Here is a 142744-nt window from a genome sequence, read left to right as displayed (position 1 = left end):
GACTGAGCAAGATTCCCACTTTTAGGACCCTGTTACCAAGAAAGGAAAACATTTGCACATATAAAGATGTATATATAAGGATATTTATCATTGCATCTTTTCAAATAGTAAATCCAGAAATAAGCTTATGATCTATCAATAAAGGAATCATTTGGCTCGGTCAGTAGAGCATATGACTCCTCATCTCGAGATTGTTAAGTTCAAGCCCCATGTTGGGTGTAGAGATTACTTAAAATAAAATCTTTAAAAAAATACAGGAATCGTTACATTAGTATGGAATTTTCCATATCCATGCTGTGGAGTAAATAGCATCTTCTAGAAAAATTGGGTTGATCGATATGTACTGATTTGTACAGATGTACAGGATATAGTATTAAGCAGATTGAAACCTAGCCAAGTTCTCCCGATGTGTTCATATATGCTTGTGTGTGTGTTCGTATAAACTTAGAAAAACATAGAAGGATGTATGTGAATTAGCTATTGTTCCTTTGGTAGTGGATTGGGAATTTAAAAATTAGTAATTTTTAGGGGCATCTGGGTGGGTTAGTTGGCTCACGTCATGATCTCATGGATTGTGGAATCTGAGCCCCCCATCATGCTCTGTGCTCACAGCTCGGAGCCTGGAGCCTGCATAGGATTCTGTGTCTCCCTTTCTCTCTGCCCCTCCCCTGCTTGTGCTCTGTCTCTCTCAAGAATAAATAAACATTAAAAACATTATTAATTTTTAGATCATACACATTTGCATTGTAAAAATGTTTTCCATTTAAAGAACATGAAGGACCTTGAGTTGTGCCAGGTAAGAAGAAAGAAGTGTGATAATCAGAGCTGAATGGAGAAGACCCAGGGAGGGAGATGGTGGAAGGTATCAATGGTTTGGGGTAAGGCCAGGTAAGAAAGCAGAGGGAAAATTTCCTTGGCTAGCATGGAAATTTAACAAAGATAAGGTTAAAATAAAGTATTGGGAGTTTCTAAGAATAGCAGATTCATCCACATTGTGTATCGTTGTTTTCACCTTCTCTTTTGATTTCATGACAATTTAAGTTTGGGGTGCGACTGTATGGCTTGGCCAGGCAGGGGAAGGGAATACCAACTGTGTGTTTGGCCTTCCATCCTCTGTTGTCTCCATTTGCCCACCTGGATGGAGAAGGTTCCAAATTTTCCTGGCTCTCACGTCAGAAGAAGGATCATCTCTGTACCGGGGGTGTGGTGCAGGGAGAAGGCACCGGAGATGTGTGGGGAGCGTGATTCCCAATCTCCTCCCTTCCCCTGGTCCCTCAGATGCACATCACAAACATCACTGGGCTAGTTTCTTCTTCTGGGGAATCCAGAAGCTGTCTTTAAGCCTCTGGATTTTCTCCAGGAACAGAAAAAACTCTGGAAGACTTTGGAAGGGATTGCTATTACCACTGGGGACCGGGGAGAAGGAAAGTTAGAGCTTCAGGACAAATACCTTGGTTAGATGGCATTTATGGGACTCACCTGAGTGAGAACAAGACCCATCTTCATATTTCTGGGAAGCCTGTTGTGGTGGCAACAATGGGGTTTCAGGATCGACTGTCATTATGGATGGGTCTACAGAAGCCAACAAGGAATAGGACCATGGCCTGAATTTGACCACATCCCAATCATCAAATTACTCTGAATTATACACTTATGTCTCCATTTCTTTGCTTTGTGAAAAGATGAGATTTTGGGTCTCTGAGCATCATTTCCCACTTTATTTTCTAGGATCATGTGAATGAAGCCACATCTCAGAAGGGGGACAATCCACATGGTAAGATGATCCTTAAAAATGTTAAGCTCAGGGGTGCCTGGGTGGTTGATTGGGCATCCAGCTCTTTATTTTGACTCAGATCATGATCTCACAGCTTGTGAGTTCAAACCCTGCATCTGGCTCTGTGGTGATAGTGTGGATCCTGCTTGGGATTCTTCCTCTCTCTGTGTCCCCCAACCCTGCTCGTGCTCTCTCAAAATGAATAAATAAATAAAAACTTAAAAATTAAAAAAAAGTTAAGCTCATATCTATATTCTTTTGAATGCATTAGGCATCAAAATGAAGTGGAAAAAATAGATAATTAGAAACAAAGATGCGCTTTAGGGACCTTGCTCAGGTTGGTGTCCACAACCTGTCCCCCAGGAAACTCCTAACACTTGGGAGTAGGTATGGCAGCAGCAAAGGTGGTGGACATGGAGTGGGCGTCCCTGGCTTTCTCTGAAATATTGTGGAGGTGGGCTTGTCTTTCGTGGCTTTTTTTTGTGACTCAGCCTTGTCTTCCTGGCCCTGGATCCAAGACTATACAATGTTGGCTCCTACTGGGAAAGCAGAAATTACCTTCTTGGGGAGCACTAATTTATAGGATTCCGTAATGGAGTTCAGTATCCATGTAATGATTGCCGTTAATGATTCATCCTGCACACTGCACAAATCAATATATATAGATCTACCTCGCTCTGTTTAGTAGATGCAGTTTTGTTCACGGTAAGGGCGTACACGCCTAATTCAACCATCCCTTCCTTCCTGCCTTTCTTCTTTCCTTCCTTTTTTTTATTATTTTTTTTACATCAGGCTTAAAAAATTTTTTTTAAGTTTACTTATTTATTTTGAGAGAGAGAGAGAGAGAGAGAGAAGAAGAGAGTAAGAGAGCACAGAAGGGGCAGAGAGAGGGAAAGAGAATCCCAAGCAGTCTCTGCACCATCAGCACAGAGCCCGATGTGGGGCTTGAACTCATGAACTGTGAGATCATGACCTGAGCCGAAGTTGTAAGCTTAACTGACTGAGCCACCCAGGTGCCCCCAACTATCCCTTTATTGATGGACTCTCACGTCATTTCTGGGCCAGCTCTGTGCAAGCACAGAATATTCAGCAGTGAATAAGGTAGGTGAGATCTCTGTCCCCAAAGAACTCCCCCAAATAATAACAATAAAAATAATAATAATAATTTTAATTAACTAGAATGTTTATAGCATTTTTATTTATTAAATAAAATAATTATTCTTTTATTATTATTTCAATTTTAATAATGATAATAATTGCAGTTGACATTATGTGCTGGAAAAATATATAGAAATAATTCAATCCTCCTAGTGTATAAATATAATTCTCATAACAACCATATATTCTTAACAACCTTAAAGTATATTCCTCATGACAGCCCTAGGAAGAGGGTGGTATTATCATTAGTCTCATTGACAGATGAGTAAACTTAGCCAGAAAGATGTGAGCTTAGGCAGAAGTAGGGATTTAAAATTCTCCGGATGCCCTTCTGTCAAGACCTGAAGGAACTTACCTGTTATGGCCCCAAATTTTGCCTCGTGGTGGTGAGGAAATAGCACACCACGGGTAGCCACAGGGTGGCTCAAAAAGTTGGAAGTGACCTTTTAAACGATGTAGCCTTGTATGAGGTGATTTGGAAGAAAGTAGGAGCTTTCCCAAAGCAACATAACAAGGACGTGGTGTCACTAGCATTTCAGTGGCTTTCTTTAAATGCCGCGTTCATTCCACCTCCCAGACTTGGTGGCTCTGACACCAAGTGACAATCCATACCCTTAGTGCCTAGGATGCCTCAAACTCTGAATATTCTCTGTATTGCTGACTCTGCCCTTTGCTCAGCATGGAGGTCTGGTGTTGACGTTGGATCAAGGAGAAGTGATGGGGACAGGGCACGTGTGCAGAGACAGTTTTGTGGCACAAGTTTCTACAGTCATGTATTGAGGCATAATGAATGTAGAGTGAAATGCACAGATCTTAAGTGTAGAGCTCAGTGACTTTATGTATCTACCCATAGTGACCCTCCTCTAGATAAAGATCTTGAGCATTTCTGTCACCTTACCTAAGTTCCTGCTGCCTCTCCCCAAAGGGAACTGCAACCCAGATTTCTATCCACATAGATTAAATTTTGTCTGTTCTTGAACTTCATATAGTGGAATCAGATAGCATGTGGTTTCGTGTCTGGCTTCTTTCATTTAGCATGTTTAGAAGATCCATGCGTGTTGCATATCAATAGTTCATTTATTCATTCATTCTTTTTTGTTTTGTTTTGTTTTTGTTTTTGGTTGCTGAGTAGTCTAACATTTTATGAATATACCACCAAGGGGCATTTTAAACTCAGATTCTCCCTTGTCCTGCCTCAGCCCATGGACTTCATGGACTTTGGTAGCAAATGAAAGGAAATCTAAGGACGAAGACTTGTAAAGGCCAAGTTTAACTGATTTTCATGTTTCTGGGAGGTCTTGAGCTTTTTACACATCTCCTAATTTATTCGTGGCCGCCTTTGTGGTTTTTACTTGAATGGGTGAGTGACTTCTGACCCGGGACTATAGTCCTGCTGTTCAGAGCATTACTGCCATTCTCTGTAAAAACTGGCAAGGAGGAGAAATCATAAAACCTGTCCACATCTCCATATTCGGCGTCAAGAAGAGACTCTGAATCTGCCCTTTTGTCCCACAGGGCCAGGGGAAAAGCAGCTGCAGGCCACAGGATGTGAACCGAGCCCTGAGTTGTTGGAACTGAGGATCCTGCTTGTGGGGAAGTGTGGAGCCGGAAAAAGTGCCGCCGGGAACAGCCTTCTGGGGAAGGGAGTCTTTGAGACCAAATTCAGTGAAAAGTCGGTAACCCAGATGTTTGCGTCTGTGAGCAGAATCTGGAGAGGGAGGAAAATTTGGGTCATTGATACTCCGGACATTGCATCTTCAAAGGACATTAAAGCTGAGCTTCAGAGACATGCCCCTCAAGGCCTCCATGCCTTCCTGCTGGTGACCCCGCTGGGCTCTTTCAGCAAGACGGATGAGGCTGTGCTGGACACCATCCGAAGCATTTTTGGAGAGAAATTCATTGAGTACATGATCGTCCTCCTCACCAGGAAGGAAGATCTAGGGGACCAGGATCTAGAGATGTTCTTGAAAAGCAATAATGAAGCTCTCTACCAGCTCATTAAGAAATGCAAAGACCGGTATAGCGCCTTCAACTACAGACTGACGGGGGCAGAGGAGCAGTGCCAGGTGGACGAGCTCCTACAAAAGATCGTGGACCTGGTGCTGCAGAACAGGGCCAAGCCATGCGTCATCAGCCAGGAAGGTACATATTGTGTAAAACACATTTTATATATGCTTTTGACAGCTAGATGTGACATGTGCAAGAGCTTTCTATTTTCTGAAGGGCGGAGAGAAGCTAAAAAGGACAGGTCCAGGCTCTTGACGAGCTTTTCTCTTTCTCCTTCCTTTCTCAAATGTTCCTAAGGTAATGAGCCTTCCCCCCGCACACTGTCCACACCTCGAACTCTTTAATTTTTCCTTCCTGATCCTTGTCCCATCTCTCCAAGGGGATGGTGAAGGACTTAAGGGAAGGAGTTGAGCTTTTTCTAATCTCCCGTTTCCCCCACAGTGTATCTGTGGTTTGGGGCTCAGGACTCAGCGGTGGTGATGAGATAGTTCTGAACCATTGGTTTGCTCTTCTCTTTCTCTTAAGCCCACTCCATCTCTTTCTCTTTCCCTGTCTTAACTTCTTGGTTCTTTTTTTAAAAAAGTTTATTTATTTATTTTGAGAGAGAGAGAGACAGACCAAGCAGGGGAGGGGCAGAGAGAGAGAGAGAGAGAGAGAGAGAGAGAGAGTTGAGAATCCCGAGCAGGCTCCACACTGTCAGTGTAGAGTCTGATGTAGGACTTGAACCCACAAATCCTGAGATCATAACTTAAGCTGAAATCAAGAGTTGGATGCTTAACCAAGTGAGCCACCTAGGCACCCCTCTTTTTTTTTAAGCTTAATAATTTATTTTTGAGGGAGGGAGAGAGAAGGAGAGAGAAGATCTAAAGTGGGCTCCATGCTGACAGCAGAGTCTGATGTGGGTCTTGAACCCATGAACCACAAGAGCATTACCTGAGCTGAAGTCAGATGCTCAACCGATTGAGCCACCCAGGTGCCCCAGCTAGATGGGTTTCTCAGTCCAGCCCCACTACCTGCTTTTTTAGCAGAAGTCCCCATGCACTCTGTGCTACATACTCTATTGCCCTGAACTGAGATTCTTCCAGGCCAGTATGAGTCATCCCATTCTGTCCCATGGCAAATGTCCTCACCTGGGAAGAATACAGACTCAAAAGAGCCCTTTCATATTTGCCATGGAGCCCCAGGTGCTGGGGAGCCTCCTGAAGAAGCATAGATATGCGGGAATGTCAGGAGAGGCTGTGTGGAGAAAGCCCAGTTTGAAATGGGCTTTAGAAAATGGGCAGAGTTTGGATGGCTGGCAGAAAGCTGGAGGACATCGCAGAGGGCACACTAGCTATCTGGAACAATGATAGAAATGGAGGGTTCATGCCTCTACATGAAGTGGGAGATCATGGAGGTTCTTGGGAGCCACCTTCCGAGGGTATGGGAGCAAGGACCGAAGCCTGTGACAAATGTGGGAATGTGGGAGGATTAATCTCTTTTTCATCCTTTACGCATAACTATGATATTGTGGGTTCAGGACGAGCAGTTCAATAATTTCCCCTGGGGGAACAGCACAGGGTAGGCTTCCCTCACTCTTTGTTTCTGGGTGGATATTGGTAACTTGGCCAGCGATGCATAATTGAGGAGAACTGTGGAAAAAGGCAGTGTGGAAGAGAAAGACCACAGGACAAGTGCAGAGTCACAAGGAGTCCCCACTAGCACACTCTGCAAGGGCTCTGTACATCTGTCATTCCATCTAGAAGGACATCTGTTCTCCGTCATCGCCCCACAGAACAGGGGAGGGTGTGTTCACTGTTATAACCTCTAAGTACTCTTTGACTCCTTGACGAAAGAAAGACACAGTTCAGTTTAATGTGGTTTTAATGAGACATGAATTGTAGCATGATCCGAATGAAGAAACTAGTAATCTGTTGATAATATATGTAGTTGCTTTTTCATGAAAAGTCAGTTCTATGGCATAAATTTTCAAATACATTGAGGAGATTTTGCTGCAGTTACAGCACTAGGTTGGCAACAGGAAGCCATAGTTGCAGCAGGAACAGAAGCCCAAGAGATGAGATGTATAGCCCGGATGTATCTGAGTAGGTGATGGGTCATACAGCCAGTAGCACCCACAGGAGTCAGAGGAGGTACCAGAAAGAGGGAGCAAGTTCAGAGATAAGGACAGTGGCCATGTCATGGGTGAGCACCGGGCAGAGATGGTGGTCCAAGTCGTGCTTGTGGGTTCACAGAGTGCTTGGCTGGAAGAAGCCGCCCCCCACCCCCATACTTGGGGATGGAGCTGCCGGGTGAGGGGGTGGCCACAGTGCTCTCTGAGCATCCTCTGCTGTGATGTCTGGCATCACTTTGAAAGTCGCACACAGATCTGCCCATGGTCATGAATTTTTCCTGCTTTCCTTTTGACAGACATGCTGAGCATTGTCCTCGTGGGGGGCAGCGGCACCGGGAAGAGCGCCACGGGGAACACCATCCTTGGGAGGCGTGACTTCCTCGACCAGCTCCGAGCACAGCTGATCACCGGGAAGAGCCAGAGCAGCAGGAGGATGTGGGAAGGGTGGAGGGTTGTGGTTGTGGACAGTCCCTTGCTCTGCCTGACGGCCAGCACTGAGAGGTGTCCATCTGGGCTGGAGGAGGAGGTCAAACACTGTTTGTCCTGCTGTGAGGGAGGGAACATAGTTCTGGTCCTGGTGTTCCAGCTGGGACGCTTCACTGAGGAGGACAAAAAGGCAGTGAAGAATCTAGAGACCATCTTTGGGGAGGAAGTTCTGAAGTACACGATTGTGCTGTTCACTCGGAAGGAAGACCTAGAAGGGGGGGACCTCAAAGTTTACCTCCAGGAGACAGATAACAAAGCTCTTAAGAACCTAACTAAGAGGTGTGAGGAGCGAGTGTGTGCTTTTAATAACAAAGAAACTGGCCAAGCCAGGGAAAACCAGGCAAGTCTTCTTTTGACAATGGCTGTTGATCTGATAAATAGCCACAGAGGGCATGGTTACCCCCATGAATGGGAGAATGTCAAAAAAATCATTAGAAATAACCAGGAAAAGGACAAGCCCAAAAGCTTACTGAAAAATTTAAAAGATATGGTATCATCGGTAGTTGATGGACGTGGGGTGTCTTTAAGTTAGAGACACCCTCAGTTGGGGATGGGTGTGAGGTAGGGCTGGTGGGAGGGGAGGAGGGTCCATGTCTTAGAGGGCTTGAAAGGCACATGCTGGCCACCTTGCAATGTTTCAGCTCTTAGTAGGTGAATAAATTGTCAGCCTGGGGCAGGGGATTAGAAAGGAGAAAGGAGAAATTAGGTGGGGAAATCTTGAAAGAGGCTCCTGAGATTGAGTGGCCATTGAGGGTCAGAATTAAATCACAAGAATCACCTCACCTGTGGACATAGAGTGGAGTCAGGACAGACACGGTGACCAAGGCCAGCCCGGGGTCAGAATACAGACAAATACCCACGAACCAGGGGATCCAGACACACGAGGGTAGAGTAATGAGCAGTGTCCAGCCAACTCCTGGTGTGGCAGAGTGGACAAGCTGGATCCCGTGGGCCTCTGGGTGCCCAGGGATGCTTGTCAGACATGCTGGTCTCCTGAGCTGCCTTGTCGCCATTGGGCAGAACTCAGGGCCAGCACATTCTTTTCTTCCTGGGGCAGATATTCTTTAGTGCTGTCTTCATTCCAAGCCTGAATGGAAAGTGGGCCCCAGTCTACTCTTCTTTATTGTTCCTTAGGAAATGACCATGAGTCTGTGAGGTTTCCAAAGATTTTATTGTTAACCATCACAATGAAAGACAGTAGAACAAAAATCCACAATGTGGTAAAACTGCCAACATGAGACAACATTGCAAAGTTCCAGAATTCTATGTAGAATTCTAGATTGCCTCCAGACAAGTTGAAAATTCCTTTGCACTTTTCTCTCTCTCTCTTTTTTGGATCCCCGTGGGTTAGGAATTAGGGTAAAGCTTAGAGGATTCAAATAATAGTCTTGAACACACTAGGGGCTTGTTGTGTCTCACGTCAGGAAGTCTGAGGGTAGGCAGTCTGAGGCTGGTGTGGAATGTGGCCTCCACACTTAAGGTTGCTTCTCCGTTCCAGGATGGTGGTGTTCCCTGACATTTGAGCAGGTTATGTTGAGGGGCGCCTGTACAGGCAATATTTGAGACGAGAACCATGGGGTTTTCTTCCAGGTAGGTGTAGTCAGATGCTGTCAGTATTAACTGTTTTATATATGCTTTGAGGATAGGATCTACATCATCCATATACTTTTATTTTTGGAAAGTTATCAGTTGCCTTCAAGATTAACCCACTTATCAGAGCATGGACCATCACCATCAATACTGTTGTACTCTGCATAACCCTGAAAATGACACATTCTGGAAAATGTATGTATAAGTATATTCAATTGAGTGAAATAATAAAGATGAATTATATTATAAATTCACGTCCTCCTGATTTCTATTTTTCTGACTCCGGGGCAGACCATGCCTCCATGAAGAGGCTATGCAGATGTTTAGACATCTTGACTCTGGTGAGGTTTTTGCATCTTGGGTGCATGAGGACCTTAGAGTGGGTGACAGCCATTTCATGAGGCCTCTGCCAGCTCAGGAATCTTCCACTCTGGGCATTTCACTAGAGCAAGGACAAATAAATTAGAACCAAGAGCATGGAAGGAATAAAGCCTAGAAGGCATTTTGTGCCTCTTCCCAGAGCCTCTCTTCTGTTTGAAGGCAGGCACAAACCCCAGTGTGCCACCCTAGGTTGAGCAGGTGACATTGGAGCTGCATGAGGTGGGGGATGGGTGGGCTAAGCAATGTGGCATCTTCTCCCAGGCAAGACCTAACATCGTCTCCACTTTCCTTTAGGACCACGCTTGAGACATGCGACAGTACTGCCATGTGGGTTCCTCCGAGAGGCACGTGCTGAGAATTAGGAGTGCCAGAGGCTTACAGGGCACAGGGGTGATGCCAAGGCTGTTAAAGACTAAACAGGCAGCAGTGCCTCGGTGATTCAGACGGTTAAGCATTTGACTCTTGTTTTTTGGCTCAGGTCATGACCTCGTGGTTTCCTGAGTTCAAGCCCTGCTTCTGGGATTCTCTCTCCCTCTCTCCCTCTCTCTGCCCCTCCCCTGCTTGCTCTGTCTCTGTCTCTCTCAAAATAAAGAAATAAATGTAAAACCCTTTCAAAAAAATAAAGAGGAAGCAGAACTGGTCTGAGAGAGCTTCCACACTGTGATGCAGGTCTGACACATGCAGGAGGAAACAGGGGAGGCGCTGCTTGGGTAGGGAGAGCTGCACATCTGAATAGTGGGTTCTAGGGCAAAGACTGACCCATAGTGATGATATCCTGCATTGGGCACTGGCAGCCTTTGGCTAGGGACTGGCTGGGAAGGGCATGGCTTTGGCTCAAAGCTGAAGTGGGTCCTGAAAGTGTCATAGTTGGAGGCTGCCAGCTAACTGCTGTCTTTGGAGCAGAATGGAAGTTTCCTCCCCTCTCCTCCCCTTCCTTCCTCTCCTCTTCTGTTCTTTTTTTTCTTTTAATTTTTTTTAATGTTTGTTATTTTTGTGTGTGAGAGAGAGACAGAGACAGAGAAAGACAGAGAGCAAGCACGGGAGGGGCAGAGAGAGAGAGAGAGAGAGAGAGAATCTGAAGCAGGCTCCAGGCTCTGAGCTGTCAGCACAGAGCCCGATGCGGGGCTCAAACTCATGAACCACGAGATCGTGACCTGACCTGAAGTCGGATGCTTAACCGACTGAGCCACCCAGGTGCCCCTATCCATTCATCTATTGATGGACACTTAGACTGTGTCCATATGTTGGCTATTATGAATAATGCTGTAATGAACATGGGGGTGCAGGTATCCATCAAGATCCTGATTTCATTTTCTTTGGATATACACCCAGATGTGGGATTGATGAATCATATGGTGATTCTATTTTTTTAATTTCTTCTTCTTCTTCTCCTCTTCCTCCTCCTCCTCCTCCTCCTCCTCCTCCTCCTCCTCCCCCTCCTCCTCCTCCTCCTCCTTCTTCTTCTTCTTCTTCTTCTTCTTCTTCTTCTAGATTTTATTCTTAAGTAATCTCTACACCCAGCATGGGGCTTGAGCTCACAACAGCGAGATTAAGGGTCACACACCCCACCAACTGAGCCAGCCAGGTACCCCTATTTTTAATTCCTTGAGGAACTTCTACACTGTTTTCCAGAGTGGCTTCACCAATTTACATTCCAACCAACAGTGTACAGGGTTCCTTTTCTTCACATTCTCACCAACATTTGTTATTTCTTTTTTTTTAAGTTTATTTCTTTATTTATTTTGAGAGAGAGAGAGAGAGTGAGCGAGAGAGAGCAAGGGAGCATGAGTGGGGTAGGGACAGAGAGAGAGGGAGAGAGAATCCCAAGTAGGCTTCTTGCTGTCAGCACCGAGCCCAATGTGGGGCTCAAACTCATGAACCTGAGATCATGACCTGAGCTGAAGTCTGATGCTTAACCTACTGGACCACCTAGGCATACCTCTCTCCTGTTGTGGTTTCGATTTGCATTTCCTTGATGCTGAATGCTGCTGAGCACCTTTTCATGGTTTTTGCTGCCCATTTGTATGTCTTCTTTGGAAAAGTATCTGTTTAGGTGGTTTGCCCATGTTTTAATAATCAGTAGTTGTTCTTCTTCTTCTTCTTCTTCTTCTTCTTCTTCTTCTTCTTTTTTGCTATTGCATTGCATGAGTTCCTTATATATTTTGGATATTAACTCCTTATCAGATATATCATTTGCAAATATCGTCTCCCATTCTATTCTGTACATTGCTTTTTCAATTTGTTAATTGTTTCTCTTGCTGTGCAGAAGCTTTTTACTTTAAGGTTATCCCTCTTGCCAATATTTGCTTTTGTTGTCTGTGCAAAAAAATTATTGCCAAGACCAATCTCAAGAAGTATTTTCCCTGAATTTTCTTCTGGTAGTTTTACCATTTCAGGTCTTAAACTTACATCTCTAATTCACTTTGAGCTAATTTTCTAATAATAGACTCTAATAATGGACTCTTAAGTCCAGTTTCATTCTTTTGCATGTGGATATCCAATGTCCCAATATCGTTTATTGAAGAGACTATCATTTTCCCATTGAGTACTTTTGGATTCCTTGTCAAAGATTAGTTGATTAAATTTTATTTTATTTATTTATTTATTTATTTATTTATTTATTTATTTATTTAATATACGAAATTTATTGTCAAGTTGGTTTCCATACAACACCCAGTGCTCATCCCAAAAGATGCCCTCTTCAATACCCATCACCTACCCTCCCATCCCTCTCACCCTCCATCAACCTTCAGTTTGTTCTCAGTTTTTAAGGGTCTCTTATGCTTTGGCTCTCTCCCACTCTAACCTCTTTTTTTTTTTTCTTCACCTCCCCCATGGGTTTCTGTTAAGTTTCTCAGGATCCACATAAGAGTGAAAACATATGATGTCTGTCTTTCTCTGTATGGCTTATTTCACTTAGCATCACACTCTCCAGTTCCATCCTGAGAACCTGTGAAATCTACCTGTGAAATCTACCTGTGAAATCTGTTGTCCAGGGCTCAACAACTTTCCCTCCCGTTGTCCTCCAGCCCTCCTGGTCTCGAGCAGAGCTGTTAACTTATAACCTTCCAGATGTTAAGTCCCACTTGCTTTCCAAACACACTCCGTCCCGCCCCTCTGCTTTTACAAGCCAGACTCAGGGGCTTTGCTTTGCCAACGGGCTGCCCCTCTGCTCCGGCTCCCTCCTGCCAGTCTGTGTGGCATGCACCGCCTCTCCACCCTTCCTACCCTCTTCCGTGGGCCTCTCATCTGTGCTTGGCTTCAGAGAATCCATTCTGCTAGTCTTCTGGGGGTTTTCTGGGTTATTCAGGCAGGTGTGGGTGGAATCTAAGTGATCCGCAGGACGCGGTGAGCCCAGCATCCTCCTACGCCGCCATCTTCCCACAATTCCCTCTTTTCTTTTTAAAAAAATGTTTATGTGTTTGTTTTTAAATTTTTATTTATTTATTTTTTATTTATTTTTGAAAAGAGAGGGTGCTGGTGAGCAAGGAACAGAGAGAGAGGGAGAGAGAATTCCAAGCAGGCTCTGCATGGTCAGCATGGAGTCTGAGGCAGGGGCTTGAACTCACGAACCATGGATCATGACCTGAGCCAAAGTTGGATGCTTAAATGACTGGGCCACCCAGGTGCCCCAATGTTTATTTATTTTTGAGAGAGTGAGCAAGCTGGGGAGGGGCAGAGAGAGGAGAGGCAGGACAGAGGATCTGAAGCAGGCTCTGCACTAACAGCAGAGAGCCTGATGGAGGGCCCAAACTCACAAACCATGAGATCATAACCTGAAGTTGGACGCTTAACTGACTGAGCCACCTATGTGCCCCAGTTGACTAATACATTTGCTTGAAGGGAGACCTTCGAGACTGGTGCACCTTCGAGGCTGTCACATCCTCTGCTGTCCTCCATACAGATCCACTTCTCCATGTATGTTTGGAGATCGGTTCCTATGGGGTTCCACAGGGTCTCTTTTCCTGCAAGGCGACTAAAAGAGGAAAATTTCTAGGCTGAACTGCAATCCTTGTCATTGTATTCAATCTTGGGCTACAGCCAGCGCTGAGTCTTCCTCCTCCACCGTCCATCTTCCTTTCCCTCACACTCAGCTCTCATTGATGTTCACGTCAGTGTTTGCCTGTTGTGTGACCTAAACCTTTATTCCTGAAGGATCTAAGACCCTGGTAAGACCTCAAGACTCTCTCAAGCGTATGTGTCTTAACAAGGCCACTAAATGCTGGCCATGAACTGCTCATCCTGCCTGTTGAGTGAGATATCATGGATGTCACATGGTGGTTCCCAACTGGGAATGATTTTGCCCCACAAGTAGGCTTGGCAATCCCTGGAGCCATTTTGGGTTGTCACAGTAGGAAGATGCTACTGGAATGTAGTAGGTAGAGGCCAGAGATGCTGCTAAACATCCTGCAATACACAGGACAGTCCCTGTATGGCCCCATATGTTGATAGTATTGAGGGTGAGAAACCCCAATGCAATGGATTGAAGGGTGTCCAGACACACCAGCTGTCTTTGGATTAGAGAGTGGGAGAAGTAGCTTCGAAGGAAGTGTTTTTTCCTTATTCACAGTGTTTCTGTTTTGCTAATGCACTGTGTGTGTACCTATTTGTCACATTGGATCATCAAGTGCCCCCCAACTCCCCCCTACAGCCTCCCCTTCCTTACAGCGACCCCCTTCACTTCCTGTTCTCTCTCTTCCTGCCCTGAGAAAGGCATTGCTCAGAATATGGCTTTTGTGGTGAGTTTAATTTTTAAGAGTTAAAAAAAAACAGCTTGCTGATGCAAAAAGGCAGGAAATCTGAAAAAAAAACCGCAAACACACCCCAACCCTCATCTTCCTGTCCCATCATTACAATTGTTTGTACCGTGGACCCATTGGTCCAGCCTTCCTCGCTGCCATATTGTCCTCCTCCCTAACGGACTTAGGCATCAGCATATCTCATCTTCTATTTTACCAGCAGAAGCAATGTGATGCTAACAGGAAAACTTTGTGGTCTTAATCCTTGTGTTTATTTCTGAGAATAGACACAGGATACACTTACCAGATTGGTGTGAAATCTACCTGTGAACAACATGACACATTTTGATCTTTGGCTGCAAACATTTCCTGTTTATTGCTTTTCACCTAATGCTTCTTCATATGTATTAGGTGGTGGTAGTGTGGTGGTTCTGTGTTTCCCCAGATTAGAGGATGGTGTGTGGGCTAGATGAAAAGGGGTCAAGCCTGTGCCAAGAGGTGTTATGCTCAAATGAGCCTCTGGAAATAGATTTGTAATTTGTCTGTAATAAGGCTAGTAAGTTCAAAATGAGGTCATTTAGACATTATGAATGTTTTCCTAGCTTTCACTCTTCCTGCTGGTGCAGCCCTCCAGAGCCCCCACAAGTTCTGGTTTTCCTTGGATATATTTTTGAGGTTCCCCAAAGGATGAATCCCATTAGCTCCTGAAAACCTGTGACCTGCCATGTGGTATTACCATGTTTTTCTTCTTTCCCTGATATGAATCCTCTGCTGGGTACTGCCTAGAAGGCACTATTGATCATCAAGCATAACTCTCAATCTCATTGGTCAGCCAGGTTCTCCACATTGCCAGGTCTACTGGAGACTGGAGCTTTCGCTAAACACCGCTGTTATTTCTTCTAACCATCTGTTTCCATTGGGCAATGAGGTTCTCATGGACACCACTGTTGGCTCCATTGGTCACTCATCCCCTTCCTCCCTGGGTTACCTACAATGGAAATGGTGACACTCCACAGATGCCCATGCCAAAAACCTTGACTTAGGCAAAAATCCTCAACAAAACACTAGCAAATTATAAGTCAGTCAGAGAAAGACAGGTATCATGTTTTCACTCATATGTGGAATTTGAGACACTTAACAGAAGACCATGGGGGAAGGGAAGGGGAAAAAACAGTTTCAAACAGAGAGGGAGGCAAACTATAAGAGACTCACTGAGGGTTGATGGGCAGGGAGGGGAAAATGGGTGGTGGGCACTGAGGAGGGAACTTGTTGGTATGAGCACTGGGTGTTGTTTGTAAGCAATGAAGCGTGGGAATCTATCCCTGAAGCCAAGGGCACACTGTATACACTATATGTTAGCTAACTTGATAATAAATTATATTAAAAAAATATATATATATACATATAAAGGTGAAAAAAATACTAGCAAATTGAATACAACAACTTATAAAAAGAAGAGTAGGCCATGAGAAGTATGTATCATCTAAAAATATATCTACCTGGGATTTAACCCTCATTCAATATATCAGTGTATTCTACCCTATTAAGAGAATAAAGGATAGAAATCACATATTATCTCAAAAGATGCAGAAAAAAACATTTGGCAAGATCCAACACCCCTTTATGATAAAATACTTGGGAAACTGGGAAGAAATATAATCATGATGTGCTTCACAGCTGTCCCAACTCCTTGGTATTTTAGGCAAAGCTGTTCAATTGTGGCCTCCTTGTAACTCTCCACTCACAATTCTTACTTTTGTAGTCACACCCCAGGGTGCTGCCCTCCTGCCCACAGTGCTTCCTGCAGCAGTCCCCTGTCACCTCCCCAGACACACGCATGCTGTGGATGACTGTGCCAACTCATTGCTTAGACTTAAGGATTCATTTTACAGCTCATATTCTTATTTATTTATTTATTTATTTATTTATTTATAGAGAAAGAGGGCACAAATAAGGGAGGAGCAGAGAGAGAGTCAGAGAGAGAGAGAGGCGGGGCTCACCTGGGATTCACGTTTTACCCAAAGCCGGGCTTGTGCTCACTGAATGCGGGATTTGAACTCATGAACTACGAGATCATGACCTGAGCCAAAGTCAGATGCTTAATGACTGAGCCACCCAGGCACCCTTATAGCTTATATTCTTAAGGAAAGTTTTCTGATCCACCCAAGGTTGGCTTAAGTGTCTGTCCTATATGACACTCAGATCAAGTGCTTACTATCTTGTCTATATACCCAAGTACATTGTAAAATCTTTGGTGACAGAAACTCCTTGTTGTTAAGTTATATCCCAATATTTGATATGTCCAAGGCCCTCAGTTTTTATTTTTATTTATTTATTATTTATTATGTATGAACGTGTGTATGTATGTATTTATTTATTTAGAGACAGAGAGAGAACATATGACAGGGGCAGAGGGACAGGGAGAGAGAATCCCAAGCAGACCCTGTGCCCAGCTTGGAGCCTGACTCAAGGCTCCATCCCACCACCATGAGGTCATGACCTGGGCTGAAATTAAGTGTCCAATGCTGAAATCACTGAGCCACCCAGGCACCCCCAAGGCCCTCCTCAGTTTTGAATTTGTCATTCAAATGTCAGTTGAGTATCCCTTACTCTGATGAATTGGTTAAATTTGGTCCAATCCATTGTTACACAGTATGTGAGAGCTTGAAGTCCTCCTCCCATTTCTAAGAGCTCTGTGCTCTTCCTCAGCCTTTTCTCCATTTCCTCTTTCCTATGAAATTATGCACTGTTTCAGTTTCAGCCTATGTCTCTGAAAGTCCAAAAATGCAGTGCTTTTACAGTTTTTATTTAAACTGGTATGCACACACAATTATTAATATTCAGCCTTTTCTTTCTTTTTTTAATTTTAGAAACGTTACCGGAGATTTGTGCAAAGCACACGAGTCAGCCCACGGCTTCCTCTTTCATTTTGATCACTCTCTTCTCTTTGCTCTCCTCTCTTTTAAACAACTTTTCAGATGATTTTACTCATGTATATGAGATCCTGTCCCTTCGTGGACAATGATGACATTTCTCTTTCAGTCTGTCAAGCTTTGGTGTAAAAAGCCCCTCACTCCCCAAGCACCCTCCCCTGCATTGTATTGAAAGGGAAGAAAAGTCAATTTAATACACTTCATTTAAAATTTAAAAATTTCCCACATATTAAGAACATTGCATAGAGGATTGATAAACATCAAGTGTGGACCAAAAAATATTGGGGCATCTGGGTGACTCAGTCGGTTAAGCATCTGACTTAGGCTCAGGTCATGATCTTGCAGTTCATGAGTTCGAGCCCCGCGTTGGGCTCTGTGTTGATGGCTCAGAGCCTGGAGCCTGCTTTGGATTCTGTGTCTCCCTCTCTCTGCCCCTCCCCTGTTCACGCTCTGTCTCTCTCTCTCAGAAATAAAATAAAAACATTAAAGAAAAATGTTCAGGGTATTCTGTCAGGCTCAGTGAGAAGATCTATTTGTACTTATTCTTGGTATTCTGCTTGTGTTCTGTGAATAGTTGAAAGACTCCACTGTAAATCTTCTAGCACCTAGAGAAAGGCTGTCTCTTTTTGAATGTTCTCCAGTGGTTTTTTTTCAACTGTTTACTGCCTGCTGCTTGTTATTTCCGTTACCAGATCACTGCCAGTTCCTTCTCTAGGCTCTTGATTTTTCCCCTCTTTCTCAGGGTCTCATGATGTTGCTTGGGGGAAGATATTTTGTGGTGTGCTTGTTTTTCAGTTTTTGGCCTTGTTCTTCCTTTACATATTGTAGGAGCTATTTTTGATTATGGCTTATTACTTTGCTCCTGTGGTTCCATGTTCTTGGGTGTTTCCTCATGCAGGTTGAGAACAGTGACTTGTTGGTTTCTTATACCTGGAGTTCTAAAAGTCATTTCAATATTGGCTTCTCATTGGGTACTTTGCTTAGAACCGCTTCATATGTTACAGATTTCATTGGAAATACTATGTCAAAAGATTTCTGCTAAGAGAGCAGCTGTTTTTCTGCATTTGATAGCACATTATTCTTAGGCAGGAAAGCGCTAGTAGAACGCAAAATCTTGCACCCATTCTTAGCACATGTAGCAGTTAAGCTGTGCTCCTCCCTCATCGGAGCACCAAACAAAGTACAGTAAAACCTTGCATTGCGAATGATTTGTTCTGTGAGTGTTCTGCAAGATGAGCAAACATGTCTAATAAATTTTAACTTGAAAAACAAGTGATGTCTTGCAATATGAGTAGTACATGATGCCCAATGTCACATGATCACAAGTGAGCCAATGGTTCTTCCCTCTCTTTCTCTCTCTCACTGTGGGATTGTGGGTGATCTTCTCCCATGCTTGGATGCTGGTCCCAGGCCATTGTGTTTGGCAGAAATTAGTGATTTTTTCAGAAGGTTAGAAGGTGACCACAACTGGCACTAGTGTATTTTTTGTCACTTCAATGCACCTATGGACAGGCCTTTGCTTTTCCACCTAAGAGTAAGCTAAAGAAGGCTTTCCTTCATTTTAGGTCAGGCTGCCTGCAGATAGAGACACTTTCCTTTGCTGTCTCATTGCCAGTTACATTAAATACAGTCTATGACAAGAGTTTATTAATTCTGTAGTGTAGTCAACATCCGTGCGAGCATATACAATGGCCCTGGTGCAGAAAAAGATTCCACTGAGCCAATAGATAGCAGTGATTCCATTAGTGAGAGTGGAAATCATCCTACACAATAATCCTCCTCTCTCTTGTCTCCCTCACACCAGCCACAAAGGTTTTCAAAAGGAAGTGCAGGTGAATTTCTTTATTTTTCTTTATATTTTGTATTTTCTTTATTATTTGTATTATATTACATTATTGTAATCCTTTTTATATGAATATTTTGGGGTGTGAAACGAATCATCTGAGTTTCCATTATTTCTTACAGGGCAATTTGCTTTGATATACAAGTGCTTTGGATTACAAGTATGGTTCCAGAATGAATTATGCTTGCAAATCAAGGATTTACTCTATGTTAAATTAGAGGCCACTGGTTTGGAGATAAGTTTGCATTTTTATTTTTTTTTTTTTATTTATTTTTGGGACAGAGAGAGACAGAGCATGAATGGGGGAGGGGCAGAGAGAGAGGGAGACACAGAATCGGAAACAGGCTCTGAGCCATCAGCCCAGAGCCCGACGCGGGGCCCGAACTCACGGACCGCGAGATCGTGACCTGGCTGAAGTCGGACGCTTAACCGACTGCGCCACCCAGGCGCCCCAAGTTTGCATTTTTAAACACACCAAGCTCCATTTATCTCCTTGTCTTCAAAACCCAGACAGTACTGAGATGGCTGTGTGAAAACTGAAGGAGGCTGAGCCATGAAAACAGCCTCCAAAGTGAAATTTACAACCGTACAGCAAATAGCAACAAGCAAATTGTTACTTTGACAGGAGTTTGACTAGAAAGCCAATTTCATCATAAATAGGGTCATTTTCAGGTAGTTGCACTGTAGCTCTTCCTGCATTTGTGCAGTGTAGACCAATGTTTCTTACCCAGAGGAGGAAATTGCTTTGTTGACATCTGTACTAAACTATTGTCAACTCACCTGAAGCTTTTAGATTCCATAGCTCTGAATCTTTCTTGGCCTTAGATACTTTTGTGGCTAAAATTTCATGATATCTACCAAAAATGAGGTACACATTTATTTCCATTAAAGAAGGTACACCCTGATTTTCAGGAATATATACACCCAGTTGTATGACTGAGGTCCTGGGGATAATATAAAAGCATTGATCTTTTTTGCTAATTAATTTATATGCACTATATGATCTAATATAGTCATTATGTATTTATAACATTTCCTACATTTCATTATCTCCCAGAAACCTGTGGGTTGACTGAGCTTGTCAGATGGTTCTTCCTTGTGTGACATTGGCAGGAGTTGCAATCACCTGGGGTCCCAGTTAGATGCTTCACTAGATACTTGTACTAGATGCTTCACTCATAGGCTGGTAGTGGATGCTGGCTTTGGCTGGGAGCCCAGCTGGGCCTGTCAACTGCAGTGCCCACATGTGGTCTTCTGCTCTAGTCTGAGCTTTGCAGAACATGGTGGCTGGGTTCTGAGAGGGACTGTTCAAAGAGCAGTGTTCCATGAGCTCCCTACTCTTTTCATAGAGAATCTCTTGCTCCTCAGTTTCCAAAGGAGAGAATACTTGAATTCCACTCCCTGGGAAGAGAATAATATTCACTCCTTCTCATAGAACCAGAAGTAATTTGGGGGAAAGAACTTGGGGGAAAGCCTGACATCCATTGTGTCCAGAAAAATGGAGTAGGGTTTCTTTGCCTCAAACCAGGAAATAGGTTCCATGTCCCCTCTCTTCAGTTCCTGGATCTCCCTGGACCCATGTCCTAGGGTCCTGCCTAGGGTTTCTGGTCTCCATGGTCTGTCTAATCTAACTACAGAAGGTCTGTCTCTGGCTGACTCAGGTGGGTCTTCCTCTTCAGGTTTACCTTTCTCAGTGTGGTGTGGGGTGGGGTGAGTAGAGGTTCACTCTGGGCCCCACAAGTCTCCCATTGAGTCCAGAAGGTTTGGAGAGCTCCATTTTAACCTAGATTCCTGCTACATTCTTTACCCTAACTTACTAGGGGCTCTGTACTTTGGTTGAAAAGGTAATAGTTTGCCCAAATGACTCCATTCTTTGTGTGTATATGCTATTATTCAGAACTCTGGAGGAAAGAAGAGGCTCCTTGGCACTCTGAATGGAAACAATAGCATCCGGAATGAGAATAGCAGTTCAAAAATTATTAACAAGCTTACTCTTTTGTCTTTCTAAGCACATGAACGTGGCTAAAATCTATCAGAGGCATAATTTTCGTTTTGAAAACCTGGTAGGGGAGGAGTCATACCTGAGTGCCATTTTGTGAGGAATAAGCTTAGGAATTCCCTGAGCTGCACTGATGGGTTAACAAGGCATAAGGAATTGTGAAGCCATAGGATGCTCACACCCAAGTTTGGGTAAACAAGATTAGGTAAATGGGTATAGAGAGGGCAGGGCAAAGGCCCCAGTATAGACAGGGCAGGGCAAAGGTCCCAATACAAAGGTATATGAGGTAAACAAGATTAAGTATTCAGGGCGAAAACGCCCTCTAATTTAGTACTATAGCAAAAAGCTGCTTTCATGGAAGGAAGGACCAAATTAGGTAAACAGGTAAATAGGGCTATAGACTCTTTGGGGTGAAGCTGCCCAGAGCAGAGCTAATTAGCAAAAGAAAGGTGCTTTGTTGATCCTCAGGTAGCATGCTTTATCTGTCTTATCCCCTAGGCTAGCTAAAATGAATAGATGTGGCATCTCATGTCTGCCATTAACATCCATCTGCCAGGTGCCAGGATTTTGTTTTTTATTGACCTAAACCCCTAACACCATATATCTTCAAAAACGCCTTTCCCTCATGCCCATGAGTTAATGTTCACAAATTTATTGTCTCTTTGTGCATGTCCATCATCATGTTTGTAAGCCTTCTGATTCTAATAAAAATGGAGCAAGTACCCTTAATCGGGGTTCTTGTATTCTCCTGGACATTAGCCATCTCTTGCATTTTAATCCTGCATCCCGCTTTCTTGCTGGGCAAGAAAGAACTCTAGACCCAGAGTCTACGACACCGTTTGATACGCATTTCTTTCCACATGAGTGAGATGAAGGATCTTTTTTGTATGTTTAGAATCAGTTTGTTTTTCTGGCAACTCTCGAGTTTTCTTTTGTCCATTTTTACAATGGGTTGTTGGTCTCTTCCCTTTCAATTTCCTAGAATCTTTACGTATTAGACAGCTTAGTGATTTGTCTATTATATAGGTTAAAAATATTATTTTCTAGTTAGTTATTCATATTTTACTTTTTAAAAAATGTAGTTGTGTATCACTGTTATTGTAGGCAAATGAATCAATAAATTTATGTGCTCTGGCTTTTGAGTCATAGTTAGAAAGACTTTCCACATGCATACTTTTATGTTTCCTTCTAGAACTTTTTTGGTTTCCTTTTTGCTAACATTTAAATCTTTTATTCATGTATAATTTATCCTGGTGTTTATCAAGCGTTTATCTTGCCTTTCTATCATCAACTGTACTTCAGGTTACTAAGTAAGTGAAGAGGGAAAGAATATCCTAGTACAAATATTCTAGCTGCATAATGGAAAAGAAATATTAGAATAGAAAATCACCATTTTGCAATACTTATTTAAATATTTTTTAGTTTATTTATTTTGAGAGAGAGAGAGTGAGCAGGGAAGGGGCAGGGAGAGAGGGTGAGAGGGAATCCCAAGCAGGCTCCACACTGTCAGTGCAGAGCCTGATGTGGGGCTCGAATTCACAAACCATGAGATCATAACCTGAGTTGAAACCAAGAGTTTGATGCTCAACCGACTGAAACACCCAGGCACACCTGCAATACTTATTTAAATAATAGATCTCCACAGTGATCATCAATGACTGTTAACATAAAAAGAGATGAAAAAATACACTACATCCCCCCTGATGGAAACATAGGGCACCATTTATAAGTAACATTGTCAAAAAAAAAATTGAACTTGATTCTGATCTGTCCAATCAAACCAATCACAGCTAAGTGCCAGCTTACAAAAATGTTTGAGACAGAGAAACGTACTAAAAGACATTGTGAGGGTGAAAACAGAAAAATTCAGAATGTGGGAAAATTAACTGTACAAATGTCTAATGTCTTGGATAAGCACTTTGCAAAAGAAGACAGGGGGTGGGGGTCTTCTGTTTCAGGCCGTGATGGAATAACCAAGGTTATTATTTATCATCCATCCTGTGATACTGTGATTTATAAGAAATATATATTTGGGGGGCGCCTGGGTGGCGCAGTCGGTTAAGCGTCCGACTTCAGCCAGGTCACGATCTCGCGGTCCGTGAGTTCGAGCCCCGCGTCAGGCTCTGGGCTGATGGCTCGGAGCCTGGAGCCTGTTTCTGATTCTGTGTCTCCCTCTCTCTCTGCCCCTCCCCCGTTCATGCTCTGTCTCTCTCTGTCCCAAAAATAAATAAAAAACGTTGAAAAAAAAATTAAAAAAAAAAAAAAAAAAAAAAAAAAAAAGAAATATATATTTGGGGTGCCTGGATGGCTCAGTCAGTTAAGTGTCTGACTCTTGATTTCGGATCAGGTCATGATCTCACAGTCATGAGATTGAGTCCTTGGGATTCTCCCTCTCTTTGCCCCTCCCCTGCTCACTTTCTCTCTCTTTCTCAAAATAAATAAATAAACTAAAAAAAAAGAAAGCAATATTTATTTTGTCAAATGGTCAAAATATATTTCTCATATGTATTTGGTCTTTGTCTATGGCTCATGGCTCATGGCTCAGCTTCTAAGACCCTTGAAATTTCCTGTGATATGGATGATAAAGGTGTCTTTGTTATGTTAATGAAGGATCCACCCAAGGCAGGGCCAGTACTGATTGCCTGGAGGACCAGCAAGGTGATTATAGAGCATTGGAGCTTTCAGTTCCACCCCCAGACCTCCCAGGATGGGAGAGGTGAGGACTGGAGGTTGGATCAGTCAATGGCCAATGACTTAGTCAATCATGACTATGCAGCAAAGCCTCCATAGAGACCCCAAAGGTCTGGGTTTACATATTAAGTCACAGATTTATTAAAAAATAAATTAATTAATTTAAAAGGGGGGTGTGCCTGGGTGCCTCACTCGGCTGAACCTCCAACTCTTGATTTCAGTTCAGGTCATAATCCCAGGGTTGTAGGATCAAGCCCTGTGTTGGGCTCCAGCTGAGCATGGAACCTGCTTAAGCTTCTCTCTCTCTCTCAAAATAAAAGATAAAAATATAGTCACAGATAGGTTCAAGTTGAAGAACAGAAAATGATATAATGTACATAAAGTCTATAAAACCTGTAGTGGCTATATTGGTATCAGACAAAGTAAGCTTCAGAACAATGCCATCTGTACACCAGGGATAAAGAAGGACCCTCATAGTAATAAATAGGTTAATTCATCGAGAAGACACATCATATTGAATGTGCATGTACCTCATTAGTAACAGAGCTGCAAAAAAAACCCCAAAACAAAACCAAACCAAAAAACCAAGAGAACTTCAAAACTGAAGAAGTGAAACTGAAAACAATGAGTGGAGAAATAGACAAATCCATAGAACTGGAGATTTCAACACTCCTTTCTCAACAGCATACATTTTCTTCTCAAGACTGAGCATAGACAAGGGAAGAAATATTGTTTCATAATTCAGATTTCTTCCCATCAAACTCTGACTTGTGGTTTCATTTCCACATTTCTTACCACTATCAGTCTAATCATTGAGTGGATGGGGTGGGGTCTTGTGAGGTGTGTGGAGGGACAGAGAGGAGATGAACTGTCAGATTTCAATTAGTTCCAGATCTTGCACAAAGAGGGGCTTGGTATATGCTATCTAAGCTTTCCAGGTTTCAGTTTTCTCTTTTGTCAAAAAAAAAAAAGAAAAAGAGTCATCTTTCTCTTGGGTGAGTAAAGTTGGAATCCCTGAGATCCCTGTGAGTGCATGGAGGAGGCTGTTCACAGTGCACCAGGGATGGGAGCCGTGGTGTTCCCAGCATCCTGTTAGACCTATTCTCAGCATAGGCTGGAAGGTGTCTGTCCCTGACCAGGAAGTGCTCTCAGCATTTTCACCTAAGGGCTAAATTACATAGTTAAGTTGATTGTGCCCAGAGGGTTGGCTAGGCCATAACTGGTGGGCGGAAGCTGGCCAAGGGTGAGTAGACATCGGTTTGTCTATTCTTGAGTAAAGTCATCTGCACTCAAAGTGAAAAATGAGTAAACGTTGGGACACGGGACAGACATGCAGTAGGGAACATATAATTCCCTCTTCTCTTCAATGGCAAAGAAGTTGGCTTTAGTAATGGGTAGAAAAAAAAGGAAGAAATGGCTATTTACCACTTACTTTTCCATCCTTCGGTGACAGTCTTGAGTGTTTTCCAAGCCCAGAAAAGTCCCTTTTCAGCCTTAGAATTTGACATTGGAAGACCATCAACAAAGCCTTTGTTCAGATTCTGGTGATTGTTAAGGGAGTCATGATGCTGCCTATAGGGCAGTCCAGAAGATATTTCTGTTATCTTTCTGTTATTTGATTTCTAACTGGATTCTATTGTGGTTGGAGAATATACTCCATTTGGTTTCAACTCTTAAATTTGTTGAGATTTGTCTTATAGCCCAGGATGTGGTCTGTCTTGGTATATGTCCCATGTGTACTTGAAATGGATGTGTCTGCTGTGGTTGTTTCTGTCAATATCCATTACATCCGCTGGTTGATGGTGTTATTGGGTCATTTCTCCTATGTGCTTGCTCATTTTCTAAAAGTTGCTCTATCGATGGTTGAGAGAGAGGTATGGAGTCTTCGAATAGAATTGTGGCTTCATCAGTTCTCCTTTCGATTCTTTAAGGTTTTACTTCACACATTTTGCAGTTCTGTTTTTGGGAATATACATTTAGAATTGCTTTGTCTTCTTGATGGACTGACCTTTTCATCACTGTATAACATCATTCTCTGGTTTTGATGATTTTCTTTGCTCTGAAATCTACTTTATTTGATATTAATATAGCCATTCCTTCTTTCCTTTGCATGGTTAATATTTGCACTGTTTATCGTTTCTCATCCTTTTATTTTCAACCTGTTTCTACCATAATATCTGAAATGATTTTCTTTTTCTTTTTTTTTTTTTTTTTAATTTTTTTTTCAACGTTTTTTATTTATTTTTGGGACAGAGAGAGACATAGCATGAACAGGGGAGGGGCAGAGAGAGAGGGAGACACAGAATCGGAAACAGGCTCCAGGCTCTGAGCCATCAGCCCAGAGCCCGACGCGGGGCTCGAACCCATGGACCGCGAGATCGTGACCTGGCTGAAGTCGGACGCTTAACCGACTGCGCCACCCAGGCGCCCCTGAAATGATTTTCTTATAAGCAGCATATAGTTGGGTCATGTGGTTTTACCTTCCCATTTCTATCTTTTGATTGGTGTATTCAGATCCCTACATTTAATGTAATTAATTATTGAGGAGTTAGGGCATAAGTCTGCCATTTTTATTTTATTTTATTTTATTTTATTTTTCCTTTGTTCTCTCCGGTTTTCACTTCTCTATTTTCCCCTCTACATTCTTGTGGGATACTTGAACAATTTTATAATTCTATTTTGATTTTAATATATTTTATTTATTTATTTATTTATTTATTTATTTATTTATTGGTTGTGTGTGTGTGCATCTGTGTGTGTGTTAGTTTTTAGTGATTCCACACTTCCATACCACACTCAGTGCTCATCATCCTCAATCCCCACTTATGCCCCTACCCACCTCCTCTCCTGTAACCATCAGTGTGTTCTCTATAGTAAAGAGTCTGTTTTTTGGTTTTCCTCTCTCTTTTTCACCCCTATGGTTGTTTGTTTTGTTTCTTAAATTATACATATGAGTGAAATCATATGGTATTTGTCCTTCTCTGACTGACTTATTTCACTTAGCATTATACTCTGGCTCCATCCAAATTGTTGCAAATGGCAAGATTTCATTCTTTTTCATGGCTGAGTAATATTCCATCACACACACACACACACACACACACACACACACAGTCAAACCTTGGTTTGCAATCCAAAGCTCTTGTATATCAAAGCGAATTTCCCCATAAGAAATAATGGAAACTCAGATGATTCATTCCCAGCCCCCAAATTTTCATATAAAATGAATTAAACTACTGTAATGTAATACAAAATAATAAATCAAATACAAAATATAAAGAAAAATAAGCAAATCAACCTACACTTCCCTTTGAAAACCTTCATGGCTGGTGTGAGGGAGACGTGAGAGAGGAGGGTTATTGTATAGGACAACATTCACTATCGCTAACGGAATTACTGCTATCTATTGGCTCAAAGGAATCTTTTTCTTTTCATGCAACTTTAACATGGAACCTGTCCCATGACACTTTATTTTGCCTCCTTTTGAGGATTTTGCGGAAATGTGACATTGCATTGTTGTTAAACAGATTTATCACTACACTGCTACAGCCTTATTCGGGTGGTGATTTTCTACAGAATTTTGCACTGCTTCTCACGTTTTACACATCTCTCTAATCTCATTTGAAGTGAGATTCCTTCCTTTCTTCCATTCTCTTCCTCCTCCACTCCCTTCCTCTGCCTTTTTCTCCTCCTCTGCAGATGAGATGCAGATGTAGACTTGTCATAAAATCTTGCAATTTCTGCCACTTGCATACCTTGTTCGTACTTCTTGATGATTTCCTTCTTAGCTTCCACTGTAATCATCTCCTTCTTCTTACTGCCTTTCTTTTCAACCTTTTTCTGCATGGGGGCCATTGCATACAGTGGCACGGATGTTGACTACAGTACAGAATTAATAAACTTAAAAAAAGATAAGGCCATTAGGGTACACCTTAATCCACATGACTTGTATCCTTATCAGAAAAGGGAAAGTGGACACAGACACATACAAAGGGAAGACAGGCATGTAAAGATGGAGGCAGAGGTGGGAATCATGTTGCCAAGGAACATCTGGGGCCATCAGAAGCTCGGAGAGACAAGGAAGGATCCTCCCCTTCAGTCTTCAGAGGGAGCCTAGCCCGGCCTACACTTTTATTGTGGATTTCCGGCTTCCAGAACTGTGAGAAATTAAATGTCTGTCATTATAAGCCACCCAGGGTGTGGCACTTTATTACAGAAGCCCTAGAAAACTAATATGGTTGACCTTTGAACAACATGGGGGTTAGGAGTGATGACCTCCCCACCTCCTGACAACTGAAAATCTGAGTATAACTTTGGACTCCTCCCCAAACTTTACTAATAATGTAAGTGGTTGATTAGGACATGTTTAGATTTTTTTATTTGGGAGAGACAGAGAGAGAGAGAGAGACAGAGACAGAGAGAATCTCAAGCAGGCTCCATGCTCAGCACAGAGACCGATGTGGGGTTCGATCCCACAACCCTGGGATAATGATCTGAGCCAAAATAAAGAGTCAGACACTCAACCTACAGAACCACCCAGGCACCCCGACACATACTTTGTATGGTATATATATTATACGCTGTATTCTTACAATAAACTAGAGAAAAGAATATGTTACTATGAAAATCATAAGGAGAAAAAATACATTTACAGTACTGTACAGTATTTTTTAAAGATTTTATTTGAAAGTAATCTCTACACCCAACATGGTTCTCCAGCCCACACCCCTGAGATCAGGAGTCACGTGCTCCACCGACTAAGCCAGCCAGGTGCCCCATACAATACTGAACAGTATCTATTGAAAAAAAAACCCATGTGTAAGTGGACCCACCGAGTTCACACTCACGTTGTCCAAGGGCCAACTGAACATCCTTCATGTTGTGATTCCTTCTAGTTAACCCTGGTCAACGTTCATTAATTATATGTTTGTGCCATTAAAGGAGATCACAATCGATGTGAGGAGACAGGGCAGTAAGGAAGTGTAGGCTGCCCCCACATCACTCTGCTCTGAGGATGGCCCCGTAGTAGCAGTAATGACTAGGGAAGACATCAGTCCTGAAGGGGCAGCTATTGATCCAAACCAAAGCAAGCTGAGACCCACTGTGACACTGAGTGAAATTCAAGCACAAGGTGATCATGGAGTAGCTGATACATAAAGACAAACTGGAAGTGCCTGACCCTAAATACATGGTGGGATAAGGGCAGGGATCCTGGATCCTACTGTTCTGTAGACAGGGGATATAGAAGTGACAGGCTCTGGAGAACTAGCCTATGATTCAGCAATTGCACTACTAGGTATTTATCCAAAGAAAACAAAAATACAAATGCAAAGGGATGCATGAACCCAATGTTTATAGCAGCATTATTAACAATAGCCAAATTATGAAAAGAGCCCAAATATCCACTGACTGATGAGGGGATAAAGAAGATGTGATACACACACACACACACACACACACACACACACACACACAGTAAAACCTTGGATTGTGAGTAACTTGTTCTGCGAGTGTTCCACAGGATGAGCAAACATTTCTAATAAATTTTAACATAATAAATGAGTGATGTCTTGCAATACAAATAGTACATGATGCCAAACTCACATGATCACAACAGAACCAATGGTTCATCTCTCTCTCTCTCTCTCTCTCTCTCTCTCTCTCTCTCACTGAGGGATTGTGGATGATCATCTCCCATGCTCCAATGCTGGTCTCAGGCCACGGCATTTGGCAGAAATCAGTGATTTTTTTTCAGAATGTTGGGAGGTACCTACAACTGGCACTAGTGTATTTTTTGTCACTTCAAAGCACCTATGGACAGTCCTTTGCTTTTCCATACAAGAATAAGCCTAGGAAAGCTTTGCTTCTATTCTAGGTCAGGCTGCCTGCAGATAGAGACCCTTTCCTCTGCTGTCTTATTGCCAGTTACATTAAATACAGTATATGACAAGAGTTTAAATTCAAGTTAGTTACTATATGGTGTAGTATTGGTTTCAGGAGTAGAATTCAGTGATTCATCACTTGTATACAATACCCAGTGCTCATCCCAACAAGTGTCTTCCTTAATGCCCATCACCCATCTAGCCCATCCCCCACCCACCTCCCTCTGCCAACCCTCAGTTTGTTCTCTATACTTAGGAGTCTCTTATGGTTTACCTCCCTCTCTCTTTTTTATCTTATTTTATTTTTCCTTCCCTTCCCCTATGTTCATCTGTTTTGTTTCTTAAATTCCACATAGGAGTGGCATATATATATATATATATATATATATATATATATATGTCATATCTTATTTATCCCTTCATCAGTTGATGGACATTTGGATTCTTTCCATAGTCTGGCTATTGTTGATGGTGCTGCTATAAACATTTGGGTGCATGTGCCCCTTCGAATCAACACTCCTATTACCTTTTGGATAAATACCTAGTAGCGCAATTGCTGGGTTGTAGGGTAGTTCTATTTTTAATTTTTTGAGGAACCTCGACACTGTTTTCCAGAGTGGCTGCACCAGTTTGCATTCCCACCAACAGTGCAAAAGGGTTCCCTTTTTTGCACATCCGCACCCACATCTGTTGTTGCCTGAGTTGTTAATTTTAGCCATTCTGACAGATGTGTGGTTTTGATTTGCAATTCCCTGATGATGAGTGATGTTGAGAATTTTTTCATGTGTCTGTTAGCCATCTGGATGCCTTCTTTGGAAAAGTGTCTACTCATGTCTTCTGCCCATTCACTGGATTATTTGTTTTTTGGTTGTTGAGTTTATAAGTTCCTTACAGATTTTGGATACTAACCCTTTATCAGATATGTCATTTGCAAATATTTTTTCCCATTCTATAGGCTGGCTGCCTTTTAGTTTTGTTGATTGTTTCCTTTGCTGTGCAGATGCTTTTTATTTTGATGAAGTCCCAATAGTTTATTTTTGCTTTTGTGTTTCCCTTGCCTCTGGAGACATGTATAGCAAGAAGTTGCTGTGGCCGAGGTTAAAGAGGTTACTGTCTGTGTTCTGTAGGATTTTGATGGTTTCCTGTCTTACATTTAGGTCTTTCATCCATTTTGAATTTATTTTTGTGTATGGTATCAGAAAGTGGTACAGTTTAATTCTTCTGCATGTTGTTTGTCCGGTTTTCCCAACAACATTTGCTGAAGAGACGGTATTTTTTTCCATTGGATATTCTTTCCTGCTTTGTCAAAGATTAGTTTGCCATATATTTGTGTGTCCATTTCTGGCTTTCCTGTTCTGGTCCGTTGATCTATGTATCTGTTTTTGTGCCAGTACCATACTGTCTTGATGATTACAGCTTTGTAATACAGTTTGAAGTCTAATAGCTTTTTCTTAACAATTAAATTTTCAAAGACCTTATTTCTAAATAAGGTCACATTCATAGGTACTGGGGTTTAGGACTTGAACATATCTTTTTTGGGACAATACAATTCAACCCATTAGTGGGGAGAAAAGCTTAAAAAGTGAAACTGAATATAAATGTTAACAGAGTACAAAGAACTAAAGTTAAAACCCTCTTAAGGACGCTCTCATGAGCCCACTCAAGTTTCTGGACATTCCATATAAATGGAACCATACCTTTATGTGATTTTTTGGTGTCTGGCTTCTTTCACTTAGCATAATGCTTTTAAGGTTCATTCAGGTTGTAACATGGATCTGTACTCCATTTCTTTTTATGGCTAAATGATATTCTATTATCTAGATATATCATATTTTGTTTAGCCATTTATCAGTTGATGTACATTTGGGTTGCTTCCGCTTTTTTGGCTATAATGAATAATGCTATGAACATCCATGTACAAGTTTTTGTGTGAACATGTTTTCAGTTCTCTTGGGTATATACCTAGGAATGGAATTACTGAGTCACATGACAACTCTATGATTAGCTTATTGAATTGCCAGACTATCTTCCACAGTGGTGGCACCATTTTACACCTTGAGCAGCAATGTATAAAGGTTCAATCTCTCTACATCCTCACTAGTGTTTGTTAGTTTTTCTTTTTCTTTTTTTAAAATTATAACCACTCTATGAATGTGAAGTGGTTTCTCATTCTGTGATTTGCATTTCCCTAGTGATTAATGATGTTGAGCATCTTTTCATGTGTTTGTTGATTATTTGTGTATCTTCTTTGGAGAAATGTCTAATCCATTTTTTTAATCTATTTAAAAACTGAATGATTTGTCTTTTTATTGTGGAGTTGTAAGAGTTCTTTATATAGTTTGGTACTAGATCTTTGTCAGATATGTAATTTGCAAATATTTTCTCCCATTCTGTGGGTCGTCTTTTCATTTTTGATGGTGTTCCATGATATGCAAAAATTTTAGATTTTGACGAAATCCAGTACATCTATTTTCTTTGGTTGCTTCTGATTTTGGTGTCATATATTAGAAACTATTGCCTAACTTACGGTTGTAAAGATTTACACTGTGTTTTCAGAGTTTTATAGGTTTTCTTTTAAGTTTATTTATTTTGAGAGGGGGAAGGGGCAGAAGAGAGGGAGAGAGAATTCCAAGCAGGCTCTGCACTGTCAGCACAGAGCCCAATGTGGGGCTCCATCTCATGAACCGTGAGTGAGATCATGACCTGAGCTGAAATCAAGAGTTGGACACTTAACCGAGTGCCCCAGGCACCCTGTTTCAGACATTTTTTTCCTGGCATGCTCTATACTTTCACATATATCCTACATGTATAGATAGCTTCTAACACACTGCCCACAAACACACTTTCTTCTCAATATGTCCTGGATCGCAGCCTTAGTGGGGCATGCTGGCCCTCTAGGACCCCCGGAATGTTCCTTCCCATATTCCCATCAGCTCATACACTGCTCCTTGGGAGTTCCCTGGGCTCTCAACCTCCCCAACTAAAGAGCAAGAAGCCAATATTTCTCACTATTTGGGTCGTGAGTTAAAAGTTTCCATTGTTCACGCTGGACACCTTGTTATTCTTTTCTCACATTTATTTTTGCCAGGGACCATCCCCTTTTTCAGCAAAGTGACAGTGCCAGAGTTTTGTTTTATTTTTTTTCTTTCTTTCTGTTTGAGAAGTGAACAAGACCCAAATCAAGATTCCTTATCAGGGCTTCTGCTAGAACCATACACAACCCCTTAAGCCAGAATAACTTTTGCAGTTGAGGGAATTTCAGGTTTTAGCGTGTGGCATCCGTGTCCCTGTTCATGTCTGCATGGCTTGCATGCAGGCTGGTGGGCTTTTCTTTGCGATGTGTGCTCAGCTGTTGCAGACAATTTCCCCTTTTTATGCATTTCATTAGAAATCTGAGGTCATCAGCAACCTAAGAATCCCTGGCTGTGAGGACAACCTGGCAGAGGATACTGGAGGGAAGAGATATGGAATTGCACTGTAGTATCAGAGAGGGGCTTGACTTTGTGTGTGAGGGTAGAGATGTTGGAGACAAAGCAAGTGTGGGTGGAGAGCTAAGGAGGCACAGTTAGGATGGACAATAGAGGCTAACCTGGCTCATTTGACCTGGACCAGAGAGATGATCCTTCCAGAGATGCATGGGACAGAAGGAGAGGATTCTGCACCTCACATCATCTCACTAGTTGGCCCACAAATCTGTTTGTCCCCCTACCCACCCAGCCTTTTTTTGAGATTGAAATAAAAGAAAAATTTCCAAACCTCTTAAATGTTGTTTATTTATCCCTGAGTTCAAAAGTGTATCCTCGCCCTGTGAGTGTGTGAGCCAGTGAAAAAAACTCCTCTTTGGAAGTGGACTTTCTTCAGGGTCTCAATGGCCCCTAGGGAACGGAGTCTCTAGTCCTATTCTCCTGGGACTTGTAGAACGTCTGCTTGCAAGCTGCAGAGGGGTGGGAATGGCCATGCCCAGGGACACATTCCCTTGCTGGTACAGATGGACAGTTCTATTCCAGTGTATTCTGTTCTTATGATTAGGTGCTGGAGTGTGTGTGTGTGTGTGTGTGTGTGTGTGTGTGCGCACGCACGCGCAAGCATGAGGTATCTGGATTTTGCAGACTGGGCTAGGAATGACATTCAATGGGCAGATAAAGCAGAAAAATCATCTACCAGCTGAAGGATGGGCATTGAGGAGGGCACTTGTTGGGATGAGCACTGGGTGTTGAATAGAAGCCAATTTGACAATAAATTATATTTAAAGAAAACACAATGTGATTTAGTGCGTTTATTTATTCAATTCAGATAACTCAAATAAACGAGTATGGCCTGAGGCTCTGATCATTGTTGGCTTTCACCCTAATCTGAGGGGAGTCCAGGACAGGAAGGCAAAGACAGGAGCGGAGACAGTTCAACGACAGGAGAGGCAGTCTGATCGGTGGAAAACAGACCAAAGAAACGCTGGTTGTTCGGCTTCACTCAAGGGAGAGAGAGCTCAGGGAAGCGCTCAACCTCTGGGAAGGTATTGTAGGAGTTGGCCCAAGGCAGGGCTCTGAATAGGAGGGAGGAAGGAAGAGCCTGTGGGCCCTAGAGACGCACAATACCAGCAGGGGAACGTGTTCTTCAGTTGATGGGTCAAAGTCCTTCTAACAGGGTCACTCAGGACGGCCCTCAGGCAAAGACAGGGGCCCACGCGGGAACACCAGGCCCAGCAGCAGCACGCCCCCCAGCAGCAGAAGCACCAGCCGCCACCTCCGTTTCGCGGCCTCCAGCCAGCGCCGCCCCCACCCCCACCCCCGCCCGCAACCCCGCCCCAGGCCGCGGGCCGCCAGCCCCGCAGCCACCAGGCGGAGCGTGTCCTCGGGACGCGCGTGGCGCCGGGCCCACGCCAGGCCGTACACGTCGTCGGTGAAGGGCGCGCCGTCGTGCTCCAGCGCCAGCCGCTCCACCAGCGCCAGCAGCTCGCCCACCTGCGCATCGCGCTCGGCGCCCGCCGCCCGGTTGTCCAGGGCGCACACGCGGCCGCCGCACTCGGCCACCAGGGCCCGCAGCGCGCGGTTGTCGGTGGCGCGCACGTAGTCGTGCAGCGAGCCCCCCTCCAGGTCTTCCCGGCGCGTGAAGACGAGCACGGCGCGCGCCAGGACGCCGGCGCCGAACAGCTCGCGGACGCCGCGCGCCGCCTCCTCGTCCTGGGCGGTGAAGCGGCCCAGCTGCGTGACCAGCAGCAGCGCGTGCGGCCCGGGCGCCGAGAGCAGGTAGCAGTTGGCCCGCTCGGTGCAGTCCGGGTCCGCGTGCCGGCCTTGGGCGGTGAAGAGGTCGGGGGTGTCGGTGACCTCCACGCGCCACCCGGCCCAGCTCCGGCTCCCCAGGGCGCAGCTTCTGGTCACCGGGGTGGCCGCGAGCCTGGACGGGAAGAGCCTGTGGCCCAGGATGCTGTTGCCCGTGGCACTCTTGCCCACTCCGGTCCTGCCGGCCAGGATGAGCCTGAGCCTGCGCTCCTGCGCGAGCGGCTGCTGCTGGTCGTCCGGGTCCTGGGAACCTGTGAGGACAGAGTAGGCGTGGGCCGCCGGCTTGAGAGCGCGCGTCCAGCTCCACCGGGGCTCCGGGGTGCCTCCTGAGGGAGGAGGGCAAGGATGCCTCCCGCTTCTGCTTGTCCAACAGGCCTTTCGCAGGCGCTCTGGTGAGAGCTTGTGCGACTACGGGGGCATCTTTAGCCACCTTTTTTCCATCTTTGGCTCCAGTGCGTGCACCTGCCCCCCAGTCCATGCTCCGGCACCGGGTGCACACTGCTCTGGAGGGTCCCCCTCGACGGTCGCAGGCCATGACTTCAGCTGACAGTACCTCTGGTCGTCCGCACTTTGCAGAGCTGCTCCGTGCTCGACGACTTCCCAGGCCTCTGCCAGACTTCTCCCAGGGGCCATCCCAGCGAGGAGATGCGGGAGGGCACAGAAGGCCTGGGAGTGAAGGGCTGTCTGGAGTCCCAGACACCCCGGGTTGGAATCACAGCCCCGCATGTGCCAGCTGTGGAACCTTGGGCGAGTTTAGACTAAGCGTTCAACGTCTTCTGCATACTGGGAGGGGTGACAGAGAGTTGTGTCTCCCAGGGTTGCTCAGAGTATTAGATGACAAGATCTCTTTCCTTCTTCCCTTCCTCCCTTCCCCTCCTCCTCCCTCTTCTCTCTAGTAAACCTGCTTCCAGTAAGACACAGTTAACCCTCCATCCTTGTTCACGGACACAGTCTACCTGGTAAACCGTGTTCCCTCTAGTCCATGATCTCAACCCTCCACATCTTCCGTGGGGATCGAGTAGATGTATTGTCCTCATTGTACCCTTTGGACCCAAGGCACAGTCTGGTCAGGCACTTAATATCCTTCAGTAGGTCAGGGGCAGAGGTCCAGCAAAAATGCAAAGCTGGGGCTCTAGCTGTTTCACCCCAGCATGGGGACATGTCTGGGATTTGTCTCTGCTCAGTCTTTTTTTTTTTTTTTTTTTAATGTTTATTTTTTTTTTTTAAATTTTTTTTTCAACGTTTTTTTTTTTTTTTTTATTTATTTTTGGGACAGAGAGAGACAGAGCATGAACGGGGGAGGGGCAGAGAGAGAGGGAGACACAGAATCGGAAACAGGCTCCAGGCTCCGAGCCATCAGCCCAGAGCCTGACGCGGGGCTCGAACTCACGGACCGCGAGATCATGACCTGGCTGAAGTCGGACGCTTAACCGACTGCGCCACCCAGGCGCCCCTGTTTATTTATTTTTGAGAGAGACAGAGACAGAATGCGAGTGGGTTGGGACAGAGAGAGAGGGTGACGAATCTGAAACAGGCTCCAGGCTCTGAGCTGTCAGCACAGAGCCCAACGTGGGGCTCGAACTCACGAGCTGCGAGATCATGACCTGAGCTGAAGTCAGACGCTCAACCGACTGGGCCACCCAGGTGCCCCAATGTCTCTGTTCAGTCTTGAGTTAGCCCATGGCCTTGGGACCCAGAGCTGACGCCTAGGGGCAAGTACACACTGAGATCAGTTCTTACCGTAGGCATTCTCTTCATCTCTGGCCATCTTGCGTCCTCCCATGCCCACCTGAAAGAATTCCAAACACAACGTGTTAGTTCCTTCGTTCCTTCAATCATTCGTTGGTTTATCGAATAGGTATAACTACCTAAGGTGGCTCAGGCAAGGTCCAAAGAGCTGGTGACATCCCAATGAAAGGTCATGGTTCCTGCCCTTCCCTGAACATCAGAATTTGGGGAGGAACCCCGGAAGGACCTGGTTGGTGTTGGAACCAAACCATGAGAACCTTTGGTGAGCCTCGTTGGTCCTTTCAGGGACCCTGAATGCAAATGACAGAGTGGAAGTGATAACCTGTCCTCTGTGTCAGTGAGTGAGCTTTAGCTGAGAATTTCCCAGGTAATTTATGTCAGTGGCATTAACTGTAGGCACAAAGTTTTCCCAGAAGATTCCACAGCCAAAGGAGACTTTGGAAAACCCTGAGAATCAGAAATTCTGCTCAGTGACTTAGGGAACCACCTTAGGGCGGTTGGCCGGGGATGGGCGGGGGTGGGGGTGGGGGGACAAGAAGAGAGTTTGCAGTTTGCTTTTGAAAATTGGGAAAGATACCTATCTCCCATGCTGATCTGAAGAACCTGTGATCTGCTCTCCGAAGACCAAAGAATTCAGCTTGTGTCATTTGTGTAAATACAACCTGTGTGCTGGAGAGATGGGACACTCCCTTCCGGCTCCTGGTGTTCCTGCCCCGAATCTGAGGCCTCTCAAACTAAGCGATGACCCCAAGTCCGGCAGGATTTACTACAGCTAGCCACTCAGCGATGGAGTCTGCTTGATCTCACGAGGACCTGGTCACAAGGGCGCAGCTCTGCTCTGTCTGCTTCGCCAGCCCTGTGTGCCACTCACTCCCCTTCTGGGTCAGCTGCTCCGCAGAGGACAGGCTTCAGGGCCTTTCCAGCCCACCTGTGCGCTCACCCCCATGACCACTCCTTCTCTCCCACGTTTCTGTCTGAGTCCTGTCTGTGCTCCGCCATCCATTTCAAATGCTACCTCTTCATGGCAACACCTGGCTACTGTGGGTGACCGTGCTGTGTCCCATGGGCAACACACAAGGACAAGCAAAGGGAAGGGTTGATTGATAACTTGTCTCTGACCCGTTAGATGACAGGTTTGTCTTCTGCGTAGTGCCCCTTTCGGCTCCCCAAAGCCCTTGGTAAAGTTGATCCCACAGGCCTCAGGTGAGTAGTGATCTTGTGTGTAAAAATTAGCAAACTCCCATAACTGACTGCACAGCAGAACTGAAGAAGCAGCCGGAAGATTCAGTGCAAAGAACAAGAATTTAGCTAAAGCAAGAAGTCCTTATCGATGACGGAACTGACCAAGTGTGCTCTAGGAAATCCACTGGACTCCTGGCCCCTATGGGACTTCCCAAAGGTTTGCGATGGTTTGGGATGGGATTTGAAAAATTCTTCCAGAGTTTCTGAGAGCTGACATCTGGGGTTTAGAGCTTGGAGTCTATGACTGATGTAGAACATGGAGACTCCTAGCATCTTAAATGCGATTGGATATTATGTAGTCCCCTGCTTCCTGAACCTGCTATCTTTTGGAGGCCTCTATGGGAGTCTTTAAAATATATATTTGACATTTTGTTTCATAGATGTGTAGTTTAATAAGAAAAAAGGGGGTGCCTTTGTGGCTCAGTCTGTTAAGTGTCTGACTCTTAATTTTGGTTCAGCTCATGATCTCATGGTTTGTGGGTTTGAGCCCCTCATCAGTCTCTGTGCTGATAGCACAGAGCCTGCTTCAGATTCTCTCTCCTTCTTCTTCGTGTGTGCCTCCCCTGCTCACATGTCTGTCTCAAAAATAAACAAACAAATAAATAAATAATAAATAAACGTTAAAAAACCGGTATCTCTCAGCCCTCCTCCTGAGGGATTTTTTTTATTAAAAAATTTATTTTACTGTTTACTTATTTTTTTGAGAGACGGTGAGACAGAGCTCGAGCAGGGGAGGGTCAGAAAGAGAGAGGGAGACGAAGAATCCAAAGCAGGCTCCAGGCATTGAACTGACAGCACAGAATCCATCCCAGGGCTCAAAGCTTAATGGACCAAGCCACCGAGGTACCCACCCCAACCCCCTGAGTGATTCTAATGCATTGGGTCCCTGGTCTGTGTTTGTGAGCCATTCATCCTGTCCAAGTCCTTCATTTATAGCCAGTGTGTGGGGATGAAGAGGGCTCCCAGCGCACAGAGCCCTGGGCAGCTTGGGCGGGGGAAGGGATGTGCAAGGACACACAAGCACGTGTACTGCAGAGGTCTGAAGACCATGTTCATAACTCTTGCTGGCTCCTGCAAGTCCCTGGGGGTGCACAGGGCTGAGGAGGTGGAGGGTGTGAGTGGGGTTCGGCTCACAGACACGATTTCCACTCTGCGATGTGTTCTGAGGTTAGACTCACTTGTTTGTCCTCAGAAATGTCTCTCTCCTTGGCTGCACATGCCCTCAGAGGGAGTGTCTGCAGCCTTCTCCAGCATGCTCAGCCCTGGCAGTGCTTCTAGCAAACACCTTTCTGACCAGGCGAGGAGCAGGGCAGGACGAAGTACGTAGTCCCAAGTAAAAGTGTGCGCACTCCACGGCTGGAGAAGATGCTTACCATTTCTTCTTCACTTGCTTGTTCTGAAACTCAGAGCTCCCTGAAAAGCCTGCAAGGGTGAAGTTATTCTTTCTAGATCCCGCTCCCCTTCCTGGGAGGGAGTAGAATGCAGGCGCCCACTCAGTGAGCTGCAACCAGGCCCTGAATTCCTTAGAGCCCCCCTAACCCCGCCCCCCTTCGTCCACTACCCCCCCTGCCCCAGGTGGCTCCCTTCCTCACCGTTTGTGCTCACCTTCCAGCAGAAGTGGTGACAGGCTCTGCTGTTGGCTGCAGAAACCCGCGACCTGGTGCTGTGCCTTGGGTTGTGAGTACAGAGGCTGTTCCTGCCAGCACAGCACAGGGAGGAAGTCTCAGAGCCCAGGGAGGGAGGGCCCAGTGGTGCCGATTTAAAGGGACAGCACATGGGCCAGGTGGGCCAGTGAGTGGTGCCTTTGTGTTCTTTTCACTGCGCAACCCACCCCCTGCTTGGGAGTGTGCTGATCCTTTCCGAAGATCACTGTGGCACCACATCTTGTTCCCGGGAGGGGCTGTAATCTCAGTGAAGGGCAGTTTAGATTTCTGAGGCCTGTTCTCAGTTTTGGCCTCTGCCCAGTACTCTTATGTCCAGTTGCCTTTTGCTTTTTGGGTGTTTTCCTAGAAAATGGCCTCTTGAGAGTCTCCTTCCCCAGGAATCAGGGAGGAATCCTTGACTGGACATCAGTGTGGACAAGGCCACCAATGTGGTCCTCTCTGCCATCTCCTCATTCCTAAAGAAAAAGAGGTCTTTTCAGCTATTAAAGATCAGACAGCAGGAAGAGGATGGAATTTTCATAGGAGACTTAGTCTAGCCTCAAGTTGGTATCTCTGACCCAAGTGTCTGTTTCTCCTCTCAGGAGGTCATGAGAGAGGAAAATAGCCGTGAGTAAAATAGCCAGACTTTGTGTGGAGAGAAGGCTACAACAGTGGATGGTGCTATGTGCCCTGGACCTGGTTTGTTCTGGAATCAACTCTGTGATCTTGCCTAACTCACTTACAGTTTCTGGAGTCAACTCTCCCCGTGTGTAGTGAGGGCTTTCACTTAATCTGAAGCTAATGTTCTGGGGCGTGATTTTTACTCAGTCTTGCCAGTTCATTCTCTCTAGTGAAGATACCTAACCCATGGCCCTCCACCTTATCCCCCCACACCCTATCCAGCTTTATGGAGATATAATTGAAATGTAACACTGTAATTTGAAAGGGTGCAATGTGTTGATCTGATACACTCTATATTGCAAAATAATTGCCACCATAATATTATTAGGTAACACCTGCATCACATCACATATTTACCATTACTCTTTTTTTGAGTGAGAACATTTAAGATCATCTACTCTCTTAGTAACACTTAAGGTATGATACAGTGGTAATGAGCTATAGTCACTGTGCTGCACGTTAGATCCCCACAACTTAATCATCTTATAACTGGAACTTTGTACTCTTTGACCAATGTCTCCCCATCCCCCCATCCCCAAGACCCTGGTCACCACCGTTCTACTCTCCATTTCTATCAGTTTGGCTTTTTAAAATTCCACATAAGGGTGATATCATACAGTATTTGTTTTTCTCTGTTCGACCTGTTTCGCTTACGATAATGCCCTCAAGTTTGACCCTGCTGTTGCAAATGAGAAGATGTTCTTCTTTCTTTTCAGAGAACTATATATATGTGTATATATATATATGTGTGTGTGTGTATATATATATATATATATATATATATATATAAACCCTTAGGTTGCTTCCACATCTTGGGTATTGTGAGCAATGCTGCAGGGAGCTTGTGAGTGCAGATCTTTCTTTGAGATCTTGCTTTCCTTTCTTTTGGATAAATACCCAGAAGTGGGATTGCCGGATCAAATGTGATGCTACCTATAATTTTTGGAGGACCGTCCATACTGTTTTCCACAGTGGCTGCACCAACTTGCGTCCCATGCACAGTGCACAAGGCTTCCCTTTTCTCCACATCCTCCCTAACACTTGTTACCTCTTGTCTTCTTGATGATAGCCATTCTAACAGGTGTGAGGGGATACCTCATTGTGGTTTTGATTTGCGATTCCCCTGATGATGGTGATACTGAGCACATATCCATGCACCTATGTGCCACCTGTATGTCCTCTTTGGGAAAACGCCTGTTTAGTTCCTCTGTCCTTTTTAAATAAATTGCTCGGGTTTTGCTATTAGTTATAGGAGTTCTTTATGTATTTTGGGTATTAACCCTTTATGAAATATATGATTTGCAAATACTTTCTCCCATTCAGTGGGCTGCCTTTTTGTATTGTTGATGGTTTCCTTTGCCAGGCAGAAGCGTATTAGTTGGATGTAATCTCACTTGATCATTTTATCTTTGCTGCCTTTGTTTTTGTGGTCAAATCCAAAAAATTATTGCCAAGACTGATGTAAAGGAGCTTACCCCCCTGTTATACTCTAGGATTTCAAGTCTCTTAGATTTATTGAGGCCCATTTTATAGCCTATTGGTCATATTTAGGAGAACGTTCTCTGTGTACCTGAACAGAATGCATAATCTACTTCGTTGGGTTAAGTGATCTAGTGTTAGGTCTAGTTGGTTTATCTGTGGATCACATCTTCCGTTTCTGTTTTGACCTTCTGATTAGCTGTGGTACGTGTTGTTCAACGTGGACATTGAAGTCTACAGCTTGTTGTTGAATTGTCTATTTCTCCTTGACGCCTGTTATTTTTTTTTCAACGTTTTTTATTTATTTTTGGGACAGAGAGAGACAGAGCATGAACAGGAGAGGGGCAGAGAGAGAGGGAGACACAGAATCGGAAACAGGCTCCAGGCTCCGAGCCATCAGCCCAGAGCCCGACGCGGGGCTCGAACTCACAGATCGTGACCTGGCTGAAGTCGGACGCTTAACCGACTGCGACACCCAGGTGCCCCAACGCCTGTTATTTTTTGCTTCCTGTGTTTTGGGGCTCAATTGTGAAGTCATGTGTGTTTATCATTATTACATCTTGAAATTCACTGAATCTTTGTTCTAGCCATTCAAATCTATCGTTGAGCTCCACTAGTCAAATTTTCATTTCACTCATACTTTTCTGCTGCAGAATTTCTATTTTGTTGTTTAAAAAAGCAATTTCTGTATTCTTATGGACACACAGACAGCAGCAAATCAAGGCCTAGAAAGGCAGAAATGGAATCAGTATCCAGATTCACTACACGATGTTACCTAAAATACCCAGTTTTTAACAACACCTGTAAGATGTACAACGAAACAGGAAGGTGTGACCCATATACTGGAAAAACTCAGGCCACAGGAATTGCCTGGCAGAGGCCCTGGATATTGGATTCAGAGACAGGGCTTCCAAAGAGCAGTTCTAAGCATGTTGAAAGAACTGAAGGAAATCAGTGTGAAAACTCCCACCACTGGTACCATACTTGATGAAAGGCTGAGAGCTTTGCCTCTGTGATCAGAGATAAGACAAGGATATCTGCTCTGGCGCTTCACTGCAACTTTGTGCAGGCGTTTTGCATGTTTGGCTGGACTCTCCCAGTGAAGTCTGCTTCCCCTGCAGGGTGAAACCTCTGGTGTCTCTCCTCAGAGGGTGCAGCCTGTGCCTGCACAGTCCCGGGAGGTGACAGTTGTCTTAGCCCCACTGTGTGCATCTTTCCCTAACCACTCTGCCTGTCCGCACTATACCTGGTGGTAAAACCTACTGACTGCCAGCTGATTCCTCCCAAGATACTGCTCTCTTGCTGGAATGCTGAGGGGACAGGGAGCCCCACCTTTGTCCATGCCTCCCAGAATGCAGTTTCCTTCTAGAGGAGCTGAGTGTGTGTTGGAAGGGAGGAAGCAGCTTATGGTAAGTGTCACAGACTCACTGTTCTTACTACTATTTAGTAGACTTTTTTTTTTTAGTAGGTGTTTCTATGTTTGCTGAATGATCTTAGAACAACTTTAAGAGACTTTAATATATTTTTAAAAATATATACATTATACCACTTATGGCTGTCCCACCAGTACTAGGTCTGTAGGGTTCCTCCGGGTTTATGGAAGCCTGTCCTAGGTTTGGGTAAAACTCTGGCCACATTGCCAACCCTCCCCTTCTTCCTTCCTTTTGGCTGCCTGGAGTTTGCCTCGTTTTGCCTTCCCCTTGTGGTGTCTTATTATAGTTAAACGAAACAGCGTCAAAAGAGAGCCAGGCAGCAGTTACCACCGTCTTACCGACAGCCGTCTTTATACGGAGTCTTGCTGTCCTACTAACTGCAGATATGGTGAACTTGCAGAGGGTGAGAGAGATGCTGGCCTCTCCCTGTATTTCCAAAGAGTCGTTTATATTCTTTCACAGCTTGGACATGAGTCATTTCAGTGCAACTGCCACGTTCTATATCTTCCTGATAAATAAATAATAGTCAAAATAATAAGGCTGCTCGGCTGTTTGTTAGTTATTTATGTTTTGAGCGAAAAATTTCTTAAAAGTTGGGGGGACCTGGGGGGCTCATTTGGTTGAACATCCAACTCATGGCTTCACCTCAGAATGATGATCTCACGGTTCTTGAATCAAGCCCTGCGTCGGGCTCTGTGCTGGCAGGGAGTGTGCTTGGGATCCTGTCTCTCCCTCTTTATCTGTCCCTCCCCTCCTCACTCTCTCTCTCTCTCAAAATTAATAAATAAACTTTAATCAATCAATCATTCACTGAACAAACAACCAGTAGAAAAATTGGTCAAAATTTTGGAAGATAGCAGCATCCGTGTGCACCTGTTCTAATAAAGAGCAGAACTGACTTGTTCAGCCCACGTCGGGGTCAAAAGATCTAGCTGCTGTGCTTGCTTTGAACGGGTCCTGGTTGGAGATTCCCAGGAAGACGTCCACCTCATCCTCAGGCCAGCACCAGCCTGGGGAGAGATGGGAAAAGCTACCTGTGCAGAGGCCAGTGAGACCTCCATGGTGGGGTTCCTCCTTGGCCCCGCCTTCCTGCCCCAGTCCCTTTTGAGCACAAGAGCAGCCACAAATGAGAAGACATGAACCTGTGACCTTGCCTCTGTGGCCTGATGAGGAAGACAGACTCGGGAGAAGTGAGGCAGGAAATTGCTGGGGCTGAAGTAAGATGTATGTTTTTCTGTGCATGAGTGAATTTACGAGAAATCACCCTGTTACCCATTTCTTGAAAATGCAAGGGACTGTGGGAAACAATAACAGAAAAAAACTGTGCTGTGATATGGTGCCATAAATATAACAGTCTTTCCTTTATCCCTCGTTAAAGATTTACTTACCGTGTTTATCATTTGTAATAAAGCACTCGAGACACTCCACAAAGATATGAGTGAAGCAATAAAAGATGTCAAGTTGAAACCCAAAGAAAGAAATGAAGGTAACAGCAGAAACTGTGCCAACTTTGTTGTAAATCCCAGAGAGGGCAGATCACTGAATGCTGTCAGCTGGTCCTGGCAGCCTGTGAGTTCTTTCCCTGACACCCATTCTCCCAAGCCACCTCTTCCACCATTGGTACCGAGGAATGGCTAAGAATCCAGGGGCCATCCAAGCAAAGGCTGTGGGGTTTGGAGGCGTGGGACTGGAAAGTCTAGGCGGATGAGTGAGGAAGGATGCTGTGTGTGTGGAGAGTAGCAGAGAACTCGGGGTGAAACATGCCTGTGCCTTTGCTTCTTGTGTTCATGGCTGTTGGTGCTGGCTGGTAAATAAAGGTGATGTCCATAACCATCTGTAAGTGTCCATTACTCTGATGGCCCAGGGACACTAAAGCCATGGGGAGAGAAGGTCCATACTCATATTTATACCTGGGTCTTCCAGCCAGGAGTCTTGGGACTCGGACCTCCTCAAGGTCTCCCTTTGGGGGCCACAGGCCCCTGTTCCACCTGGAGATTTATACCTACAGCCAACCAACACCTGAGAAATTGTGTGGGTACGTGAGCCCAGGGTCATGAATCATGCCGGGGTGGGGGGTGGGGAGAGTCTTGGGATTCATCCTCATTGGGAGAGGCCCAGATAGTCTCGCATGATGCTGTTCTGTAGGAGGCATTGTATTGAGGCAATCTAGGACTTCTTATCCATAAAGATAGTGGGGCACATGGGGATTGTGGTGTTTTGGGGTCTGTTTGTGTATGGGTTTTCTCCAAGCCATAGATCTTGATTGTGGCAGAATAAGGCCCACACACTATTCCACTGACTGATTTTCATATATTAATGAGACATTTTTGCTGATTAAGAGAAAATAGTCCTTTTGTGCGGTGTTGGTATTCTGTAAGAGTGAGGGATTGATTGTTGCTTTGGGACCGGGGCCTGCTTTTACCTCTGACCCCCAGCTCATGGCGCCCTGACAGTCTGCCTGTTTGCCTTAAGAGTTCAGGAGGCCTTAACCGCACTCCCAGGCCTTAAATTCCTGTGTGTCTCTTTAAAAGAAACAATTGTTAGTTTTTGTTTTGGTGTTGTATAATTGTTTACAAAAAGAAAATTCTTCAGAGGACTGAAATCTAAATTCTGAGAAAGCCACAAGCTCTCTCTCATCATGGAGACTCAGGGTCCGTCTGGGCCAGAAATGTGGCGGGAATGAGGAAGAATGTAGTCTAGAAAATTTGCCCTGTTCACACCATGCCACAGAAGGGGAGACCTTTGGGTTTCTCAGAGGATGGGACAAGAAAGCAGGCAGGGGCAAGGTAGAGGGGACATGCTGGATGCCTAGCACTGCACGACAGGTCGGCCAAACACCAGTTGAAACAGTTGAGACATGGATTGTGTGGTAGCTCCTGGAGTCCAAAGTCAAGATGCCAGCAGAGGCATGCGCTCTCTGAAGCCTCAAGGGGAGGACCTGCTTGCTTCTTCCTGGGCTCTCCTGGCAGCTGGCCATCTTGATGCTCCTTGGCTGGCAGATAGGCCACCACTCTCTTTCCTCTCTCATTTCATTAGCAGCAGCAAGGAGATACCAGGCTGCACCTTCCATACTGTTCTAGGAATTCTCCTCAGCTAAATATTCAAGTTCATCACTTACATGGTCTACTCTCCACCCAGCAGCCCACCTCAGTTTAGCCTATCTCCCTTCCGCCTGCCATTTTATAGCAAGTGCCATCATCCCTCCAATGTCCAGCAGCGTGGTTCCCACCTCTCTCTGGGACCTCACCAGAAAGTGACCTGGATGCTCATCCTACCACCGACATCCTCTTAACCCTTTCTTTTTATCATATACCTCAGAATTCTTCGAGCCTGCATGCATTACTCAATTTCAAAATGACTCCTACATTTTAGGTAATTACCAGAGCAGGACTCTACTTCTTGGCCTTAAAATCTATATTAATTCCCCCAGGAGCTGCTGTAGCAAATGACCACAAACTGTTGCTTAAAGAGCAGAAACTTACTGTCTCATTGTTATGGCTACTGTCTCACTGGCACAGGCTACAAGTGCCAAACCGAGACGTTCCCAGGGCCATACTCTCCATGAAGTCTCCGGGGAAGGATCCTTCTTTGCTGCTTCTTAGCTTCTGGTGCTGGCTGGCCTGCTTTGTTCTTTGCCTTCTAGGTGCTTCACTCCAATCTCTGCCTCTTTTGCAACATGGTGTTCTCTGTGTGTATCTGTGTGTAAACTTCCCTCACTGTGAATGAAGCGATTCCAGGCATCGGAGTAGGGCTCAACCTTAACTTCATGACATGACATCACAGAGACCGTGCTCCAAAGAAGGTCACATTCTCAGGTACCAGGAGTTAGGACTTCTTTAGAGGGACACAATTCAACCTACGATATGGTAAGAGATATGGTAAGAGAGGGACAGTGTGTGCAGTGTGAGGGTACAGTACCCCTGATCTCTTCCTCTCCAGTCCTAGTTGCAGTTACCAGGTTAACCCATTGGGATAGTTTTCTTAGGTCTCTACTTCTTGGAAATCTTCTACTGCCTGGGGCTTAGAATCCACATTCCTTGGCCTGGTATTCAACAGTCATTATAATCAGTCTCAACTCCTCTTCCAAGAATGAGATTCTTCTAGATATCATTGTTCCCGTTAATATCCGTTTTACACTTTTGTAAGGAACGAAGGTGATAATGATGGAGAGGCAAGTGCCAGGGACACAGTAGGCCCTCAGTAAATGCTGGTAATGATTCCTGCACTCCAAATTGTTAGCTGTTCTCTGCCTGTGTCCAGTGTTATTTCCACCTCCAAGGGTTGAATCATGCTATTTCTGCCTCTCTTTCTTATCTGCAGTTTTCAAAAAAAGCAAACTCATGACTCCTGGGCAAGTATAAATGCATCAAAGATTTGGCTCAACTCATGGCTTAACTAGAGAACCAGTATGATTCTATAATTGGTTCAAAGTTCCTTTGGGTGGCTCAATCAGTTAAGCGTCTGACTCTTGATCTCAGCTCAGGTCTTGACCTTAGGGTCTTAAGTTTGGGCTCCATGCTGGGTGTGAAACCTAGTTAAAGACAAACAAATAAGCAAAGAATAAAACAAAAAACACAAACAAACAGAAACACAAAGGTCATTTGAAATCAAGGGTTGATGTGTTCAAGAGAGTAGTAACATGTAATTTGTGAGTTGTATATTCCACCAGACAGAAAATTCGCTGAGTATCTCCAAGGCAGAGATGTGCAAAAATTCTCTCTGTCCTTAAAGTGTTGTAAAATATCACAGTGGATCATCAAGCACAGCACCACACAGAACAATAGAACACTCCAGTAATCTCTCTTGCCTATTTCTAAGTTTTGGATCATTTTCATAGCGTTCTCTACTTTGTGATCATAAACAGTCTCCAACAAGTATTGTTGATCCTAGAAGATTGTTTTTACTATGCATGGCCTGATTATTTATACAGATGCAGCAAGAATCTTAATTAACTGGAAAAGCCTCCCTGAGTTTGCTTGGGAAATCTAGAGCTTAATCATATTAAGCAACTATCAATTCCAAAGGATAGATGAGTTTTGAATCAGACTTTTCAAAGCCCCTGCCATTCTTCTATCCTAGGAGTAGGAAACCAAGGTCCAAACACTTTCTCCAATAAACTTTCCATGCTGTACCCATAAATCTCAGTGAATTTCCTCTTCCTGATGTCTCCAAAATTTGCCTGGGTTTCTAGACTACCTGGGAGTGGACTTCCTTATTACCTGAGAGACTGGGATCCTGGAAGCCAGACATCATATTAGTTTTCTTATGAAGGTTTTGGAGACATTAGCTCCAAATGTAACAACAACAATTGCTCCTTAGCAGTGGTCTGATGGTCTTTGATTAAACAACAGTCACTCTCAGATATCACCCTGTATATATGGCCTTGCTGCAGAATCGATTTTTCCAATGGTATCTTTGTAAACAAGAGGACAGATTTTTATTAAACCTATGCAAATGGTTCTATCATCATGAAAGTGAATGAAACTCAGTAGAAGCATTTGTTTCTGAATTTTGAGGGTAGGTGACGATGAGGTATTGTTTAAAGATGGTTGTTGTGGGTTTACAGATACACAGTCTACTAATTCATTTAAGGAGAAAGAAATAAGGTTTCCACAAATAGCCATACAAGTAGAACATCAAACAGAATGCATCAATATTCCAAACAAATAACCACAATGGCACATCTTGAATCCGTTCAGTCAGTCCTATGTCATTACTTCTCACTCTGCTGGATCTTGAGTCAGTCGTCTGATTTCCTGAGGTACATATGCTTCCAGCCTGAGAGTCCCAGTAGTCCTGGCTTTGCTCACTGGCACAGTCTGAGCATTGAGTCAGTGCTGCCATCTTGCAAACCTGCTCTGAAGAGTCTCTTTGAGGCAACAGTAGTTCAGAGCACGTCCTACAGTTTTTCCCCTGAAGCTCCAAGACTGTGACCCTCTGGTGAAGACACAAATTCTGAGTGGTCACTTTTGGCAGATCTTTGGAGAAGCCTTAGGAGGATGCAGAGACCTGTTTGAGAACAGAACTGAATGGTTGTGGTTCATAACTGAATATAACATCGTGGAAGACAGTAAAAGGCTCTTTGGGGGGCATGGTCCTTATTTCGTGAGGGTTTGGTCAATGTTTCCTTTGAGGGATTCAGCCCCAAGTGGACTGTCATACCTAGCACCTATATCTCTTTTGTGACATGGCTGCTATTAGCCTGCAAGAGGCAGCTCTTCTTGCACAATTGTGGAGCCAGAAGACAATTTCATTGAAGACATGTGAATGCAGGGGTATAGATAATCCAGATCCCTTATCCTGGTAGACAGGCTGTGGAGGTGCTGAGTCTTCCTTTTCATGCAGTGCGCTTTGGGGGTGGAGTGAGTGGGGAGAAATCAGGAAACCTTGAGTGATATCCACTTAAAAAGAGATTGTTACAAAGTAGAAGTGACTAGATTTATGTGGCACCAAGAGAGACGGCTCCAGAATCCCTAACCCCCAACATGATGGTATTTGGGGAAAAGGTAAGTGGGTTTCCATGAGTTCATGAATCTGGGATCCTCTTGACGGGATTAGTGCCCTTGTAAGAAGAGATAGCAGAGAGTTGTTTCCTGCCTCATCATGTATGGACATGGTGAGACAGTGCCATTTGCAAATCAGGAAGTGAGCCTTCCCCAGGGAAACAAGTTGGCTGGCACATTGGGCTTAGGCTGCCCAGTCTCCAGAACTGTGAGAAATGAATTCCTGTTGTTCCTGCTCCCAGGCTGTGGTATTATGGTTGTGCAAGCTGATTAAGACAGCATCTCTGATGAGTACGTGAGCCTTAGAGGGGTAATCTATGAGACTAGCATTGAGGGTTGAATTATTACTACTAACTAATACCTATTGATCACTATGGTGTGAGTACCACTACATGTGTACAAATTTATCTGGTTTCACAATGATCGTCTGAAGTAAGTATTCCATTTTAAAGATTAGGGGAGTGAGTTGCAGAGAGGTTAACTCACCCAAATGTGGCAGGCTGAATGGTGGCCCCTGAAAGATGGCCACACTCTAATCCACAGAGCCTGTGAATGTTACCTTATTCCATAAGCATCTTTGCAGATGTGATTAAGTTAATGACTTTGAGATGGGGAGATTATTCTGGATTATCTGGGTGGGCCCCAGATGTAATCAGGAAGGTCCTTCTAAGGAGAGGCAAGAAGGCAATGTGATGAAAGCAGCAGAGATTGGTGTGATGTGGCCACAAGCTCAGGACAGCTGGCAGCTTCTAGAAGATGTAAGAAGCAAGGGATGGATTCTCTCCTGGAGCCTCCAGAAAGAACCAGCTCTGCAGGACGTTGATTTTATCTCCATAAGACTAATTCCATGCTCTTGTCCTCCATAACTGCAGAAGATGAAGTTTATATTGCTTTCAGCTACTAATGTTTTGGGAATTTGTTATGGAGGCAATAGGAAATGGATCCACCAAAGTTCCAAAGACGATATGTAGAAGAAACAGGACAATGGGGGAACGATTCTTTTAAACTACTGTTATTATTTCTGCACTATTTTGATAAGTTGAGCTTTGAGATTATCTAGATCTGAGCATCAGAAAACACCCTGAGCCCCACAAGAAGACTCCTATAGAATTCAAAGAATGTCTCTTAATGACCCCACACCTTTTGAAAATTCATTATGTCCACATTTCTGTGTGTGTGTGTGAAATGGAAAGAATCAAAGGAAAACATAAAAAAGGAAGCTGTGGCTTTGTCCACATTTATCTCTCTGCTTCTGACTATGTGGAAGGAGCAAGATCCTGGGCGGAAAGTTGTGTTTCCAGGGTTGCAGGAGGAGACAAGCGGTGGAGAGGCCTGTGGCTCACAGCACAGGTGCAAGTGGAAGGAAGACCTCAATGATCAGGAGCGTGGCTAAGTGAACAATACAGATAAGGGGCTACACTGCTTCTATCCAGAATCTTCTAGAAGGAGATCACTCCTAACTTAGGGCTCAGGATGGGACTGATGGGGGCCACATGCTCCTTTTTGACCAAGGATCACAAGGCTGTTACCATTTGAGACCCGCATCTGATTTCTTGTGGCATCCATGGATTCTGTGTCAACTAGTCTCCTGTTCCCTCTAGGGAACTTAACAGCATACCTGAGCATAATACCTGGAGAAGCAATTAGCTGACCATGAAAACATCCAAGGACAAGTTTCACTCAAGGAATATGTAGCTTGAAATGAAACTAGGAAATGGTAGAGATATTTTGAGCAGGAAATATAATTCTAGCCCTCCTCTAGACTTTTATGTATGTAGCCTCATCAAGACCAAGTTCATGGGTATGTGACCTGTGCCGTTGCACAGGGCCTTGTACTTAGAAGGATTTACTGTTCTGTTGATGTCATCTTGAAATTCTTAATTTTTTTTGTTTGTTTTTGACAAAGGGCCTGGCATATTCCTTTTGTGCCAGAATTTGCAAATTACATAGCTGGTCCCGCCCGGTCTGTGTCTTTATTGCAAGTTGGAAAACAGTTACCTGGGGCCCTCCAAGTCATTAGCACCAATAACTGGTCTAATGATATGGACCAATAATATAGTATTAATACAATAATTTCCAAATCTAGCTGCTTCCCTCCATGGGTTGCCTCCCCATTGGCCACTACTTCCTGCCACATTTAGTTCTCTTAGTACCCACCTTGAAGTGTGAGCATCAAGTAATCCCATGTCTCAATGTAGTGAACAAAAATATATAATCAAAAACATTATAATTTCATGATGATGCAACAGACAATTGGAATAACTGGTCAACCATGAGAGGTTTGACCATCTGCCTATCATCTCAAAGTTTCCAGAGCAGGTTGGAGTGGATGCACTGGCTAAATCTGGGAAAATCTACCTGTGCCTGGGTCTGGGTAGAGGAAAGTAGGAAGGTTGTAGGGGGAAGTTTGATCTCCTCCCTGGATGCATCTCTTCTTGTCAGGTCATGCATATTTTGGGGCTTGAAAGAACCATATGAAGAAAACCAGAGAAGGTGTATGGTCATTGGAAGACTTTTCCAGGCCACATCTTCCTTTTTTTCTCTTGGCTCCCAATCCTTTAGAGTCTTGGCTTTGTAACTGAAGGCTGGTAAATTTGTAATGAGTAACTTGAGACCTTCATGAAAGACTATCATGAAAACCCATATGATACAATCACTGGGAAGTATCCCAGGCTCTAAATTTGGACACATCTAGCCACCTATTTGAGTTTCTTCTTCCTAGAATCACCCCAGAGTCTCCCACTCCATGCAGGGAAGATGATCCAACACCATGCCTGGCTCTGTGTGCATGATTTGTGTCATGTAATAAGGGCCTTTGGGATCCACCAGTATAACCCCAAACACCAAATATAGGTTTGTAAAATTTGGTGTGATAGCAGGCACATGGAGAAAAGCTTACACCTTGGTGAAACTAAAGCACTCCTCCAATTATAGGGCAATATTTCTGTCTCTTTAAAGCCAGAGTTCCTTCACTATCTCCACCCAATCTGAGCTTGCTGCCTGCAAACACCTTTTCCTCACAGTGAAAGCAAAAGCAGCAGCTCAAAGAGGTTCTTTGGAGAACAATGGGGAACTCATCAGCTCCTTCAAAAGAAGGTGAGCCTGGCCTCAGAGCAATGGAACGGTGAGGGGCAGCAGGACATAAGGGTGTGCCTGGGTGTGGGTTCTGCTCCTAGAAGGGACTGGGTACCGTTCCAGCAGCCCATCAATGAGGATGCTGCCACAGGGGTCTCGGTAGAAGGTAGGGTGGGACTAAGGATATTGAGTGGCCCATGTCCACATGTCTCCTATTTATCAGGACAATCTTGCTGAACAGCATATCTTCCATCAGTTGCTGTCATGACAGAGTGAGTGCTGCCTGACACCCCATCCATTTCCCTTAGTGGGAAACTAGTGTCCTCAAGGCAGGTCTTTAGAGCTGGAAGGCAATTTGGAGACCAGTCTGTCCCAATCCCTCTTTTTTCCTGAAAGTAAATCTGAATCCCAGACGATGTGCGTGTGGTTTTATCAAATTCCCCGGGATACCCAGGTCACAAATGGCACAGGAAGCCTAGAATTCAGCTGGCTGTGTCCTTTCCAACATGTAAGAGAGAAATGCTGTGATCGACAGTGTAACAGAGGAGGTAAGGAAGGGGTGCCATGGGGAGAGAATGAGCTATTCTATAGAAAACAAATGTGCATGAATCCCTTTGGTTGCTTTCCCTAATTCCAGGGTTGCTACCAGTTCACGTTTCTGGACAGAGAGTGAACTATCTCCCCTGGCCTCCCATGATCTATTTCTGATCCAATGTAAACAGAAATGTAGAATCAAGGACCTGAGAAGGAACCAAGAAGGGACCAGAGTGTGCAAGGGTCATGCATGAGTGTAGGGTCAGACATACTTTGCATTGAATCCCTCCTCTGCCCAAAGCCCATTAATGCAGTGACCTTGGGCAACTTCCTCAGCATTTCTGAGCCACATCTATTTCCTCATTTAAAAATTAGAGTGGGGGCACCTATCTGGCTCAGTGGGAAGAGAATGATCGCAGTGTTGTTAGTTCGAGCCCCACGCTGGTTGTAGAGATTAAATAAATAAATAAATGAATACACTTCAAACATTAGAATACTAAAAATTACTAAATTACTATAATACTAAAAATTTTATCACTTTATCAGTAAATATTTACATATGTATGTCTGGGAGATACAGGTCATTAAAATATACCATGATCAGACTTCAAAAAGCAATTAGAATTTTTAAACAATTACCAGATGTATTCCAATCCCCAGATTATCTCATAGATTTTAAAATTGAAATCAGGGGCGCCTGGGTGGCTCAGTTGTTTGAGTGTCCGACTTCAGCTCAGGTCATGATCTCACAGCTCATGAGTTCGAGCCCCGTGTCGGTCTCTGTGCTGACAGCTCAGAGCCTGGAGCCTGCCTCTGCTTCTGGGTCTCCCTCTCTCTCTGCCCCTAATCCACTCGCATTCTGTCTCTGTCTCTCTCAAAAATAAATAAACATTAAAATTTTTTTAAAAAAAATAAAATTGAAATCAGCTCCAAATACGGTTCATAAATTGCAATTCTTTCATATCTCTTAAGTTTAATTTGATAAATAAGTTTTCACCTTCCTGTTTCTTTTTACAAAATGTTTCTGTTTAAGAAACGGTTGGTCCTTTGTCCAAGATAATTGGACAGTGTACATTTTGCTCGTTAAATCCTCAACATGTCATATGACATGTTCTTCTAGTTTCAGTGTTTTGTATAAATTTAAATTTAAGGAGAGGCTTGATCAGATTAAGGCTTGCTTGGTTAGTTGGGTGGCAATATTTCATAGGTGCAGTTGTAAACTTCCATCAGAAGGCACCTTATATTTTCTTCTGTCTCTTTCTGTAATGTAGCAGACAGTAATGATAGCCTAGAGTAACTTTGTTTCATTAACGGTCGCAAATTATAATATAATTCTATCATTCTTTCTTCTTTTATTGGATGGCATGATCCTATAAAAGAAACTTCCCCTGAATCATAGTTTCATTTCCATAAGGTGTAGTTATTAAGACAAAAGGAATGCTTGATTCTTTTTTGCCTGTGTTCAGACTGATGACATCATTTCCTAGCATAACCCAAGGGGAACACTTCACTTCTTTTTTGATGATGGTATTGTTATGAATTCATGAACTTCAACATATTTGATGAATTTTAATCCATTGAAATTATTATTCTCATTGATACTCAAATTACCTCATCTCTGTCCAGTCAGCCTTCTTCAAGTTGGCTCTGTAGTCCTTTCGGTAACATCCAAACTTTTTTTTTGGAAGTAATCTCTGCACCCAATGTGGGGCTAGAACTCATGAGCATGGGATCAAGAGATGCATGCTGTATTGACAGAGCTAGCCAGGTGTCCCACAGTCTGAGTAGTTTTTGATAGCATCCTCACTTTTTAGTGTGACTAGGATAGTCTAGGATCCACTTGCACATTTCTTGGCCCAGAAATGGAATCGGTACCTTCTCCTAAGAGTCCTAATGTTTTTGGTGGGAAATGGCATTTGAAGGGCACAGTATAGGCACTAAGGGTGCTCATTGCCACTGGGCTTGTCCTTGGGCTTTAAAACTACATATGTGCACAAAAAGCTAAGAATAGGACAGGATTCCTGAACGCAATTTAAGATTTTCTAGATGTTTTTCCCCCTATTTGGTCTTACACTGTATCCCATTAGGACAATAGCCAATGAGGCAACTGCATTTTCAAGTTTCTTGGACCAATTCTTTGTGTGGTTTGTCTATTACACCAAATACTATGTATTTCATTTGCTTTTGATTTTTACTAGTTATCTGAAAATATAGTTTTTGTTGTATAATTATGTAATCTATTTACAGATGTTCCTCACTATCCGCAAGCAGAACGTTGCTATGAAATCTTTTATGAAACAAAATGACATAAAGCAGAGCAGCAATTACCATCAATGTACATGGAAAAAGGGTGCGCATTCCCAGATCTCCCCCAAATAACCTCCCTTATGTGTTTCTGATACTTTTAGACACAACTTGTTAACAGATGCACACATTTAATTGAGAGAAAGCCCACGTGCTCATCTGGCTCACAGCTCTGGTGGCTGGATGGTGAATCCCTGTGTGAGGTTCCTGGGGAAGGTGATTGGCAGATGGCGTGGACAACGGCCCACTCGGCCTCTCTATTAGCTCAACTCACTGTGAAACAAATGCGGAACGCTGTATTCGTGTTCAGCTTTTTTTTTGTACAAATGAAAACTCCTCTTTGAATGTATTTCAGCCAGCAACAGCAGGTACACATGTAGGTCTTTCATAAAGGAAAAGAGCTGTAATTCGAACTCTCAAAAAAAGGAAGTACATGCTTCCAAGACAAATCTATGAAATCGAAGTATATTCAAAGCAGTTTCCAGCTTCTACCCTGACCCCCACCTTATTCTTCCCATCTGTCTGTCAACAATTTCTTTGTGGCGGTTCAGATGATCTGCCATTGCTTTTATATGTTGTATTTTGTACCTACAGTTCATGTTCCTCCCCACTAGAGAAATGACAGTAAAGTAAATATTTTCTTCACTTTGCCTTTTTTTTTTTTTTTTTTTTTTTTTTTTTTTGCTTAATGAAATATCCTGGGGATCTCTCCTTCCCAGCATAGAGAGGTATTTCTTATTCCTTTCTACAGTTAGATAGTACATCGCTGTGTGTATGTACCTTGGTTTATTCAACCAGACCCCTACTAGTGGGCATTTGGTAGATTTTTGGTCTTTGATTATTACAAATAGTGACGCAGAGAATAAAATATGCCTAATCTTTTCCTGTGTTTTTGTCAGTGTAGCTCTGGGATAAAAGGAAGGGGAACTTCTTCCTATACCCTTCAAGTTCTTCCAGCTGCACTAAGAGTTACATTCACTTGAGGCAGATTAACAAGAGAGAAAAAAGCACTGCGCACAAATGCTCACTAATGAATCTAAGACCAAGAGAGATGACCAAGGCAGGCAGTTTCTATACTTTTTAGGCAAAGAGATGATGGATCTGTGAGGGATTGACAAAACATGGAAAACTTAACTTTGGGAGCATCTGTTAGGGAGGAATTCTAAAGAGACTTTGGGCTGGGGTAGTAAATTAGTAGAAAGTAGTGGGCTGTTTATACAGTCTTCTTGGCTCTAAATCTCCCATCCCTGGTCATGAGAGTGTCTCTTTACCTCCTGGGACAGGAAGGGCACCTTTTACACGGGAGATTTGTTTCCTGCTTGCAGGGGGACAGAAGAGGGTCTTAGTAATCTTCCCACACAGGCTGTATCTTAAGTTACTTTTATATGAAATAGTCAGTATGTCAAAGTTGCACTTTTAGGGGTGACCTGCCCTTGACCACTACAGGCATAAATCCTAAAATTGGGACTCACAATCCAAGAATAAATGTATATGTGATTTGTATGATATTGCTAATTTCTCCCCTGTAGGTTTTAGACTGTTTTTCTATTCTCATTAGCCACGGAGAAGAGAACCTGTTTCCTCTAAACCTTTACCGACTGATTATAGCAGCAAATTTTTGCACTTTTGCCAAATCTGTAAGTGGAGAAATAGTATCTCAGTGTAATTTTAATTTGTTATATTTAGTTTTTTTCTTTTCCTACATTGGGTTTATATTTCTCTACTTTGAGTGTTCATATATTTTTACATAGTTGAGGAGACTTGACATTTCTTTTTTTTCTTTGAACTGTTTATTCATACGTCTTGCTCCATTTTCCATCGAGGTGTTGGATATTTGTCTCTCTACTTTTAGGTATTCTTTGTATAAGAGGAGAATTAACCCTCTTTGATATAGTCTGACATTCGTATTTTAATTGTGATGTTCGTTGTCTCCCATTGTCTTTTAGGTCTTTATGTAGTCAGATGTATGAATCCTTTTCCTTACAATCTTTCAAATCTTAGAAAGAGTTGCCCCACCCCTAGGTTACAAAGGATTTGTCTGAGTTTCGTCTATTATTTATGTGGATTGATTTTTAGTGTTATATTTCTAATGTATTTAGCATGTGAATGGCATGAAGATGTGGGTGCAGTTTTGTCTTTTTCTGTGTGGTTTTGTAGTTATCCCAATGCTGGTTATTCGTCCATCTTTCTCCCCATTGCTGTGAGATGCTGCCTTATGGATGATAAATGTAACACGATACAATTGAACTGGATACTCATGAATATAGTAGACCAATTTGGTCTATTTCTGAATTGTCTGTTTTTGTTTTCCGTTTGTCTCTGTTCACACACACATCATACTGCCTTAATTATAGGGGCTAAAATATTTTACTATCTGGTACAGCTGGTCCTCCCTCATCGTTCTTCTCTTTGTTGACTCTACAGGCTAATTTGTTTTTTCATTCATCCAAATGAACTTAATAGTCAACTATTTTAGCTGCAGAGAAAAAAATGGTGACAAATTTTTTAAAATTTATATTTCTATATAAACATGTTGAAGAAGTATCTATTAAAACAGTATTGAATTTGGGGGAAATGTCTGTCCTGTATGAAGGTATTTTTCTTCTTAAATCTACTAACGCGGATGTGTTGTTACAATCCATTTTCTCATATTGAACCACCCTAGTGTTTCTGAAATAAATCACATTTAATTGTGGGGTATTACACTTAAGTGTCTGACAATTTATTTGGGATTTTTGTATTAGTATTCACAAAGGAGACATGTCTGTAGCTTTATTTATTGGTGAAATCTTTGTTAACCTTTGGGATCAATATCACACTTGTGTCATAGAAAAAATTGGAAAGGTTTCCTTCTGTTTTAAGTCATCAGGAACAGTTTAAGAAAGGTTAAGTGAGATCCCCATGAAACCATTTGGATCTGGTACTCTTTTGTAGGGGAACTCTTTAACTACTTTGTTGTTTTTCCACGGTAATTGAATTGTCTCATCTTTCTGTCTTTATGGGACGTACATGGATAGTAGACTACTGCAGGATTTCAGAGAGGAACACATAGGTCATAAGAGCGAGGTGATGCTTTCCACTTACCTTCTTTGACTCTTTTCGTTCTCCTTCCTTTCCTTTACACCACAGAGACTCCTGGCAGTGACATTGGTGGACCCTCAGGACAACACTCTGAGGATTGTTTTGGTGGGGAAAACTGGAAGTGGGAAGAGTGCAACGGCACACACCATCCTGGGGAGTAGAGTCTTTGAGTCTAGAGTTGCTCCCCATGCTGTCATCTCCAGGTGTCAAAAAGCATCCAAGGAATGGAAGGGGAGGAAACTTGTTGTTGTTGACACCCCAGGGCTCTTTGACAACAAGGAGATGCTGGATACCACATGCGGGGAATTCAGCCGGTGTGTCCTCTACTCCTGCCCTGGGCCCCACGCCATCGTCTTGGTCCTCCCAGTGGGCCGCTACACGGAGGAAGACCAGACGACCGTGGCATTGATCAAGGCTGTGTTTGGGAAGCCAGCCTTGAAGCACATGATCGTGTTGTTCACTCGCAAAGATAAATTGGAGGAGAAGAGCCTGAGTGACTTCTTGACAGATTCAGATGTGAAGCTAAGAAACATCATCAGTGAGTGTGGGAACCGCTACTGTGCCTTCAACAACAGAGCCTCAGAGGCCAAGAAGGAAGCTCAAGTGCAGGAGCTGGTGGAGCTGATAGAGGAGATGGTGCAGAGCAACGGAGGGGCTTACTTTACCGATGCCATTTACGAGGACACGGAGAAGAGGCTGAAGCAACAGGAAGAAGACCTGAAGAAGATCTACACCGATCAATTAAATAATGAAATTAAACTAGTAGAAAAGGAATATGCTGATAAATCACAGGAAGAACGGGAGGAAAAAATAAAATGGCTAAAGGTGAAGTATGCTGAACAAATAAAAAATATCGGGGAAGAAGCTGAGATGGGATTATTTAGAGATGGTTCAAATGGGATTATGAACGTGCTTTCAAAAATATGGAATATGTTTTGGTAGTAAAGACCATTTCGTTTTTTCTTTTGAATTTATGATGATTTGCGATAGTGGTAGATTGTAGTTTCCATAGACAGCTGTGACAGTAGCTTCTACTTATTCTTCCTATAACCTGACCCTGTTACTCCTGCCACTGACTTGTGGGGCCTGTGTCCTCTACCTTGGAACTGAGCAGATCTGGGACTGTTTCAATTAATAGCAGATGGTTGAAGCAACACCTTGTGACTCTAAGGTTACATATGGGCAATGCTTCCTTGCCCTGTTGGAGTTCTTACCCTTGGAACTTGACTGTCATGTTGTGAGAAAGCCCAGGCTGTCTCTTGAGAGGCCCCCATGCCAGGGCCTGAAGTCGCTGTCCCACTTCCCAGCTCACCTTTCATTTGTGACTCAGATCAACTTGCCCGCCATGCAAATGAGGCAACACAGAAGCGGGCCTTCCAGCTGCCCCGCCATCTCAGGCGAAGTTGCAGAAAGCAAAGATGATCCATTCCCACTGAGTCCTGCCCAAATGGCAGCTTTACGAGAACAAATAAATGATGGTTTTTGTTTTTAACCACTGAGCTTCAGAATGGTTTGTTATTCAGAGAGAACTAACCAGAACGAAGCGTCTTTCCAGCTCTCAGTCCCCACCGCCTCCCCTTGCCACCTGTCCCTCTTCACACAAAGTTGGCATAATCAGGCAACGGCATATAGAGTTCAAAGACTCAGGAAAATTCAAATCAGAAATCCTGCACATGTTAAGTGTCTGAACCACTGGTCACATGCGTCGTTGCACCGCATGGCCACAAGTACTATGTTAGGGAGGTATCGGGTTTCTCTGGAAAGTGTTCTGTGGTTCATGGAGATCTGAAAGTCACAGGATTCTCTTACTGTGTTTCTCTCACTTCTTTTTTAGGGACCATCCTAACCTAAAATGTCTCCACTTGTATCTGAAAAATACCATCTGGGCCACATAGTCTTCATTTGCTTCTGCAGAATCACACTTCACCCAGCTCTTTGCCCCCTGAGGCTGATCTAGTTGCACTACATCGGTGGGATCTCTTGCTCTCTGACTTCTGCCTGGCTGGCCAATGGGAAGTCCAAGTCAGAGGCCCTGTGGAAGTAGAAAAGCAAGGCTGGGGTGTCCATTCCCCCACCTCTATCTCTGCAGGGCCATCTCTGACTAACTGCAACCCTACGCCAAAGGTCACAGCTCCTCCCTTGGTGGCCTTTCCATCCAACTCTTCTGCATTCCAGTCTTTGTTCACCCCTTCAGGTGGGACTCAATTTTCTTATCGATACTATCAATGTCCCTGTGTTTTCCACATTCCCTGTGTCCACAGTGTGTAATAGGCCCCTTCTCTAAACTTTCTCCAAGTACCTAATGAGAGCAAACTATCTTTTTCCCGTGAGAACCTGATTGATAAATCTTATGGTACCCAGTTCTCTTTCAGAGCATCTTTATTGTTGTTGATGGTTTTACATTCCCTCTAGTGCTTGTTTTCTGACACCAGAAAATCTCTTCTTACCCTTCCATGCTGTGACATTTGCAGTAAGTAGATGAAAGGTTCTGTCTTGCTAAAATAATAGAGAAATTTCAAAGTTAGATGGGTGACTGTCAGTCACTCACAAGGATTGCAGACATCCAAAATCCAAATTATTAGAATTTTTATTTGTCCTTTGTTTTGTCTGTGAACATGACTGAGAGTATTTACCATATCAGTGACTTTTTGGGAGACAGATTAGAGATTAAGTCTGGAAAATTTAAGATTCTAAATACACGCTCATTCTAAGATTCATCACCAGTATTCAGAACGCAGTAAAAGCAACACGGAAGAAAAAATCCTCTCCTGAGAAAACATGTGTCAAAGACAAAGTGAGACCAAAATACTCTTTGCCATCATGCAGTTCTTATGTTCAAAAGTACTTCCTTGTAAGTGACTCATCTGTGTGATAGTATGTCTAAAGAGCAAAGTATTCCTGCCCTGTCCTTTTTCATTTCAGAGTCGTTTAAAAGATATTTTCCCCCAGAGATATGTAGAAACATTTTAATACAATTAACCTGTGTTCAGGCCATTGGCATGTGCAGCTTACATGGGCCGATTTCTTTTCTCCCAACCTTAGATTCTTTTTTGGAAGGTAAGACATAACCAGAGAAAAAATGAGTAAATCAAATAAATCATTATCTCTTCACTTGAAAATCGAAATATTGCTCACTCACTTCTCTTAACATATTTTATATTCCAGTTTTCTCTGGATGTGGTTCTATTTCAGTGCTGAAGACTGTGGAATTTGCAGTGTTTAATGTGTGCATGATCCCTGTTGTTGAAATATGTGATAGTCATGACTCATGATGGGGAATTTACATTAGGATTTATAGAGGAAGACCTGAGGAAACATTTAAGGTATGAAGTCTTCTGTGAAGGATGTGTAGGATGTGTCCATGTGGGTGATGGGTACAATGGTCATGTTTCTATTCAGAAAGAGGAAAGTTCAGGGTGACAGGTAAGATTTTCAGGGGAAGGATCGATTCAGGGGCAACAGCGTTCAGTTAAGTTTGTGACAAGTTCAATATCAGATGTCAAAGTTAGGGTCCAATGTAAATGACCTGCATTAACTTGAAATCTGGGTCAGAAGGCTATATGAAAGGCTCGGGGTAACATAAATATCTCCCTTAATATCAGTTGAATCTTTACTAATTGCCAATAGCCCGCAGTGCAAAACTATATGCTAGAAGATCCATATAGGATGTCCAAAGGAAGAAGCAAGAACCAGTTTTGTGAGGTTTAGTCCTTCAACTAATTTGATAGATATTTGAAGGGGTCAAGAGGAAAGGACCTTTTCTGTTAGGTTTTAGCATTTAAGTAATCTCTACACCCAACATGGGGCTTCAACTCATGACCATGAGATCAAGGGTCGCATGCTCTTCCAAATGATCCAGCCAGGCATCCCAAGAGGAAAGGACTTTTTAAACGAGAACATTTAATTTATAGGGACAATGACAAATTAGTATCGGTCAATTCTTGGAGTCCATCTGTGGCAGAATCGTCTCCCCAGGGCAGAAGGTGGCCCAGGTGTAACCGTATGACTATACAAGGGGGGCCACACAAGGAGTTGTCTTTGTGTGCCATGTCCAGAGAGATGGAGGTTCTCTCTCTCCTGAAACCTAGTGAGGCAGCCTCTGGAGTTTGATACTGCCAGAGGGGTGTGGATGGTGTACATTAAGAGACTTGTTGTGTGTCCTTCGGAGTTTGGCTCTGCTGCCTGGTGGTCATGGGATACATGAAGGCTGTTGCTTTGCTCTGTGGCGGGAGCAGAGTACACATGGTGGTGGAGGTCTTGGACGCAGTCAGAACTTTCACTAACAGGGGGGCAAAAGTATGTGTTCTTCATATATCAAATGGGGCCACATGGGAGGGAGGCACCCAAAGCCAGTTTGAAGGGGACTTGCCCAGGGGCCCAGCAGGGATCCCAGCAGCTTGTATGTGCATCAGAGTTCTGGAAGTCCAGCACTAGGAACAGATGTTGAAGCAAGCGATGGGAGAGGAGAGAGTGGCCTTCTGTTGGGCTTATGATTTCAGATTCCCAGAGGAGACTCTGAAGGCTATTAACAGTGTTCCATGGGGAAAAGAGCCACTAAGAATACTGCCTCTGTCCCCCCACCAGGGCCAGACTACACTTGACTCATCTTCAGTGTTTCTGCCTCTTCTCCTCCAGGCCATGAAGAATCAGAGCCAAGGCAAGGGCAGGAGGAGAATGGCAGCATGGGGAGAGATCTAAGCAGCCCTGTCTACACTGCAGGTTCTTCTCTGGGAGCAGGCACATACCAAGGATGCCAGGGACAGTAGAAGATTTACCCTTCAGTAATATTTTTAAAAAAGTTTTTGTAATTTTATTTATTTTGTAAGTTTACAAAATTTATTGTCAATAAATTGTCAAGTTAGCTAACATACAGTGTATACAGTGTCCTCTTGGTTTTGGGGGCAGATTCCTATGATTCATCACTTACATACAGCATCCAGTGCTCATCCCAACAAGTGCCCTCCTCAATGCCCATCACCCATTTTCCCCCCTCCCCCACCCCCCATCAACCCTCAGTTCGTTCTCTGTATTTAAGAGTCTCTTATGGTTTGCCTCCCTCTCTGGTTGAAATTATTTCTTCCCTTCCCTTCCCCCATGGTCTTTTGTTAAGTTTCCTAAGCTCCACATATGAGTGAAAACATATGACATCTGTCTTTCTCTGACTGACTTATTTCACTTAGCATAATACCCTCCAGTTCCATCCATGTTGTTACAAAAGGCAGGATTTCATTCTTTCTCATTGCCAAGTAGTATTCCATTGTATATATAAACCACATCTTTATCCATTCTTCCGTTGATGGACATTTGGGCTCTTTCCATAATTTGGCTCTTGTTGAAAGTGCTACTATAAATATTGGGGTACATGTTCCCCTGTGAATCAGCCCTCCTGTATCCTTTGGATAAATTCTTAGTAGTGCTATTGCTGGGTTGTAGGGATGTTCCATTTTAATTTTTTGAGGAACCTCCATAATGTTTTCCAGAGTGGCTGCACCAGTTTGCATTCCCACCAACAGTCAAGAGAGTTACCATTTCTCCTCATCCTCGCCAACATCTTTTGTTTCCTGAGTTGTTAATTTTAGCCACTCTGGCCGGTGTAAGGTGGCATCTCCATGTGGTTTTGATTTGTATTTCCCTGATGATGAGTGTCGTTGAACATCTTTTCATGTGTCTGTTGGCCATTTGGATGTCTTTTTTGGAAAAGTGTCTATTCATGTTGTCTGCCCTTTTCTTCACTGGGTTATTTGTTTTTTGGGTGTTGAGTTGGGTAAGTTTTTTATAGATTTTGGATACTAACCCTTTATTTGCTATGTCACTTTTAAATATCTTCTCCCATTGCATTGGTTGCCTTTTTGTTTTGTTGATTGTTTCCTTTGCAGTGCAGAAGGTTTTTATCTTGATGAGGTCCCAAGAGTTCATTTTTTCTTTTATTTCCCTTGCCTTCGGAGACAGGTTGAGCAAGAAATTGCTGGGGCTCAGGTCAAAGAGGTTATGGCCTGTTTTCTCCTCTAGGGTTTTAATGGTTTTCTCTCTAAGATGTAGGTCTTTCATCAATTTGAGTTTAATTTTGTGTATGGTGTAAGAAAGTAGTCTGTTGCTTCATTATTGGTATATAGAAAGGCAACTGATTTCTGTATATTGGTTTTGTATCCTGTGACTGTGCTGAATTCATGTATCAGTTCTAGCAGCTTTTTGGTGGAGTCTTTCAGGTTTTCCATGTAGAGTATCATGTCATCTGCGGAAAGTGAAAGTTTGACTTCTTCGCCAATTTGGATGCCTTTTATTTCATTTTGTTCTCTGCTTGCTGAGGCCAGGACTTCCAACATGACGTTAAACAACAGCCATGAGAGTGGACATCCCTGCCATGTTCCTGATGTTGGGGGAAAGCTCTTACTTTGTTTCCACGAGGATGGTATTAGCTGTGGGCTTTTAATATATGGCTCTTATGAAGTTAAGGTAGGCTCCTTCTATCCCGACTTTCTTGAGGGCTTTTATTAAGAAAGGATGCTATATTTTGTCAAATGCTTTTTCTGCATCTATTGACAGGATCATATGGTTCTTATCCTTTCTTCTATCACATTAATTGATTTGAGAATATTGAACCAGCCATGCAGCCCAGAAATGAATCCCACTTAATCGTGGTGAATAATTCTTTTGAGATACTGTTGAATTAGATTTGCTAGTATTTTGTTAGGAATTTTTGCATTCATGTTAACCAGGGATATTGGTCTGTAATTCTCCTTTTTAGTGGGGTCTCTGTCTGGTTTGGGAATCAAGGTAATGGTGGCTTCACAGAATGAGTCCGGAAGCTTTCTTCCATGTCTATTTTTTGGAACAGCTTGAGAAGGATAAGTATTAACTCTGTTTTAAATGTCTGGTGGAACTCCCCTAGGAAGCCATGTGGCCCAGGACTCTTCTCTGTTGTTAGATTTTTGATAAGTGATTCACTTTCTTCACTCGTTATGGGTGTGTTCAAATTTTCTATTTCTTCCTGTTTGAGTTTTGGTAGCATGTGGGTGTCTAGAAATTTGTCCATTTCCTCCAGGTTGTCCAGTTTGTTGGCATGTAATTTTTCATAGTATTCCCTGAAAATAGTATTTCTGTGATGTTGGTTGTGATCTGTCCACTTTTATTTGTGATTTTTATCTATTTGGGTCCTCTCTCTTTTCTTTTTGAGAAGCCCGACTAGGGGTTTATCAATCTTGTTTGTGTTTTCCAGAAAAGAAAAAAACTAGCTATTAGATTCATTGATCTGTTCTACTGTATTCTTTTGGCGGGGGAGGGGGGGTGTTCTATATTTTTTATTTCTGCTCTTATTTCTCTTCTTCTGCTGTTCTGCTGGCTTTGGGGTTTCTTTGCTGTTCTGCTTCTACTTTCTTTAGGTGTGCTATTAGATTTTGTATTTGGGATTTTTCTTATTTCTTGAGATAGGCCTGGATTGCAATGTATTTTCCTCTTAGAACTGCCTTTGCTGCATCCCAAGGATTCGGACTGTCATGTTTTCATTTTCAGTTGCTTCCATATACGTTTTAATTTCTTCTTTAATTGCCTGGCTGACCCATTCATTCTTTAGTAGGATGTTCTTTAACCTCCATGCATTTGGAGGCTTTCCAAATTTTTTCTTGTGGTTGACTTCAAGTTTCATAGCATTGTTGTCTGAAAATATGCACGGTATGATCTCGGTTCTTTTATTTTTGTTGAGGGCTGTTTTGTGACCTAGGATGTGATCTATTTTGGAGAATGTTCCATGTGCACTCGAAAAGAATTCTGCTTCTTTTGGATGAAAAGTTCTGGATATATCTGTCAAGTCCATCTGGTCCACTGTATCATTCAAAGCCATCGTTTCTTCATTGATTTTTTTTGCCCAGACAATCTGTCCATTGTTGTAAGTGGAGAATTAAAGTTTCCTCCAATTACAGTATTTCTGTCGATAAGATCACTTATGTTTGTGATTAACTGATTTATGTATTTGGGTGCAATCAAGTTGGGAGCATAAACATTTACAATTGTTAGCTGTTCTTGATGTATAGACCCTGTAATTATGATATATTGCCCTTCTTCAGGTCTTGTTACAGCCTTTAGATTAATATCTAGTTCGTGTGATATAAGTATGGCTACCCCAGCTTTCTTTTGACTTCCAGTAGTATGATAGATGGTTCTCCATCCCCTCACTTTCAATGTGAAAGTGTCCTCAGGTCTAAAATGGACCTCTTGTAGACAGCATACAGATGGATCTTGTTTTTTTTATCAATTCTGATATGTTATGTGTTTGGGGCATTTAGTCCATTTACCTTCAGAGTGATTATTGAAAGATATGGATTTAGTGTCATTGTGTTACCTGTAGGTTTCATGCTTGTGGTGATGTCTCTGGTCCTTTGTAGTCTTTGCAGCATTCCACTCACAGAGTCCCCCTAAGGATCTCTTGCAGAACTTGTTTAGTGTTCATGAATTCCTTCAGGTTTTGTTTGTCCGGGAAAGCCTTTATCTTTCCTTCTATCCTGAATGACTGCCTTGCTGGATAAAGGATTCTTGGCTGCATATTTTTCCTATTCAGCACATTGAATATTTCCTGCCACTCCCTTCTTGCCTGCCAAGTTTCAGTGGATAGGTCTGCTACTACCCTTATGTGTCTACTATTGTAAGTTAAGGCCCGTTTGTCCCTGGATGCTTTCAGAATTTTCTCCTTATCTTTGTATTTTGCCAGTTTCATTATGATATTCTGTGGAGAAGATCTATTCCTGTTAAATCTGAAAGGAGTTCTCTTTGTCTCCTGGATTTGGATGTCCATTTCCTTCCCCAGATAAGGGAAGTTCACAGCTATAATTTGTTCAAGTAAACCTTCTTCCCTTTTTCTCTCTCTTTTCTTCTCCTTCTTCTGGAACTCTTATGATATGAATATTATTATGCTTCATTGAATCTCCTCGTTCTCTATTTCTGCCCTCAGGGTCTAGTATGTTCTTATCTCTCTTTTTCTTGGTTTCATCATTTTCCATAATTGTGTCTTCTATTTCACTTAATCTACCCTTTGCCTCCTTCATCCTTACTGTCACTGCATCTAGTTCATTTTGCACCTCATTTACAGCATTTCTTAATTCGTTGTGACTATTTCTTAGTTCCTTGATCTCTGTGGCAGTAGATTCTCTTCTGTCTTCTATGCTTCTTTCAAGCCCAGTAATATGACTATTATTCTAAATTCTTGCTCAGTTATGTTGCTTATATCTGTTTTGAGCAATTCTCTAGCTGTCATTTCCTCCTGGAATTTCTTTTGAGGAGAATTCTTCCGTTTCATCATTTTGCCTAGTTTTCTGTCCCTTATGTGTTTTAATAGCTTCTTATGGGTCTTGCTCCTGTGAGGACTATTATATTAAAACAGGGGGTCATAATGTTGTCCAGGGCCTGGCCCTTCAAGAGGTATTTCTGGAGTGTGTTTTGTGCTCTCTGTTGCTGAGACTCTGATTACTTTATCTCCGTATTCCTAGTGGTGGTTTGGACCTTCCACCAGGAGTGCTTTGATTTGTTTGTTGAAGTATCCCTGGAAAAAAAATTTTTAATGGGGGTGGTGGTGGTGGAAGAGGCCTTATCCCATACAAAGAGAGAAATGACAGGGGCAGGGAAAAGGAAAAGAAAAAAAAAATTGACCAAACAGAGATCAGAGAAACTTTATGGCTTAGTCTATAGAGAGAGATAGAGAGGAAAATAAAGGAGATACAGAAGAGGCATAAAGAGAATAGATTAAAAATATCTGCTTAAACAAACCAACAACCAGAATAACCAGACTAGAGAAGGGAAGAAATAAGAGGAAGAAGAAGAAGAAAGAAGAAAAATGACAGAAGAAGAAGAAATATATATGTATATATATACATAAAATAAAAACTGACCAAGAATCAAATCAGAGAATGCAAAACTACTGGACCAATATCTGATGGTGCCTTGTAACCAGTGCCTGTGCTGGTCTGGAGGAGGGACTGTCTGGTTCAGTCAGTGTTGAGTCTTGCTCTGTTAGACACACAGTTACCAGGTGCAGAGGGGCATGCTTTGGTGTGAGCAGGTCCACCTCCACTGTGGATCCATTGTCCGTTCCCTGAAGCCCCACCTTGTTGGTGATGGGGAGTAAAATGGTGACACCCCAGTCTCTCCTCCCCAGACCAGGCATCCTAGAGCACTCTGTTCAGGTCGTCCTCACAGTGCCAAAGGAGCACGAGTGGGCAGTCTGTTCCGCTCCAGGATCCTGGGTCTCCCAGGCAGTCGGCTGGGATTCAAACCCCAATGTCTTAAAGGATCCTGCTCCACGTGCCCCAGTTCTGGCATACGGTCACTCCAGGGTATGGTCACAAAGGGCCTCTGGGTGGCGGGGGTCCTGCAGTGTCCTTTGTCCTTGGAATGGCTATTTGCCTTCTTCCCACAGCACTCAGGGAGGGGATTGCACTCTCCAACTGTGCCTGGGAGCTGGCTACAGAGCTTGGGCTGGCTCCCCTCCTCCCCAGGTACACAAAGAGGCCGGAGAAAACCCTGCAGTTAAAAATTGGTACTTTCTCCATTTTTTCTGTTCCCCAACCCATGTTTTTTCTCTTGTCCAAATACAACCTTCCACTTCTGCAACCTCTCTTTCGCTTTCTTTTGTCTTTCTGCAGAAGGGGATCCCTCCCCTCCGTTCCTACGCTGCCTTTTTTTATCTCCCCCAGTTTGAAATCATGCATCTATGGCCCATCACACTGTCCCCATGCGCCCCTGGAGATGTTTCTGTCACTCTGTAGCCTGGATTCCTGGAATTTCAAGCCTTCTTGCCTCAATACTTCTGTGTTTGAGGGACGAGGGAACTTCAGATTCCCTTACTTCTCTGCCATGTTAACTCCTCCTGAAAATTTTTTTAAGTGTTTATTTATTTGCATGAGAGAGAGAGAGCATGAGCAGGGGCAGGGCAGAGAGAGGGAGACACAGAATCTGAAGCAGTCTCCAGGCTCCAAACTGTCAGCACACAGCCCAACGTGGGGCTCAAACCTATGGACCTCAAGATCATGACCTGAGCTGAAGTCAGACGCCTCAGCTGAGTGAGTCACCCAGGCGCCCCACCACTCAGTGAAATTGAGAGTGTGATTATTACACTAGATAATTTGAGTACATGAATGTGACCAATAGTGATTGGAGAGGTTTTTTGCTTAAGGCAGAACCTGTGTAATGTTTCCTTCAGGTGGCATGGATGGAGCCATTTTGAAGGGCTGATGGGAGGAAAGAATAAGTGTCTTCTCTCCCTGTCCTTGTGACGTCCCTCTTATTTAATCACATAGTTGCACACAGGAGGACCTTGATGGAGAGGAGATTCCAATAGAGAAGAACCCCAAGATCTTGCTGATCCTAATTCCTGTAACTGAGGTGTGTGTTTCCTATGAGTGTAGCACTGGGAATCCAGGTGACAGGCACTTTGCTCGTGCAGAGAACTGACAGGAAGTTCCCACATCCCACCAGGGAGTGACATTTATGTGTAAATCACAGAGAATCTAGAGATTCAGAGAGGTGGAGTAGGGCCTCCAATTTCTCAGGTGGGTCAGGGTCCCTCAGGGCCCTGGGCCTTACTTATTCAAGGTCAATCAGACCCAAGACTTGACCAGCTAAAAATCTGTGCCAAGGAGTGTCCATATCCTTTTGTCCGAGGAGAGGACAGGCAGTCAAGAGCACAGCAGCGAATGGATATGATCTTTACATCTGTGTGGGTGACTTTGCCGGTAAGCTTGTGGCGTGGCTGGGGCTAAATTTCTGAGTACACTTAGAGACCACAACTTGGCCTTTTGAGAGTGAATTTCATTTTTGAAAGTCTCAATCTGGTAAATAGGGTGAGTGACCAAAGCATGCTAGTGTTTGGAAGCAAAAAGAAGCTACACATTAGAGACTTGTCTTCCATTGTCGCCTTTAACTTTGAAGACGACTCTGCTGAGGGAGTTTCAGACACGTTGCGAGTGATGAGCCCTGAAGATGCATGTTCCAGAGGCAGCGATCATTTGCCAAAGTGCTGTGCACATAGTCCATGAACAACAACCCAGAGTGCATTTGTAATCATTTGTGAATGTGGATGTAAGGTTGCATAATTTCTGGTAGGTTTTTAAAACAATGGTCTATCTATGTTTATTTTATTTTATTTATTTTCGGCCTCGTCTATGTTTATGAACAAAAATACAAAATGGAATATCTGAGGCAATTGTTCTGAAGTTCTTTCTTCCTGTTAAGAAGTATCTTGATTATCTGAAATTCTTCCTAAGTTGGACTGCATTCTCTGGTGTTTGGGATCAACAATGACCATGTTGCAGAAGGTGGCATTGATGGTAAGAAAACCTTCTTCTTAAGGACCTGAAGCTCTGAATCTAGGTCGGGCCACTCAAATGTTCACATCAGGAACAGTTTGCTGTGCATATTGTGCAGAGCACATAAATGTTGCCTAAGGGACAGGGGCAGGTGAGCGGTGCATGAAGAACTTTTGTGGCTGATGGATACATTCGCTATCTTGCTTGTTATGATGGTTTCACTGGTGTATACATATTTTAATTATGTCGAAAATGTTTGTATTTTCTATTTTAAATTGGACTGTCTTTGCATTAATGAATTTTCAGAGTTCTTGACACATTCTATTCTTTGTCAGATCTTTATCAAGTATATACACAAGTTCTTTCTTTATCTGATATGTGACTCGCAAACATTTTCTCCCAGTTTGTCGATTGCTCTCTCTGCCCCTTCCTGCTCACGCTCTCTATCTCTCCCTCTCTCTCTCTCAAAATAAATGATTAACTTTGAAAAATCATGTAAATCTACCACAACTGATTATCCTAATTGCATCCAATTGTACCAAAATGCTGCAGGCTTCCACTGCAGGGCTGGGTACGGGACATGGACCTTGCACCTCAGCCTTGTGTGCTGTGAGGTGCTCACAACCCTATGTCACCAGAAGACAAAAACAGAAGGAGATGCAGCAGGAAATGGTTGTGGTGAAGACAAGAAAGAAGTGTGGCTGTGCACCGGTAAATTGACCACAACCGTGCTTGTTCTTGTGAGAAGGTTCTGGGAACTGGGCCAACGTTGATTGTAGGCTACAGACTTCCTGGGGACTGAGCTGTGAGGTGCATAGGAATCATCGTTTCTTTTCTTTACTATGTCATTTCTAATAAAGTGTTACAGATATTTTTAAATGCATGAGAGGGAGGACATGGGTTGGAAAAGGTGTCAAATTATAAAACAGAGACAAGAAATGTGTAAAGAAGCAAACATTGTCAAAAGGCAAACTGCAAAACCTTTGAGGCTTTGAGCTCCAAAAGATGCAGAAATAGACTCCATCTGTGGATGAGAAAAGATTCATATTCATATCATAATGGGGCATGGACACAGGTAGGATGACAGCTTGTAGCCAGTTTTAGATGATTGTAAATCATGTTGGGGCGCCCGGGTGGCTCAGTGCATTAGACGTCTTGTTTTTAAATTTAGGCTCTTGATTTGGCCCAGGTCATGATCTGATGGGTTGTGAGTTCAAGCCCTGTGTTGGGCTCTGCACCGACAGCCTGGAGACTGAGATTCTTTCACTCCCTCTCTCTGCTCCTTCCTGCTCATGCTCTCTCTCTCTCTCTCTCTCTCTCAAAATAAATGAATAAATTTAAAAAAAATCATGTAAATCTACCATGACGGATTATCCTAAATGCACCCAATTGTACTAAAGTGCTGCAATTTTTCAGCTTTATTGAATTTTAATTTACATAAAATAAAATTCATCTCCTTCAAGTAGATTTAATCATCAATTGAAAAATATATCCAGCAAGTCTTGCTATTTCCCACTAGCCTATACATGTGTATGTTGTCATAACATATATTCATTTTATTTTATCTTTTATCTTTTGATCCCTTCCCAGGTTTCACCAATCCCCTCAACCTGGGAACCATCAACCTGTTCTCTGTAACTATGAGCTTGTCTTGTTTTTTTCTTTTTTACATTCCATATATAAGGGAGATGGTGGAGTACTTGTTTTTCTCTGTCTGACTTTATTTCACTGAGCATAATTCCCTTGACATCCATCCATGCTGTTGCAAATGGCAAGATTTGGGTTTTTTTTAATGGATGACTAATATCCAATTGTGTATATATGCCATGATTTCTCGGTCCATTTATCCATCAGTGGACACTTAGATTGTTTCCATATCCTGGCTATTGTAGATAATTCTGCAATAAACATGCGAATGCAGATAACTTTTCCAGTTAGTGTTTTTTCCTTGGGATAAATACCCAGAAGTGGCATTACTGAATCATATGATCGGTTTTTAAAAAAAGTTTTTAATAAAATTTTTAATACTTATTTACTTTTGAGTCAGAGAGAGACAGAGCTAGAGCAGGGGTTTGGTAGAGAAAGAGAGAGACACAGAATCCCAAGCAGGCTCCAGGCTCTGAGATGTCAGCACAGAACTTGATTTGGTGCTCGAACTCATGAACTGTGAGATCATTACCTGAGGCAAAGTTGGATGCTCAACTGACTGAGCCATGCAGGTGTCCCTCATTTTTTTATTTGAGAGAGAGAGAGAAAGGATGAGGGACAGAGGGACAGAGATAAAGAGAGAGAGAGGGAGAGAGAGAGAATCTTAAGCAGACTCCATGCTCAGTGTGTAGCCTATGTGGGACTCAATCGCACGACTCTGGGATCATGACCAGAGCGAATATCAAGAGTCCAACACTCAATAAATTGAGCCACCCAGGTGCTCTTTTTCTTTCATTTTTTTTAGTATCAAGGGATTTTATAGTAACTTTGGAGAAATGTCAGTAATTTATGACTATAATTTTGTAATGTCTTATTTTAGAATATAAAAACTTCACTGGATTCTAAGCTAAGGTTTTAAACTTTAAAGTTAAATTATATTGTTCTCTCTCATGTCACAACCCCTGACAGGATGGTTGCACACACGAAATAGAAAAAGACATTTGGTCTTTCCACACAGGCATCCCTTTTGTACCCTACAAGGATGAGTTGGCTTGTGTAACCTGACTAGCTGGCTTCTTAATAGGAAGAAGCAAAGTTCCATTTTGAATATAAATGGGGAGGGGAGTCTCCCACTGAGATGCCCCAAAGTCAGATTTTGTGTTACTTCCTGCATTGCTCTTATGAGGAATAGCTACCTGTAGCAGCAGCTCAGAATTCTCTTTGTAAACTACAATATTTTGTTTCCTCTTCTGTGGGCTACTTAGCTGCCAAAAGGAAGAGTAAGAAGCTCCAGGAAATCCTGGAAAGTACTTGGGCATTCCCCAAGTATTGCAAGAGAACTTCAGGCTTTCTATAGACTTCGAATAGGCTTCTTTAGAAGGGCCTTCTATAGAGTTCTGGGAGTGCAGCAGTCACTTTGGGGGGGACCGTGCGGCTACAGAGGAGGGATGTGTGTGAAGGGAAATGGGGGACCATGCAGGGGAAGCAGCTGGATTACCATCCTCATGCTGTGGCTTTTGTTTCCTGATGTCCCAGGGCTTAGAAACCAAGATGGCAGAGATTCACACCTGAGACTTGTCTTAGTGGGTAAGACAGGAGCAGGGAAAAGTGCCACAGGCAACAGCATCCTCGGAGAGAAAGTGTTTCATTTCAGCATTGCGGCAACATCTGCCACCAAGACCTGTAAGAGGGGGAGCAGCAGGTGGCAGGGAAGAGAAATTGTGGTCGTGGATATGCCTGGCATTTTCGACACTGAGGCACAGGATGCTGACACCTGCAAGGAGATTGCTCACTGCATCTTCCTGACCTCCCCAGGGCCCCATGCTCTACTCCTGGTGATCCCGCTGGGCTGGTACACGCAGGAAGAGTGAAAGGCCACGGAGAAGATCCTGCAAATGTTTGGGCTCAGAGCTAGGAGATACATGATTCTCTTATTCACCCGGAAAGATGACTTGGATGGCATCAATTTCCATGATTACTTAGAGGAAGCACCCAAAGATATCTGGGAGCCGGTGGGCAAGTTTGGTGATCGCTACTGTGTGTTCAACAATCAGGCAACAAGAGCTGAGCAGGAAGCCCAGAGAAATCAGCTGCTCACCCTGGTCCAGCGCATTCTAGTCAAGAATGAAGGAAGATGGTACATTAATAAGATGTACAAAAGGCTGACAATGAGATTCAGAAACCAATGCAAGAAATGCAAGAATTTTATGCAGCAGAGCTAGAGAGAGTGCAGATAAGAAAGGAATTTGAATACAAAATCAGAAAGCTGGAGGATAAACTGGAGCAGCAGAAACAAATGGAACAAATGGAGAGGGAATTGGCTGAGAAAGAGGCATTATATGCTGTAAGGCTGCAAAAACACAGAGATGAGAATCAGTATAAGATAGTTGACTTGATCATGAAAGCTCTGCAGATGGTTTTTCCTATCTTCTCTCACCTGTTTATGGAAGATTAACCTGAATGAGAAGATCTCCTTATTTGCTCCACATTTTCTGCTGGCCCTGCCAAGCCCCCACCCCAGAACTCATTCACCAACCTTGAAGCACTCTTGATTCTGTCTCTCAGACTCTCAGGACGAAGGGGTATAATCAGATTCACTGGTGGTGATTGGTAGATGTTTGATTGACTTACCAGGGGAGGGACACATTCTCAATTTGTGGAACTCCAGAGTAGAAGGTATTGATGCTCTTCTAAGAAGATGGCCCCAAAATTTCTCTATTTGTCCCGAGTGAAATCCAGATTCCTTCTAGATTGGTGGATCCTCTCCCTTTGTTGCTTCTACTCACTTATTTTTGCTTTTAGGACATGGCAATCACCTTACCCATATGGTTTGTTACAAAGATTGGTTCTTCATGTTAGGTAGTCTAATGATAGAAATGCTAATAGAATTCTTTCCAGATGAATGGAAATTTATTTAGTTACATTTTTACAGAGGGACTCAAGTTGTTCCTTATCAGCTGCCCACTGAAGAACAAAGAGTTGTCTGGAAACTAGACCTCTCAGAACTCAACTAAGTGAAATGCCAGAAAGAGCAGTTGAAAGGCAAAGATTCAACACAGAAGAGAACAACGGTTTGCTGTATTCAGATATATCTACAGCAACTCTTTGACAGACTTTAATACAACATATTTGCTGAATAACCAGTTCTCTCCTTTTCATGTGAAACTAACTGTTGCCACTTCACCTCCATCACCTCAGACCTTCATACCTTACTGCACATACCACCCTCTCCCAGCTGAACTGCTTGCTAGTTGGTATTATAATAAAAGTTTTCTGTTCTGTCATATTTCCATAAATTTTCAGTCCACTTCTTCTTGGAAAATACCTTTGATATTTATTTTTCTTTATTATTTTATTTAAAATTTATTTATTTATTTAGAGGCATGAGCAGGGGAGAGGCAGTGATAGAGAGAACCCCAAGCAGGCTCCACACATCAGTGCAGAGCTTGACGCAGGGCTCAAACCCACAAACCATGAGATCATGACCTGAGCTGAAACTGAGAGTGGGATGCTCAACGGACTGAGCCACCCAGGTGCCCTACGTTTGCCACTTCTTCTAAGACCACAGGTGTGAGTTTCAGTTTTTGGTAACAGTTCAAGATGATTTCAGAGCTAGTCTTGCTCTACCCTCAACACATCTCTCCTCCTTTTCCTTGGAAATTCCCAGCCACATTCTCAACCCCTCTGCCAGTCAAACACCACCTTCTCGTTGGATTCATTCATTATGCACTGATAGAAATTATGTGTAACCAAGGCTTTAGAGACCTTTCTGGTTTTCCTGGAGCAAAAATCCCCTTTAATATATGGATAACAGTAGGAGGTGTCTCTCTCTATCTGTTTTCTACTTTTCTATTTGGTACTTCTCACATAATCCATGCGAAGGTTTCCCAAAGCACATTTCCATGTTCTGCCAATATGTTCTGGTGGTCATATGTGACTCATGGCAACTCTCCTCACTCTGCCATCTTGACATTGGCTTGTCCATGCTCAAAGCCATTTTGCCCAAAGGGACATATACCTCTCCCAGTTTTCCTCAAACACCCATGAGTTTAGACTGTACTTTTAATTAATCTCGAGGATAAAGGAAGCACACCACAAAGAAGCTCACAATCCCTCACAATCCCTTCTCCCCAGGAGAAGGGACCAAGATAGTGGAGTAGCATGGAAGTTTTCTGCTTCTCTCATTCCTGAAATTCAGCCAGATCAGCACAAAAGCGTTTTTCACACTGGAAAACTTACCTGAGGATCAACATAACCATCTGCGTAACCTGAGCCACAGAACTTGGCAGGTACACAGCACGAGAGGTGATTTGGGGGAGAGAGAAGCCATGGAGGATAGGGAGTTGTTTTTGCTTGTGGAGATAGGACAGAAACAGGGGGTAGAATACAGGAAAACAGTCCCCCAAAAGGCAACTGTAGAGAAAGAGAAAGAGTGCAAACACCCAAAAGGGACTGAACAAGAAAGCAAGAAAGGAGAAAGTAGATTTTCAATACCATTAAGAAGAAGGGCCCTATAAACAAGGGAGCCCAGAGTTGGAAACTCTGTATCTCGCTACCTGGTGGTGATCTGGTGGGAAGGGTGAATCCCCAGGAGCGAGTTCCGAGGGCTCCGAGGGCCACGTGGGGAGAAACAGTTGCCCTGCTAAGAGAACATTTGGTAGAGGTCGTGTGGCCTCCCCACAAGTAAGTGTCCCAGTGGACCCTGGAGAACAGCTGTTTGTTGGTTTTGGAACAAAGGCATTATGGGGGCAGTGAAGTCTGGCACCAGATGTGTGTTGTGATTTACCACCATCCCTGAGATGCTGCTGCTACATGACTGGGCAAACGTCTTGTGGGACACATTGGTACCTGGCTGTAGGCTCTGGGCATCTGCAGCAGGTGGTCCCATGAACGTTCCCAGGGGTGGCGAGCACCTGGCCATTGCTTGGCAAGACCCTCCCACGGAGGGTTGGAGTGGGCCAAGACTAAGGGACCTCAGAAATGAGGGGTTTGGAAACACAGCCCCTTCTGAGATGAAATTCAGAAGGGAGGTGCCACCTCATGGCTTGGTCGCAGATAGTGTAGAAGTGGGGAGTGGATGGATGCTGGAGACAAAGGAAGGTTGCATGTTTTTAATAATCAAATGTTTTCCTACTTTTTATTTCCTTTCCCCCCCCCCTTTCTTTCCCTTTTTTCTCTATTCTGTCAGGCTTCTTTCAACAACCAGACCAAAACACACCTAAGATCTAGCATCCTTCATTTGATTTTTTTGTGTGTTGTTTTAAATTTTTTAATTTTTTTAATAATTCCTTTTCTTCTTCCAAAATGAAGGAATTCACTCAAAAGAAAGGACATGAGGAAATGCTTCTGACAAATAAGCAAAATGTCTGAACCAGAATTTAGAGTCCCAATAGTACGAATATTAGCTGGGTTTGAAAAAAGCATAGATTCCCTTTCTGTGGAGATAAAAGAAGTAAAATTTGCCATCATGAAATTAAAAATGCTGGAACTGGGATGCAATCTCATATGGTTGTCACGGTGGCAAGGATGGATGCAGCAGAGCAGGGAATCGATGATGCAGAGGACAAACTTATGGAGGTTAAGGAAGCAGGAAAAAAAGAGGGAAACTAAGGCAAAAGAGCATGAGATAAGATTTAGAGAACGTGGTGACTCATTCAAAAGGAACAACATCCGATTAATAGGGGTCTCAGAAAATGAAGACAGAGAACACAGAGAAGGTTTATGTGAGGAAATCATACCAGAACACTTTCCTACCCTGAGGAAAGACAGACATCAAAACCCAGGAAGCACAGAGAACTCCCATCAGATTCAAGGAAAACCAACTATCAACAAGTCATTTCATATTCAAATTCACAAAATAAACAGACAAGGAAAGAATTGTGAAAGCAGCAAAGGAAAAAAGCCCTTAACCTACAAGTGCAACCAGATCAGGTTCTCAGCAGACCTATCCACAGAAATTGGCAGGACAGAAAGGAGTGGCGGGATATATTCAAAGTGATGAACTGGAAAAGTAAGCAGCCTAAAGCTCTTTATTCAGCAAGGTTGTTTGTTCAAAATAGAAAGGGAGATAAAGTGTTTCCCAGACACAGGAAAACTATAGACCTTTGTGACCAGTAACCAGCCTGGAATGAAATTGTGTGGGGGACTCTCTCAGGGGAGAAAAGGTGAACCAAAGCAAAAAAGACAAAAGCAACAAAGACCAGAGAACACCACCAGAAACTGAAACTCTAAAGGCAACACAATGGCAATAAATTCATATTTTTCAGAACTCACTCTAAATGTCAATGGACTAAATGCTCTAGTCAAAAGACATAGGGAAACAAAATGAATAAGAAAACAAGTTCAATCTTTAGACTGTTTCCAAAAGACCTATTTTATTATTTTTATTTTTATTTTTTCTCTCTTTTTTTAATATATGAAATTTATTGTCAAGTTGGTTTTCATACAACACACAGGGCTCATCCCAAAAGATGCCCTCTTCAATACCCATCACCGAGCCTCCCCTCCCTCCCCTCCCCCATCAACCCTCAGTTTGTTCTTAGTTTTCTTTTTTTCTTTTTATTATTTTTTTATTTTTTATTTTTTAATATATGAAATTTACTGTCAAATGGTTTCCATACAACACCCAGTGCTCATCCCAAAAGGTGCCCTCCTCAATACCCATCACCCACCCTGCCCTCCCTCCCACCCCCCATCAACCCTCAGTTTGTTCTCAGTTTTTAACAGTCTCTTATGCTTTGGCTCTCTCCCACTCTAACCTCTTTTTTTTTTTTTCCTTCCCCTCCCCCATGGGTTTCTGTTGAGTTTCTCAGGATCCACAGAAGAGTGAAAACATATGGTATCTGTCTTTCTCTGTATGGCTTATTTCACTTAGCATCACACTCTCCAGTTCCATCCACGTTGCTACAAAAGGCCATATTTCATTTTTTCTCATTGCCACGTAGTATTCCATTGTGTATATAAACCACAATTTCTTTATCCATTCATCAGTTGCTGGACATTTAGGCTCTTTCCATAATTTGGCTATTGTTGAGAGTACTGCTATAAACATTGGGGTACAAGTGCCCTTATGCATCAGTACTCCTGTATCCCTTGGATAAATTCCTAGTAGTGCTATTGCTGGGTCATAGGGTAGGTCTATTTTTAATTTTCTGAGGAACCTCCACACTGCTTTCCAGAGTGGCTGCACCAATTTGCATTCCCACCAACAGTGCAAGAGGGTTCCTGTGTCTCCACATCTTCTCCAGCATCTATAGTCTCCTGATTTCTTCATTTTGGCCACTCTGACTGGCGTGAGGTGATATCTGAGTGTGGTTTTGATTTGTATTTCCCTGATAAGGAGCGACGTTGAACATCTTTTCATGTGCCTGTTGGCCATCCGGATGTCTTCTTTAGAGAAGTGTCTATTCATGTTTTCTGCCCATTTCTTCACTGGGTTATTTGTTTTTCGGGTGTGGACTTTGGTGAGCTCTTTATAGATTTTGGATACTAGCCCTTTGTCCGATATGTCATTTGCAAATATCTTTTCCCATTCCGTTGGTTGCCTTTTCGTTTTGTTGGTTGTTTCCTTTGCTGTGCAGAAGCCTTTTATCTTAATAAGGTCCCAGTAATTCACTTTGGCTTTTAATTCCCTTGCCTTTGAGGATGTGCCGAGTAAGAGATTGCTACGGCTGAGGTCAGAGAGGTCTTTTCCTGCTTTCTCCTCTAGGGTTTTGATGGTTTCCTGTCTCACATTCAGGTCCTTTATCAATTTTGAGTTTATTATTGTGAATGGTGTGAGAAAGTGGTTTAGTTTCAACCTTCTGCATGTTGCTGTCCAGTTCTCCCAGCACCATTTGTTAAACAGACTGTCTTTTTTCCATTGGATATTCTTTCCTGCTTTGTCAAAGATGAGTTGGCCATACGTTTGTGGGTCTAGTTCTGGGGTTTCTATTCTATTCCATTGGTCTATGTGTCTGTTTTTATGCCAATACCATGCTGTCTTGATGGTTACAGCTTTGTAGTAGAAGCTAAAGTCTGGGATTGTGATGCCTCCTGCTTTGGTCTTCTTCTTCCAAATTACTTTGGCTATTCGGGGCCTTTTGTGGTTCCATATGAATTTTAGGATTGCTTGTTCTAGTTTCAAGAAGAATGCTGGTGCAATTTTGATTGGGATTGCATTGAATGTGTAGATAGCCTTGGGTAGTATTGACATTTTGACAATATTTATTCTTCCAATCCATGAGCATGGAATGTCTTTCCATTTCTTTATATCTTCTTCAATTACCTGCATAAGCTTTCTATAGTTTTCAGCATACAGATCTTTTACATCTTTGGTTAGATTTATTCCTAGGTATTTTATGCTTCTTGGTGCAATTGTGAATGGGATCAGTTTCTTTATTTGTCTTTCTGTTGCTTCATTGTTACTGTATAAGAATGCAACTGATTTCTGTACATTGATTTTGTATCCTGCAACTTTGCTGAATTCATGTATCAGTTCTAGCAGACTTTTGGTGGAGTCTATCGGATTTTCCATGTATAATATCATGTCATCTGTAAAAAGCGAAAGCTTGACTTCATCTTTGCCAATTTTGATGCCTTTGATTTCCTTTTGTTGTCTGATTGCTGATGCTAGAACTTCCAGCACTATGTTAAACAACAGCGGTGAGAGTGGGCATCCCTGTCGTGTTCCTGATCTCAGGGAAAAAGCTCTCAGTTTTTCCCCATTGAGGATGATGTTAGCTGTGGGCTTTTCATAAATGGCTTTTATGATCTTTAAGTATGTTCCTTCTATCCCGACTTTCTCAAGCGTTTTTATTAAGAAAGGGTGCTGGATTTTGTCAAAGGCCTTTTCTGCATCGATTGACAGGATCATATGGTTCTTCTCTTTTTTTTTTTGTTAATGTGATGTATCACGTTGATCGATTTGCGAATGTTGAACCAGCCCTGCATCCCAGGAATGAATCCCACTTGATCATGGTGAATAATTCTTTTTATATGCTGTTGAATTCGATTTGTTAGTATCTTATTGAGAATTTTTGCATCCATATTCATCAGGGATATTGGCGTGTAGTTCTCTTTTTTTTACTGGGTCTCTGTCTGGTTTAGGAATCAAAGTAATACTGGCTTCATAGAATGAGTCTGGAAGTTTTCCTTCCCTTTCTATTTCTTGGAATAGCTTGAGAAGGATAGGTATTATCTCTGCTTTAAACGTCTGGTAGAACTCCCCTGGGAAGCCATCTGGTCCTGGACTCTTATTTGTTGGGAGATTTTTGATAACCGATTCAATGTCTTCGCTGGTTATGGGTCTGTTCAAGCTTTCTATTTCCTCCTGATTGAGTTTTGGAAGAGTGTGGGTGTTTAGGAATTTGTCCATTTCTTCCAGGTTGTCCAATTTGTTGGCATATAATTTTTCATAGTATTCCCTGATAATTGTTTGTATCTCTGAAGGATTGGTTGTAATGATTCCATTTTCATTCATGATTTTATCTATTTGGGTCATCTCCCTTTTCTTTTTGAGAAGCCTGGCTAGAGGTTTGTCAATTTTGTTTATGTTTTCAAAAAACCAACTCTTGGTTTCGTTGATCTGCTCTACAGTTTTTTTAGATTCTATATTGTTATTTCTGCTCTGATCTTTATTATTTCTCTTCTTCTGCTGGGTTTAGGCTGCCTTTGCTGTTCTGCTTCTATTTCCTTTAGGTGTGCTGTTAGATTTTGTATTTGGGATTTTTCTTGTTTCTTGAGATAGGCCTGGATTGCAATGTATTTTCCTCTCAGGACTGCCTTCGCTGTGTCCCAAAGCGTTTGGATTGTTGTATTTTCATTTTCGTTTGTTTCCATATATTTTTTAATTTCTTCTCTAATTGCCCGGTTGACCCACTCATTCGTTAGTAGGGTGTTCTTTAACCTCCATGTTTTTGGAGGTTTTCCAGACTTTTTCCTGTGGTTAATTTCAAGCTTCATAGCATTGTGGTCTGAAAGTATGCATGGTATAATTTCAATTCTTGTAAACTTATGAAGGGCTGTTTTGTGACCCAGTATATGATCTATCTTGGAGAATGTTCCATGTGCGCTCGAGAAGAAAGTATATTCTGTTGCTTTGGGATGCAGAGTTCTAAATATATCTGTCAAGTCCATCTGATCCAATGTATCATTCAGGGCCCTTGTTTCTTTATTGACTGTGTGTCTAGATGATCTATCCATTTCTGTAAGTGGGGTGTTAAAGTCCCCTGCAATGACCACATTCTTATCAATAAGGTTGCTTATGTTTATGAGTAATTGTTTTATATATCTGGGGGCTCCGGTATTCGGCGCATAGACATTTATAATTGTTAGCTCTTCCTGATGGATAGACCCTGTAATTATTATATAATGCCCTTCTTCATCTCTTGTTACAGCCTTTAATTTAAAGTCTAGTTTGTCTGATATAAGTATGGCTACTCCAGCTTTCTTTTGGCCTCCAGTAGCATGATAAATAGTTCTCCATCCCCTCTCTCTCAATCTAAAGGTGTCCTCAGATCTAAAATGAGTCTCTTGTAGACAGCAAATAGATGGGTCTTGTTTTTTTTTATCCATTCTGATACCCTATGTCTTTGGGTTGGCGCATTTAATCCATTTACATTCAGTGTTATTATAGAAAGATACAGGTTTAGAGTCATTGTGATGTCTGTGTGTTTTATGCTTGTAGTGATGTCTCTGGTACTTTGTCTCACAGGATCCCCCTTAGGATCTCTTGTAGGGCTGGTTTAGTGGTGACAAATTCCTTCAGTTTTTGTTTGTTTGGGAAGACCTTTATCTCTCCTTCTATTCTAAATGACAGACTTGCTGGATAAAGGATTCTCGGCTGCATATTTTTTCTGTTTAGCACACTGAAGATATCGTGCCAAGCCTTTCTGGCCTGCCAAGTTTCAAAGGAGAGATCAGTCACGAGTCTTATAGGTCTCCCTTTATATGTGAGGGCACGTTTATCCCTTGCTGCTTTCAGAATTTTCTCTTTGTCCTTGTATTTTGCCAGTTTCACTATGATATGTCACGCAGAAGATCGATTCAAGTTACGTCTGAAGGGAGTTCTCTGTGCCTCTTGGATTTCAATGCCTTTTTCCTTCCCCAGTTCAGGGAAGTTCTCAGCTATAATTTCTTCAAGTACCCCTTCAGCACCTTTCCCTCTCTCTTCCTCCTCTGGGATACCAATTATGCGTATATTATTTCTTTTTAGTGTATCACTTAGTTCTCTAATTTTTCCCTCATACTCCTGGATTTTTTTATCTCTCTTTCTCTCAGCTTCCTCTTTTTCCATAACTTTATCTTCTAGTTCACCTATTCTCTCCTCTGCCTCTTCAATCCGAGCTGTCGTCATTTCCATATTGTTTTGCATTTCGTTTAAAGCGCTTTTCAGCTCCTCGTGACTGTTCCTTAGTCCCTTGATCTCTGTGGCAAGAGATTCTCTGCTGTCCTGTATACTGTTTTCAAGCCCAGCGATTAATTTTATGACTATTATTCTAAATTCACTTTCTGTTATATTATTTAAATCCTTTTTGATCAGTTCATTAGCTGTTGTTATTTCCTGGAGATTCTTCTGAGGGGAATTCTTCTGTTTGGTCATTTTGGATAGTCCCTAGAGTGGTGAGGACCTGCAGGGCACTTCCCCTGTGCTGTGGTGCATAACTGGAGTTGGTGGGCGGGCCGCAGTCCGACCTGATGTCTGCCCGCAGCCCACCCCTGGGGCCACAGTCAGACTGGTGTGTGCCTTCTCTTCCCCTCTCCTAGGGGCGGGATTCACTGTGGGGTGGTGTGGCCCGTCTGGGCTACTTGCACACTGCCAGGCTTGTGGTGCTGGGGATCTGGCGTATTAGCTGGGGTGGGTAGGCAAGGTGCACGGGGGCAGGAGGGGCAGGCTTAGCTCGCTTCTCCTTAGGTGATCCACTTCAGGAGGGGCCCTGTGGCAGCCGGAGGGAGTCAGATCCGCTGCCGGAGGTTTGGCTCCGCAGAAGCACAGAGTTGGGTGTTTGCGCGGAGCGAGCAAGTTCCCTGGCAGGAACTGGTTCTCTTTGGGATTTTGGCTGGAGGATGGGTGAGGGAGATGGCGCTGGTGAGCGCCTTTGTTCCCCACCAAGCTGAGCTCTGCCGTCCGGGTGCTCAGCAGCTCTCCCTCCCTTTGTCCTGTAGCCTTCCGGCTTTCTGAGCAGAGCTGTTAACTTATGACCTCCCAGCGCTAAGTCGCGCTTGCTGTCGGAACACAGTCCGTCCGGCCCCTCCGCTTTTGCCAGCCAGACTCGGGGGCTCTGCTTGGCCAGCGAGCCGCCCCTCCACCCCAGCTCCCTCCCGCCAGTCCGTGGAGCGCGCACCGCCTCGCCGCCCTTCCTACCCTCTTCCGTGGGCCTCTCGTCTGCGCTTGGCTTTGGAGACTCTGTTCTGCTAATCCTCTGGCGGTTTTCTGGGTTCTTTAGGAAGGTGTAGGTGGAATCTAAGTGATCAGCAGGATGTGCGGTGAGCCCAGCGTCCTCCTACGCCGCCATCTTCCTGGTTTCTCTGTTCTTAGTTTTCAAGAGTCTCTTATGCTTTGGCTCTCTCCTCTTTTTTTTACTTTCTCTACCTCTTTTTTTTACTCTACCTCTTTTTTTTACTTCCCCTCCCCCATGGGTTTCTGTTAAGTTTCTCAGGATCCACATAAGAGTGAAAACATATGGTATCTGTCTTTCTCTGTATGGTTTATTTCACTTACCATCACACTCTCCAGTTCCATCCACGTTGCTACAAAGGGCCAGATTTCATTCTTTCTCACTGGTGTGCACATTTTCTTAAGCATCAATTCTCTGATACAGATTTGTGAGATAGGACAATGAGATAGGGAGATTTTAATTCTATTTTTAATTCCTCTTGAGTTAATAGTTGCTTTTGTAGGAAAAATGCTTTGAGCACGCTTATGCAAATGAGTCCCTTAGACTTTAAGTCAATTGCTTCTTGTGGAGCAATGTGGAGTACGTGGGGAACAGCCTACGTAGCAAAATTAAACATAGACGCTGCACAGCTACTTCGTTCTCACCCTCATGGTGAATTCCATTGACAGTCTCCCAACCAAATTTCCATACAATTCTTAATGCTTCTTCATTCCTCCATGAACTGAGGAAAAGACAATATACCTCTTGCTTCCTGAACCTGGAGAGGTGTAATCTGGGTCACAAGTCTCATGGGTTTATTCTTTCTTCCTCTCTGTTTTCTTTCCCCTAGAAGAAGACAGAGTGTTCTCAGCTTCTATTATCTGGACATCTACTATATAAAATTCTATTGTACAGCAAGGGAGCCCTGGGCTTTGTCGTGGAAATTGGACAACTGATAGAGTATAGGCAATCCCTTGTAAAGAAACACCAACACCCTGGATTACAAGGCTGTCATGTTTTCACAAATCCCCCCCCCCTCTTTTTTTTAGTCTAGAAGCTGTTTCTTCAGGTTTTTCTCTATACTGTGTGGAGGATTAGCATGTATCAGAGCCATCAGGAAGTCTTGTTAAAGTACAAAGCCCGATTCAGTAGGCTCGGAGTGGAGCTTGAGAATCTGCATTCCCTACAGGTTGTGTTGTTCACAGGTGTTGCCCATGCTGCTCCTCTGGAACCATACCTTCAGAGTGACCGCCCAGTCGCAAATAATCTCACATTTGAAAGGGACAAAGTCATTTCAATCATATTCAAGGCATTTCCCTTGTTCCAAATGTTACCAGCTAGATTCAGGATACCGAAGACTCCTGTTCTCCAAGATTCTCAAGTATACATGCAAAGAACTAAATCAAATAAGCCAAAATACCAGATTTCTATCCAAAATCTAGGACTCCTTAATAAAGAGGGAGTGGAGACCAGAGCAGGGGCCAAAACCCAAAGTTGGAAAACTTTATTCTTCTCCCTAAATGGAACAGAGCTAGTCGCACACCCTGGGGCCATCTGACAACCAGATTTACTGTCCAAGAAGGTGACTCAGCTGGGACCTGCCAGAAAGAATTTCTTTGGTGTGTATACAGAATGGAATAAGGGACCAAAAGTGTGGGTCACGTCTGGCCCCAGTAAGCTAAGACGGAGAAAGTACCATCTGTTTCATGTTTTTAAAAAGTAAAACATAATAGGAAAAAGTGGTCTACTGAACTATCCTAAAATTCTCACATTCTGAAACAGATCAATCACTGTCTTTCATGAGATCATTTATGAAGGGCTCGCAGCAGAGTTTCTGCTTCCCTGGGGTGAAGGTGGAGGGATGAGCACTTTTTCCTCTGAGCCAGAGAGAGGAGAGTCACCTCTTGTATCCTTCTCTGTGTCTTTCAAAAAAATGCTAATGAGGTGCCTGGGTGGCTCAGTTGGTCAAACATCTGACTATTGGTTTCCTTTGCCTGAGGTCATGATCTCATGGTTTCCTGAGTTGGAGCCCTGAGTAGGGGTTCATGCTGACAGTGGAAGGCCTGCTTGGGATTCTGTCTCTCCTTCTCTCTCTGCCCCTCCCCCTTTGTCCTATCTCGAGTTCTCCCAAAATAATAAATAAACTTTAGGGGAAAAAGGAGGTGTGATTATACCAGGTGGGCTTGACCTAATCAAAAAATATTTAAAAGCAAGAGTTTCTCCCTCTGGAGAGAATATCCATGTTGAATATCTGTATTGAGAAACGCCTATCAAGGGAGGCAGCCAGGGTGACCCTCTGGGAGGAAGAACTCAGTCCTACAACCACAAGCAACTCAATGCTGCCAACAACTTGAATGAATTTGGAAAAAGACCCTGAACTCCACAGAGGACACCACTGAGCGGCTGACTCCTTGACTGAAGCTTCAAGCAACTCTGAACACAGGACCCAGTCAGGCCTTGCCTAGACTCCAGACCCCCAGAGACGGAGCCAATAAGCGTATGTTGTTTCAAGTTGCTAAGTTGGAGGTCATTTGTTAGGCACCGATAAAAAAGTGATGCACTTGTTATCTTTATAGTGAGTTTCTTTTAAATAGCATGTGGTTGGCCTTGCTTTTTAATCCAGTCCTACAGTCCCTGCTTTTTATTCCGGGGTGTTTAGACCATTTATCACAGTCTACATGGAAGTACTATTAGACCACTTCACATGTCGTTTAAGGAACTTACACTAGTGTACTTAACAATTTCTCCCTCCCTGGTGTTGTCATGCCTGACTTTCACATGCATTGTAGGTCCCTCAATACACTATTACTATTTTTGTTTTAGACAATTATCTTTTAGAGCTATAAAATGTAAGCTACAAAATGTCTTTTGTATTATCTTCTTTTTGCCATTTCTGGAGCTTTTTATTTCTTTAGGTAAATGCAAATTTCTGTCTCGTATCACCTTCATTCCTTGTGGATGAGGAACTTCCTCCAATATCTGTTGTAGCACAGGTAAGTCAACAGTGATTCCGCTCAGCTTCTGTGAGGCAGCCTTTAGCTCACTTTTATATTTGAAAACTATTTTTATTGCTTAGAGAATTCTGGGCTGACACTTTTGTTCTTTCAGTAATATAAAGATGTCACTCAATTGTCTTCCGGATTGCAAGCTCTGACAAGGAATCATCTGTAATTACAATCTTTATTCCTCTAATATAATGTGCCTTTTACACCCCAGTTATTTTTAAGTCTTCCTCTTTATCTTTGGTTTTTAGCAGTTTCAGTATGAAGTGCCTAGATTTTTATTTGTTTGTTTCTGTATTTATCCCGCTCAAGCTTCTCTGGGACTCTTGGATCTGTGTCTTGGTGTCTTCCCTTGTTTTTCGAAATGTCTGAACCATTATCTCTTCAAGTGTTTCTTCTGTTCATTTTCTTTTTTTCTCCTTCTGGTACTTCAGATACATGTGTGTTAACCTGTTTGATATGCTTTGCAGCTCCCGGATACTCTATTCCCTTTTTCTTTTTCTCACTCATTTTTAACTTTTGTTTTCATTTGAAGAATTTCTATTCTCTCTTCTTCAAATTCACTGACTCATGTTGAGTCAACTGTGTTGATTGATGTACCTGCTAGGGAACACTTCATCTCTGATAGTGCTTTTGACTTTTACCACGTATGTTTGATTCTTATGGTTTTCATCTGTCTGTTGAAATTTCCCCATCTTTTATTTCATGTTGTCCATTTTTTATTCAGTCCTTGTTGTTATTTTAAAATCCCTGTTCAGTTTCTGGACTTTTTGTGAGTCTACCCTGTTGATTGTGTTTTATTTTTGTTCTCCTGCTTTTAAAACAAGTTTCATAATTTTATTAAATTGTAGACATAGGAGGATAGGAGCAAATGAAATAAAAAATATTGATGCCTAGATACAGAATCCCTTGTCCTCCATCAGGCTGTTAGGGTGGGATTTGAGTCAGCCCACAGGGAGTTGGACTGGTTGGGATTGTTGCTACAATTATCGATGGAGCAGCTAAGGCCCCATATTTCTCTAGGGTGCCTTGAGCTTAGTGTGGGCACTCAGATGCCATGTGGTTTTACTCAGTGTTCTCATCCCGTTTACCTTCAGCTTCCAGTCATCCCTACACACTCTGCTTCCCTGAGTCTCTCCAGGCCCGTGATGGATGGCTGGTGCTTATCAATCATTGCTCCTATGGCGTGTGGGGGCAGGGCAGCACATATGTCTGTTGTCCTGGTCCAGCCTGAGTCTTAAGCATGGCCTGTGCACCTGGGCCTGGGGATGTGGACTTTCTCAGTAGGTCTGACTGTACTAGGGTTCTCAAGGAAACAGAAACAGGTGGAAAGATATCAATATCTATACCTACCTATCTCTATCTATCTCTCTATCTCTCTATCTCTCTATCTATCTATGGATGTAGACATATATCTATAGATATTGGTATCTTTCCACATTTGCACTTTGTAACTGGCATGTAATCATATCCGACCTTATACTTCAACTAGCTCCCAGGAATATACACACAATAATGTGCAGTATTTATTATTGTGAATAATACCTGTGGAGTATGTATGAGTGTGAAATGTATCTGTTTATGAAATCTTTTTTTTTTAATTCATGAGTATTTACTATTACGAAAAGTTTCCTCTTGGATTTGATGATTCTGTATCACAGTTTTATGGAATTTAATCTACAAAGTGGTTTCATCATATTATTTCATCATACACGAAAGCTATCAAGATGAACATTAATGTGATCATGTCAATAAAGAAACGGAACCCATTTCGGCCCCACCTCTTGGAGCAGGTGCATAGGGATGGCTCTGAGACAGACACAAGTGCGGGGCCACGTGCTACACCCTGCTCTCTCCGCTACTCCTTCTAACACGCCCTCGCGATGTCCCAAGTAGGGCTTTTTAACCGTGGATATCGAAGCTGTCTTTTGATTCAAGCATATATTTCCGTATGGGAATTTAAAAGCCATAATACTTATATTTATTTTAAATCCCATTTCTATATGCAAACAAGACAGAAACAAACAACAATTGGAGGGAGTGTGTGGACACATGTGCATGAGACAAGAGAAATGAAAGAATGATGGGTTAAAGTCAGCCCCACAGTGCGTGCTCGTGAAACGCGGCCCTGGAGGCAGAGCTGGGGACAGCGGCCGTCCCCCATACCCGCCATCCTCCCTGCTGCCCTGCGGGTTCCCGAGTTGCTGGGTTACCAAAGGGATCCCGCATGGCTCAGAGCCCCCATGTGAGCCCCGCAGGGCTGCTGAGGACCCTAAAGTCGGAGATTAATGGCGGACTTCCGCCCAGCGGCACTTCACCGAGCCCAGCTCACTGCAAGGGCCACCAGAGCCCTCAGACCTCCTGACCCAGCTCACCACAACCCCGAAGTCCAACGTGCCACCCCCACTCTGGCGCCCCAGGAACTAGTGGCATGGCGGGCCCTTCTAATCCAGGTGGAACTGGGATGGCCCTAGGGGTCCCCCACCTTCTCCACGTGGAGCTGCCCCCCACTTCCCGCCAACACCACCTTCCTTCCAACCCCTGAACCCTGGGCCAGGTGAGTAGGTGCCTCCTGTTGCATCCACACCTCCGGACTAGAGCATGGCTGATTTGAAGAGAGGAGCCAACTTCCTTGAAAGTGTTTTGTCACATTCTGACAGAGCAATAAGGAAACCCTATGGGTTGGTTACACAACCCAAGGATGTCATCTGATTTTCTAATGATGTGGTAGTCAAGCACTTTCATGGGCTGGCCTTCCCCCATTAAACTCCATGGGACCACCATAGCAGTGGAATGTCGGGGTCTGAGGCTTTCCACCAGTGCACCTGTGGCTCCCTCTTTCTCCATTGTGTGAGACGACCTCTGGGTTTTGTTTTCTTCTGTTTTGTTTGTTTGTTTTGCTTTTTTGCATAGTAATCCATTTGAGAAGCACAATGAAGACATTCCCCAAATTTCGACTTCACTTTGGAAAGACATCAGCCATAATAAATGCTAGAAACTTGGGAACTGTGTTATTTTCAGTATAGTTATTTCTCTTGTTTGGCAGTAAATTATTGTAAAGGAAATAAACCGATGTTTCAGAAGTAAACATTAATATGTATGACCCTGACATCACTTTCACCGGTGATAATAAAACATCCAAGGGTCACAAAGGGCCAGATCTAGCCGGGTATGAGAGCTAGGACAGTATTAAGGAGGGTCAGTGTCTGCTTTGGTTGAATGTTTGTGTCCCCCCACAGGTTTCATATATTGAAAATTTCGTGCCCAAGAGGATGGTTTTAGGAGCTGGGGCCTTTGGAAGGTGAGTCAGTCAAGAGGGTAGATCCCATATGAGTGAGAATTGTGCCCTTCTACAAGAGGCCGCAGAAAGCTGACTCATCCCTTCCACCATGTGAGGACACAGCCAGAAGTCAGCAGTCTGCAACCCAGAGAGGTCTCTCACCAGATCCTGACTGAAATCACATCTCCATCTTGGACCTCCAACCTCTAGAACCATGGGGAAAATTCTTCTTCTATTTATAAGTGGCCCAGTCTGTGCTTTTTTTAATTTTATTTTTTATTTTTTAATATGAAATTTATTGTCAAATTGGTTTCCATACAACACCTGGTGCTCATCCCAACATGTGCCCTCCACAATGCCCATCTCCCCCTGCGTCCCTCCCACGCCACATCAACCCTCAGTTTATTGTCAGTTTTTAAGAGTCTCTATTGGTTTGGCTCCCTCCGTCTCTAACGGTTTTTTTTCCCTTCCCCTCCCCATGGTCTTCTGTTAAGTTTCTCAGGATCCAGATAAGAGTGAAAACATATGGTATCTATCTTTCTCTGTAGGACTTATTTCACTTAGCATAACACTCTCCAGTGCCATCCGCGTTGCTACAAAATGCCATATTTCATTCTTTCTCATTGCCAAGTAGTATTCCATTGTGTATATGAGACACAATTTCTTTATCCATTCATCAGCTGATGGACATTTAGGCTCTTTCCATAATTTGGCTATTGTTGAAAGTGCTGGTATAAACATTGGGGTACAAGTGCCGCTATGCATCAGCACTCCTGTACCCCTTGGGTAAATTCCTAGCAGTGCTATTGGGGGTCATAGGGTAGTTCTATTTTTAATTTTTTGAGGAACCTCCACAGTTTTCCGGAGCAGCTGCACCAGTTTACGTTCCCACCAACAGTGCAAGAGGGGTCCTGTTTCTCCACATCCTCTCCAGCATCTATAGCCTCCTGATTTGTTCATTTTAGCCATTCTGACTGGCGTGAGGTGGTATCTCAGGGTGGTTTTGATCTGTATTTCCCTGATGAGGAGTGATGTTGAGCATCTTTTCATGTGCCTGTTGGCCATCTGGATGTCTTCTTTAGAGAAGTGTCTGTTCATGTTTCCTCCCCATTTCTTCACTGGATTATTTGTTTTTCAGGTGTGGAGTTTGGTGAGTTCTTTATAGATATTGGATACTAGCCATTTGTCTCATATGTCATTTGCAAACATCGTTTCCCATTCTGTTGGTTGCCTTTTAGTTTTGTTGCTTGTTTCCTTTGCAGTGCAGAAGCTTTTTATCTTCATGAGGCCCCAAAAGTTCATTTTTGCTTTTAATTCCCTTGCCTTTGGAGATGTGTCATGTAAGAAATTGCTGCGGCTGAGGTCAGAGAGGTTATTTCCTGCTTTCTCCTCTAGGGTTTTGATGGTTTCCTGTCTCACATTCCGGTCATTTATCCATTTTGAGTTTATTTTTGTGAATGGTGTACGAAAGTGGTCTCGTTTCATTCATCTGCATGTTGCTGTCCAGTTCTCCCAGCATCATTTGTTAAAGAGACTTTTTTCCATTGGATATTCTTTCCTGCTTTGTCAAAGATTAGTTGGCTATACTTTTGTGGCTCCAATTCTGGAGTCTCTATTTTATTCCATTGGTCTATGTGTCTATTTTTGGGTCAATACCATGCGGTCTTGGTGATTACAGCTTTGTAGTAGAGGCTAAAGTCTGGGATTGTGATGCCTCCCGCTTTGGTCTTCTTCTTCAATATTACTTTGGCTATTCAGGGTCTTTTGTGGTTCCATACACATTTTAGGATTGTTTGTTCTAGCTTTGAGAAGAATGCTGGTGCAATTTTGATTGGGATTGCATTGAATGTGTAGGTAGCCTTGGGTAGTAATGACATTTTAACAATATTCATTCTTCCAATCCATGAGCATGGAATGCTTTTCCATTTCTTTGTATCTTCTTCAATTTCCTTCATAAGCTTTTTGTAGTTTTCAGCATCCAGATCTTACGTCTTTGGTTGGGATTATTCCTAGGTATTTTATGCTTCTTGGTGCAATTGTGAATGGGATCAGTTTCTTTATTTGTCTTTCTGTGGCTCCATTATTGGTGTATAAGAATGCAACTGATTTGTGTACATTGATTTTATATCCTGAGACTTTGCTGAATTCATGTATCAGTGCTAGCAGATTTTTGGTGGAATCTATCAGGTTTTCCATGTATAATATCATGTCATCTGTAAAAAGCGAAAGCTTGACTTCATCTTTGCCAGTTTTTATGCCTTTGATTTCCTTTTGTTGTCTGATTGCTGATGCTAGAACTTCCAACACCATGGTAAACACAGCGGTGAGTGTGGATATCCCTGTCGTGATACTGATCTCAAACCCTCAGAAATACAAGCAATTCTCAGGGAATACCATGAAAAATTATATGCCAACAAATTGGACAACCTGGAAGAAATGGACAAATTCCTAAGCACCCACACACTTCCAAAACTCAAACAGGAAGAAATTAAAAATTTGATCAGTTATCAAAAATCTCCCAACAACTAAGAGTCCTGTACCACATGGTTTCCCTGGGGAATTCTACCAGACATTTAAAGCAGACATAATACCTATCCTTCTCAAGCTGTTCCAAAAAATAGAAGGGGAAGGAAAACTTCTAGACTCATCCTACGAAGCCAACGTTACTTTGATTCCTAAACCAGACAGATACCCAGCAAAAAAAAGAGAACTACAGGCCAATATCCCTGATGAATATGGATGCAAAAATTCTCAGTAAGATACTAGTAAATCAAATTCAACAGCATATAAAAAGAATTATTCACCATAATCAAGTGGGATTCATTCCTGGGCAGCAGGACTGCTTCAACATATGCAAATCAATCAGTGTGATACATCACATTAATAAAAGAAAAGAAAAGAACCATGTGATCCTGTCAATCAATGCAGAAAAACCATTTCACAAAATTCAGCATCCTTTCTTAATAAAAACCCTGGAGAAAGTTGGGATAGAAGGAACATAGTTAAACATCATAAAGGCCATTTATGAAAATCCCATAGTTAATATCATCCTCAATGGGGAAAAACTGAGAGCTTTCCCGTTGTTTTTTTTTTAATAGCAACTCAAGCTGACTAAGACAGTGGCTACGTTTTCATAAATGCTCACACACACAAAAATGTTTGCTTCCCTTTGCCATGAATCCACTTTCTACAACACACTACCAGTCATTTCACTATTTTTTCAAGAAAGAAAAATCCATCCAAACTACTAAAATGAATTAAGGACATTTGAAAGTTAACCACATTTATTTGAATAGTGTACATATAGTCAAAAGTGACATCGAAACGCTAAAAGTCAACTTGAGCCTTTGCAAAGTCGATACAGTATCCAAAGCGTCCTGAGTCATTAAGACTCCCAGTCTGAAACTCCAGGCTTCCTTTGAAATTGGTTTTAAGTCTCCCTCAGCGCCTTGTACCCAGCCCCTTTACCCGCCAGGCTCCCCGCGTTTGGAAGGGCAGCGCCTTCAATCTGGGTCTGGGGACTCACCACGGGAAAAGCAGCAGGACAGGTAACAGTTCCCCCCCCAGGAGCTGGAGCGCCCGCCGCCACGCCTGCCGCGGGCCTTCAGCCTGCGCCGCCCCGGCCCCCGCCCCAGACCGCGGGCCGCCAGCCGCGCGGCCACCAGGCGGAGCGTGTCCTCGGGACGCGAGTGGCGCCGGGCCCACGCCAGGCCGTACACGTCGTCGGTGAAGGGCGCGCCGTCGTGCTCCAGCGCCAGCCGCTCCACCAGCGCCAGCAGCTCGCCCACCTGCGCATCGCGCTCGGCGCCCGCCGCCCGGTTGTCCAGGGCGCACACGCGGCCGCCGCACTCGGCCACCAGGGCCCGCAGCGCGCGGTTGTCGGTGGCGCGCACGTAGTCGTGCAGCGAGCCCCCCTCCAGGTCCTCCCGGCGCGTGAAGACGAGCACTGCGCGCGCCAGGACGCCGGCGCCGAACAGCTCGCGGACGCCGCGCGCCGCCTCCTCGTCCTGGGCGGTGAAGCGGCCCAGCTGCGTGACCAGCAGCAGCGCGTGCGGCCCGGGCGCCGAGAGCAGGTAGCAGTTGGCCCGCTCGGTGCAGTCCGGGTCCGCGTGCCGGCCTTGGGCGGTGAAGAGGTCGGGGGTGTCGGTGACCTCCACGCGCCACCCGGCCCAGCTCCGGCTCCCCAGGGCGCAGCTTCTGGTCACCGGGGTGGTCGCGAGCCTGGACGGGAAGAGCCTGTGGCCCAGGATGCTGTTGCCCGTGGCGCTCTTGCCCACTCCGGTCCTGCCGGCCAGGATGAGCCTGAGCCTGCGCTCCTGCGCGACTGGCTGCTGCTGGTCGTCCGGGTCCTGGGAACCTGTGAGGACAGAGTAGGCGTGGGCCGCCGGCTTGAGAGCGCGCGTCCCGCTCCACCAGGGCTCCGGGGTGCCTCCTGAGGGAGGAGGGCAAGGATGCCTCCCGCTTCTGCTTGTCCAACAGGCCTTTCCCAGGCGCTCTGGTTAGAGCTTGTGCGACTCCGGGGGCATCTTTAGCCACCTTTCTTCCATCTTTGGCTCCAGTGCGTGCACCTGCCCCCCAGTCCATGCTCCGGCACCGGGTGCACACTGCTCTGGAGGGTCCCCCTCGATGGTCGCAGGCCATGACTTCAGCTGACATTACCTCTGGTCGTCCGCACCTTGCAGAGCTGCTCCGTGCTCGACGACTTCCCAGGCCTCTGCCAGACTTCTCCCAGGGGCCATCCCAGCGAGGAGATGCGGGAGGGCACAGAAGGCCTGGGAGTGAAGGGCTGTCTGGAGTCCCAGACACCCCGGGTTGGAATCACAGCCCCGCATGTGCCAGCTGTGGAACCTTGGGCGAGTTTAGACTAAGCGTTCAACGTCTTCTGCATAATGGGAGGGGTGACAGAGAGTTGTGTCTCCCAGGGTTGCTCAGAGTATTAGATGACAGGATCTCTTTCCTTCTTCCCTTCCTCCCTTCCCCTCCTCCTCCCTCTTCTCTCTAGTAAACCTGCTTCCAGTAAGACACAGTTAACCCTCCATCCTTGTTCACGGACACAGTCTACCTGGTAAACCGTGTTCCCTCTAGTCCATGATCTCAACCCTCCACATCTTCCGTGGGGATCGAGTAGATGTATTGTCCTCATTGTACCCTTTGGACCCAAGGCACAGTCTGGTCAGGCACTTAATATCCTTCAGTAGGTCAGGGGCAGAGGTCCAGCAAAAATGCAAAGCTGGGGCTCTAGCTGTTTCACCCCAGCATGGGGACATGTCTGGGATTTGTCTCTGCTCAGTCTTTTGTTTTTTTTTTTTTAATGTTTATTTATTTTTGAGAGAGACAGAGACAGAATGAGAGCGGGATGGGACAGAGAGACAGGGAGACGAATCTGAAACAGGCTCCAGGCTCTGAGCTGTCAGCACAGAGCCCAACGTGGGGCTCGAACTCACGAGCTGCGAGATCATGACCTGAGCTGAAGTCAGACGCTCAACCGACTGGGCCACCCAGGTGCCCCAATGTCTCTGTTCAGTCTTGAGTTAGCCCATGGCCTTGGGACCCAGAGCTGACGCCTAGGGGCAAGTACACACTGAGATCAGTTCTTACCGTAGGCATTCTCTTCATCTCTGGCCATCTTGCGTCCTCCCATGCCCACCTGAAAGAATTCCAAACACAACGTGTTAGTTCCTTCGTTCCTTCAATCATTCGTTGGTTTATCGAATAGGTATAACTACCTAAGGTGGCTCAGGCAAGGTCCAAAGAGCTGGTGACATCCCAATGAAAGGTCATGGTTCCTGCCCTGCGCTGAACATCAATCAGAATTTGGGGAAGAAGCCTGGAAGGACCTGGTTGGTATTGGAACCAAACTGTGAGAATCTTTGGTGAGCCTCATTGGTTGAAAATTGGGAAAGATACCTATCTCCCGTGCTGATCTGAAGAACCTGTGTTCTGCTCTCCGAAGACCAAAGAATTCGGTTTGTGTCATTTGTGTAAATATGACCTGTGTGCTGGAGAGATGGGACACTCCCTTCCGGCTCCTGGTGTTCCTGCCCCGAATCTGAGGCCTCTCAAACTAAGCGATGACCCCAAGTCCGGCAGGATTTACTACAGCTAGCCACTCAGCGATGGAGTCTGCTTGATCTCACGAGGACCTGGTCACAAGGGCGCAGCTCTGCTCTGTCTGCTTCGCCAGCCCTGTGTGCCACTCACTCCCCTTCTGGGTCAGCTGCTCCGCAGAGGACAGGTTTCAGGGCCTTTCCAGCCCACCTGTGCGCTCACCCCCATGACCACTCCTTCTCTCCCACGTTTCTGTCTGAGTCCTGTCTGTGCTCCGCCATCCATTTCAAATGCTACCTCTTCATGGCAACACCTGGCTACTGTGGGTGACCGTGCTGTGTCCCATGGGCAACACACAAGGACAAGCAAAGGGAAGGGTTGATTGATAACTTGTCTCTGACCCGTTAGATGACAGGTTTGTCTTCTGCGTAGCGCCCCTTTTGGACTCCCCAAAGGCCTTGGTAAAGTTGATCCCACAGGCCTCAGGTGAGTAGTGATCTTCTGTGTAAAAATTAGTTAACTCCCATAACTGCCTGCACAGCAGAACTGAAGAAACGGCCAGAAGATTCAGTGCAAAGAACAAGAATTTAGCTAAAGCAAGAAGTCCTTATCGATGACGGAACTGACCAAGTGTGCTCTAGGAAATCCACTGGACTCCTGGCCCCTATGGGACTTCCCAAAGGTTTGCAATGTTTTGGGATGGGATTTGAAAAATTATTCCAGAGTTTCTGAGAGCTGACATCTGGGGTTTAGAGGCTTGGAGTCATTGACTGATGTAGAACATGGAGACTCCTAGCATCATAAATGTCATTGGATATTATGTATTCCCCAGCTTCCTGAACCTGCTGCCTTTTGGAGGTATCTATGGGAGTCTTTAAAATATATATTTGACATTTTGTTTCATAGATGTGTACTTTAATAAGAAAAAAAGCGGTGCCTTTGTGGCTCAGTCTAAGTCTCTGACTCTTAACTTTGGTTTAGCTCATGATCTCATGGTTTGTTGGTTTGAGCCTCTCATCAGGCTCTGTGCTGATAGCACAGAGCCTCCTTCGGATTCTCTCTCTTTCTTCTTCATGTGTGCCTCCCCTGCTCACATGTCTGTCTCAAAAACAAAGAAACAAAGAAACAAACAAATAAATAAATAATAAACTTAAAAAACGGTATCTCTCCCCCTCCTCCTGAGGGATTTCTTTTTTAAAAAAATGTTTTGTTTTTTTTTTTTTTTACTGTTTACTTATTTTCTTGAGAGACGGTGAGACAGAGCACGAGCAGGGAAGGGTCAGAGAGAGAGGGAGACGAAGAATCCAAAGCAGGCTCCAGGCATTGAACTGACAGCACAGAATCCATCCCAGGGCTCAAAGCTTAATGGACCAAGCCACCGAGGCACCCTCCCCAACCCCCTGAGTGATTCTAATGCATTGGGTCCCTGGTCTGTGTTTGTGAGCCATTCATCCTGTCCAAGTCCTTCATTTATAGCCAGTGTGTGGGGATGAAGCTGGCTCCCAGCGCACAGAGCCCTGGGCAGCCAGGGCAGGGGAAGGGATGTGCAAGGACACACAAGCACGTGTACTGCAGAGGTCTGAAGACCATGTTCATAACTCTTGCTGGCTCCTGCAAGTCCCTGGGGGTGCACAGGGCTGAGGAGGTGGAGGGTGTGAGTGGGGTTCGGCTCACAGACACGATTTCCACTCTGCGATGTGTTCTGAGGTTAGACTCACTTGTTTCTCCTCAGAAATGTCTCTCTCCTTGGCTGCACATGCCCTCAGAGGGAGTGTCTGCAGCCTTCTCCAGCGTGCTCAGCCCTGGCAGTGCTTCTAGCAAACACCTTTCTGACCAGGCGAGGAGCAGGGCAGGACGAAGTACGTAGTCCCAAGTAAAAGTGTGCGCACTCCACGGCTGGAGAAGATGCTTACCATTTCTTCTTCACTTGCTTGTTCTGAAACTCAGAGCTCCCTGAAAAGCCTGCAAGGGTGAAGTTATTCTTTCTAGATCCCGCTCCCCTTCCTGGGAGGGAGTAGAATGCAGGAGCCCACTCAGTGAGCTGCAACCAGGCCCTGAATTCCTTAGAGCCCCCCTAACCCCGCCCCCCTTTGTCCACTCCCCGCCCTGCCCCAGGTGGCTCCCTTCCTCACCGTTTGTGCTCACCTTCCAGCAGAAGTGGTGACAGGCTCTGCTGTTGGCTGCAGAAACCCGCGACCTGGTGCTGTGCCTTGGGTTGTGAGTACAGAGGCTGTTCCTGCCAGCACAGCACAGGGAGGAAGTCTCAGAGCCCAGGGAGGGAGGGCCCAGTGGTGCCGATTTAAAGGGACAGGACATGGGCCAGGTGGGCCAGTGAGTGGTGCCTTTGCGTTCTTTTCACTGCGCAACACACCCCCTGTTTGGGACTGTGCTGATCCTTTCCGAAGGTCTCTGTGGCACCACATCTTGTTCCCGGGAGGGGCTGTAATCTCAGTGAAGGGCAGTTTAGATTTCTGAGGCCTGTTCTCAGTTTTGGCCTCTGCCCAGTACTCTTATGTCCAGTTGCCTTTTGCTTTTTGGGTGTTTTCCTAGAAAATGGCCCCTTGAGAGTCTCCTTCCCCAGGAATCAGGGAGGAATCCTTGACTGGACATCAGTGTGGACAAGGCCACCAAATGGTCCTCTCTGCCATCTCCTCATTCCTAAAGAAAAAGAGGTCTTTTCAGCTATTAAAGGTCAGACAGCAGGAAGAGGATGGAATTTTCATAGGACTTAGTCTAGCCTCAAGTTGGTATCTCTGACCCAAGTGTCTGTTTCTCCTCTCAGGAGGTCATGAGAGAGGAAAATAGCCGTGAGTAAAATAGCCAGACTTTGTGTGGAGAGAAGGCTACAACAGTGTATGGTGCTATGTGCCCTGGACCTGGTTTGTTCTGGAATCAACTCTGCGATCTTGCCTAACTCACTTACAGTTTCTGGAGTCACCTCTCCCCGTGTGTAGTGAGGGCTTTCACTTAACCTGAACCTAATACTCTGGGGCCTGATTTTTAGCCAGTCTTGCCAGTTCATTTGCTGTAGTGAAGATACCTAACCCATGGCCCTCCACCTTATCCCCCCACACCCTATCCAGCTTTATTGAGATATAATTGAAATGTAACACTGTAATTTGAAAGGGTGCAATGTGTTGATTTGATACACTCTATATTGCAAAATTATTGCCACCATAATATTATTAGGTAACACCTGCATCACATCACACATTTACCATTACTCTTTTTTTGAGTGAGAACATTTAAGATCATCTACTCTCTTAGTAACACTTAAGGTATGATACAGTGGTAATGAGCTATAGTCACTGTGCTGCACGTTAGATCCCCACAACTTAATCATCTTATAACTGGAACTTTGTACTCTTTGACCAATGTCTCCCCATCCCTCCATCCCCCAGCCCCTGGTCACCACTGTTCTACTCTCCATTTCTATCAGTTTGGCTTTTTAAAATTCCACATAAGGGTGATATCATACAGTATTTGTTTTTCTCTGTTCGACCTGTTTCGCTTACGATAATGCCCTCAAGTTCGACCCTGTTGTTGCAAATGACAAGATGTTCCTCTTTCTTTTCAGAGAACTATATATATATATATATATATATATATATATATACCCATAGTTGGACCCTTAGGTTGCTTCCACATCTTGGGTATTGTGAGCAATGCTGCAGGGAGCTTGTGAGTGCAGATCTTTCTTTGAGATCTTGCTTTCATTTCTTTTGGATAAATACCCAGAAGTGGGATTGCCGGATCAAATGTAATGCTACGTATAATTTTTGGAGGACCATCCATACTGTTTTCCACAGTGGCTGCACCAACTTGCATCCCATGCACAGTGCACAAGGCTTCCCTTTTCTCCACATCCTCCCCAACACTTGTTACTTCCTGTCTTCTTGATGATAGCCATTCTAACAGGTGTGAGGGGATACCTCATTGTGGTTTTGATTTGCGATTCCCCTGATGATGGTGATACTGAGCACATATCCATGCACCTCTGTGCCACCTGTGTGTCCTCTTTGGGAAAATGCCTGTTTACTTCCTCTGTCCTTTTTAAATAAATTGCTCGGGTTTTGCTATTAATTATGTGAGTTCTGTATGTATTTTGGATATTAACCCTTTATCAAATATACGATTTGCAAATACTTTCTCCCATTCAGTGGGCTGCCTTTTTGTATTGTTGATGGTTTCCTTTGCCAGGCAGAAGCGTATTAGTTGGATGTAATCTCACTTGATCATTTTATCTTTGATGCCTTTGCTTTTGTGGTCAAATCCAAAAAATTATTGCCAAGACTGATGTAAAGGAGCTTACCCCCTGTTATACTCTAGGATTTCAAGTCTCTTAGATTTATTGAGGCCCATTTTATGGCCTATTGGTCATATTTAGGAGAACGTTCTCTGTGTACGTGAACAGAATGCATAATCTACTTCGTTGGGTAATGTTCTGTAATGTTAGGTCTGGTTGGTTTATCTGTGGGTCACATCTTCTGTTTCTGTTTTGACCTTCTGATTAGCTGTGGTACGCGTTGGTCAACGTGGACATTGAAGTCTACAGCTTGTTGTTGAATTGTCTATTTCTCCTTGACGCCCGTTATTTTTTGCTTCCTGTGTTTTGGGGCTCAATTGTGAAGTTCATGTGTGTTTATAATTATTACATCTTCAAATTCACTGAATCTTTGTTCTAGCCATTCAAATCTATCATTGAGCTCCACTAGTCAAATTTTCATTTCACTCATACTTTTCTGCTGCAGAATTTCTATTTTGTTGTTTAAAAAAGCAATTTCTGTATTCTTATGGACACACAGACAGCAGCAAATCAAGGCCTAGAAAGTCAGTAAGGGAATCAGTATCCAGATTCACTACACGATGTTACCTAAAATACCCAGTTTTTAACAACACCTGTAAGATGTACAACGAAACAGGAAGGTGTGACCCATATACTGGAAAAACTCAGGCCACAGGAATTGCCTGGCAGAGACCCTGGATATTGGATTCAGAGACAGGGCTTCCAAAGAGCAATTCTAAGCATGTTGAAAGAACTGAAGGAAATCAGTGTGAAAACTCCCACCACTGGTACCATACTTGATGAAAGGCTGAGAGCTTTGCCCCTGTGATCAGAGATAAGACAAGGATATCTGCTCTGGCGCTTCACTGCAACTTTGTGCAGGGGGTTTGCATGTTTGGCTGGACTCTCCTGGTGAAGCCTGTTTCCCCTGCAGGGTGAAACCTTTGGTGTCTCTCCTCAGAGGGTGCAGCCTGGGCCTGCAGAGTCCCGGGAGGTGACAGTTGTCTAGCCCCACTCCGTGCGTCTTTCCCTAACCACTCTGTCTGTCCATACTATACCCGGTGGTTAAACCTACTGACCTCCAGCTGATTCCTCCCAAGATACTGTTCTCTTGCTGGAAGGCTGAGAGGACAGGGAGCCCCAGCTTCTCAGCCACACCTCCCAGAATGCAGTTTCCTTCCAGAGGAGCTGAGTGTGTGTTGGAAGGGAGGAAGCAGCTTATGGTAAGTGTCACAGACTCACTGTTCTTACTACTATTTAGTAGACTTTTTTTTTTAATAGGTTTCTTCGTTTGCTGAATGATCTTAGAACAACTTTAAGAGACTTTAATATATTTTTGAAAATATATACTTTGCATCACTTATGGCTGTCCCACCAGTACTAGGTCTGTAGGGTTCCTCCAGGGCATATGGAAGCCTGTCCTAGTTTTGGGTCAAACTCTGGCCACATTGCCAACTCCCCTCCTCTTCCTTCCTGCTGGCTGCCTGGAGTTTGCCTCGTTTTGCCTTCCCCTTGTGGTGTCTTATTATAGTTAAACGAAACAGCGTCAAAAGAGAGCCAGGCAGCAGTTACCACCGTGCTACCAACAGCCGTCTTTATACGGAGTCCCGCTGTCCTACTAACTGCAGATATGGTGAACTTGCAGAGGGTGAGAGAGACACTGGCCTCTCCCTGTATTTCCAAAGAGTCGTTTATATTCTTTCACAGCTTGGACATGAGTCATTTCAGTGCAACTTTCAACTAGTATTTTTTCCTGATAAATAAATAATAGTCAAAATAATAAGGCTGCTCGGCTGTTTGTTTGCTATTTATGTTTTGAGTGAAAATTTTTTAAAACTTGGGGGGACCTGGGGGCTCATTTGGTTGAACATCAAACTCATGGTTTCACCTCAGAACGATGATCTCACGGTTCTTGAATCAAGCCTGCGTCAGGCTCTGTGCTGGCATGGAGTGTGCTTGGGATCCTCTCTCTCTCCCTCTTTGTCTCTCCCCTCCTCACTCTCTCGCTCTCTCAAAATTAATAAATAAACTTTAATCAATCAATCAATCAATCAATCATTCACTGAACAAACAACCAGTAGAAAAATTGGTCAAAATTTTGGAAGATAGCAGCAGCATCCGTGTGCACCTGTTCTAATAAAGAGCAGAACTGACTTGTTCAGCCCACGTCGGGGTCAAAAGATCTAGCTGCTGTGCTTGCTTTGAACGGGTCCTGGTTGGAGATTCCCAGGAAGACGTCCACCTCATCCTCAGGCCAGCACCAGCCTGGGGAGAGATGGGATAAGCTACCTGTGCAGAGGCCAGTGAGACCTCCATGGTGGGGTTCCTCCTTGGCCCCGCCTTCCTGCCCCAGTCCCTTTTGAGCACAAGAGCAGCCACAAATGAGAAGACATGAACCTGTGACCTTGCCTCTGTGGCCTGATGAGGAAGACAGACTCGGGAGAAGTGAGGCAGGAAATTGCTGGGGCTGAAGTAAGATGTATGTTTTTCTGTGCATGAGTGAATTTACGAGAAATCACCCTGTTACCCATTTCTTGAAAATGCAAGGGACTGTGGGAAACAATAACAGAAAAAACTGTGCTGTGATATGGTGCCATAAATATAACAGTCTTTCCTTTATCCCTCGTTAAAGATTTACTTACCGTGTTTATCATTTGTAATAAAGCACTCGAGACACTCCACAAAGATATGAGTGAAGCAATAAAAGATGTCAAGTTGAAACCCAAAGAAAGAAATGAAGGTAACAGCAGAAACCGTGCCAACTTTGTTGTAAATCCCAGAGAGGGCAGATCACTGAAGGCTGTCAGCTGGTCCTGGCAGCCTGTGAGTTCTTTCCCTGACACCCATTCTCCCAAGCCGCCTCTTCCACCATTGGTACCGAGGAATGGCTAAGAATCCAGGGGCCATCCAAGCAAAGGCTGTGGGGTTTGGAGGCGTGGGACTGGAAAGTCTAGGCGGATGAGTGAGGAAGGATGCTGTGTGTGTGGAGAGTAGCAGAGAACTCGGGGTGAAACATGCCTGTGCCTTTGCTTCTTGTGTTCATGGCTGTTGGTGCTGGCTGGTAAATAAAGGTGATGTCCATAACCATCTGTAAGTGTCCATTACTCTGATGGCCCAGGGACACTAAAGCCATGGGGAAAGAAGGTCCATACTCATATTTATACCTGGGTCTTCCAGCCAGGAGTCTTGGGACTCGGACCTCCTCAAGGTCTCCCTTTGGGGGCCACAGGCCCCTGTTCCACCTGGAGATTTATACCTACAGCCAACCAACACCTGAGAAATTGTGTGGGTACGTGTGCCCAGGGTCATGAATCATGCCGGGGGTGGGGGGTGGGGAGAGTCTTGGGATTCGTCCTCATTGGGAGAGGCCCAGATAGTCTCGCATGATGCTGTTCTGTAGGAGGCATTGTATTGAGACAATCTAGGACTTCTTATCCATAAAGATAGTGGGGCACATGGGGATTGTGGTGTTTTGGGGTCTGTTTGTGTATGGGTTTTCTCCAAGCCATAGATCTTGATCATGGCAGAATCAGGCGCACACACTTTTCCTCTGAATGATTTTCATATATTAAGGAGACATTTTTGGTGATTAAGAGAAAATAGTCCTTTTGTGCAGTGTTGGTATTCTCTAAGAGTGAGGGATTGATTGTTGCTGCTGGGACGGGGTCCTGCTTTTACCTCTGACCCCCCGCTCATGGTGCCCTGATAGTCTGCCTGTTTGCCTTCAGATTTCAGGAGGCCTTAACCTCACTCCCAGGCCTTAAATTCCTGTGTGTCTCTTTAAAAGAAACAATTATTAGGTTTTGTTTTGGTGTTGTATAATTGTTTCCAAAAAGAAAATTCTTCAGAGGACTGAAATCTAAGTTCTGAGAAAGCCCCAAGCTCTCTCTCATCAGGGAGACCCGGGGTCCGTCTGGGCCAGAAATGTGGTGGGAATGAGGAAGAATGTAGTCTAGAAGATTTGGCCTGTTCACACTATACCACAGAAGGGGAGACCTTTGGGTTTCTCAGAGGATGGGACAAGAAAGCTGGCAGGGGCAAGGTGGAGGGGACATGCTGGATGCCTAGCACTGCACGACAGGTCGTCCAAACTGCAGTTGAAACAGCTGAGACATGGATTGTGTGGTAGCTCCTGGAGTCCAAAGTCAAGATGCCAGCAGAGGCGTGTGCTCTCTGAAGCCTTGAGGGGAGGACCTTGCTTGCTTCTTCCTGGGCTCTGCTGGCAGCTGGCCATCTTGGTGCTCTTTGGCTGGAGATAAGCCACCACTCTCTTTCCTCACGCATTTCATTAGAAGCAGCAAGGAGACACCAGGCCACATCTTCCACATTGTTCTCGGGATTCTCCTCAGCTGAATATTCAAGTTCATCACTTACATGGTCTACTCTCCACCCAGCAGCCCACCTCAGTTTAGCCCGCCTCCCTGCCTCCTGTCATTTTATAGCAAGTGCCATCGTCCCTCCAATGTCCAGCAGCGTGGTCCCCACCTCTCTCTGAGACCTCACCAGAAAGTGACCTGGATGTTCATCCTACCACCGACATCCTCTTAGGCCTTGCTTTTTATCATGTACCTCAGAATTCTTCGAGCCTCCATGCATTACTCAATTTCAAAACGACTCCTACATTTTAAGTAATTACCAGAGCAGGACCCTGCTTCTTGACCTTAAAATCTATATTAGTTCCCCCAGGAGCTGCTGTAACAAATGACCACAAACTGTTGCTTAAAGAGCAGAAACTTACTGTCTCATTGTTATGGCTACTGTCTCACTGGCACAGGCTACAAGTGCCAAACTGAGACATTCCCAGGGCCATACTCTCCATGAAGTCTCTGGGGAAGGATCCTTCTTTGCTGCGTCTTAGCTTCTGGTGCTGGCTGTCGTGCTTTGTTCTTTGCCTTCTAGGTGCTTCAGTCCAATATCTGCCTCTTTTGTCACACGGTGTTCTCTGTGTGTATCTCTGTGTAAACTTCCCTCACTCTGAATGAAACAATTCCAGGCATTGGAGTAGGGCTCAACCTTAACTTAAAGACATGACATCACAGAGACCGTGCTCCAAAGAAGGTCACATTCTCAGGTACCAGAGGTTAGCCCTTCTTTAGAAGGACACAATTCAACCTACAATATGGTAAGAGAGGGACAGTGTGTGCAGTGTGAGGGTACAGTACCCCTGATCTCTTCCTCTCCAGTCCTCATTTCAGTTACCAGGTTAAGCCCATTGGGATAGTTTTCTTAGGTCTCTGCTTCTTGGAAATCTACTGCCTAGGGCTTAGAATCCACATTCCTTGGCCTGGTATTCAACAGTCATTATAATCAGTCTCAACTCTTCTTCCAAGAATGAGATTTTTCTAGATATCATTGTTCCCATTAATATCCATTTTATACTTTTGTAAGAAACGAAGGTGATAATGATATGGAGGTCAGTGCCTGGGACGCAGTAGGCCCTCAGTAAAGGCTGGTAATGATTCCTGCACTCCAAATTGTTAGCTGTTCTCTGCCTGTGTCCAGTGTTATTTCCACCTCCAAGGCTTGGATCATGCTATTTCTCCCTCTCTTTTTATCTGCAGTTTTCAAAAAAAGCAAACTCATGACTCCTGGGTAAGTATAAACACATCAAAGATTTGGCTCAACTCATGGCTTAACTAGAGAACCAGTTTGATTCTATAATTGGTTCAAAGTTCCTTTGGGTGGCTCAATCAGTTAAGCGTCTGACTCTTGATCTCAGCTCAGGTCTTGACCTTAGGGTCTTGAGTTTGGGCTCCATGCTGGGTGTGAAACCTAGTTAAAAACAAGCAAATAAGCAAAGAATAAAACAAAAAAACACACAAACAAACAGAAACACAAAGTTCATTTGAAATCAAGGGTTGATGTGTTCAAGAGAGTAGTAACATGTAATTTTTGAGTTGCATATTCCACCAGACAGAAAATTCGCTGAGTATCTCCAAGGCAGAGATGTGCAAAAATTCTCTCTGTCCTTAAAGTGTTGTAAAATATCACAGCGGATCATCAAGCACAGCACCACACAGAACAATAGAACACTCCAGTAATCTCTCTTGCCTATTTCTAAGTTTTGGATCATTTTCATAGCGTTCTCTACTTTGTGATCATAAACAGTCTCCAACAAGTATTGTTGATCCTAGAAGATTGTTTTTACTATGCATGGCCTGATTATTTATACAGATGCAGCAAGAATCTTAATTAACCGAAAAAGCCTCCTTAAGTTTGCTTGGGAAATCTAGAGCCTAATCATATTAAGCAACTATCAATTCCAAAGGATAAACTTCTTTCGAAATTTTCAAAATGAGTTTTGAATCAGACTTTTCAAAGCCCCTGCCATTCTTCTATCCTAGGAGTAGGAAACCAAGGCCCAAACACTTTCTCCAGTAAACTTTGCATGCTGTACCCATAAATATCTGTGAATTTCCCTCTTCCTGATGTCTCCAAAATTTGCCTGTGTTTCTGGACTACCTGGGAGTGGACTTCCTTACTCCCAGAGACTGAGATCCTGGAAGCCAGACATCATATTCGTTTTCTTATGAAGGTTTTGGAGACATTAGCTCCACATGTAACACCAATAATTGCTCCTTAGCAGTGGTCTGATGGTCTTTGATTAAACAACAATCACTCTCAGATATCACCCTGTATATATGGCCTTGCTCCAGAATCGATTTTTCCAATGATATCTTTGTAAACAAGAGGACAGATTTTTATTAAACTTATGCACATGGTTCTATTATCATGAAAGTGAATGAAACTCAGTAGAAGCATTTGTTTCTGAATTTTGAGGGTAGGTGAAGATGAGGTAATGTTTAAAGACGGTTGTTGCGGGTTTACAAATACACAGTCTACTAATTCATTTAAGGAGAAAGAAATAAGGTTTCCACAAATAGCCATACAAGTAGAACATCAAACAGAATGCCATCAATATTCCAAACAAATAACCACAATGGCACATCTTGAATCCGTTCAGTCAGTCCTATGTCATTACTTCTCACTCTGCTGGATCTTGAGTCAGTCGTCTGATTTCCTGAGGTACATATGCTTCCAGCCTGAGAGTCCCAGTAGTCCTGGCTTTGCTCACTGGCACAGTCTGAGCATTGAGTCAGTGCTGCCATCTTGGAAACCTGCTCTGAAGAGTCTCTTTGAGGCAACAGTAGTTCAGAGCACGTCCTACAGTTTTTCCCCTGAAGCTCCAAGACTGTGACCCTCTGTTGAAGACACAAATTCTGAGTGGTCACTTTTGGTAGATCTTCGGAGAAGCCTTAGGAGGAAGCAGAGACCTGTTTGAGAACAGGACTGAATGGTTGTGGTTCATAATCGAATATAACATCGTGGAAGACAGTAAAAGGCTCTTTGGGGGGCATGGTCCTTATTTCATGAGGGTTTGTTCAATGTTTCCTTTGAGGGATTCAGCCCCAAGTGCACTGCCACACCTAACACCTATATCTCTTTTGTGACAAGGCTGCTATTAGCCTGCAAGAGGCAGCTCTTCTTGCACATCCGTGGAGTCAGAAGACAATTTCATTAAAGACATGTGAGTGCAGGGGTATAGATAATCCAGATCCCTTATCCTGGTAGACAGGCTGTGGAGGTGCTGAGTCTTCCTTTTCATGCAGTGCCCTTTGTGGGTGGAGTGAGTGGGGAGAAACCAGGAAACCTTGAGTGATGTCCACTTAAAAGAGATTGTTACAAAGTAGAAGTGACTAGTTTTATGTGGCACCAAGAGAGAAGGCACCAGAATCCCTAACCCCCAACATGATTGTATTTGGGGGTAACTTAAGTGGGTTTCCATGAGTTCATGAATCTGGGGCCCTCTTGATGGGATTAGTGCCCTTGTAAGAAGAGATAGCAGAGAGTTGCTTCCTCGCTCCATCATGTATGGACACGGTGAGACAGTGCCATTCGCAAATCAGGAAGTGAGCCTTCCCCAGGGAAACAAGTTGGCTGGCACATTGGGCTTGGGTTGCCCAGTCTCCAGAACTGTGAGAGATTAATTCCTGTTGTTCCTGCTCCCAGGCTGTGGTATTATGGTGTTCACGCTGACTAAGACAGCATCTATGATGTGTAGATGAGCCTCAGGATGGTAATCTATGAGACTAGCATAGAGGGTTCTATTACTTCTTCTAACTAATACCTATTGATCACTATGGTTTGAGTACCACTTCATGTGCACAAATTTATCTGGTTTCACAATGACCGTCTGAAGTAAGCATTCCATTTTATTTTTAAAAAAATTTTTTTTCAATATATGAAATTTATTGTCACATTGGTTTCCATACAACACCCAGTGCTCATCCCAAAAGGTGCCCTCCTCAATGCCCATCACCCACCCTCCCTTCCCTCCCACCCCCCATCAACCCTCAGTTTGTTCTCAGTTTTTAACAGTCTCCTATGCTTTGGCTCTCTCCCACTCTAACCTCTTTTTTTTTTTTTCCTTCCCCTCCCCCATGGGTTTCTGTTAAGTTTCTCAGGATCCACATAAGAGTGAAACCATATGGTATCTGTCTTTCTCTGTATGGCTTATTTCACTTAGCATCACACTCTCCAGTTCCATCCACGTTGCTACAAAAGGCCATATTTCATTCTTTCTCATTGCCACGTAGTATTCCATTGTGTATATATAAACCACAATTTCTTTATCCATTCATCAGTTGCTGGACATTTAGGCTCTTTCCATAATTTGGCTATTGTTGAGAGTGCTGCTATAAACATTGGGGTACAAGTGCCCCTATGCATCAGTACTCCTGTATCCCTTGGGTAAATTCCTAGCAGTGCTATTGCTGGGTCATAGGGTAGGTCTATTTTTAATTTTCTGAGGAACCTCCACACTGCTTTCCAGAGCGGCTGTACCAATTTGCATTCCCACCAACAGTGCAAGAGGGTTCCTGTGTCTCCACATCCTCTCCAGCATCTATAGCCTCCTGATTTGTTCATTTTGGCCACTCTGACTGGCGTGAGGTGATATCTGAGTGTGGTTTTGATTTGTATTTCCCTGATAAGGAGCGACGTTGAACATCTTTTCATGTGCCTGTTGGCCATCCGGATGTCTTCTTTAGAGAAGTGTCTATTCATGTTTTCTGCCCATTTCTTCATTGGGTTATTTGTTTTTCAGGTGTGGAGTTTGGTGAGCTCTTTATAGATTTTGGATACTAGCCCTTTGTCTGATATGTCATTTGCAAATATCTTTTCCCATTCTGTTGGTTGCCTTTTAGTTTTTTTGGTTGTTTCCTTTGCTGTGCAGAAGCTTTATATATTCATAAGGTCCCAGTAATTCATTTTTGCTTTTAATTCCCTTGCCTTTGGGGATGTGCCGAGTAAGAGATTGCTAGGCTGAGGTCAGAGAGGTCTTTTCCTGCTTTCTCCTGTAAGGTTTTGATGGTTTCCTGTCTCACATTCAGGTCCTTTATCAATTTTGAGTTTATTATTGTGAATGGTGTGAGAAAGTGGTTTAGTTTCAACCTTCTGCATGTTGCTGTCCAGTTCTCCCAGCACCATTTGTTAAAGAGAGTGTCTTTTTTGCATTGGATGTTCTTTCCTGCTTTGTCAAAGATGAGTTGGCCATACGTTTGTGGGTCTAGTTCTGGGGTTTCTATTCTATTCCATTGGTCTATGTGTCTGTTTTTGTGCCAATACCATGCTGTCTTGATGATTACAGCTTTGTAGTAGAAGCTAAAGTCTGGGATTGTGATGCCTCCCGCTTTGGTCTTTTTCTTCATAATTACTTTGGCTATTCGGGGCCTTTTGTGGTTCCATATGAATTTTAGGATGGCTTGTTCCAGTTTCGAGAAGAATGCTGGTGCAATTTTGATTGGGATTGCGTTGAATGTGTAGATAGCCTTGGGTAGTATTGACATTTTGACAATATTTATTCTTCCAATCCATGAGTAGGGAATGTCTTTCCATTTCTTTATATCTTCTTCAATTACCTTCATAAGCTTTCTATAGTTTTCAGCATACAGATCTTTTACATCTTTGGTTAGATTTATTCCTAGGTATTTTATGCTTCTTGGTGCAATTGTGAATGGGATCGGTTTCTTTATTTGTCTTTCTGTTGCTTCATTGTTACTGTATAAGAATGCAACTGATTTCTGTACATTGATTTTGTATCCTGCAACTTTGCTGAATTCATGTATCAGTTCTAGCAGACTTTTGGTGGAGTCTATCGGATTTTCCATGTATAATACCATGTCATCTGCAAAAAGCGAAAGCTTGACTTCATCTTTGCCAATTTTGATGCCTTTGATTTCCTTTTGTTGTCTGATTGCTGATGCTAGAACTTCCAACACTATATTAAACAACAGCAGTGAGAGTGGGCATCCCTGTCGTGTTCCTGATCTCAGGGAAAAAGCTCTCAGTTTTTCCCCATTGAGGATGATGTTAGCTGTGGGCTTTTCATAAATGGCTTTTATGATCTTTAAGTATGTTCCTTCTATCCCAACTTTCTCAAGGGTTTTTATTAAGAAAGTGTGCTGGATTTTGTCAAAGGCCTTTTCTGCATCGATTGACAGGATCATATGGTTCTTCTCTTTTTTTTTTTTTTTTATTAATGTGATGTATCACGTTGATTGAACCAGCCCTGCATCCCAGGAATGAATCCCACTTGATCATGGTGAATAATTCTTTTTATAAGGCATTCCATTTTAAAGATTAGGGAAGTGAGTTGCAGAGAGGTTAACTCACCCAAATGTGGCAGGCTGAATGGTGGCCCCTGAAGGATGGCCACACTCTAATCCCCAGAGCCTGTGAATGTTACCTTATTCCATAAGCATCTTTGCAGATGTGATTAAGTTAATGACTTTGAGATGGGGAGATTATTCCGGATTATCTGGGTGGGCCCCAGATGTAATCAGAAAGGTCCTTCTAAGGAGAGGCAAGAAGGCAATGTGATGAAGGCAGCAGAGATTGGTGTGATGTGGCCACAAGTCCAAGACAGCTGGCAGCTTCTAGAAGATGTAAGAGGAAAGGGATGGATTCTCTCCTGGAGCCTCCAGAAAGAACCAGCTCTGCAGGACGTTGATTTTATCTCCATAAGACTAATTCCATGCTCTTGTCCTCCATAACTGTAGAAGATGAAGTTTATATTGCTTTCAGCTACTAATGTTTTGGGAATTTGTTATGGAGGCAATAGGAAACTGATCCACCAAAGTTCCAAAGACGATATGTAGAAGAAACAGGACAATGGGGGAACAATTCTTTTAAACTACTGTTATTATTTCTGCACTATTTTAATAAGTTGAGCTTTGAGATTATCTAGATCTGAGCATCAGAAAACACCCTGAGCCCCACATGAAGACTCCTATAGAATTCAAAGAATGTCTCTTAATGACCCCACACCTTTTGAAAATTCATTATGTCCACATTTCTGTGTGTGTGTGTGAAATGGAAAGAATCAAAGGAAAACAAAAAAGGAAGCTGTGGCTTTGTCCACATTTATCTCTCTGCTTCTGACTATGTGGAAGGAGCAAGATCCTGGGTGGAAAGTTGTGTTTCCAGGGTTGCAGGAGGAGACAAGCGGTGGAGAGGCCTGTGGCTCACAGCATAGGTGCAAGTGGAAGGAAGCCCTCAATGATCAGGAGCATGGCTAAGTGAACAATTCAGATATGGGGCTACACTGCTTCTATCCAGAATCTTCTAGAAGGAGGTCACTCCTAACTTAGGGCTCAGTATGGGACTGATGGGGGCCACATGCTCCTTTTTGACCAAGGATCACAAGGCTGTTACCATTTGAGACCCACATCTGATTTCTTGTGGCATCCATGGATTCTGTGTCAACTAGTCTCCTGTTCCCTCTAGGGAACTTAACAGCATACCTGAGCATAATACCTGGAGAAGCAATTAGCTGACCATGAAAACATCCAAGGACTAGTTTCACTCAAGGAATATGTAGCTTGAAATGAAACTAGGAAATGGTAGAGATATTTTGAGGAAGAAATATGATTCTAGCTCTCCTCTAGACTTTTATGTATGTGGCCTCATCAAGACCAAGTTCGTGGGTATGTGACCTGTGCAGTTGCACAGGGCCCTGTACTTAGAAGGGTTTACTGTTCTATTGATGTCATCTTGAAACTCTTAATTTTTTTTGTTTGTTTTTGACAAAGGGCCTGGCATATTCCTTTTGTGCCAGACTTTGCAAATTATATAGCTGGTCCTAGTCTGTGTCTTTATTGCAAATTGGAAAACAGTTACCTGGGGCCCTCCAAGTCATTAGCACCAATAACTGGTCTAATGATATGGACCAATAATATAGTATTAATACAATAATTTCCAAATCTAGCTGCTTCCCTCCATGGGTTGCCTCCCCATTGGCCACTACTTCCTGCCACATTTAGTTCTCTTAGTACCCACCTTGAAGTGTGAGCATCAAGTAATCCCATGTCTCAATGTAGTGAACAAAAATATATAATCAAAAACATTATAATTTTATGATGATGCAAGAGACAATTGGAACAGCTGGTCAACCATGAGAGGTTTGACCATCTGCCTATCATCTCAAAGTTTCCAGAGCAGGTTGGAGTGGAGGCACTGGCTAAATCTGGGAAAATCTACCTGTGCCTGGGTCTGGGGTAGAGGAAAGTAGGAAGGTTGTAGGGGGAAGTTTGATCTCCACCCTGGGTGCATCTTTTGTTGTCAGGTCATGCATATTTTGGGGCTTGAAAGAACCATATGAAGAAAACCAGAGAAGGTGTACGGTCATTGGAAGACTTTTTCCAGGCCACATCTTCCTTTTTTTCTCTTGGCTCCCAATGGTTTAGACTCTTGGCTTTGTACCTGAAGGCTGGTAAATTTGTAATGAGTAACTTGAGACCTTCATGAAAGACTATCATGAAAACCCATATGATACAATCACTGGGAAGTATCCCAGGCTCTAAATTTGGACACATCTAGCCACCTATTTGAGTTTCTTCTTCCTAGAATCACCCCAGAGTCTCCCACTCCATGCAGGGAAGATGATCCAACACCATGCCTGGCTCTGTGTGCATGATTTGTGTCATGTAATAAGGGCCTTTGGGATCCACCAGTATAACCCCAAACAACAAATATAGGTTTGGAAAATTTGGTGTGAGAGCAGGCACATGGAGAAAAAGCTTACACCCTGGTAAAACTTAAGCACTCCTCCAATTATAGGGCAATATTTCTGTCTCTTTAAAGCCAAAGAGTTCCTTCACTAGCTCCACCCAATCTGAGCTTCCTGCCTCAGAGGTTTGAAGGGTGCAAACATATTTTCCTCCCAGTGAAAGCAAAAGCAGCAGCTCAAACAGATTCTTTGGAGAACAATGGGGAACTCAGCTCCTTCAAAAGAAGGTGAGCCTGGCCTGGGAGCAATGGAGCCGTGAGGGGCAGCAGGACATAGGGGTGTGCATGGGTGTGGGTTCTGGTCTGAGAGGGGACCAAGTACCGTGCCAGCAGCCCAGCAAACAGGATGCTGCCACAGGGGTCCCGGGGGAGGAAGAGTGGGAGTAAGGAGGTTGATTGCCCCATGTCCACACGTCTCCTATTTAGCAGGACAAACTTGCTGAACAGCATATCTTCCATCAGTTGCTGTCATGACAGAGTGAGTACTGCCTGACACCCCATCCATTTCCCTTAGTGGGAAACTAGTGTCCTCAAGGCAGGTCTTTAGAGCTGGAAGGCAATTTGGAGACGAGTCTGTCCCAATCCCTCTTTTTTCCTGAAAGAAATCTGAATCCCAGACGATGTGCATGTGGTTTTATCAAATTCCCTGGATACCCAGGTCACAAATGGCACAGGAAGCCTAGAATTCAGCTGGCTGTGTCCTTTCCAACATGTAAGAGAGAAATGGTGTGATCGACAGTGTAACAGAGGAGGTAAGGAAGGGGTGCCATGGGGAGAGAATGAGCTATTCTATAGAAAACAAATGTGTGTGAAGCCCTTTGGTTGCCTTCTCTAATTCCAGGGTTGCTACCAGTTCATGTTTCTGGACAGAGAGTGAACTACCTCCCTGGCCTCCCATGATCTATTTCTGATCCAGTGTAAACAGAAATGTAGAATCAAGGATCTGAGAAGGAACCAAGAAGAGACCAGAGCGTGCAAGGGTTATGCATGAGTGCAGGGTCAGACATACTTTGCATTGGATCCTTTGTCTGCCCAAAGCCCATTAGCGCAGAGACCTTGGGCAACTTTCTCAGCATTTCTGAGCCACATCAATCTCCTCATTTCAAAAATCAGAGTGGGAGCGCCTATCTGGCTCAGGGGGAAGAGCATGGGACTCTTGATCTCAGGGCTGTGAGTTTGAGCCTCATGCTGGGTGTAGAGATTAAATACATACATACACTTTAAACATTAGAATACTAAAAAGTATTACATTACTAGAATACTAAAAATTTTATCACTTCATCAGTATTACTTACATATGTATGTCTGGAAGATAAAGGTATTAAAATATACCATGATCAGAGTTCAAAAAGCAATTAGAATTTTTAAAAAATTACCAGGTGTATTCCAATTCCCAGATCGTCTCCTAAAATTTAAAATTGAAATCACCTCCAAATACGGTTCATAAATTTCAATTCTTTCATATCTCTTAAATTTAATTTGATAAATAAGTTTTCACCTTCCTGTTTCTTTTTGTAAAATGTTTTTGGTTAAGAAATGGTTGGTCCTTTTTCCAAGAGAAGTGGACAGTGTACTTTTTGCTCATTAAATCCTCAAGACCTCATATGACATGTTCTTCTAGTTTCTGTGTTTTGTATATATTTAAATTTAAGGACAGGCTTGATGAGACTAAGGCTTGCCTGGTTATTTGGGTGGCAATATTTCATAGGTGCAGTTGTAAACGTCCAGCAGAAGGCACCTTATATATTCTTCTGTCTCTTTCTGTAATGTAGCAGACAGTAATGATAGCCTAGAGTAACTTTGTTTCATTAAGGGTCACAAAATATAATATTATAATTCTATCATTCTTTCTTCATGTATTGGATGGCATAATCCTTTAAAAAGAAAGTTCCCCTGAATCATACCTTCATTTCCATAAGGTGTAGTTAATAAGACAAAAGGAATGCTTGATTTTTTTTTTGTCCATGTTCAGACTGATGACATCATTTCCTAGCATACCCCAAAAAGAACACTTCACTTCTTTTGTGATGATGGTATTTTTTTTAATTTTTTTTAACGTTTTTTATTTATTTTTGAGACAGAGAGAGACAGAGCATGAACAGGGGAGGGGCAGAGAGAGAGGGAGACACAGAATCTGAAACAGGCTCCAGGCTCTGTGCTGACAGCTCAGAGAGCCTGACGCGGGGCTGGAACTCACGGACCGCAAGATCGTGACCTGAGCCGAAGTCGGCCGCCTAACCGACTGAGCCACCCAGGCGCCCCATGATGATGGTATTTTTATGAATTCATGAACTTCAACATATTTGATGAATTTTAATCCATTGAAATTATTATTCTCATTGGTACTCAAATTACCCCATCTCTGTCCAGTCAGCCTCTTCAAGTTGGCCCTGTACCCCTTTCGGTAAGATCCAAACATTTTTTTTTGGAAGTAATCTCTGCACCCAATGTGGGGCTAGAACTCATGAACGTGGGATCAAGAGATGCATGCTGTATTGACAGAGCTAGCCAGGTGTCCCACGGTCTGAGTAGTTTTTGATAGAATCCTCACTTTCTAGTATGACTAGATAGTCTAGGATCCACTTGCACGTTTCTTGGCCCAGATCTGGAATCGGTACGTTCTCCTAAGATTCTTAATGTTTTTGGTGGGAAATGACATTTGAAGGGCACAGTATGGGTGCTAAGGGTGTTCATTGTCACTGGGTTTGTCCTTGGGCTTCAAAACTACACATGTGCACAAAAAGCTAAGAATAGGACAGGATTCCTGAAAGCAATTTAAGATTTTCTTGACGTTTTTTCCCCCTATTTGGCCTTACACTATATCCCATTAGGACAATAGCCAATGAAGCAACTGCATTTTCAAGTTTCTTGGACCAATTCTTTGTGTGGTTTGTCTATTACACCAAATACTATGTATTGCATTTGCTTTTGATTTTTACTAGTTATCTGAAAATATAGTTTTTGTTTATAATTATGAAGCTATTTACAGATGTTCCTCACTATCCACAAGCAGAACGTTCCTGTGAAATCTTTTATGAAACAAAATGACATAAAGGAGAGAAGCAATTACCATCAATGTACATGGAAAAAGGGTGCGCATTCCCAGATCTCCCCCAAATAACCTCCCTTATGTGTTTCTGATACTTTTAGACACAACTTGTTAACAGATGCACACATTCAATTGAGAGAAAGCCCACGTGCTCATCTGGCTCACAGCTCTGGTGACTGGATGGTGAACCCCTGTGTGAGGTTCCTGGGGAAGGTGATTGGCAGCTGGCGTGGACAATGGCCCACTCGGCCTCTCCATTAGCTCAACTGGCTGTAAAACAAATGCGGAACGCTGTATTCATGTTCAGCTTTTTTTTTGTACAAATGAAAACTCCTCTTTGAATGTATTTCAGCCAGCAACAACAGGTACACATGTAGGTCTTCCATAAAGGAAAAGAGCTGTAATTCGAACTCTCAAAAAGAAGGAAGTACATGCTTTCAAGACAAATCTATGAAATCTAAGTATATTCAAAGTAGTTTCCAGCTTCTACCCTGTCCCCCGCCTTATTCCTCCCATCCCTCTGTCAGCAATTTCTTTGGTGGCAGTTCAGATGATCTGCCATTTCTTTACCATGTGCATGAAATATATGTTGTATTTTGTACCTACAGTTCATGTTCCTCCCCATTAGAGAAATGACAGTAAAGTAAATATTTTCTTCACTTTGCCTTTTTTTTTTTTTTTTGGCTTAATGAAATATCCTGGAGATCTCTCCATCCCGGCATAGAGAGGTATTTCTTATTCCTTCCTACAGTTGATTAGTACATCGCTGTGTGTATGTACCTTAGTTTATTCAACCAGACTCCTACTGGTGGGCATTTGGTAGATTTTTGGTCTTTAATTATTACAAATAGTGACGCAGAGAATAAACATATGCCTAATGTTTTCCTGTGTTTTTGTCAGTGTAGCTCTGGGATAAAAGGAAGGGGAATTTCTTCCTCTACCCTTCAAGGTCTTCCAGCTGCACTAAGAATTACATTCACTTGAGGCAGATTAACAAGAGAAAAAAAAAAAGCAGTGTGCACAGATGCTCAGTAATGAAACTAAAACCAAGAGAAATGACCAAGGCAGGCAGTTTTTATAGTTTTTAGGCAAAGAGACGATGGATCTGTGAGGGATTGACAAAACCAGGAAAACTTAACTTTGGGAGCATCTGTTAGGGAGGAATTCTAAAGAGACTTTGGGCTGGGGTAGTAAATTAGTAGAAAGTAGTGGGCTGTTTATACAGTCTTCTTGGCTCTAAATCTCCCATCCTTGGTCATAAGGGTGTCTCTTTACTTCCTGGGACAGGAAGGGCACCTTTTACACGGGAGATTGTTTCCTGCGTGCAGGGGGGCAGAAGAGGGTCTTAGTAATTTTCCCACATAGGTTGTATCTTAAGTTACTTTTATTTAAAATAGTCAGTATGCCAGGGTGCCTGGGTGTCTCAGTCGGTTGAGCGTCCGACTTCGCTCAGGTCATGATCTCACAGTTCGTGGGTTCAAGCCCAGCGTCAGGCTCTGTGCTAACCGCTTGTTGGGAGCCTGGAGCCTGCTTCAGATTCTGTGTCTCCTTCTCTCCCTGCCCCTCCCCCGCTCATGCTTTGTCTCACTCTGTTTTTCCAAAATAAATAAATGTAAAAAAATTAAAAAAAAGAAATAGTATGCCAACATCGCACATTTAGGTGTGATCTGCCCTTGACCACTACAGGCATAAATCCTAAAATTGGGACTCAGAATCCAAGAATAAATGTATATGTAATTTGTACAATATTGCCGATTTCTCCTCTGTAGGTTTTAGACTGTTTTTCAATTTCATTAGCCATGGAGAAGAGAACCTGTTTCCTCTAAACCTTTACTGACTGATTATAGCAGCAAATTTTTGGATTATTATCAAATCAGTAAGTGGAGAAATAGTATCTCAGTGTAATTTTAATTTACTATATTTAGTTATTTTCTTTTCCTATATTGGATTTTTCTCTAAGTGAGTGTTCATATATTTTTACATAGTTGAGGAGCATTGGCATTTCTTTTTTTTCTTTGAACTGTTTATTCCTATGTCTTGCTCCATTTTCTATCGAGCTGTTGGAAATTTGTCTCTCTACTTTTAGGTATTCTTTGTATAAGAGGAGAATTAACCCTCTTTGATATAGTCTGACATTCGTATTTTAATTGTCTGTGATGTTCGTTGTCTCCCATTGTCTTTTAGGTCTTTATGTAGTCAGATGTATGAATCCTTTTCCTTACAATCTTTCAAATCTTAGAAACAGTTGCCCCGCCCCTAGGTTACAAAGGATTGGTCTGAGTTTCTTCTGGTATTTATGTGGATTGATTTTTAGTGTTATGTTTCTAATGTATTTACCATGTGAATGGCATGAAGACGTGGGTGCAGTTTTGTCTTTTTCTGTGTGGTTTTGTAGTTATCCCAATGCTGCTTATTAGTCCATCTTTCTCCCCATTGCTGTGAGACGCTGCCTTACGGACGATAAATGTAACGTACTACAATTGAACTGGATACTCATGAATATAGTAGACCAATTTGGTCTATTTCTGAATTGTCTGTTTTTGTTTTCCGTTCTGTCTCTGTTCACACACATGTCATACTGCCTTAATTATAGGGGCTAAAATATTTTACTATCTGGTAGAGATGGCCCTCCCTCATCGTTCTTCTGTTTTTTGACTCTACAGGCTAATTTTCTTTCTTCATTCATCCAAATGAAGATTATAGTCAACTATATTATCTACAGAGAAAAAATGGTGACAAATTTGTTAAAATTTATATTTCTATAAAATCACGTGAAAGAAGTATCTATTAAAACAGCGTTGAATTTGGGGAAATGTCTGTTCTGCATCAAAGTACTTTTCTTCTTAACTCTACTAAAGAGGATGTATTGTAACAATCCATTTTCTCATATTGAACCACCCTAGTATTTCTGAAAGAAATCACATTTAATTATGGGGTATTACTTTTTAGTGTCTGACAATTTATTTGGGATTTTTGCATTAGTATTCACAAATGAGACAAGTCTGTAGCTTTATTTATTGGTGAAATCTTTGTTAGCCTTTGGGATCAATATCATACTTGTGGCATAGAAAGAACAGGAAAGATTTCCTTCTGTTTTAAGTCATCAGGAATAGTTTAAGAAAGTTTAAGTGAGATCCCCATGAAACCATCTGGACCTGGTACTCTTTTGTAGGGGAACTCTTTAACTACTTTATTGTTTCTTCCATGGTGAGTGAATTGTTTCATCTTTTTGTCTTTATGGGACCAACATGGATAGTACACTACTGCAGGTTTTCATGGAGAAACACAAAGGAGATAAGAGGAACGTGATGGTTTCCACTTACCTTCGTTGACTTTTTTCCTTTTCCTTCTCTTTTTTACACCCCACAGCCGCTGGTAGTGACATGGAAGACCCTCAGGACAACACTCTGAGGATTGTTTTGGTGGGGAAAACTGGAAGTGGGAAGAGCGCAACGGCAAACACCATCCTGGGGAGTAGAGTCTTTGAGTCTAAAATTGCTCCCCATGCTGTCACTCCCAAGTGTCAAAAAGCATCCAAGGAATGGAAGGGGAGGCAACTTGTTGTTGTTGACACCCCAGGGCTCTTTGACACCAAGGAGACTCTGGATACCACGTGTAGGGAAATCAGCCGGTGTGTCCTCTACTCCTGCCCTGGGCCCCACGCCATCGTCTTGGTCATCCATCTGGGCCGCTACACGGATGAAGAGCAGAAGACCGTGGCATTGATCAAGTATGTCTTTGGGGAGCCAGCCTTGAAGCACATGATCATGTTGTTCACTCGCAAAGATAACTTGGAGGGGCAGAGTCTGAGTGACTTCTTAGCAGATGCAGATGTGAAGCTAAGAAACATCATCAGCGAGTGTGGGAACCGCTACTGTGCCTTTGACAACAGAGCCTCAGAGGCCGAGAAGGAAGCTCAAGTGCAGGAGCTGGTGGAGCTGATAGAGGAGATGGTGAAGAGCAACGGAGGGGCTTACTTTACTGATGCCATTTACGAGGACACGGAGAAGAGGCTGAGGCAACGGGAAGAAGACCTGAAGAAGATCTACACCGATCAATTAAATAATGAAATTAAACTAGTAGAAAAGGAATATGCTGATAAATCACAGGAAGAACGGGAGGAAAAAATAAAATGGTTAAAGAGGATTTATGATGAACAATTAAAAAATATCAGGGAACAAGCTGAGAAGAGCATATTTGAACATGTTTTAGATGAGATTAGGAAGGTGCTTTCACAAATATGGCATATGTTTTGGTAGTAAAGACCATTTCATTTTTTCTTTTGAATTTATGATGATTTGCGATAGTGATAGATTGTAGTTTCCATAGACAGCTGTGACAGTAGCTTTTACTTATTCTTCCTATAACCTGACCCTGTTACTCCTGCCACTGACTTGTGGGGCCTGAGTCTTCTACCTTGGAACTGGGCAGATCTGGGACCATTTCAATTAATAGCAGATGGTTGAAGCAACACCTTGTGACTCTAAGGTTACATGTGGGCAATGCTTCCTTGCCCTGTTGGGGTTCTTGCCCTTGGAACTTGACTGTCATGTTGTGAGAAAGCCCAGGCTGCCTCTTGAGAGGCCCCCAGGCAGAAGGCTTGAAGTCACTGGCCCACTTCCCAGCTCACCTTTTATTTGTGACTCACACCAACTTGCCCGCCATGCAAATGAGGCAACACAGAAGTGGGCCCTCTGGCTGCCCCACCATCTCAGGCGAAGTTGCAGAAAGCAAAGATGATCCATTCCCACTGAGTCCTGCCCAATGACAGCTTTATGAGAACAAATAAATGATGGTTTTTGTTTTTAACCACTGAGCTTCAGAATGGTTTGTTATGCACCGAGAACTAACTAGAATGAAACCGTTTCCCAGCTCTCAGTCCCCACCGCCCCCCCTCCCCTTGCCACCTGTCCCTCTTCACACAAAGTTGGCATAATCAGGCAATGGCATATAGAGTTCAAAGACTCAGGAAAATTCAAATCAGAAATCCTGCACATGTTAAGTGTCTGAACCACTGGTCACATGCGTCATTGCACCGCATGGTCACAAGTACTATGTTAGGGAGGTGTCGGGTTTCTCTGGAAAGATTGTTCTGTGGTTCATGGAGATCTGAAAGTCACAGGATTCTCTTACTGTGTTTCTCTCACTTCTTTTTTAGGGACCATCCTAACCTAAAATGTCTCCACTTGTATCTGAAAAATCCCATCTGGGCCACATAGTCTTCATTTGCCTCTGCAGAATCACACTTCACCCAGCTCTTTGCCCCCTGAGGCTGATCTAGTTGCACTACATCGGTGGGATCTCTTGCTCTCTGACTTCTGCCTGGCTGGCCAATGGGAAGTCCAAGTCAGAGGCCCTGTGGAAGTAGAAAAGCAAGGCTGGGGTGTCCATTCCCCCACCTCTATCTCTGCAGGGCCATCTCTGACTAACTGCAACCCTACGCCAAAGGTCACAGCTCCTCCCTTGGTGGCCTTTCCATCCAACTCTTCTGCATTCCAGTCTTTGTTCACCCCTTCAGGTGGGACTCAATTTTCTTATCGATACTATCAATGTCCCTGTGTTTTCCACATTCCCTGTGTCCACAGTGTGTAAAAGGCCCCTTCTCTAAACTTTCTCCAAGTACCTAATGAGAGCAAACTATCTTTTTCCCGTGAGAACCTGATTGATAAATCTTATGGTACCCAGTTCTCTTTCAGAGCATCTTTATTGTTGTTGATGGTTTTACATTCCCTCTAGTGCTTGTTTTCTGACACCAGAAAAATCTCTCCTTACCCTTCCATGCTGTGACATTTGCAGTAAGTAGATGAAAGGTTCTGTCTTGCTAAAATAATAGAGAAATTTCAAAGTTAGATGGGTGACTGTCAGTCACTCACAAGGATTGCAGACATCCAAAATCCAAATTATTAGAATTTATTTGTCCTTTGTTTTGTCTGTGAACATGACTGAGAGTATTTACCATATCAGCGACTTTTCGGGAGATGGATTAGAGATTAACTCTGGAAAACTTAAGATTCTAAATACCCGCTCATTCTAAGATTCATCACCAGTATTCAGAACGCAGTAAAAGCAACACGGAAGAAAAATCCTCTCCTGAGAAAACATGTGTCAAAGACAAAGTGAGACCAAAGTACTCTTTGCCATCATGCAGTTCTTATGTTCAAAAGTACTTCCTTGTAAGTGACTCATCTGTGTGATGGTATCTCTAGAGAGCAAAGTATTCATGCTCTCTCCTGACTTTTTTCATTTCAGAACCATTTAAAAGATATTTTCGCTCAGAGATATGCAGAAGCATTCTTAATACAATTAACCTGTGTGAGGGCTGTTTGAATGTGCAGCTTACGTGAGCTAATTTCTTTTTTCCAACCTTAGGTTCTATTTTGGAAGGTAACACATACCCAGAGTAAAAACGAGTAAATCAAATAAATCATTATCTCTTCACTTGACAATTGAAATATTGCTCACTCACTTCTCTTAACATATTTTATGTCCCAGTTTTCTCTGAAGATGGTTCTATTTCAGTGCTGAAGACTGTGGTATTTCCAGCGCTTAATGTGTGCATGATCCCTGTTGTTGAAATATGTGATAGTCATGACTCATGATGGGGAATTTAAACAAGGATTTATAGAAGAAGACCTGAGGAAGGATTTAGGTGTGAAGTCTACTGTGAAGGATGTGTAGGATGTGTCCATGTGGGTGATGGGTATGATGATCATGCTTCTGTTCAGAAACAGGAAAGTTCAGGGTGACAGGTAAGATTTTCAGGGGAAGGGTAGAGTCAGGAACAACAACGTTCAGTTAGGTTTGTGACAAGTTGAATATCAGATGTTAAAGGTAGGGTCCAATATAAACGACCTGCATTAGCTTGAAATCTGGGTCCGAAGGTTATGTGAAAGGCTTGGGGTAAATGTGGCAGGATGTTAACATAAATATCTCCCAATTTCAGCTGAATCTTTCTAATTGCCAATACCCCACAGTCAAAAGCTATATGCCAGAATATCCACATAGGATGGCCAAAGGGAGAAGCGAGAACCAGTTTTGTAAGATTTAGTCCTTCAACTAATTTGATAGATATTTGAAGGGGTCAAGAGGAAAGGACTTTTTCTTTTTAGGTTTTATTTAAGTAATCTCTACACCCAACATGGGGCTCCACCTCATGACCCTGAGATCAAGGGTCGCATGCTCTTCCAACTGAGCCAGCCAGGAACCCCAGGAGGAATGACTTTTAAAAGAGAAGGCTTCAGTTATAGGGACAATGACAAATTAGAATTGGTCAATTCTTGGGGTTCATCTGTAGAGCAATCATCCCCCCAGTGCAGAAGGTGACCCAGGTGTAACCGTGTGACTATATAAGGGAAGCCCCACAGGGACTCCTCTCTGCGTGCCATATCCAGCGAGATGGAGGTTTTCTTTTCCCGAAAGCTAGTGAGGTGGCCTCAGGACTTTGATGCTGCCAGACGGATGTGGGTGGTGTATGTTAAGAGACTTGATGTGTGTCTTTTGGAGTTTGGCTTTGCTCCCTGCTGGTTCCATGGGATACATGAAGGTTATTGCTGTGTTCTGTGGAGGGAGCAGGGTACACACGGTGGTGGCTGTCTTGGAAGCAGTCAAAACTTTCACTAAGGAGCAGGGAGGGGGGGCAAAAGCATAGGTTCCTCATATCAAATGTGGGCCACACAGTAGGGAGGCAGCCAAAGCCAGTTTGAAGGGGACTTGCCCAGGGGCCCAGCAGGGATCCCAACAGCTTCTGTGTGGACCAGAGCTCTGGAAGTCCAGGCACCAGGAACAGACATGGAAGCAATCGGCGGGAGGGGAGAGAGTGGCCGTCTGTTGGACTTGTGATTGCAGATTCCCAGGGAAGACTCTCTAAAGACTCATTAAAGGTCTCCTGGGCGGGGGAAGAGCCACTAAGTATGCTGCCACCATCCCCCACCCCCACCAAGGCCAGACTACACCTGACTGGTCTTCAGTGTTCCTGCCTCTTCTCCCCCAGCCCATGAGCTATCAGAGCCAAGGCAAGGACAGGAGGAGAAGGGCAGGATGGGGAGAGCTCTAAGCAGCCCTGTCTACACTGCAGGTTCTTCTCCGGGAGCAGGCATATGCCAGGGATTGTAGAAAATGTACCCTTCAGTGAAACTGAATAATTTTTTAAAGTGTTTATTTATTTTTGAGAGAAAGAGAGGGAGACAGAGTATGAGTGGAGGAGCGGCAGAGAGAGAGGGAGACACAGAATCTGAAGCAGATATGTATTCTGCTGATTAATTTTCATTCTTTCTCTTTCCTAATAGGCACACTGAAAGCTAAATTGTAATTTTTCATAGGCTTTGAAATGCAGTAATTTAATTACACTTCATTCCAAATATTGATCAATTTCTGTTTTTTTCTCTTTTGACCCATCAGTTATTTAAAACTGTGTTCTCCAATTGCTAAACATATGACATTTTATTTACTTTTCTTTTAATTACATTGTGGTCAGAAAATGTTGTCTATGTTATTTCAAAAATTTTAGAGCATTTCTTCATGGACAAACATAAGAACAACGTGAATAAATTTTTCCTATGTACTTGAAAACAAGTGGCTCAGAAATTTCATTAGTCTACATATGCTCATTAGGTCTAACTTATCAATCATGTGGCTTAAATCTTCTGTGTACTTTTTGATTTTTTTGTATCTGCCTGTTGTAGCAATGAGAGGTGTGTGTTAAAATCTGTCACCATACATGGAGATTTGTCTGTTTCCTCTTGTGATTTGATTATTCCCTTTATACATGTGATGCCTCCCTTTGTGGTGCATATCAATGTAAAACCGTGTTTTGTCTTGACGAGTGGGACTACTTACACTTGATAAACAGGGCAGGTGTTTCGAGATCGTGGTGTGCATTCAACTCATCTTCTCTGCTCTCCCCCCTCCTTACCCTCCCTCTGTGATTTTCCTTCTTTTACAAGGGAACATCTCATATCTTTTGTAATTTACAAATTTGTTTTTTGTTCATGTTCTGCTCCTTCAAGGACCACTAAGCGATTCAGAAAGGAAGGATCCTTACCAGCTCTCATTGCTGATGTATTCAGTTGCCCAGAACAGTGCCTGGCACATGATAAGCTCTCGATAATTATTGAATGAAAAGTCTATGTAGTTTGATATTTTGTTCTTATTTGTTTAGACTGTGCTTGTAGGTTTACCTACACTTTTGCTTTCAAGTTTTCCCTCACTTAACGTTTTTTTGACTTGGATTTCTTCTTCAGTCCCCTCCAAAACTCCTTATTTTTTTTTAACTGAAAACATTGGTGCATTTATCATAATTAAAACTTGTGACTTATGGGGATGCATATTTAAAGTTTTAGTCTTTGCTTTTACTTGTCCAACCTGTTCTGTATTTCTTTTTCTTCCCCTTCCTCTGTGTGGTTTAACTTGAATGATTTGGATTTTTTCCCCACATTTTGTGTTTTTCTCTACTAGTTTGGAAATTACGTGTGCTTTTCCTGTAATCACCCAGTGATTACAACATACATTCTTAACTGCTTAAAATCTCGAGAAATCTGTTTTGATCTTCTTCATATACAACAAATTAGAACATTTTAATTCCATTCCCACCCTCAACCCCAATCTATATATCGTTATTGTTGAATATTTAATTTTCTCATTCTCCCCCTTTAAACCTTAGGAAGCATTAGTATTATTTTACACAGTTTGCATTTGTTTAAACTTCCTTTTTTTTTTCACCTGTGATTTACTATCTGGATGAATTTCCTCTTGCCTCAGATACATTCTTTACAAATTCCTCTAATGAGATTGTGCTAGAGATTGTGTCAAGAAATCTCAGTCTGTGTTGCCTGAAATGGGTGTATGTATTTTGCCCTTAGTTTTGACAGCAATTTTCTCTGAGACTAGGATTTCAGGTTGACTGTCATGTTCTCTCAGCGCACTGAAAACCTACCTCCACTGTTTCCTGGCTCCTCTGTTGGGCACCTGGCTGGCTAAGTTGATATAGTGTTTAAGTCTTACTCTCAGGGTCATGGGTTTGAGCCTCATGTTGATGGGTGTAGAGCTTACTTAAAAAAATGGATGTAGAGCTTACTTAAAAAAAAAGAGGGGCACCAGGGTGGTTCAATTGGTTAAGTGTTCAGCTCTTGGTCTGGGCTCAGGTCATGATCTCACAGTTCTTGGGATTGAGTCTTACAGTGGGCTTTTCACTGAAAGCACAGAGCCTGCTTGGGCTTCTCTCTCCCCCTGCTCCCTCCTGCTCACTCTCTATCTCTCAAAATACATAAATTAAAAAAAATCAGCATAACTCCAACTATTTCTTCCTCAAAGTTCATCTCTCTGTTCTTTCTGACTCCCTTTAAGATAGTCTTTCTGCTTTGATGGGATATAATTTTACTATGTGCTAAGGTGTGAATTCTTTCTTTCTTTTTTTAAAAAATAATTTATTTATTTTTAAATTTACCTCCAAGTTAGTTAGCATATAGCGCAACAATGATTTCCGGAGTAGATTCCTTAATGTATTTTACCCATTTAGCCTATCCCCCCTCCCACACCCCTCCAGCAACCCTCTGTTTGTTCTCCATATTTAAGAGTCTCTTAGGTTTTGTCCCCCCCCGTTTTTATATTATTATTATTTTTTAGATCAATTGCATCTTTAATTTAAGCATTTTCCATTATAATAAGGGCTTTCATTTCTCTGCTTGGTTTTTAATAAAAGCCTTGTGCAGGTGTCTGCAAAGCTGGAGGCTTGGAAATCTAAAGCCATGGTCAGAGCCTATATAACTTACAAATCCAGTCAATTTTGGATCATATGGTAGGAGGTTAGGCTTGAGGCTCTGGACAGTCTATATTACTTCAAGATTAGTCTTTGGGCACTGCCTACACAGACTGGTACTAACAATTGAAAACTAGAACTTAAAACTCCAGTGCTCCATAGCACACATGCTGTGTAAAGAACCCACTGTAAAAGAAATGATAGAATTAGAAAAATCATCATTTTGCAGCCATTACAAAAAATAATAGGTAACAATTACCAATGAATACTAAACTGGTTAGATGAAAGACCGATGGTGAACTTTCTAAGAATCCACTGGCTGTCAACACCTGAGTGGACTGTCAATTCTCACATCCCTAAAACTGGTACATGGATATTACGTGCCTGGTGTGATACAACAGGGATAGAACTTCTTACATCTACCAGTCTGTAGGAGAATGGGTGATAGAGGAAAAAAACTTTATCAATAATTTGAACACTTCATTTGTGATTTGCATGTCTTCCTTACTAAAAAAATTTTTTTCAAAGTAATCTCTACATCCAACATGGGGCTCAAACTCATGACCTTGCGATCAAGAGTCACATGCTCCACCAACTGAGCCAACTAGGCACCCCACATGTCCTCCTTATTATAGATAACCTAGTCTAATGAAATGAGATCATTTATAATGATTACATAGTAAAACGTTATAGCCAAAAATACAAAAAGTCCTCACTTTATTTTTTAAAAAGTACTTTTGCAAAATTTTATTTCACCAGGGTCTAATCCTTTGCTGATGTTCAAATTTAAACAATTTTTCTGAGTCTGTCTTATAAGTGAAAAACATGAAAAGTTGCTTCTGTGGCATTTTCTTCTAGTTTTTCAAGCCCTCATGTAGTAGCAACTGGTTCAAAATACTGGTTTGTTTCAAAGCATGCAGTTTAGATGTATCTTCACTGATGATGGTGATATTTCCATTTTGTTCCTGAGCTGTCAGGTCACTTTCACTGTCAGACAGTGTACATAGTAGAATATCATTTTCATAGGTTGGAAAATAATACTCTGGTTGATCCCATATCTTTCTTTCAGGAAGCAGTGATGTATGTTTAGTCTCTTCCATGTGAGTCCTTAACTCTGCTTTGGACTTGAATTTCACATGGCAACTATAACATCTGCATTGGTGAATTTGCCTTTGAATGAAATTGACCAATTTTACTTGCTGATAGAAATTCAATCCAAGTTCTGACTTTATTTTGAGGAGATCAAAACCATGTGCTTCCTCCATGTGGACACATAATTTCTCAATTGTTTCTGCTTGCTTTTCACAAAATAGGCAGACAGCAGAGTCAGGGCACTCTTCCCAATCAGACTAGTCGTCTTCCTGATGGCCTAGCAACTCCTGATCATCTTCCAACTGAACTTCCTCCCACGATTTTCCAAGTTCCAAATAATTGATGACATAAAATCGGTCATATTCTATGTTCTTAAGATTGATCCTCCGATGCTGTTTTTTCCTCATATGATCTTTAAGCGTATTTTTGTCCCTGAAGGTCTTCTCACAGTATAAGCACTGCAAGTTGTCAAGCTTTTTCTGTAATGTACACAGAAATTCATTGCAGTTTGCAATGTTGTCTGGCTAGCCAATGTTGAAAGCATGTTCTCTGGCCATGTGGTTCAAAAGAACAGATCTGTTCCTGAAAAACTCCTCATTGCAAAACATACAAATACCATGAAAATTGTTATCATTTCTTTCTTGCTGCTGTTGTTTCAGAATTTCTTTCAGTCTTTGTTTCTGAAGTTCCTCTCTAAGTACTCTATCTTCTGGTAAAACATCACATAAAAAAAAGTAATTGTCTTCTTCTTCAAGTGGAGCTGTGGATTTGATTCTTATCACACTACAAAAATCTGTAACGGGCTGTTCAGTGAACCTTTTCCTCCAATATAAAATGTACCTTTGGAAATCAGCAACCAACTTGACATCAGCTGTGACCATCTTATGTTCAATAATCATGTGCTTCAGAAGTTTGTCTTGTTCATCCATAGGAAAATGTTCTTCACAGAAAATACAAGGCACAGAAAATGCAAGGTTCTCACAAGATGGAGAACCTTCTAAAGCGGTGGTGCCACCTGGACTTTCTGGCAGGGAAAGCAGCTCCAGGATACAATCCTTACCTCATAACTGACACTCCCAGATTCTCTATGGTTGTTCTTGCAGTCCTCCTCCCCTCAGGCAGCAGCCCCCTGGGTCTCGGGAGCAGCCATTACAAGGCAGAGGAGAAAAGGGAGGGCACTGTTTTTATATTATTTTTGCTTCCCTTCCATTATGTTCATCTGTTTTGTATTTTAAAGTCCTCATATGAGTGAAGTCATATGATATTTGTCTTTCTCTGACTCACTAATTTCACCTAACATAATGCCTTCTAGTTCCATCCATGTAGTTGCAAATGGAAAGATTTCATTCTTTTTGATCACTGAGTAATACTCCATTCTATATATATATATATATATATATATATATATATATATATATCACATCTTCTTTATCCATTCATCCATTGATGAACATTTGAACTCTTTCCATACTTTGACTATTGTTGATAGTGCTGTTATAAACATGGGGGTGCATGTGTCTCTTTGAAACAGCACACCTGTATCCCTTGGATAAATACCTACTAGTGCAATTACTGGGTCATAGGGTAGTTCTATTTTTAATTTTTTGAGGAATCTCCATACTGTTTTCCAGAGCAGCTGCACCAGTTTGCGGTGTGAATGCTTTCTTAATTATCTTCTTTGTGATTTGTTAGAGTTTGCAAATGCATGGATTGGTGAACTTAATCAGTGCAGAAACAATTCAACTATTATCATTTCGAAGATGTCCTCTGCCCCTATCCTCTTCTGATTTCTCTCTTAAAGCATCTTTGCCTCTTTAAATTGCTTTCTGCCCTTTTCTTTTTCAAACCCATCATCTGACCCCCTCAGCAGAAGCCACGGGTTTCTGAGTCACCCCTCACTGAGGGAGGGACCCAGTGGGGATTGTGGTGAAAATCCCCCCCCAGCAGACTCCCCGCTCCAATCAGATCTGGCCTTGACTCTCATTTTTATGTCAGGGTGGCTTTGAGAAGTGAAGGTTAGGTTTCAAGGTTGCTAAAATATCCTTCCGGTGCCAGCTGGCTGTTCTCCTCCCCGACTGGTCTGGGTTTCCACCTCCATTAGCTCCAGGTGTGAGACAGCGTATCTTGTTGCCTGTTCACCCATGGTTTTAAGAAAATATATGTAATACTTTTCAGTACTTTTAGTTGATTTCACTGGGAGGATTGATAATCTAGATACCTAAAAGAGAAGTTTATTTTCATGTGTTGGTTAGTTTTGGCCTGTTTTGTTTTCTGACTTAATGTCTCCAGTAAGGGTGATTTTTTTCTGTTTGTCTCTGTCTCTTCCTGCTCCCTTTTATCTTGTAATCTTTCCTCAAGTGTCTATTCTCCCTGCTATATATTTGATGCCATATTTAAGTATAAATTGCTAGAAAAGGAGTTCCATGTAACCAGTGAGGGGTTGTAACCATAGGCTCCATCTGAGGTGACAGAGCATGGCAGGTTGTCCCGCCAAGGGGACCCTATAGGGCGGCTGGCAGAGGGCTTCCTCTAAAGATGTTCTAAGTCTTCAAGAAGAACCCTCTAATTGCACACTTGGGGAGAGATACTTTGAAGTGTGAGGTTCTTTTTAAAATTTTTTAAAAAATATCTTTTTAATGTTTTCATTTATTTTTGAGAGAGAGAGACAAAGTGTGAGCTGGGAAGAGGAAGAGAGAGAGGGAGACACAGAATCTGAAGCAGGCACCAGGCTCTGAGCTGTCAGCACAGAGCCAGATGTGGGGCTCGAATTCGTGAACTGTGAGATAATGACCTGGGTCAAAGTGGCACGCTCAACTGACTGAGCCACCTAGGTGCCCCTGTAGTGTGGGGTTCTGAATTAGGGGGAATGAAAAGATCGTGGAATCACTGCACACAGCCCCGTCCACAGCAGCTGAAATTTCTGTATATGTGCTGCCGAAGCGAGCACAGCAGCTGAAATTTCTGAAGCTCCACTTCCACAGGGTTTCCCTGGTGACGTTGGTGGCTGCCTCCTCTGTAGCCTACCCTGGGGTCATGTGGCCTGTGGACCCCCTGACCCAGGGCCTCTTATCAGATACATGATTTGCCAAGATTTTCTCCCACTCTGTAGGTTGGCCTTTTCATTCTGTTGAAGGATTCCTTTGCTCTGCAGGGGCTTTGTAGTTGGATATAGTCCCCCCCTGCTTACTTTTGCTTTTGGTGTCAGATTCAAAAACTCATCACCAAGATGAATGTGAAGGAGCTCACTGTTTGTTTTCTCCTTGGAGTTTTGTGGTTTCAGGTCTTACATTCTCTCTGCCTTCCAGAAACCTGTCGAGACCTCTCGTCACCGATGCTCATACACCCAAGCTTTCCATGACATGGGTTCCTGAGGGTTTGTAGAAAGAGAGGATGTCTGTTGTCTACAGTTTCTATTAATCCATTTTTCCACAATGTTTCATGTATGGCCAATTTGCCATCTTGACTTTGAGATACCCGATCTCTTGTTGAATAGAAATAAAATATAGTGAGAGAGAATGTGCAAACTACTTTGATGTTACTTACATGGCATCATTTGTGCCCATTCACAACTTGGAAAAAGAGAAATCCTAATTCAAATTACCAGTTGTCATTATTTCAAATAAGCAGTAATAAATGGACCTATTAAATTTTCCATAAGCAGCTTGGGCTTTTAAAATCTCCATTGTCAGGGGGCACCTGGGTATCTCAGTCTGTTAGGCGGCCGACTTCGGCTCAGGTCACGATCTCGCGGTCCGTGAGTTCGAGCCCCACGTCGGGCTCTGTGCTGACCGCTCAGAGCCTGGAGCCTGTTTCAGATTCTGTGTCTCCCTCTCTCTCTGACCCTCCCCTGTTCATGCTCTGTCTCTCTCTGTCTCAAAAATAAATAAACGTTAAAAAAAAATTTAAAAGCTCCATTGTCAAGACTCTGAACGTCAGAGTCAAGAGGGACAGCCCGCACTGGTCATTTTACTCAGTTCAAGCCAGTCCTTAATTAGGCTTCCATGGCAGGTCTGGGTAGGACCTTGCACTTTAGCCTTATATCCTGTGAGGTGCTCAAAACAGAAGGAGATGTGGCAGGAAATGCTTGTGGTGAAGACAAGAAAGAAGTGTGGCTGTGCACAGGTAAATTTAGAACAAACGTGCTTGTTCTGTTGAGAAGGTTCTGGGTGGGGACTTGGTAACATTAACATCGAAGGTAGACTACAGACTTTCTAAGGACTGAGCTGTGAGGTGCATAGGGATCATCTTCTCGTCTCTTTACTATGTCATTTCTAGTAGAGGGTTACAGATATTTTTAAATGCATGGGAAGGAGGACATGGGTTGAAAAAGGTGTCAAATTATAAAGCAGAAACAAGAAATGCATAAAGGAGCTCACATTGTAAAAAGGCAAACTGCAAAACCTTTGAGGCCTTGAGTTCCAAGGGCATAGACTCCATCTGTGGATGAGAAAAGACAGAAATTCTTATTGTAACAGGGCACGGACACAGGTAGTGTGACACCTTGTGGCCAGTTTTATATGATTGTAAATCATGTTGGGGCATCGGGGTGGCTCAGTGGGTTAAATGTGGAATGTTGATTTGGGCCCAGGTCATGATCTCATGGTTTGTGAGTTCAAGCCCTGTGTCAGACTCTGCACTGAGAAAACAAGTAGCAAAATATAAACTTTTCAAATAATTAAAAACATTTTTAACGTTTATTCACTTTTTAAATAGAGAGATGGAGTGCAAGTGGGAGAGATACAAAGAGAGAGAGACACAGAATCCGAAGCAGGCTCGAGACTCTGAGCTGTCAGCACAGAGCCTGATGTGGGGCTCGAACTCAGGAACTGTGAGATCATGACCTGAACTGAAGTCAGACGCTTAACTGACTAAGCCACTCAACCACCCCACTTTAAAATTAATTAAAAAAAAAAAGAAAAGAAAAGAAAGATACTTGGAAAACTAACATATAGAAAAAAAATAATGGGATCCGTGTCTCTAGGGAACTGGGACCCCCTCCCCCCCTTGACAATACTCTCACAGTTTACATTTTCCTGGCAGGTAGAGTCAGATGTTAGTGGTTAGCCTATTGCAAATGGTCTGAGCACCATCTCACAGGGTAACTTTGGACCTATCCTAATTAGTTAAGATAAGCTACCTTCTCTGGCTTCAACCAGATAATACCTTGGAAATAACAACCCTCCCCTAGTCCCAGGGAGGAAGGAGAGGACATAGTGGCTGCCTACACTGATATAGACCTAAGCAGTAGGAGCAGACGTTGGTCTGAAAGACCCCTGTTGTGCTGAGACGTGGGGTCAGGGAACACAGGCTTTTCAGAGCTGGCAGCTCTCTAGTTTTGACTCAGCAGTTTTTCCAGAATGTCACAGCATAACCCTTATTTTGTCCTTCCTGGTAGAGTCTGCATGGATGAATATGGTATCTACAAGGCAGATGTGGTTGTCTAACTTTAAATTAGTTCAAATAGAGGTGCTTGGCTGGCTCAGTCAGTGGAGTGTGCAACTCCTGATCTCCGGGTTGTGAGTATGAGCCCCATATTGGGTGGAGAGATTATTTAAAAATAAAACCTTTACAAATTAATTCAGGTGAAATAAAATTAAAAATTCACTTCTGCCTTCACACTCATCACACTTCATGTTGTCAACAGCCCATGTGGTTAATGGCTAACTTATTGTACTGCAAAAATGAAATCATTAATTACAGGAAGTTCTATCTGAGAGGCTAGATGACGAAGTGGGCAGGTCTCTTGCAAGAGCAAGTTTGTACAGCTCCTCCTCTCACATCCTCTCTCCTTTCTCTCAACGTCTTAGCTTAGCATTGTCTTCAAAGTTAGAGAAGGGAGCAGGACCCAAACTTTCCAGGTAAGAGAAAAGGGGTATTTGGGGGAGGGAACAAAGGGTAATGTGTGATTTTGATGGAGAGGGGACCTCTCCCCCGGACGTACGTTTTAAAAAAATTTTTTTTCAACATTTTTTATTTATTTTTGGGACAGAGAGAGACAGAGCATGAACGGGGGAGGGGCAGAGAGAGACGGAGACACAGAATCTGAAACAGGCTCCAGGCTCCGAGCCATCAGCTCAGAGCCTGACGCGGGGCTCAAACTCACGGACCGCGAGATCGTGACCTGGCTGAAGTCAGACGCTTAACCGACTGCGCCACCCAGGGTCCCCCGGACGTACGTTTTAAACCTCCGGGCAAACATGCTTTCAGACTGTGTCTTTATTGTTGGTTCCTTTTTCCTGTTTTTTTTTTTTTTCTGACTTTAGGTTGTAATCTGTTTTGAGGGCTGAGCCCTACAAATCAATTGTCTTTCAGGGCTTGCTGCCCACAGAATACTTGTACAAATGTTATTCCCCTCATTATTAATAGAAAGTATAAATAAACTTGAAGTTTTCAGGGATAGAGTTGGGTGAGCAGACAGAATGAGCTCTATGGGGAGGAACAGATGGGAGATGAAGAAGCACAGGTCACTGTCCCTTGCCCCAAAGCCAGCACCCAGGTCAGGATCAGAGGCTCTGCTACCCAGCTGTCTGCCTGCTCAGGGCTGCCCCTTTCTGAGCCTCACTCAGAGTTGGGGAAGAGGAACCTCCCCATGCCTTTAGGAGGCAAGATGAGGGAGATGCCCCTCATCTCTAGGTGACCCTCGGCAGTTGGGGAGGAGCTGGGGACCAATGGATGCCTGTTCGTTAGGCAGTAGGAGAACCCAGCCACCCAAGGTCAGCACCCCAGAAGTGTAGTCTTTTGATCTGACATCTGAGCTGGGATACATAGCACAGAACTTCAGACTGAAGAGAGAGCCCACAAGCTAGAAGAAGGACCTTATGAAACACCGAAATACTTTTTGTTTCCCTATTTCTGTTATCCTTCCCCTCCCTAACACCCATCACCAGCACCAACGTTGTGCCCAAAAATGATTTTTAAAAATTCTGTGCTTTCTCTTCTCGCTTTACAAGAAGCTCTTTCCTATTCCCTGTCCTTAAGGGATAAAGAAAGAACTCTTTTTACAAGAGAAGGGTCTGTCTTGCTCACAGTGTTGTATATTTGTTTTGATGGCTTCCCATCAGAAGAGCTTGTCCTGAACAACGAGCATTTTCAGCCCGTCCTAGTCAAAGTCTGCTCCAGTAATTTTGTTATGAAACAAAATTCAGCCAAAAAATTGGTTTTATGGAAGATTCATGAATCAGGCAGCATCCTATCCTGCAAATTGAGGGGTGCTCCACTGAGCTACAGAAGAAAGGTCTTTAAAGGCAGGGAGAGGGCATTAAAAGAGAAGACAAAGAAAGGAATTTATTAGCAAGGAATGCGTTGTTTAGGCAAGTCTGGCTTCTTAAGGGGAGTGGAAGGGGTCTGTCAGTAAATCCTCAGTATCCCAGGGGAAGGCCACCCTGAAGGAGTGCTAACAGACCACCGGAAGTGCATGATTGTGTGAAGAAAAGGGAACAATCTGAAGATGAACCCAAATGTGGAAAGCAGAGAAGTCTTGGGAAATAGGGCAGGGAAACCAAGTGGCAAGTGTGCAGAAGAGAAGAAACTGTTGGCTACACGAGGTTGAGGCTTCCAGTACCACTCACCTCCCTAAAACCACATGTTCTGTTTCTCTATGGCAGGAATTCACACTGCAATGGCAACCCCCAACAGCGATCCGTGCTGCAGCCCCGGTGGCCCCAGGAGCAGCTGCGGTGAGATCGGTGATATCCTGCTTGGGTCCCCCCGGGCTGGGTGGGGGAGGACAGCGAGCAGAGGGGTTCTCTTGTGCTGACAGCCAGCCCTCATCCGGCTGGAGCAAAATGTTTCCACCCCTGTATGTATCTGATCTCCTCTTCATTTCCTCTGCTCTTTCTTTCCTGTCCACCCTGTCCACTCTCTTTGGGTAAAACGTCTTTCTGTTTCTCCTCCCGTGATTTCCCTCCTCCTTGCTAGGCAGATGCCCTCAGGCTGTCCCAAAGTTGGAGCCTTGCATAGGGATGCTAACTAAATGATAATCCGAACTCCCATCCACATGTTTCCTTTGATAATCTTAGCCATTCTGTATTCAGTGTTCTCGGTTTCTGGAAATCTACCTGTCTCAGGCCAGGGATCTGGTTAGCATGTGTGGACTCTGCATTGGGGATGATTTGCTAATCCTCGGAAGGAGGTGGAGACCAACTACAGATTTTGTGGAACCCAGAGCTGGAGCTTCTGCAATAGCTCCCCTCTGCTCCACTGGCATTTTTTTTTTTTAAATTTTTTTTTCAACGTTTTTAATTTATTTTTGGGACAGAGAGAGACAGAGCATGAACGGGGAGGGGCAGAGAGAGAGGGAGACACAGAATCAGAAACAGGCTCCAGGCTCCGAGCCATCAGCCCAGAGCCTGACGCGGGGCTCGAACTCACAGACCGCGAGATCGTGACCTGGCTGAAGTCGGACGCTTAACCGACTGCGCCACCCAGGCGCCCCATCCACTGGCATTTTTAAAAGAGTATTCCAATTGACAGAGTAGATGGAAGGGGGCCAAATGGAAGCAGAGAGAACAGCTGGGAGACTCTGGAGGCCTGGATGCTGATGGTAGTGGGAGCTCGTGTGGTGGCCTTCAAAGTGGAGGGAGAAAAGTAGACAGATTTGCAGGTGGAGCTCAGAGAATGTGCTGATATGGAAAGGAAAGGGAAAGCAAGGGAAGGGAAGGCAAGGGAAGGGAAGGGAAGGGAAGGGAAGGGAAGGGAAGGGAAGGGAAAGGAAGGGAAGAATCAAGGGCAGTTGCTAGATTTTGGGTCTAAGGGACTGGATCAATGCTGTTGCTGTGTCTGACAAATAAAATGCTGTTTATAATAGTGTCTCTAATGTTGTGAGTATGATAACATATGCATTATGTTCAAGCAGAAAAGGATGGCCATAATACAGGATTCCCCATGCAGGAATCAGCCTCACTTAGGGTTGTGCTGTCAGGGTCTGTCTCCTCAGAGGTACAGGCTTTCAAATGTGATTTCCACCTATGTTCTATAGGGTGGTGGTGGTGGTGGGGAGTTCTCTGTTTAACAAATCCTGAAGACAGAGACTGTATACACACCATAAGGAGGTAGGCAATGAATTACTGAATACAAATGCATAACAGTTGTATAGATGATTTGTTGTCTAACTGAAGTCACAGTTATTCTGAAAAATGTGAGAATTGCTGTGCTGAGCTGGTATTATCTGTCAACCTTCCTAGGAAGTAGAACGCTTAATCTAGTGAAGCTAAGAAAATATAACTCTACTGATGCTCTCAACTGTATCCATTTTTATTTCATTAAGAAATTTCTTTTATATTTATTCATTTTTGAGAGAGACAGAGAGACAGAGAGACAGAGAGACAGAGTGGGAGCAGAGAGAGAGAGAGAGGAAGACACAGTATCTGAAGCCGGCACTGGACTCTGAGCTGTCATCCCAGATCCTGGTGCAGGGCTTAAACTCATAGACCTCAAGAAGTCGGACGCTTAACCCACTGAGCCACCCAGGCGGCTCCCCAAAGAATTTTTTTAATGTTTATTTAGTTTTGAGAGAAAGAGAGACAGAGACAGAGACAGAGACAGAGACATAGAGTGAGCAGAGGACAGGCAGAGAGAGAGGGAGACATAGAAACTGAAGCAGGCTCCAGGCTCTGAACTGTGAACAAAGAGCCCGATGGGGGGCTGGAACCCATAAATAGTGGGATCATGACTGGAGTTGAAGTCGGGCACTCAACTGACTGAACTACCCAAGCGCCCCTCAACTTTTTTAAGAGAGAAAGAGGGAGAGGGACAGGGGAAGAGGGAGAGATAGAGAGGAATAGAGAGAGATAATCTTAAGCAGACTCCATGCTCAGTGTGCAGCCTGATGTGGGACTCAGTCCCACGACCCTGGAATCACAACCTGAGCCAATATGAAGAGTCCAATGCTCATCTGACTAAGCCACCCAGGGGCTCTGTTTCTTTTATTTTTTATGTATCAAGAGATTTTCTAATAATTTTAGAGATCTGTTGATATTTCCTGTCTATAACTCTTTAATGTCTTAATTAAGAATATGAAAACTTCACTGGACTCTAAGCTAAGGTTTTTAACCTAAGGTTTTTAATTTTAATGTAAATTTTATTGTTCTCTCTCGTTTCACAATCCCTGACAGAATGGTTACACACAGGAAATAGAAAAAGATACTTTCTCTTTCCACACAAACATCCCTTTTGTACCCTGCAAGGATGGGTTGGCTTGTGTAACCTGCCTAGCTGGCTTCTTAATGGGAGAAGCAAAGTTCCATTCTGAATATAAATGGGGAGGGGAGTCTCCCCCTGAGATGCCCCAAAGTCAGATTTTGTGTTACTTGCTGCATTGCTCTTATGAGGAATAGCTACTAGCAGCAGCAGCTCAGAATTCTCTTTGTAAACTAGAATATTTTGTTTCCTCTTCTGTGGGCTACTTAGCTACAAAAAGTAAGAGTAAGAAGCTCCAGGAAATCCTGGAAAGTACTTGGGCATTCCCCAAGTATTGCAAGAGAACTTCAGGCTTTCTATAGACTTTGAATAGGCTTCTCTAGAAGGGCCTTCTATAGAGTTCCTGGGAGTGCAGCAGTCACTTATGGGAGGGGACCCTGGGGCAACAGAGGAGGGGTGTGTGTGAGGGGAAATGGGGGGCCATGCAGGAGAAGCAGCTGGATTACCATCCTCATGCTGTGGCTTTTGTTTCCTGATGTCCCAGGGTTTAGAAACCAAGATGGCAGAGATTCACAGCTGAGACTTGTCTTAGTGGGTAAGACTGGAGCAGGGAAAAGTGCCACAGGCAACAGCATCCTCGGAGAGAAAGCGTTTCGTTCCAGCATTGCGGCAACATCAGTCACCAAGACCTGTAACAAAGGGAGCAGCAGGTGGCAGGGAAGAGAAATTGTGGTCGTGGATACGCCTGGCATTTTTGACACTGAGGTACAGGATGCTGACACCTGCAAAGAGATTGCTCACTGCATCTTCCTGACCTCCCCAGGGCCCCATGCTCTGCTCCTGGTGGTCCCGCTGGGCCGGTACACGCACGAAGAGCAAAAGGCCACGGAGAAGATCCTGCAAATGTTTGGACTCAGAGCTAGGAGATACATGATTCTCTTATTCACCCGGAAAGATGACTTGGATGACACCAATTTCCATGATTACTTACAGAAAGCACCCAAAGATATTCGAGAGTTGGTGGGCAAGTTTGGTGATCGCTACTGCGTGTTCAACAATCGGGCGACAGGAGCTGAGCAGGAGGCCCAGAGAAATCAGCTGCTCACCCTGGTCCAGCGCATTGTGGCCGAGAATGAAGGAAGATGCTACACTAACAAGATGTACCAAACGGCTGACAACGAGATTCAGAAAGAAATGCAAGAAATGCAAGAATTTTACGCAGCAGAGCTAGAGAGAGAGAGAGTGCAGATAAGAAAGGAGTTTGAAGACAAAATCAGAAAGCTGGAGGATAAACTGGAGCAGCAGAAACAAATGGAACAAATGGAGAGGGAATTGGCTGAGAAAGAGGCATTATATGCTGTAAGGCTGCAAAAACACAGAGATGAGAATCAGTATAAGATAGTTGACTTGATCATGAAAGCTCTGCAGATGGTTTTTCCTATCTTCTCTCACCTGTTTATGGAAGATTAACCTGAATGAGAAGATCTCCTTATTTGCTCCACATTTTCTGCTGGCCCTGCCAAGCCCCCACCCCAGAACTCATTCACCAACCTTGAAGCACTCTCGATTCTGTCTCTCAGACTCTCAGGACGAAGGGGTATAATCAGATTCACTGGTGGTGATTGGTAGATGTTTGATTGACTTACCAGGGGAGGGACACATTCTCAATTTGTGGAACTCCAGAGTAGAAGGTATTGATGCTCTTCTAAGAAGATGGCCCCAAAATTTCTCTATTTGTCCCGAGTGAAATCCAGATTCCTTCTAGATTGGTGGATCCTCTCCCTTTGTTGCTTCTACTCACTTATTTTTGCTTTTAGGACATGGCAATCACCTTACCCATATGGTTTGTTACAAAGATTGGTTCTTCATGTTAGGTAGTCTAATGATAGAGATGCTAATAGAATTCTTTCCAGATGAATGGAAATTTATTTAGTTACATTTTTACAGAGGGACTCAAGTTGTTCCTTATCAGCTGCCCACTGAAGAACAAAGAGTTGTCTGGAAACTAGACCTCTCAGAACTCAACTAAGTGAAATGCCAGAAAGAGCAGTTGAAAGGCAAAGATTCAACACAGAAGAGAACAACGGTTTGCTGTATTCAGATATATCTACAGCAACTCTTTGACAGACTTTAATACAACATATTTGCTGAATAACCAGTTCTCTCCTTTTCATGTGAAACTAACTGTTGCCACTTCACCTCCATCACCTCAGACCTTCATACCTTACTGCACATACCACCCTCTCCCAGCTGAACTGCTTGCTAGTTGGTATTATAATAAAAGTTTTCTGTTCTGTCATATTTCCATAAATTTTCAGTCCACTTCTTCTTGGAAAATACCTTTGATATTTATTTTTCTTTATTATTTTATTTAAAATTTATTTATTTATTTAGAGGCATGAGCAGGGGAGAGGCAGTGATAGAGAGAACCCCAAGCAGGCTCCACACATCAGTGCAGAGCTTGACGCAGGGCTCAAACCCACAAACCATGAGATCATGACCTGAGCTGAAACTGAGAGTGGGATGCTCAACGGACTGAGCCACCCAGGTGCCCTACGTTTGCCACTTCTTCTAAGACCACAGGTGTGAGTTTCAGTTTTTGGTAACAGTTCAAGATGATTTCAGAGCTAGTCTTGCTCTACCCTCAACACATCTCTCCTCCTTTTCCTTGGAAATTCCCAGCCACATTCTCAACCCCTCTGCCAGTCAAACACCACCTTCTCGTTGGATTCATTCATTATGCACTGATAGAAATTATGTGTAACCAAGGCTTTAGAGACCTTTCTGGTTTTCCTGGAGCAAAAATCCCCTTTAATATATGGATAACAGTAGGAGGTGTCTCTCTCTATCTGTTTTCTACTTTTCTATTTGGTACTTCTCACATAATCCATGCGAAGGTTTCCCAAAGCACATTTCCATGTTCTGCCAATATGTTCTGGTGGTCATATGTGACTCATGGCAACTCTCCTCACTCTGCCATCTTGACATTGGCTTGTCCATGCTCAAAGCCATTTTGCCCAAAGGGACATATACCTCTCCCAGTTTTCCTCAAACACCCATGAGTTTAGACTGTACTTTTAATTAATCTCGAGGATAAAGGAAGCACACCACAAAGAAGCTCACAATCCCTCACAATCCCTT

The 142744-nt window shown here is 43.5% G+C and overlaps 6 protein-coding genes and 2 pseudogenes across 13 annotated transcripts in view; 5 read left to right on the top strand and 3 right to left on the bottom strand.

Moving 5' to 3' along the window:
- The window catches only part of GIMAP8 (GTPase, IMAP family member 8), a 17757-nt gene extending 8379 nt beyond the window's left edge, over positions 1-9378 (top strand). For both annotated transcript variants that reach the window (XM_058723864.1, XM_058723863.1), the window contains exons 3-5: positions 1729-1774; positions 4448-5074; positions 7349-9378. In XM_058723864.1, coding sequence (XP_058579847.1) covers positions 1729-1774; positions 4448-5074; positions 7349-8070 — 1395 coding nt within the window. In that variant the 3' untranslated portion in view covers positions 8071-9378. The remainder of the gene's footprint in view (positions 1-1728; positions 1775-4447; positions 5075-7348) is intronic.
- A 24460-nt stretch (positions 9379-33838) lies between these two features.
- Positions 33839-39654, bottom strand: LOC131508748 (GTPase IMAP family member 1-like). Of its 4 annotated transcripts, none has more exons than XM_058723847.1 (4): positions 39469-39603; positions 39237-39285; positions 36613-36661; positions 33839-35123 (listed from the first exon to the last, which is right to left on the bottom strand). In XM_058723847.1, the coding sequence occupies exons 2-4, from the start codon at positions 39237-39239 to the stop codon at positions 34240-34242; spliced, it is 936 nt and encodes a 311-aa protein (XP_058579830.1). In that variant the 5' UTR covers positions 39240-39285; positions 39469-39603; the 3' UTR covers positions 33839-34239. The 4 variants fall into 4 exon arrangements, with proteins under 4 accessions (XP_058579830.1, XP_058579831.1, XP_058579829.1 ...); XM_058723848.1 differs by having other exon boundaries at positions 36613-36663; positions 39240-39285; XM_058723846.1 differs by lacking the exon at positions 39237-39285 and having other exon boundaries at positions 39469-39654.
- Positions 39655-49702: 10048 nt separating this feature from the next.
- Positions 49703-60088, top strand: LOC131508392 (GTPase IMAP family member 7-like; annotated as a pseudogene).
- LOC131508756 (GTPase IMAP family member 7-like) lies at positions 57043-122430 on the top strand. Of its 3 annotated transcripts, XM_058723860.1 has the most exons (3): positions 114684-114800; positions 115231-115324; positions 120991-122430. In XM_058723860.1, exon 3 carries the CDS (start codon positions 121005-121007, stop codon positions 121878-121880), a length of 876 nt encoding a protein of 291 aa, XP_058579843.1. In that variant the 5' UTR covers positions 114684-114800; positions 115231-115324; positions 120991-121004; the 3' UTR covers positions 121881-122430. The 3 variants fall into 3 exon arrangements, with proteins under 3 accessions (XP_058579844.1, XP_058579842.1, XP_058579843.1); XM_058723861.1 differs by lacking the exons at positions 114684-114800; positions 115231-115324 and adding an exon at positions 57043-57152; XM_058723859.1 differs by lacking the exon at positions 115231-115324 and having other exon boundaries at positions 114676-114800.
- On the top strand, positions 71345-75829 carry LOC131508745 (GTPase IMAP family member 4-like). The gene is given in 3 exon segments (XM_058723843.1): positions 71345-71597; positions 74070-74687; positions 74690-75829. Coding segments are annotated over 3 exon segments (1155 nt in total). The 5' UTR covers positions 71345-71359; the 3' UTR covers positions 74989-75829.
- Positions 94436-99542, bottom strand: LOC131508749 (GTPase IMAP family member 1-like). Its single transcript, XM_058723850.1, is given in 4 exon segments — positions 94436-94770; positions 94773-95528; positions 96770-96818; positions 99365-99542. Coding segments are annotated over 4 exon segments (1053 nt in total). The 5' UTR covers positions 99536-99542; the 3' UTR covers positions 94436-94693.
- A 6644-nt stretch (positions 122431-129074) lies between the features above and the next one.
- LOC131508743 (zinc finger protein 277-like) lies at positions 129075-130616 on the bottom strand (annotated as a pseudogene).
- Positions 130617-133452: 2836 nt separating this feature from the next.
- LOC131508747 (GTPase IMAP family member 4-like) lies at positions 133453-141914 on the top strand. 2 transcript variants are annotated; one of them, XM_058723844.1, is made up of 3 exons: positions 133453-133588; positions 137071-137142; positions 140148-141914. In XM_058723844.1, the coding sequence occupies exons 1-3, from the start codon at positions 133468-133470 to the stop codon at positions 141071-141073; spliced, it is 1119 nt and encodes a 372-aa protein (XP_058579827.1). In that variant the 5' UTR covers positions 133453-133467; the 3' UTR covers positions 141074-141914. The 2 variants fall into 2 exon arrangements, with proteins under 2 accessions (XP_058579827.1, XP_058579828.1); XM_058723845.1 differs by lacking the exon at positions 133453-133588 and adding an exon at positions 135172-135324.
- The last annotated feature ends 830 nt before the right edge of the window (positions 141915-142744 follow it).

Source organism: Neofelis nebulosa, chromosome 4 (genome assembly GCF_028018385.1).
Source record: "Neofelis nebulosa isolate mNeoNeb1 chromosome 4, mNeoNeb1.pri, whole genome shotgun sequence".
Lineage (NCBI taxonomy): Eukaryota > Metazoa > Chordata > Mammalia > Carnivora > Felidae > Neofelis > Neofelis nebulosa.
Note: the sequence above shows the minus strand (reverse complement) of the source record. Positions and strands in the feature narration are given on the sequence as shown.

Coding starts and splice junctions, on each gene's coding strand:
- LOC131508748 (XM_058723846.1), bottom strand. CDS start 39,639: ATGTGCTGTCCCTTTAAATCGGCACCACTGGGCCCTCCCTCCCTGGGC. Junction 36,662..39,468: donor GTCACCACTTCTGCTGGAAG/GTGAGCACAAAC, acceptor GAATTCTTTCAG/GTGGGCATGGGAGGACGCAA. Junction 35,124..36,612: donor AGATGAAGAGAATGCCTACG/GTAAGAACTGAT, acceptor CTGTCCTCACAG/GTTCCCAGGACCCGGACGAC.
- LOC131508756 (XM_058723859.1), top strand. CDS start 114,773: ATGGGGAACTCAGCTCCTTCAAAAGAAG. Junction 114,801..120,990: donor CTCAGCTCCTTCAAAAGAAG/GTGAGCCTGGCC, acceptor TACACCCCACAG/CCGCTGGTAGTGACATGGAA.
- LOC131508747 (XM_058723844.1), top strand. CDS start 133,468: ATGGCAGGTCTGGGTAGGACCTTGCACTTTAGCCTTATATCCTGTGAG. Junction 133,589..137,070: donor AGAAGTGTGGCTGTGCACAG/GTAAATTTAGAA, acceptor TCTCTATGGCAG/GAATTCACACTGCAATGGCA. Junction 137,143..140,147: donor TGGCCCCAGGAGCAGCTGCG/GTGAGATCGGTG, acceptor CTGATGTCCCAG/GGTTTAGAAACCAAGATGGC.